Below are 143,772 nucleotides of genomic sequence, written 5' to 3'. Positions count from 1 at the left end.
AGCGCTCAGAGCTTGGCCCTTACATTTTTGGGACCTTGCTCAGTGGTTTGGAGCAGATGATGTTGTCCAGCACCCCATCCTTCCACCCCACAGCTGCACATGCAGCAGAGATACTGTCAGAGGTACACTTGGACATTCTACCCATTTACTTTATAGGGAAAATATGTTCTGAATTGTTTGAGTAAGGAGGGGGAAAAAAACCTCATCCATGCTTTCCTGGCTGGATTCTGCATCTCAGCTCCTTGTTTTGACTGTATTTTTCCCCCATCTTTCATTTGCCCCTTTCAACTAAGAACACATGCAGAGGTTATTTGGAATTGTTATGTGTGTCTTATATCGGAGTGATTAATTATTCAGAAATGTTCTGTTTAAAATAAAACTCCCTTACAATGCTTGGACTGTATGAAGACAGCTTAGAGCTGGCACAAATGAGAGTTATTCCCACTTTTAAAAGCTATTAATAGTGCCAAAGAAATACAAAGGAGACCCGTAGCACCTATGTACTTATTATTCATCACATCCATGCTTATTACATAGGTATGCATGAGATAAATAGAAAGAGAGATTTGCTCTGCACAACGCTTAGGCTGTGCCAAAGAAATAAAATTCCCTCCCTGGAGAGCCCAACTGCGAAGGCAAAGAGGGGCTAGCAATGAAATCACAGATTGCAATCACAGCTAAATGGCTTCTTTGAGCAAGGAGATGAGCTGGCCTGTTTTCCCTGGGAGGCTGCTCCTGATATGCATGACCTTGTAAATAAAGAGGCATGAACCAGATGCCAAGGATACGAGCCAAAGCTGATAAAAAAGCCAGTGGGAGTCCTGCAGTGTCCACAGTCTTGGGAGCAGGTCTGTGATGCCATGAGCTGCAGCCTGGCATCCCCAAACTCCTCTGGACATGGCTGAGAACTCATCCCCCAAACTCCTCTGGACATGGCTGTGAACTCATCCCCAAACTCCTCTGGACATGGCTGGGAACTCATCCCCCAAACTCCTCTGGACATGGCTGAGAACTCATCCCCAAACTCCTCTGGACATGGCTGAGAACTCATCCCCAAACTCCTCTGGACATGGCTGAGAACTCATCCCCAAACTCCTCTGGACATGGCTGTGAACTCATCCCCGCAGGATCTGGGCACTTTGTGCACCCTTTTGTAAGGAAGCAGCGTCATTTCTGCCTCACCAACAGGCAGCACAGGTTAAGCAGTGTGGCTTCTTCTTGTCTGGGATGAAAAAGTCAGCTGGGATGTTGAGCAGGAGCTGTGAATGCCTGATTTCAGCTGGCTCTGGCCTGGGGGCTCTGGAAGGAGCCACTGTGTTAAAATAACCTCTGTGCAGTGTGGCTGGAAGAGAGTCATGCAGTGATTTCATTTCATATTCGTGTCGTAACTCCTAATGGTACAACATTAGGAGTATCTGAGGATCTGTTCTCCTCCAAAGTGTAAACCAGACCACGCCTAGTGAAGGCAAAAATACTCTTCAGCATTCACCAGGTGGCAGTTTATATTAACCAGATCCACACTGAAATTCAGCTGGCTCCACCTCATCGCTTCCCAGGAAGTTGGTGAGCTATTAGATAAAGAGCTCATTTCAGAAACATACTAATTTTCAGTAGGGATTTTCTAATAAATTCCTTCCATGAGAAAGGTATCGTTTGTTGGAGACGGCAGCTCAAAACACTACTTGTGGGAGTTAGTAGCATTCCTTTCCTACTCATCCATGGAGATTTCCAGCCAAAAAACAGGGACACAACTAGCCAAAGTAAGGAGCTCACCCTAATAAAGTAATGTTGTGTCCTTGGAAAAGAGTGGAAAATGTTCTGGAAATACTCATGTCGTGTTCTCCAGCAGCAGAGTTTTTTCACAGAGGATGTTCCCACCAACAAAGAACCCATGAACAAATCTTCTCTGCTGGTCCCACCTTTTCTCTTTCTGCTGTGAGCCCCAGCTACCAAGGTGTGAGCTTCTGGAGTGAGAAAGATGAGTAGAAATATATCTTAATTCTTGGAGGGGGGAAAGAGAAAGAAGTCATTACAGTCATTACAAGAAGATTTCGCTCCCTCCAACACATTGGGGTGAAACCATGACTGTTAAACCTGGCTAATCACTTTTTAGCCAGTGGAACTCCCTGAATGTTTATGTAATTATGGGCAGAGATCATATTCCATCCTTCTTGTGCCACATTTGGTCTTTAAATTAAAGCAGTGCTTTCCTCCTTTCCGCCGCTCTCCTCCAATGTATTTATAGACAAGTATTGTGTTCATCCTAGGGGTCGTTTAGCAGGCTAGAGGTTGCACAGGTTTTGAGTTTCATTTTGTAAGAAGGTCACATATTCCCTGGTGTTTCTGGTTGTCCTTTCCCTGCACTTTTTCTGGCTGGGATTTCCCTTCCCTGGAAGGTGCCCAGCAATGCTGGGCTCTTATCGACGCCTCTCGCAAAGGCTGCCCTGCTCCTCGTGTCTGCTCAGCCCCCTTTCCCAGGATCAGATCTGCTCTTCCCAACAAAAGCTGGTGCTCTGGAGTCACCCTGTGATTAATTAACACAGCTGGCTCTTTTCCTCCTTTTTCATTTCCTTCTGGTGACCAAACTCCACCAGGCTGCCTGGCTCTCTGCTGCGGAAGCGCGGCTCCAATTTGGGCTCAGTTTTTGCCATCCTGGGGCCTCTGAGAGAGCCTGGCAGGACCCAGGCTGCTCCACAGCCCAGGCAGCAGGAAAATTTGGTTCCCATAGGACTGGTAGTAAAGCAGGGGCTGGTCCTGCACTTCCCCAGAGCTCCCTGAAACAGATGCAGTTCTGGAAAACAGTTGAGCCTGACAGATCTCCAGGCTGAGACAAAAAGCCATTTGGTCAGAGTATGATCATCCAGCTGTATTCAGGACACAGCTTGCTGATTTTATGGATACACATATATCTTTTAGGACTAGAAATCAGCCTTGTTTTTCTCTTTGTGTCTAATGTTTGACATATGATGTAAATTTACTTTTACAACGTACAGACATAAAAGCTACTGTGGCTTGGACGTAGAATTTATTGATTGTAGAAAACTGACTACCAGGTTTGTTGATTAGGATTTTTTTATACAATGGGAAAGACAGAAAGAACCAAAGTACATGAGGGCAAATTTTGTATTAGACAGAAGTTATTCAGTCTCTTAAAATTTCACTGCTGTAACTAAACAATGGATTTGTTTTAGCACAGGTCTCTCCTGTAATTTTTAAGGTGTCCTCAATAACTGCCTACCTATCCACAGGCTGTGCTCAATTGATAAAGTTTTCCTACTAGATTTATACTTGCCCAAGTGGTAAGTTTTGAATTTAGAATGATAAAGCAAGGTTTGTCCCTTCTCTAAGACAATAAGGCTGTAAAATTTCTTCAGCAAGAACCTCTGCAAAAATGCAATGGCAGACTCTAAAATCAATGAGAGAACAGAGTGATTAGGAGCTACACCCTGACACTTTTAGCTGGGTTTGTGCTCTCACAAGCTGCAGGTCTGCTGTGCTGTGTGCCCATCACTTTTGCAGGCAATGGCACCTACTTTGTTCCCAGGAGAGACTGGAAGAACACAAAATCCCTCTGTTTTCTTTGTCCTTTTGTTGGTTTTTGTCTTTGGCTCAAACGCGTCGATCTTTTCTAGCAGAGCTTCCTAATTGTTGTCTGTGTGTAAGATGTGCAATGGACAGAGCCTGGCCCCTGGTTGTTATCACGGCCTGGTTCATATAAAATTTTCTGGCCTGGCTTTGTAATTGAAACCATTTTCATGCTGCAAACACACAAAGCTACGGAGGACGCCACGCGTGCAGCTGAGAGAACACGTTCTGCTCCCAAGTATCATTAAAGCAATTTCCCACAATGTCTGGCAGCGAGCAGGTTTCTTTTAATGATTTTATTAAAAAGTGAATTAAAGGCCAAAGGTTGCTTTCCTACAGCCCTTAATTTCCTGTTGCAGTGCCAAATGCAGGAGCTGCTGGGAGAGGGGGACAAGGGAGCCTTCCCCAGGGACCAGCCCTTGGAGCTTGGCTGTAGCAGCTCTGCTCCCGCAGTGCCAGCAGAAAACACAGTGGCACAAACACACAGGGATCAATTCCTGACACAGTGGAAGGGAAAACTGCTGGCTCCAAACAAGGCTCATGTAATACCTGGAATATGAATTTCCATCGATGCTGTTGATGTGTAATTCCAGCAGGGTAACCCACAGGAAAAGTGGATCCTGGATCCTTTGGACTCGTGGCATGACTCTGCATTTTCAGGGAGTATTTATGTAGCCTGGATGTTGCCAATCTCTTATTTCTGCTTTTCAGGTGGGTAAACTCGTGGAGCTCTTCCATTTGAGGAGCACCTGTGGAGAAACAGGATCCTCTGTGAAGAAGCAAACAAACCAACGCAAAAAGAAAAATCTCATACAATACTAAGGGCACCAGCAGGCCCCAGCCTGCTCCTCCTTGGATCTAACCACCTCTCTTGTGCTTGTGAGAGAGAAAATGCAACAGCCCCACACATATAATGGGGGCTAAACACCAGAGGTTTGGAGTCTGATGAGACTCGCTTCCTGTGGTGTCCCATTATTTGGAAAATCAAATCTAAATTCCCTCCTGGTGTACAGAAGGACTCTGTGAGAGGCAACTTGCACGTCACAGCATACATAGGTTTGGCCAACTATAGGAGTAAGATGTTGGTAAAACTCCAATCTTTAAAATACTTTAATAAAACAACTATAATTTACCCCACTGCAAGAGCTATAAACTGTAATTTAATAATGTGCTTGTCAGGGGACAGCTTTTTTAAATAATAAAAAAAAGGGTTTTAGTATTATTAAAGAAACGTAGTATATAAAAAATGTCTAATTGCTGAGGAAACAGTATGATTGTGATTTTCAGTTATTTAGAATGGGAAAACCATTCTATGCAAGGGAGCTGTGTTTTTATGGTGGAGCCTTGCTGTACGAGTCTCATTAAGTTTTCAAGGAATACTGTTCCAAATCTTTACTGTGCTTCCAAATGATGTTAAACTGTTAAGCTTTCATCCTGCTCCAGCAGTGGGTTCTCGAGCACAGATGACATTTCTTGCTTGGGATTTAAACATCTTTCAAATAAAAGAAGTTTATTTCTTACAGGACAAAGCTTCACGCTTTGGGCTCTTGGATTTCCAGGTTCAGTTCCCTCAGAGTACCCCCAAAACATCAGTTTTAAGATCAGTACCTGGATGGGTTTGAACTCTCTGAAAGCTCAGCTCAGGGCAAGTTCAGCCATGCAAAACCGTGCAATTTCTGCTCCATCTTGGTTGCAGTCATCTGCTCTGACACAAAATCGGATTAAGAATCATACAACTGCTTCCAGCTAATAGATTTAGGCTGTGGTTTCAGGATTATTAATACCAGATCTGTGCACTGCCAGCTCACCCAGGACTATAAATCTAATGTGGATCAGGCATGGACACATGATTGTGTTTTGTCAAATTAGCCAAGGGACATGATATGGAATTTATACCAGCTTTATCCTCCTGTGCTAGCTGCACTCCTGCTGGGGAAAGGCAGGAGATTGCTGGTCCAACACAAAGTTAAAAAATACTCATACACCAGAAACCTGCTGTTATAAGGGGTTTTTTTTTTGGTTGTTGTTGTTTTGACAAATGTGAGTCATTGATTGGAGTTTTTTATGCTCTGGCAGGGTGTTGCTCATTTGGCACATGGCACTGGTGGGGTGATGCCACAAATCTTACAGCTGGCTGCAAACCACAGCCTAAAGAATTAGCACTTGAGCTCCTGTCACGTAGCTGCCCCTGGAAATCTCTTTCCAGGGCAGTAACCATTGTTTCCTTATCACATCTTATTGGGAGCAAGAGGTTTTTATGACAGCCACTTGTATGCCTGGGACAGGCCTTTTCTCTTGAAAAACCAATTTACAGAGGACTCTCACGCATGTTTGCTGCAATGCAGACAATGCTGGTTTCAACAGTGAGCTTTAAAGTCTTAGAGGGAGGAGTCCACATTTCCCCATTACTCTGGAGATAGGCTAAACATTAATTCTTGGTGTGCTTGAGGGGTTGGGATTGGAAATTTACCTTGCCAAAAGCAAAAAGTGGAGCTCTCCTCAGTTCCCAAGTCATTGAACAGCAGTTAAGGGACTACAAATAATCCTATTTTCCCCTTTTACATGATTTTGTTTGTTTGTTTGTGCTTTTTTTTGTTTGTTTTTTTGGGGGGGTGTGGTTTTGGATTTTTTGGGGGGGAGGTGGCTATTTTAGGGGCTTTGTTTGTTTGTTTGTTGGGAGTTGATTTTTGTTTTTTGGTTTTGTTTTTTTGTTTTTGGTTTTGGTTTTTTGTGGTAGGAGATGAAGCTGTCCCATAACAGCTTGGATGGGGAGAGGGCATCAGGTAAAGTCAGGAAGGAGGCTGGGAAGAGGGCATGCTACCATCCATGCTGACCATGATGTGGGAGCTTGACCTGTGCAATATCAACTGGAAAAGGGGCAAAAGAAAGAATCCTCAGTCTTCATTTTCTCCACAAATCTCTGCTTGCAAAGTGGATCCTGCTGAAGGGACCCATTTATTCTGGGGACTGAGCCATGAAAATGGGAAATGGGAGGTGATGTGTTCTGAAGAGGAGCTGCCACAACAAATGAACAAGTTCAGCCTGGGATTTTTCCAGGGCCCCACTCTACAGAACATCTTTTTCAGGACAAACCTCAGCAGGGAGATGCAAAGCAGGTGAAGATCTGCTCCAGGGAAGCTGCAGCAATGTGCTTGAGCACGTCCATCCTCCCCAAGAATTTCACACTAACCCAGCTCACCTCACTGAGAGTCACTTCTGTGCTCAGCCCTCCTCTCACCTCCACAAAAACCATCGGTCCTGGGGGCTGCTGCCCTGCCCCACGTGAAACACACCAGCAGCACTTCTGAGCGCTGCTTTGGGTATTTGTTCACCTGGAAATGAGGACCAAGGGAAACCTGGAGGGCTCCCTGAGCCTCGGCTCAGGACTGACACTGCAGGGTAACTGAAGTCAGGCTCTGACCCTTAGCTTGGAAACACAAAGCTGAATTTTCCCCTCATTTTGCCCCTCCCGAATCCTCCCTGGTTCCCTACATGGCTGCTCTGTATTATGATCCCTTTAAATAAGCAGCCTGTCATTAGCTTTTATCCCAGTGCTTGCTCAGCCGGACTAAAGTCTGGATCTCTTTGTTTTTAAGACTTGCTTGGTGTGTAAGTGCCAGATGTTTCCCATCTCTTGGCTCTTGGTGAAATAAACACGAACTGCCATAACCTTCACCTTTCAACTCTTACATTACCTATTCCTAAAGTACAAAAAATGGATGTGTGTTTATGCTGCAAGGCTTTGAACTACCTTCCAGGTTTATGTCAAAAGTCTGATTCTCCAGGCAAAGATAACAGATGAGAAGGGATTTTGGTGCTGCTATAAAATCCACCTCCTGCACCAGTGGAGCAGTAGTGTTCATGGGGCAGAATAATCTGTGGGGATTAGAGACCCTGTAAAACTGAGCTGACTTTCAGGCTGGATCACTCAGCTCTGGATTTGGCACTCCTGGAAAGCAGGAGTGGGTGACAGGACAGTTATTTGATATAAAAGCAGCACAAACGTGCAGAGTCCATGGGGATTTTTCTGATGTGTCACAGCTTTTAGCACAAATTGTAAATATAAATATAATAAGAATAAAAATAGAATAGAATAAAATAGAATAGAATAAAATAGAATAGAATAGAATAGAATAGAATAAAATAAAATAAAATAAAATAAAATAAAATAAAATAAAATAAAATAAAATAAAATATAAATTAAGATAAAGATAAAGATAAAGAAAAAATAAAAAATAATAAAAAATAAAATAAATAAAAATAAAAATAAATTTTTTTCCAACTATAACTACAACTAACTATAGCTATAACTATAACTATAGATATAAAATAAATGTAAATATTAAAAAAAAAATTTCCAACTATAACTACAACTAACTATAGCTATAACTATAAATATAACTATAGTTATAACTATAGCTATAACTATAACTATTAGATATAAACCAAATGTAAATATAAAAAATAACAATAAAAAAATAAATTAAAAAAATGTTTCCAACTATAGCTATAACTATTACTATAACTATAATTATAAATATAACAATAACCATGACCATAGATATAAAATAAATGAAAATATAAAAACTAAACCAAAATATAAATACAAATACAAATATTTTTAATGTATTTCCCTTATAGAAAGATAGAAATGTTTGGGTTGGAAGGGATCTTAAAGATCATCCACTTCCACATGCCAGTGCCATGGGCAGGAACACCTTTCACTATCTTTACAATGTTCCCCTTCCTGCCACAGCAGCAGCAAAGCTGGAGAGGGGTTAATAAAGGAATTTTCCTCATTAAGAACAGCTCATCTAAATTCATCCTGGAGTTATTTTTCTTCCTGCCCATCTTTTGCCTCTCATTTTCTGAGATCTTCCTTGAAGGCACCGGGGTGATCTGGCTTTTGGTGGGGCATAGAGGGCTTCTCCAAGTTAATATTCTCATGTCCTGGGGAGGCAGAGTGGATGCACAGCCCCAGGGGCTGGGAGCAGCTGCCTGATGACACACACTCAAAGCGTCCCAGGAAAAGCTCAGCCAGGCTTAGGTGTCCCTTAAGAAACTCATTCAGCAGCTTTTCCTTCTTAACTTACGAAATAAGTGGGGGAGAAGTGGTGTAACTAAGATTGCAAAAGCATTTCAATTAGAATTCCAAGTGAGTTAGGCAAATAGAGTTTTAATTTGTGCTAATTCCTCTCTTCCCAGGGAAATGAGCTCTTCCTCTGAGGATGGCTTTTGTTTGTCATAGAGACCCCTCAAAGGTGAATTAGCAAGAATGAGCAGTGAAATACTTCAGCCACAATTCACTCATGCATTCTGAAGAGAATGTATTTTCCCCACTGTTAACACATTAGTTGCAACACCTTATCCCTCTGCAGACAGCTAAAAAAATAATATCTCTGCAAAACAAGGAAACTCTCGCAGACAATAATTCTCACCAAACTTCCTTTTGTGTGTGGAGGTGATCAGAACATTCTCCCTGATTTTTGTGGCAGTCTTCAAGCCAAACACCCAGAGGCCATGTGTTTTAGAGAGTGGTACCCACTGTCAGGGTGACTGAGGTGGGAGAGGAAGGGCAGGAAGGCAGAGCCCTGGGGTGGCTTCTCACGGGCACTGAGGAGTCTCCAGGAGCTCCAGAGGGCCTGGCCTCCTCCATGACCTCTCAGTGCATATTTCCTCAACCAAGCTGACTCAGGATGCTGGGGTCACTGAAACAGGAGTTGTTTCAAAGGCTGCACCAAAGTGTGCGCACCGTGATCTTCTATAAATCCAAATTAAAGCACGGCCCCAGAGCAGGGGTGGTTACGGGGCTCTCTGGGGGCTAAGGAGCAAATGGCACACGGTGACAGCAATGGATTTCTGCCTCTCCATAACTTCTGCAGCTCAGCTCAAATTTATGCACACCCTGACACTGAGCATTTGCTCAGGCCATTCATCCATTCGAGCACTTATTGATGATGCGCTGGGGCAAGCTCAGAGATTTCACACACACCCAGGTGCCTTCATCATTTCCTCATCCTTCACGGTGCCTTTCTGTCCAAGCTCCAACCTACAAACCTATATGTGAGCTTAGAAACTGAGCTTTTCCTCTAAAATAAATCAATTAAAATAAATAAATTAACCGTGACCAAAGGCCAGTGCATTTTGGTGACATCTTAAAAATGCAAGGAAAAAAATTAACATTCAATTGCATTGAATAGAAATCAATAGAAATCATTGAATAGAAATTGAATTGAATTGAATAGAATTGAATTGAATTGAACTGAATAGAAATGAATTGAATTGAATTGAATTGAATTGAATTGAATTGAATTGAATTGATTTGAATTGAATTGATTTGAGTTGAATTGAATGCCAAACTGCTCATTATTAAGCATGAACCCTATTAGAAGTCACTATAATTTAGGAAATAGGTCTCTGTTTTATTTATATCTATCTATCTATATCTATATCTATATCTCCATCTATACCTCCATATAAAAATAAAAATAAAAATAAAAATAAAAATAAAAATAAAAATAAAAATAAAAATAAAAATAAAAATAAAAATAAAAATAAAAATAAATGCCCATATTTTTATATATATCTCCACATATATATGTTTAAGGTACCTAGACAATGATTTATATGTATCCCTAGATTTTGAGAACTTCACTCCTGTTAGACAGTGCTTCACTTTAGATGTGGTTTCTACTGAAGATAAATAATTCTAAACATCCTGCTATGTGTGTGTGTGTGAACATATATTTTTTGAGTTTAAATAGTCAGTGAGATAGCCTGGAAAATACATAGAGAAACATCTCTGGGCAACCTGGTCCAGTGTTCAACCACCCTCACTCTATAAAAAGCTTTTCTTTTTTACATATAAATGGAATTTTCTGTATTGCCTCTGGCTTAGCCACTGAGTGTGACTGAGCAGAGCCTGGCTTAACCTCCTCCAGGCTGCCCCATCAGGTGTTTATCCACATTCATAAGATAAAAATGGTATTCAAATTCATTCTTGGCATCTTCCTGTCGCACTGCAAGAGCAGTGCACATTGAAGCACATGCTAGGTGGCTTTTTCTGTTACCTGAAGGCAGTAAATCACAGGGTTACAGAGGTTACCTCGGTTAGAAATAAAGCCATCACCTTTAGCATTGGTTTCAGTAAAAACACAAACACTTCTGCAGTCAAATGGCAAAGTTTTACGGCTGTGGTTCTTTGAAACAACCAATAAATATTTGTTTGCCATTTCTCTCTGGGGCAACTGTCCACTTGCTAATTTACACACCACCAAGAGGCCACTGAACCTTTTCCTGTAGGTATTAACCCTCTCCACTCCTGTGCCACTGAAAGTATAAACTGCCTGGAGGCTGAGAGATGTTTGAGTAAGAGCAGCTCAGCCCACAGCAGGTCAGCCTAGAGAGGGCTGGGGACCCCCCAAGAGCCTTGTGTTTCCTGAGGTGCCTCCATGGCAGGATTCCAGCCCTGAGGAGTGTGTGCAGTCCTGTGCAGAGCTTTTCCACGGCTGCCACTGTCCTTTGGAGAGGATGGAGCTTCTTCTCGTTTTCCTTTTCTTTGCCCTTCCCTTCTGATGTCACACCCACACCAGCAGCAGTGATTTTCACTCTGCTGTCTGACTTCTCCAAATTTGAACATGCCCAAAATACCTCCCCAGACATTTACAGATTTTACCTGTGTGGGCCAAATCTTCAGACTCTTCTTCCAACCCTTAACCCTCAGCCTGGGAATTGTGTGCCCAGCTCTTCCCCCGGCTTATTTATAAACACGCATCTCAGGGTTTTATGTGTTTGTGTTCTTTGAAACCTTCATCTGTTTCCCCAAAGATTTCTGCTTCATCAGTTCCTGTCTGTGGGCCCGTGGTTGATAACCTGACTTCTAAAAGCACTGACTGCAGTTGTTTATTTGTTTTCCTTCCTGTTTGGCTTGAAAAACCTGCTCTCTCTAACGTTTGCTATTAAAAACTTTAAGAGAAGTGCTCTTGCATAATTTATTTTTGTTGTTGTTAATTACAGTTCTCCAGGTTTTTCCTCTCTGACCTGGTGCACCAGCCCTGGCACAGCTGCACTGCAGTTTACAGCTATTTATTTCTGCTCCTTTGCATGGGGACAGCATGAGTGCCATGCTCACCACAGAGCTCCTGGGCACCTTGGACTCTGAACAGCCTGGGGATATTTTGCTCTGCTTTATACCATGGGTTTTCCAAGCCTGTGGCTGGTACATGGAGCAAGATTTGGAACAAGACTGGAGAGTCACACAGCTCAGAGCTGGTCATGCAGCTGTCAATGGTTCTCCCATTCTTTATGTGAAGGTAGCAAAGCTTGGAGAGCAAGCAGCACTTGGAAGGTGTCATCATAGAATCAGAGAATGGTGAACTTGAAGGGACCTTAAAAACCATCTCATTCCACCCCCTGCCATGGCAGGGACACCTTCCACCATCCCAGGTGTCTCCAAGCCCTCTCCAACCTGACCTTGGGCACTTCCAGGGATGGTGCAGCCACAGCTTCTCTGGGAACCTGTGCCAGGGCCTCACAACCCTCACAGGGAACAATTTCTTCCTAATCCCGAATCTAAACCTGCCCTTGTGAACAGTTTCTCTCCAGCTTTCTTGGAGAATCACTATTTAGGCAGCAAAAACAAACAAACAAACAAAAAACCCCAAAACCCAATGAAACCTAAACAAACAAACAGTTGTGTAGGATTTAGCGTAGTTGAAAGGTTTCCTGAGTTCCCCTGGAAGTGAATAAAAAAGAGGAAGCAGCAAAGCTAAAACCCCTGCATGACCTCCCCATGCTCCTGCCCTTGCTGATGGGAGGTGCAGGTTAGAAAGGGCTCAGCAGGTCCCTTCACACCAGGAGCACCTGGAGTCTCCAGAAATGCCAGTGGCAGTGACCAAGACGTGAGGAGGGTCAGTGTCCCTGGCAATGACTGCCTGGCCACGAGCACAGCTGGAGATAAGCCTGCTGTAATAACCTCACAGCCTGACAAGTGTTTTTCCCACCTCTCTCAAGGGCTGCTGGACTCTGGCCTCTTGTTCCTGCTCAGACATTTCAGAGCACTCTCTGCAAAACACTTGAAAGGTGACATTATTTATGGCTTGTCAGACTGCCCCTTGTGCCAATGAGTTATGGATGCACCTAGGAGGACACAGGATGTATTTTTTAATGAAGGACAAAGCCTATTTACACACGAGGAGCCATCTCCTGAGCCATCTCCATCCTGCCATTGCCCACCAGCAGCCTTTGAGCTGCAGATTCAGCTTTTGTCAAAAAAACACCCACACAGAGCTGACCCTAAAATAAAGAAACCTTCGTGGTGATGTTTTTCTTTTATAGCTCCCAACTACTGTAAACTGTGGAGGAGCAGAGCTGCAAAGCTGGCCATTAAACTGTCTGCTCCTTCCTGTTTGAACAGGACCTCTCCAGGGTTTTAGCTGCCTCAACCACCATGGGTCAACATCCAGGAAGGAAGACGTTTCTAAGGAAACCATGAAGGCTTTCCACCAAGGTGGTTGCATGAAAGCACTGAGACTGGTGAGAGTGACAAAAAGCAGTTCATTGGATATTGTAGAAAAAGGTAAAAAGTTATTGCATGCAGGCTGTTTTTATAATGAGGCCATTCAGGCATAAAATCACTTTAAATAGGTAGTTTGTTTCCACATTGCAGAATTATTTTCGTCCTACTCTTTCAAGGAGGAGTTTATCTAGGCACAGTGGTGTATAAATAATAAATAGGCCCGGGGGCAAGGCATTTTTACTTCTTTTCCCCCTGCTTCGTATCCTGTTGCAGTTGGTCTCGGGCTGCAAAATGAATTTTGTTTTCTAAAATAATATTATTTACTTTGAGCACGGTCCTCTGCGAGAGGCCACGAATTCTGTTCTGCATTTGCAATGTCCCAGAGCAGACAGGAGCTTTTACAGTCCAGCACTGGCATTAAATGACTTTTCTGTGGCTTACAGGACAGGTACAGTCACATCAGCTCAGGGACCTCCAGGAAAGCTGTTTGTTACTACCCTGCACTCCAGGCCTTGTTCACTGGAGCAAAACTGGACTGAGCAAACAATAAATATTTAGAAGCCTCAGGGCATGGGGAAAAAAAAAAAAAAAGAGAGTTTCAGAGTTTCCCTTTCCCTTCTCTATTTTGTTTGTAGCCTCAGGCTTCCCCCATAGGGTTGATAGGAGAGAAAGAAACAGGAGAGTGCTGCTCTTCTCACCTCTCCTTTGGATTGCATCAGCAAGGGTGAATGTTGATAGTGAAAAAAAAATTACGATTTTTGGTATGAGAGACACAGGGCTGAGCAGGGAGATCCCAGAAGGATGGAAAGCACAGTAGATGGCTCATGGAGGGGGATAACAGGGAAAGGTTGGGCTCAGTGGGCTCCAGCAAAGAGCCTCCATCACACATGCCAGAGAGCTCCAGAAGTTTGAACCTGGGGGAAATCAATGGAAAACGTTAAGGAAGGATCAGCCTGAAATGATCCAGACACTCAATAAAGTCCCAGGTTGCTGGAGGGGGAGGGAGGGAAATTCCTGCTCTCCTCAAAGAGCCTGAGTGATTAGCTCTCAAAGCCATGTGCCCGTGCTCCTCCTGCTCAAGATAAATAACAGGTCATCATCATCCAGGCCCTTCCAGGCTGCAGTCTCATTTCTGTGCTCCAGGGGCTGGAGTGCTGCTTCAGAGGTCACCTCACAGCTCAGCAAGGACCAAGCTCATTTTCAGGGCAAGCAGAGCCTCGGGGCAGGACCCTGCTCAGTCCCTCACACCCCGGGGCAGAGAAGGTTTGGAGATAACAGCCAGGGACTGGTGGTGCCAGAGCAGGTGGGTTTGTCTTCACTCACCTGGCAGAAAAGCTCGCAGTGAAGACCTGCAGAACCAACCTGGCCTGAGGGAAACCCCCAGGGTCCATTCCCCTGCACCAAAACACTGACTTCATGCAGGAGGCATTTCATTCCTTCCCTAAGCTGCGCCTTCACCTGCACAGGTGGGTGATCTTTGTCCTAGCTGAAGATGCAGAATGTTTGCAGACAAATGTAAAACTCAACAAGTTCTTCACCAACACATAAAAAGTATTAAAAAAAAAAAAAGCCTGTCTTTAAAATGGAAACATTCATTTTTGTGGTTTGAAAGGACCTTTAATTTCAGTTTCTTGCCTCTGGTTTCCTGTTCCTGGAACAGTAATAGTTAATGGGGTTTGGAAGGTGAAACTGCACCTGAAGCACAGCAAACATCCACTGGGTGATGTCCCCTTGTCCTTGTCCTTGTCCTTATCCTCAACTGTACCTGGAGCTGGGCTGCTGGAGAGCTTCAAAAGTGAAAAAGCCACGTGCTGCTAGCCTAGAAAGCAGAATTTCCTTTAATATTTTTCCTTTTCCCCAGACAGCATCGAAAACCACAGTGCAAAACATGGGTGAAATTAAAAGAGAGCCCCTTTATCAGCCTGGTAATTCCATAGAGAGAGCCTCTCCTCAATCCAGCCCAGTGCTCGTGTTAGAGAGGTAAAATGGCTCTAGGAACCTGGGCAAAATCAACCAACCAGGATGCAGATGTTTTATACAATATTTTAGTCCACATTCCACCTGAGCCACGGGTTTCCATCCTATCTCCTTCACTTACACACGATTCTGTGTAACAAATCCCGTATTTTCAGTCCTTTATCGCCCTCGGAAAAACCACTGCCCCTCCTCAGAAAGAAATAACCCACAAACCCCAAGAATCAGCTACATCACAACTGCAACACAAAAGCTCTCGGGGGCTTGTTGAGGTGCCCTGCGAGCCATTCTAGGTTTTAATGTTTATTCATTATAAGCCGGAGCAGCTTTTTTCCATTACAAAGTGATCTATTTCACAGCTTTCAGCCCAGAGTGTCAAGCAATCAAGCAGCAGTTATGCCTTAACAATTGCTAATATATTTCAGCACCTAATGAATCCATGCAAAAAAGGCAGGTAAAGCCTAGAAACAGGCTACAGTTAACTCCTGCCCTCCCCCTGCAAAGGTTTTTTACCCCCTGCCTCCCAATCCTATGTTTTTACTGCGTAGCAATTAATTAAAAAGATCAAGATAGAAGAAAGATGGAAACCTTATTACTGGTGTTGTATTTCCATACTAGTTTTGCCCAGGAAAAACGTTTCCCAGGAGATTAGCTAATAGTTAAGCTATTAAAATCTTCTAAACTGGAAAGGTTATTTGCAAGGTCAGGCAACTTTACTAAGCTGGTAGTTTCAAAATTATCCCGGGTTCCTTTACTAATTCATCGATCAAAATAACACGTTTTAAATTACAGATGAAAATGGGACAGATTTAAGTTCCCGTCATGTAAGCCCTGCATGAAAACTGCACATTACAAGGCTCTGACCGTGGTAATTTTTAAGTGAGAATGAAACATTTGTTCTTATTATGAAGTGCTGATTTACTACAAATTCACAAAGAGCTGAACCAGCCTTCACGCTGAAAACAGGTTCATCTGACTGGCTTCTCCCAAGGGCTTTTAGCAGTTAACACACATTACTCCCCCACTAGCATTAGCGATCCTTCCAGTTTCCACTTAAAAGCAGGGATGCATTTCACAGGAAGGAGAGGTAAAGGAGAGCTCTTCTCATGGATTCTCTAATTTAACCCAAAATTTCTATGTGGGAACCCCAAAAGATCAGCTGAGCTGTCTCAGGGCAATACCAAACCCCACAAGGGAGGTCGTAGGATGTCCATGTATGAGAGCTGCTTCCACTGGAGTACCAGGAGAAATTCTCTGGATCAGTGGCTAGGGTCAAAGGTTTGTTATCACCCTTCTGCTCTGAATTTTGAAGTCCTCCACCTACATCAGTGTTTGGATCACCCAGATGCCACCCTGCTAGGGTGGGAGTATGGGGTTTCCAGGCTGTCAATCTGCCATTGCAACTCTTCCTAACACTAGGACCCCCATTTGTGGATAATTTCAGGTTGGGCACTGCAGAAGCAGCATTTGAAAAATCTTGCTCTGGAGAGATTGATCATCTCTTCTATTTGAAGTCTGGCACAGAGAGGAACATTTGCTTCTTTCTTTTCTTTTTTTTTGGTGAAAATAAAGTAGGAAGGAGTTGGGGAGGGGTTAAATGAACCTGTAAAGCATTAGCAGGCAGACAGGTCCTATCCTCCAAAATCAGCACAGAGGATTGAGATGCCCAAGGCTTAAAAAAACCAACTTCCAGCCTCACAGGGAATGCTGGGGGGGCCCAGACTGGCAGACCTTGAGGCTTTTGAATGCTGTGCACAGCACTCAGTGCCCACAAGAGCCATGTCCCCACCTGAGCCACATTTTTAAGGATGGTTTTGCGCTGTCAGAAGCACGAGGGCTGTTCCACCCCTCTGTGCTCAAACCAGCCACATTTGGGAGCAGCAGTGGCAGAGCTGCTTTTGTCTCCATCTGGGCCCTCTGTGTCCTCCAGCAAAGGAGTCAGCACTTGTGGCTACAGCTGCAGCAAAGCCCAGATGTGGAAGCTTGGATCATTTTCTCTCCCAGCCAAGGCATCCGGCTCTGTGGCTTGTTCAGCTAATAGCTTTGCTGGCAGTGCTGCGAGCAGCTCTGGAGCTAAATAGTCCTGGAGAGGCTTGGGGAGGAGCTCACCTGTCCTGCAGGGCACTTTTCATTCTTTGCTTTGAAAGGATGTGACTCACTGACATAAATTTCGTAGACTACAGAGAAAAACGCTACTGGATAATAACGATCGCCTTTCAAAGTCTCTGCTATCGGATCTCCTGTTACTCCAGGAATTGTTCCTGTCAAGGTAATGTGTTTATAAGTTGTTTTTTTTTTTTCATCGTGAACCAGTTGAAAAGTATTCAGGCAGCAGGACATATGGAAATCATATGAGGTTTTAGTGCACTGCACTTGGAAGTGATCTCTTTAGGAACGCGGGGCTCGCGAGTCGCAGGGCACTGTTTAATGCCAGACTGCTGAGGCATCACCCAGAGCTGATGCAGGGCAGGAAGGCAATCTGAAACTCCTCAGTCTTTCATCTTTGGGGGGATCACTAAGCTCTCTGGGTTGAAAGTGTCTTTGGTGCTGGTCAAAAATCTCCCACTAAACTTTTTTCCAGGGAGAACATGGGGTTTGGTTACGTCAACACCATCTGTGTTCTCAGAACATTTGGTTTTTTCTACTGGAAACTGAAACCCCCACTGGTGAGCAGCCCAGTTCTCCCATCCAACACCTGGCAAGGGGATTTGGAACAGTGATGAGCACAGCATCACCCACCCTGGGGATGTTTTCCTGAGCTGGCACCTCCCTGCTGCCACAGCCCTGAAAATGAGGCTGGAATGTAGTGCTGGGATAAGGGAGAATGGCTGTAAACTGTAACAGAGTAGGTTTAAGATGGATATGAAGAAGAAATTGCTCCCTGTGAGGGTGGGGATGCCCTGGCACAGGTTGCCCAGAGAAGCTGTGGCAGCCCAATCCCTGGAAGTGTCCCAGGCCAGGTTGGATCTTTGAGCAGCCAGGTCTAGTGGAAAGTGTCCCTGCTTGGAACTGGATGATCCTTAAGGTCCCTTCCAACCCAAATAATTCTCTGATTCTATGAATGATGACATGAGCAGATTTCAGAGAGTGGGACTTTCTGACTGTGACTGATTCCAAATCTCATTTCTTGCCTGGCACATCCCTGGCTGCACAAATTACTTCTTATCAAGATCCAGCCATGCTCTTTGCCACTCTTTTTCTAGATGGACTCCACTCTCAGTATCCTTACAGGGTAACAGACCATAATTTCTTTATGAAGCACCATCTGCAGAGCCTGCCCATGGCTCTGATCATTGCTTACATGTGGCTCCAAAGCAGTGTGCAAGCAGGCATTGCACAAAGCCAGCTCACACTTGCTGCTTTAACTCTGCCTTTGCAGTTCCAGGGTGAATGAACCCTTGCAGCCCCGCAGAATTCCAGGGGTAAGAAACTGCAGCAGCTGAGCTGATAGAAAAGTGTCCAGATCTATGTGGGCAGAAAATAAATTTGCTTTGCAGAAGGCCTGGAGCAGAGAACACATGGCTTGGCAATTACAGTGTGACCATCAGGCTTGTTTTGCCTCTTTTTTATGTCACTGTGTCATTAAAACTTTCCTTACTTGCAATTCTTTGGTGGGTAAATTGCATATTTTTATATTTTAACAGGATGAGCTTAACACTGGCACCTCTCTTAATTTCATCTCTGGGACTGGCTGGTTCAGCTTCTGGAACAAGAAATGGCTGAGCAAACCTATGTATTCTAACTGAACATCATGAAATCTGTAGCTTTCTTTAGGGGACAGCATGTGGGTTATTATTAAACCAGAAAACATATGTGAATAATTGAGGAAAGCAATCCAGCATTTAGGTTAGAAAATGTGAAGTCAGCTTGCTGTGAATAACATATCTCTGCATTTTGACCTGTTGCTGACAAAGAATATATTTCACTATTACCTGGATAGAAATGACTGGGGATTTTTTCTCCTCTAAATGAAAGCCAGTTGAGAGAAGCTGGCAACAGACAAATGATGCTCATTCCTCCCCTGCTTTTACTTAATGGCTGATATCGAGATGATCTGCATTCACTGGTGACATTGCTATTAAAAACATATTTCTTATCTGGCTCTTTTATTCCTACAAATCGAGCATGGAAATAAATCTGTGCTGATGGAGCAGTGAGCAAGCAGTCATGGGGAGAGAAGAGAAGAGAAGAGAAAAGAGAAGAGAAGAGAAGAGAAGAGAAGAGAAGAGAAGAGAAGAGAAGAGAAGAGAAGAGAAGAGAAGAGAAGAGAAGAGAAGAGAAGAGAAGAGAAGAGAAGAGAAGAGAAGAGAAGAGAAGAGAAGAGAAGAGAAGAGAAGAGAAGAGAAGAGAAGAGAAGAGAAGAGAAGAGAAGAGAAGAGAAGAGAAGGAGTTGGCCTTGAGCTCAGGGCCACCAAGCTGTGCACCTGCCTGGGCTGAGCTGGCCATGCATCATTTTCAGGCAACCACAAAACCCGAATCCTCAAGGAGCCAAAAATGTGCTGGACTCAAGAGAGGGGATGTAAAACCCAGAGGAGACCCCAGTGCAGCCACTCAGCCCAGCACTGGTGCCTTATGGGGAGGACTGGGACACCAGAATCTGTGTGGAATTCTTCCTGTAGCAATCCCAGGTGGAGGGACAGCAGCAGAACGTGCTGATCCACCATGCAGAGCACTGTGCTCTTGGCAGGGGTTCATCCTATTAATCCCATAAATAAGTGTATTAATATGTGGATGGAACACATTGCCAAGTACAAAATAACCCTTGGCAAGAGACATATGTGTGTGTGTGAGATACATGATATACAAACACCATCCTACCCAGATCAGGTTTCCAGGGTTAAAAATACACCATGAATTAAAATTTCATATGAAATTTTAGCTTTGGTGAGTACTGGAAAACATTACTTTCTCCCTTCAACCCCATAAAGGCTTTTATTGGGGAAGATGAGTACATGTTTTGCAGTCTTTTCCACAATGGAAGGGAGTGTTTTAATCAGAAGTGTTACTGGGAAGAAATGAAATTACCTTACCAGATTGCTTGAAGGTACTAAAAAATCCCTGCAGTGGTCCTTAATGCCATGCAGGCAAGGTGGGACAGCACAGGGACTCAACTGAAATGTAATGACAGGAAAAAATGTCATCTGTATTTACATTGACCAAATGTGAGTTTGAGGTGATGTTTTGCCTCCAGTTTTTCTGAATTTCTCTGTTTATTTTATTGTCTGTCCTTGGGGCGTGGATGAAGCTTTACGAGATTATCTGAAGCCAGCAAAGACATAACTTCAGGTTTTTTAAGATCTACAGATGGGCTTCTTTGGAGTGCTGGCAGTGTGTGCAGACAGGATCAGGTATCTGCCCTGAGGGATCCCCGTGGGTGTCTGGTGACAGGGAAGATCCCAATCTTTCCTTATAATGGCATCACCTACTGAGCAAATGGGAAAAAAAAACCCCAAAACAAGGGCTGGAAAAAAAAAGAGGACACTGTGTGCCTCCGTATTTCATGCCAGCTCAGAATTGGCCACGTCTTGGTGATTTCTTGCTGCAAAGTCCTTTTAAGAACATGCTCTGTTGTTTGGCCACAGGAGGAGCCACCAAAGAGGAATTCCATCACTCCTCCTATGAGAGGCCAAAACCCACTGAGGTCTCCTGGGGAGGCTCTGAGCTGCACTTCTCAGAATTTCAATGCAAGAGGGAACTCTTGGTGCCTTGGGAGCTGACTGATGTGTGCCTCTGTGCGAGAGCCACACTCACTGCAGGGACCTTCAAACTCAAATATCCTGAGATATTCCAGCCTGCACCCTGCAAACAGCCTGGATTAGCAGGGAATAACATCCCTCCTCTGCCCTTGTAGGGCTCCCTCAGGAATAACCTGATATGGTATCAAAACAAAACCCCTCTGTTGCTCCTTTTTGCATTCAGCCCTACCAGGACAACATGGGACAAATCGATCAAACGAGATTGATGAGGCCACCAGGCAAGGCTTGGGTGCAAACCAGTTCCAGATTTAACACCAGATATTCCCATTGAAATCCCAGTTTTATTGCATAAGTAACTCAGGAAGGAACCAACCACTTTGGAGCCAGGCTCTTGGTGCAGTTTTTATTTGGGATATTTTTCTATTGTGTCTGAACATAGTTTTAATTTTGTGTCAAAATAAATCTGAGGCTGATAATTTTTATGATTGTTTTGCTGAGAAATGACAGTAAACAACTTGCTTTGGCTGCACTTCCTACCCTGCAGAAATTATTTGTCCAAGCACAGCAGCAAAGCGGATGAGGGGAGGAATTTAAAAAAAAAAGCACCTGTGCCCAAAATTCTTTAATCCCTTGCAAAACCTGGATTAAGATGCAAGACATTGGGCAAAAAGTGTTCATCATGTTTCAAAGGAAAGGTGTCAGCTCAGAGAGCAACGTGAAAAAGCTGCAAAGTTTGGGTAAAATCCCTCAGCCTTGACCTCAAAGGTATGTAAATCCCAAAGAACCAGTTGCTTCCTTAACTCCATGAAAATAAAGTGCTTGGGAAAATCTTGGTGAGCAGCAGCACCCATGGGGAGGATGGGAGGAGGAGCAGGCAGAAGAAAAAGCTGTTTTTCTGCTGTTTCTGCCACCAGCTAATCTTTCTAGGTTTAAGAGCAGCATCTTTCTCAGCTCTGAGCAGAGGGGGGCTTTGCTGAGCCCTAGTACATGCACAAGTAGTTTCCATGTGAGAAAAACAGAGTTCAAGCTGAAGAAAAAGAGTGATGTAGGAGAGAAATGTAAGAAAATGTGTAGTCTGAGAGCTGCCTGTAGCTCCAGTCAGGCTGCATCAACACCTTGGGCTGACTTCTTCCTCCAGAAGTCGTCACTTTGGTGCAGCTGGGCAGGCTGGAAAACATCCTGGTATAAAATGATATTTGCAGAGTAACCAGAGAAAGAAGAGGTCACACCATTTGTGAGAGCAATCTGAGCAGGGAAGCACAGGCATGGCTGGCAGCTCAGCTCATCAGGACCTGATGTTAATTAACCAGAAGTGGAGGAAAGGAGATAAGCCCTGGCGCAGCTGTTGGTAGGATGGGGGTTTCTTGCTTCACTCTGGAATCCAGCCATCCCAAAAACTCAACCTACCTCTGCTTGCTTCAGGCAATTACCCCCCAGTCTCAGCTCCAATAAACTTCAGCTGGTGCTGTACACTGTTCTTTATTTGTGCCTCCTGGTGCTGCTGAGAGACCCTACAGGAACATGAGCAAGCAGCAAGACATTTCCACCTCTGGTGCAGGCAGAGGAGGTGACATCATCCTGGGAGAACCCTTGGACCAAGAAAATGAGGGAAATGGGATTTTCAGAATCACTGTGAGCTGAACAAGGTCTGATCTCAGCGAGGTTAATTGGAGGAACATCATTAGTGGGGGCAATCCCAGCCAGGGCTGTGCAGCATCAGGCAGCACTCCCCGAGCGGATGCGACGGGAAGTGTTGTCTCCTGGATCACGGCCCTCCAGAGGAACCTGGCCTGGATTCAGCTGGAAAAGCAAGTTCTCAGGAGTGACATTGCTGGTGACCTTCACAGGCTACACAGGACTCAGAGGCAGACCTGAGAGCAGCACTGCAGCTCTCCTCACCCTCTGGGAAATGTCTCAGGGGACAAAACCTGCAAGTGGAAAAGCTGAAAAGTGGCTGAGAGGACCTCTGGACAGGAAAGTGGGTGATCCCTGGGATAAGAGGAACTGGTATTTTGCACAATAAAATCCCAGAATGACTCCAGATTCCCCTGATGGACAGAAGGTTTGTTCTGTTACTTCCACGTAAGTCAGCTTTAGGTTGCTTCTCTTCTTTGTGTGTTCCCATGGTGACTGAATGAAACTTTCCCACTAGCTCCTCTCTTGAAAAGTAGGAACTTAGACAAGTTTGAATTGTCTTTGAGGGGGAAATAAAAAAAGCTGAGTGGATCTGGCTTCTCTGATCAGACACCATTGACATGCTGTTGGTTTCCATACCAGGAGGTGATTAGAACCAGAGGTGAGACCCATGGGTTAACTGGAGAACATTATTATGCCCATCCCACGTGACCTTTCCTCACCAAAAGGGTGAATAGGAAACCAAGCTGTGCAGGATGGAGCAGCCTCAGATTGCTGGCAGATGTCAGGATGAAGAGAAGAAGAAGCTCATTTCCGTCTGTGAAGGAGAGGTCACCGAGGAGCACAGCTGATGGCAGAGTGGATGTGCCACTGAATGTGACAGCAGCCTGCTGCCAGGGACACTTTCTGTGCAGGCAGCACATTCCACAACTCCAGCTCCAGTTGGGGTGAGGTTAGGTGTAAATCCAGGCTCAACCTCAGACACCCACTGCTGTCCAAGCTGTTTTCAAAGTTGTTTTCACCCTGATATTTCCAAAGAGCAGCTCCTCGAGGTGGGTGAATTCCAAAGAGGCTGATTGTACAAATGAGTGGTGGTGGATGGCTGGATTGGGAAAACCTGCAGCTGGAGGAGTGGTGGGGCTGGATATTTTGCAGTGTTTGGGCTGTCTGTGAGCATGGCCTGACTCAGCTGTCTGTGTTTTCTCCCACACAAGGATGGATATTTCATGCAAACTTCGCCATCCTGTTCTTGTTTCCTGTGTATAGGTGACCCAAAGGCAGAGGAGGAGATAATGCAGAAAATCATGATGCATGAGGGGTACACATAAGCCAGGAGCATTTTAAAAGGAAACTTTTCAGTATCTGAATTATTTAGCAGCAGAAGAGTTGGAGAAGAGGAGGGAGTTGCTGGCTGATGGTAAAAACAGGCAGCTGCACTGTGGAGATGTAGCTGTCACTGACACATAGTGAGGAAGAGGAAGACAAAGACTTTCTGCCTGACAGGTTTTGGTGGAATGGGATGGGAGATGCCCTGAAGATGGGTGAATAGCTGGTGAGTAGCTTAACTTGAGATGTGTGAGGAGGTGTTTCTGTCCCATCATCACAGCCCACACGTATGCTGGGCACCTCTCCCATCTCCCCAGGCAGGACACCCCATCCCTGGGAGTGTCCAAGGCCAGGATTGATGGAGTTTTGGACAACCTGGTCTCGTGTAAGGTGTCCCTGCCCATGGCAGGGGGTGGAACTGGATGAGCTTTAAGGTCCCTTCCCACCCTAACCATTGTATGATCCCATGATTTTATGATCTCTGTTTATAACACTGCTGCTGCTATTGATCTTTTTACCCCTTCTCCTTCCATTGCATGTATGTATCCTTTAAGAATCCAGCAGTTTCAACCAAATATTAATCCTACTTTTTTTTTTTTTTTTTTTAAGCAAAGCCCCTTTAAAAAGCCTGTACAATGGACAACACTGAATCAATTTCCTTTGCTTGAAGCTCTTCCCTCGAATTCAGCTCAGCTTTTTGGGGTCTGACTATTCACAAGCACAGCCTGAGCCCGAGCCAGTCAAAGCTCAACACCTCTGAGAAGTCAGCCTGGGCTCCCCTGGGAGCCAGGAGCTGAACAGGCCACATGAGAGCTACCAGAGTGCTCCTCTGGAGGGGATGCCAAGCTGGTGTCTGGCTCACACATGGTCTGGACCATCCTGATGGAGGCTTGCAAATCCTCACCATCCACACTGAATTTCAGCCGGGGATTCATGCAGTAACAACTTAAGGCTCAGAGAATTCTCCCCATCAGTGATTCTCTCAGGACTTTTCCCCTTCCTGGTGTGTGTGCCTCTTTCAAGACTGCCTTGGATTGGGAATTCATCTTCAGATGAACAGTGCTTGCCCAGAGTCTGTCACTGTGGTCACCAGCAGAAAAAATGCCTGAAAACATTCATCATCATTATGATAATTATGACCATGATTGCTGCTCACTCCCAGGAAAACAACAGAATTTTCTCACACAGGAGTCCCTGATAAACCAGCAGCAAATCTTTTTTATTTTAACTGTTTCTAACAGGAAAAACACTCACTTCTCTCTCGTTTAGGGCCTTGTCTCTGGGTACCAGCACCAGGCTCTGTGTAACCCAAGTGAAAACAGCAAAAGGTAAATGGGAAAGAGATGTCAAGAGTGCTTTTAATCATCTCAGGCCTCCTTTGACACATGTTTTTAATTGCTTAGAGTGGGGGAGGAAAAAAAGGGGGAAAAAAAAGAAATAAACCCAGTTATGAATAATCTAATAAGCTTCCCAACCACCTGTGAAACGTGGCTCCCCAGCTGCAGAGAATCAAACAGAGGAATAGAAAACAGAGCATTCTCTGAGGCAACACACATCCACATTAGATGCATGTCATTCCAAAGCCACAGAAGAAAAATGCATTAATGCCATTTCTGGGCTCATGGCATTCATGCCACTCCATGAAAAATTATCTCAGAGGAGTGTTTACTTAAGGAGCACCAAGAATCTGCTTTAAAGTCAAAAGGTAGAGGGGGAAGATGGAAGAGGGAGACCTGCTCCTTGGCATCCTTTCAAACGAAAAGAACAACATCATCAGGAAAATCCCACATAGCATTTATTTGAGGAATTGCAGTCCAGCAGGCAAAATTACTCAGGAATAATTAAGCATGTTTCCCTGATATAAAGATATCCAGGAGTGAGTATTCAAGCAAAGTTAAAATGCAGAGCTGTATAGGCACGGCTTTATTCCAGAAGCAATTTGTTTTCCTGCTATGAAAAGAGTGTTATTTTCACTGCATTTTTGGAGCCACCCAGCAAATGTCCTCAAGAAGCTGTTTTTCATGGGAGAGAGCTGCTGCATGGAGGGGGAAAAGGTAACATCCTGACATAGAGGAGGGAAAAAAGGGAGCTGCACTTTCAAGGCTGTTTTGACATGTTTTTCTTCTACACTGAACCAGACTTCAAATACAGCTTCTTAACCACGACAGCTCAATGACCCACCCAGAGAACTCTTTTTCCACAAACAATATAGCGTCAGGAGAAGGAGCCTGAGAGGAAAAGCAAACACTCCTTAAAGCAACTGCTTTATTTGGATAGTTCTGAACCACTGGCATTGGGGGCAGGTTTTAAGTTGGTGGGCGTGAGGAGAGGAAAGCTCATGGTTTTGATTTGAAGTAGCCACATCAAAACCTGTTTTAGAGAAGGGAATGGCAGTATTTTGAAAAATACATCCTTCTTAAGGGGATGTTAGGGAAAACAATTCCGTGGCCTGTTGAATGATAAAAGCCAACACACTGGCTGAGGAAAAAAAAAAAATTGCCTTTAAGTGCCTTGGATAAATGCATGATATACCTTGCCTGGCTGCAGCAAGGCCTTTAGTAAAGGAAATTGTCATTCACACGTGTGGCTTGCGGGCACAGAAGGGTCAGCCAGCAGAACTGGTATCAAAATGCTGCCCTTTCTTCCCCACCAACCTGCAGTTGTGCACAGAGTGTTGACAAGAAGTTAAAAACTGCCTGTCCCACCCTAAAGAGACACATGGATACACCCATCCATCCTAGCTGGGTGCCTCCTACCAGCCAGGAGAACCCAGGGCACTGCTGGTGTAGCACTGATGGGTGGCACTCAAACCAGCCCACTGGCAGCTGTGGGATGGTGTTGGATTGGATAGCAACACTGGGAAATTAGGACATCCCTTGCAGGCTTGCCCAACCTTTAGCCTTGCCTTTCACATGCACTCCTGGTAGCTGTGTTATAAACCTACTCTGAGCTTTTATTTGGTGGCAGTGTTTCACATCTCGTGATACCACAACACTCCCCCACATGGCTGCTCACACACCCAAAGAAATCTTCCTACTTTTTATGAATCACATTTTACAGGTGAGGAAAAGCAAGGCAGCTCTTCTGCATTTCCAGAGCCTTCAGGGCAGATGGGGAGAAGCACAGACAGCAGCAGATGGGTGACATCCCCACCCAAGTCCCAGGGTGGGGTGGCCATGGCGTGGCTGGACTAACAAAGGATTTATGTGCCAGCCCCTTTCCTGATGGGCCAAGAAGTTTCTGGTTGATGCAGCCAGAGATCTACAGTGCACTTCCACAAAGGTCTTTGAGGTCTGGAAATGTGTTTTCATTCTGGTGTGGAAAAAGAACCAAACTTTACAAACGCTTCCCCAAACTGTTTTTTGTTGTTGTCGTTGTTGCCATTGAAACATCTGGTTTCAGACTGAAGAGATTTGGGTTCTCATTTAGGTTCTTCTCTGCTTATAAATTGACCCCAGAAAAGCTGAACACTTTCCCATGGAAATGTTATTAATGGGGCTATTTCACTGCAAGATGTTCTGTTTTGGATGAAGCAGTGTTTTCCGACAACAATGACAACAAATCTCATTTAAATGTTTGAGTAGCTCCAGTCTCCAAAAGCACCAAGTGGCTTTTTGGGCATCTTCAGATCCCGCAGCCTGAAACATGCAGCAACAGTGTAACAGCATTGTCACCCATCAGATAGGCAATAATTTGAAATTCACTTTGCATATCTGTAATGGACCCACATCAATGGGGCTTTGTCTTCAAGAAATCTTTTACAAAAATGGAAAAAGGAAAATGCCATGAAATACCTCCAGCCTCTCAATGCCATTCAGCAAGGATGCATTTTGGTCATTAATCATCCACATTTAGGCAAGCAGTTAGAAAAGCCCAGCTGTTCCAGGCCACAATGCTCTCCTTTATTGCATTAACGCCTCCCTACTAACAAGACAACTTCAACACACGATCCCCAAGAAGGGCCAGAATGCCTTATTCCCAACGTGGTCATTGTGGCATTGTTTTAGATTGAAAAGTTCATGGAGTTAATGCCTTTTTAAAAAATCCCAGTTGAGCCTAATTATCTTGTGAAGAGTTCTGTGCAGGCAATATCTGATTTCAAACCAGTGTTTACCCGGCTGCTCCCAGGACAGCGTGGGGTCTCTGGAGACTCTGAACCTCAGCTCGTGTTTCCCTCTAAAAACCCCCACAGAAAGCACGGCTTGGGAGCAATTTTGGACACCACCCCTGCAGAGGTGCAGGTTTGGGATGGGGCTGGGTGTTGAACAAGCTCTGAGTTCCCAACAGGTGGGAGCTGCCTGATGCATTCACCCTGTGCTTAGAGTTTCACATCCTGCTGAAGCACTGACCAAGTGACACCTCAGTCCTTCCCCTTCCAGAGAAGTTGCAGTGCTTCCTCTGCTCCTCTCCAATTCGGGGGCTTTTTTTCTGCCATGAATCAGACATCCTGCTTCCAGCCTTTCCCTGATACTCCCACCCACTCCTCCGGCAATGTGGCCTCTTTGCTTCCCACCGCTTGTCGTCCTACTCACCGGTGCCCAACCATTCCTGGAACTCCCAAGCCTGGGCTTTCCCAGGGGATTCAGTGCTGGGAGGGATTCAGGCACTGCTGAGCCACACCAGGCTGCTGAGCACTTCCAGGTGAAGCTCAAGGTATATTTCTCTGCATCCAGACATTGCACATCTTCCTGCACAGGACCTTGATTCCTCATTTTCACCCCAGGACTGGGACTGCTCACAGCCACCCCCTCTTTTGGCAGTACCTCTCCCCTTCCATGCCTTCCAGGGAGTAAATCCACCACTGCTCAAACCCACAGCTTTGGACTGGGTTTAAAATTTCCCAGGGCGCATTCCTACAGACTCTAGTTTCCAAAGTCAGGAATTTGCCACACAAATGTATTCCTTCCCTTTATTTGTTTCTTCCAAGTAATTAGAGGGGGGATTGTTTGCTACCTGACATACCTTGGTTTAAGCCATTTGGGAACAAAGTGAGAAAAGAAAAAAAAGAAAAAAGGAGAGACTTGCAGTGGATTAAGACTGCTGATTGTAGTAACAAGAGGAGGTATTTTAATGACAGGTTTAAGACTTGCTAAGTAACTGCCATGAGGATTATGAATACATTTTGAAACAGGGTAAGATTAAGAGATAATCCTTACCAAAAAAAATTAAATACGGCCAATGGATTTTTAGATGAAAAATAAACTACAGAAAACACCAAAAGCCCTTGGAAATTCTGCACAGGAAAAGTTTTCCCTAGAAATGTTGACTTTGTTAAACATTTTCAGGTCAGTGTCCTTGGTGGGATTAAGTTGGTGTGTCTTAATGTGAATGAAACGGCGTTGATTTGTACCTCGTTTAACTTGGGCATTTTTTAAATGAACCAACAAGCTCCTTGCCAAGCAGCAGCCTGGCATCCCTAGCCACAGGCAGAGTGGTCTGCAAGGAGCAAGCTGCCTTCCTTAGAAAATGAGCTCTTGCTCCTGAACAATGCCCTTATTGATACCTAAATGTCATATGGAAATTTTGAGGACACTTGGGGCCTTTCTCTTTCCTGACTCCACAAGACTTGATCTTAACCCTCGCCCAGCTGAATCTCTGACCATTAGCTTTTGGATTTGACCCTTTCATTCTGTATTCATCTCGAGGAAGACAGGAGAGGCTGTATTTTCACTCCTTATCAGCAGTGGGAATGGACTGGATGTGGCACTTCCTTGGCTGTTCCTGTGTGGTTTTGTATCCACAAATCCATGCAGATCCCTGCTGATAATGAAGCAGTTTCTGAGCAAGTTTTGGGGCCCTGCAAGACCAGCTGAAGACCTGAATTCTTGTGTATGATGAGAGACACATCTGCCAGCTGTAACACAAACCCAGCACTGACAGGAAGAACTCTGCCTTTCTGCTGGCCAGAAGAAACTGGGGCTCTTTTCCTCACTATCTTTTTAAACTGACACTTATTCCAGTACAAAGAGGAGTGCAAATTTAGAAACGAGTTAAAAGTGTTTTCAGGAAGTGTTATAGGCCCTTTCAGTCAACTTGAAGCTGAGCTTCACCAGGTCTGTTTTCCAGCTGAAAAATCAGCTGCAGGACTTGGAGCCCACAGTGGGAAGCTGTGGTCTAAAGCATATCTGAGCTTTGTCTTTGCAAGTAACACAATATTTTTTTCAATGGAGATGCCTTGATATTACCCATGAATGATACACCTCAGGAGCCTTTCACTTAAAAGGAGTAGAGGAAAAAGCAGTCAGTGGAAATAAAAATAATTAATAGGTCATTTTTGATTGGAACATCCCATTAGCTTTTTACAGTCTATTAGGAGTAAGATGTGATGATCACCTGCTTGTCACACTGTGGGATAAATCCCAGCTGCCAAAGGCTGCACCCATGGGTGGATCTTTGCCCCATTTCACACCAAGGCAAGACTCAAACTAAGTCGCTGCTGTGACATTACATGGCATTTTGGGGCTGCTGAGGGGCTTTATGAGATCACAGAGAGACCTTACAGGAAACTGATGTAAGTGAAGGATAATGTAGCTCAAAGTAGTTGGGACACAACCTTCCTCAAGACCCTCTGGAGTCAGTGCAAGCCACTTCATGTATCAGGACAGGTTTTTAAGCTCGTGGTTAAGTGTCCAGTTAAGGTCTTTGTTCGGTCCATGGCCAGAGAGAAGCAAAAACTGCTTTTTCTCCCAGAGAAACAGTCTCTTGCCAAGAATCCCCACACAAAGAAAACAAACACAGGAGAAGGCACCATCACAGATACCTAGGGAGATAAGCTGCAAAAACATGTGCTCTGGGCAAAAGTGCAAGGTGCAGAATGTGAGTTCATGGTCTACATGTGTTCTTCACTCTGCTTTGTTTGTTTTTGCTCGGTTTTGATGTGTTAAATTAAGGGATAGTTCATGGCCATAAGTCATCCTCTTGCTGTTGGAAGCCAAATAGTGGGAAGCAGGTATCTTGCACATCAGAGCCCAGCTGTTTCATGGGGAGACTTCAAATGCCAGAGCGAGAACATGAGCAGTTGTTCCCTGGCTTTATGTTGTTGAAGTAACTCCAAAGTTTCAGGAACAAAAATTGCCCTAGGTCCCAACTGCAAATTAGAAAGGGATGAAAATACCTGCTCCTCAAAGGGGTTCAGTTATTGAGAACATTAGACTACAAGGGGTGAGACTGAGTTCCTGTGATCCTGCATGGTGCAGTTGCTGCTCCAAAGGCTTTGCTTGGAGCAGGACCAGCCTTAGGTGGTAAATCTGAAAGGGTGATTCTGCCCCCACAGTCCAGGAGGAGGGAGGGAAAGATGATTCTCCTTCAATTCTCCTTCACCTGCCTCTTCCACACAGGGAGCAGGGGCATGCATGAGGCCAGCTGTCCCCCTCACGATGGCTGGGGTGGCTGTCGCTCCTCCTGCCATCAAAAGGGGAAGGCTGCTGTCTCCAAATCCCTTTCCTTCCTCCCCTATTCTATGCTTCCATCTGGAAGAGCCTACATTTTTTCCTACTCTGCTTTCATCTGCTTCTTCATCAGCAATTTCTGTGATCAGACTGGGCTGGATGGGGCCTGAGCAGCCTGCTCTGGTTGTAGGTATCCCTGCTCATGGTGGCAGAGTTGTGCTAGGTGATCTTTAAAGCTCCTTCCAATCCTAACCACTCTGTGGCTGTTTAATTTTCATCCAAGGTGAGGCCACATATTTCCTGCTAAATGTGGTCTGGCTGCTGAAGTTCTGTGTACAACACAGAGAGGTGGGAAATCTTGTAGAGGCACAAGCAAAGGAATCACATATTTTGGAGAATAGATGAATGCTCTCAACAGGTACAAATAGACAGCTAAATATTTTTCTTCCCATTCTCAGAGAATCACTGAGAAATTTGGGTTGGGAGGGATATTTGAAGGTCATCTAGTCCAAACCCCCTGCAATAACAAGGACATCTTGAACTAGATCAGATTTCTCAATCCAAACTGGCTCCATCCAAACTGGCCTTGAATGTTTCCAGGGCTGGGGCAGCCACCACCTCTCTGGCCAACCTATGCTGGTGTTTGACCACCCTCATTGTAAAAGCTTTCTTCTTTATATCCAGTCCCAATTAACTCTCTTTGGTTTAAAACCATCACTCTTTGTCCTGGTCACAACAGGTCCTGCTGAAAAATTTGCCCTCTAACATATTTTTTTCCTTTAAGTACTGAAAGGCTGTAACAGCATTGACCTGGAACTTTCGCTTTTCCAGGCTGAAAAACCCCAACTCTCTCAGCCCATCTCCATGGAAGGAATGCTCCATCCCTCTGACAAGAGAAACTTGGGCAGCAAGACAAAGAAAAATCCAACTTTCTACAGAAAACCATGAGTTACAACTGTTAACATTTAGAGAACATCCTCCTAAAAATGCAGTGCAGCAGTAAAATCTCAGGGTTGTCACAACCTTGCTACTTGTGCATCTGGCAAGTGTGCTGCCAAGCACCAGGCTAAAAGCAGCAGCAACCAAAGCTGGAGGATGACCAAATATTTCTGGTTTGTGTTTCAATGTGATTCACCATTTTTATCTTTTTGTTTCATAACAGACCATTTCAGGAGACAGTGGGGAAACTGCTGGAAGCCAAAATCATGTCATTCTGCTGGGCTGCACAGACTGTGGCTGGGAACCCAAATATTGTCTGTCAGACTGGGAGGGCTGGATCAAATAATAAAGAGAAATACAAATTCCCCCCCACACAAACAAACAGTGAACTTCTCAGTTTGTTATTTATGGGTTTCATAGCTTCAAATATTCTCTGGAAGTGTTTTCAAGAGGTCCACTGAAATTTTACCACGGAGATAGTTTTCCTCATAAAATTCCAGAATTGAGATATTCATTCCTGGTTGCTCAATATTCAGCTCCCCAAGCAGGAAACAGAGGGTTTAAATCATCAGTGGCACACTGGGGCTTCAGAGAAATTAAACTAAGCAGTTTTTTAACACGCCTCAGTCGCCAGAAGAGTTTGCATAAAATGCATACCAATAAAGAAGGCTTTCATAGACTCATCCATCACTGCACACAGGGATTGGATACATCTGGTAATTTATTTCCAATGGATAACCCAATCTGTTCCAAACTAAAGGAAGGTCTGAGCCATTGAGTATCTCCCTTTTATATCCATCACAACCCATTGGTACCTGTGATGTCAGTGAAGCCACCAACTGAGGCTCAGCCTGCCATCAAGGTTGCAGCTCTCCTGTATGTTTTCCTAAATCCAATTTAAAATCATAATGTGCTTTATTAGCTGCAGACAGAATATTTAAATTCAAATTTTTTTTTTAAAGTTTCATCTTTTGTCATGCCAATTGGTGATATTCAAGCCACATGTTAGCCACTTGTTTTAGGGTAGAGGGTGTACCTTAGTACAAACCTTTCTCTGTTTCTTGAAAAAACAACAATAAAACACCCTTTGCCTTTTATCCACATCTGGCTGTAGCGAAGACAGTGACCCATGGAATTCAAAATTTCATACTTCACTGCTGCAGGCAAAGTCCTGAGGTTACTCTTGCTGTGTTTGTGAAAGATGTAGCACTGTCAGGAGAAGAGCTTATTGAAAAAACACGTAGGGGTTCTGTTTCCAAAATTATGGAATTAGTTGGTGATAAGAGGCTTTTAAATGCCCTCTAGGCATTCCTGGGACTTGACAGGGAATGGTTCAGTTAACTGCAGGACAATTGCAAGAGTAAAGAGTCCATGTGACATCTTGAAGAGTGCCACCACCACAGCTCAGCTGCTGCATGTTGCAGAAGTAATATCTCTACAAAGGCCTCCAGTTCCAAGGATTTAGGCATAAAGAAAACAAGTGTAATAAATAAATATAATAAAATAAATAGAGTAACCTTGGATCCCACCTTATGCTGAAGATGTCACAATGCCAGGATGACTCAGGCTGCCTGCAAATTCAGGGAGGGAAAGAGTTGTCAGGAAGAGGAGGAGGATGAATTAAAGTCATTTTCCCAATTCATAAATCAACCTTCTGCATTCCCAGGGACCATCGAGTAGAACTAAAATTTGGCCTGAATTGAGAAACTGGGAGCTCTGCTCCAACCCACATTCATCAAAGCAGCTGCTATTGACACTACAGACCCTACATGAGAGAGCTATGAGCCCAAAGACCACCACTACCCTTTTATCATCCCTTTACTCATTGCTGAGGGTCTCAGACTCATCCCTCATGTTCCTGTCCTCTTTTGAAAGGAGTTCCCATCTTGCTGGGCTTTTTTTGGGGGTGAGAAAGTGCAGCTGGGTGAACACAACTCTGTGGAAATAGAGATGTGAGAGACCTCAGTTAGCCTCACCATTCCCAAATGAATTTTTCCTCATGAGGGATGTAGATGGATGATGGAGCAGTGAGGAAGGGAGCTGTGCAGGGTCATGTCCTGTGGGAGAGGCCATGCCCAGGGAGAAGGAGGGAGCAATGCTGGCACGTGGAAATCCTCCCACCTCTGTCAGCAGGGAGCAGGTGTGCTGGAGCTTCCTGAAGAAAGGCCACTGTGGTGGGATTTACAGGGAATTCTGTGCTGTAATGAGCCCTCTGTGGAGCAGGGACAGGTCAGGAAATGTTCTTCTACACAGTGAATGCAGGTTTTTGGAGACAGTTCCAACCAAACCCCTTTTCCATTGATTTTCCCACCACTTGTGTGGGAAGAGGCAGCCAAGCAGTGGCAGGAGTGGCCCTGTGTCCCAGGACTGGCCTGTCTCTGGGGTGGGGTCCCTACACAAAGATGCCAGTGGGTGTTGGGGCACAGCAGCACAACAGAGGGTCACAAAAGCTGCCCAACACAACCAGGTCCTTGCTGTGCTTTCCCCCACCACACCCACTGCAAGATCCATGTGCTGAAGGGAAACGTCCAGATCCCAAATCTGGCTTGTCTGGGATGCAAATCCCCTCATCTTTCATGTGTGTGTAGGGAGGGGGCTGGGGGATGACTTTACAACTTTAATGACTGCAGAAAGATATCCATCTGCTGGTAGGACCTTTAGGAAGCACATTTCCTTCTGCCCTGCATGTGACTTGGGAGAACATTTGGTTGACATCTTTCTTTGAAGCTCCCCAACCACCCTACGTATCTACAAACCCTGAGCAGCAGAGCACTGGCAGAACCACAGTTCCACAATATTTTTATTAAGGAACAACTCGTCCTGTCTGCTTTGATGCTTCCTGGTCTGTGATTCCTGGGGGCAGGATTTCAGCACTGAGAAGGTCACTGGGCCTCATCTGCTTAAAGGGAAGTTGGTTCCCCTTTCGTGGTGCAGACTTAAAGATGTTTAAGTCCTCTCCTGACTTATCAGCTTCAAGTTTCAGCACATGCCATAATAACTCCTCTGAACATGCCTGAAATAGATGCAGGATGAGGAGAGCTGCCTGCTTATACTCATACATATGTGCTTACAAGTCATCATGCACTACAATAATTCAAACATTGACAAATGGAAAAAAAAACCCCAGCCTAACAAGTAAAAAATCACCTAATATATCTATAGTGCTATTATCTATTCCTGTTAGGAGGAAGATCTGGGTAATAAAATTCCTATTATTTCTTTTAAACCCCAAGCTGAGTAATGTACTCTCTTGTTTTAGCCATATGGGAGCTGTGGTAGAAATATTTCTCCCCATTTGGATCACCTAAGAGTTAACCTAGGAGAAACACGGAGCATACTAATGACACCAAGCCCATGCAGATAAACATCATATGCTTTCCAACTCCATCACATGGTTTATATCAACAGTGCTAAATTCCTCCATAATTCCCAAAATTGCATTCCAACTGGTTGACATCCACATTAGCTGGATGTTAATCCAGTTAAAAATAAATGCAAATTTTGAGAGGAAAATGAACTCATATGTGCTTGGGAAACAAACCATTCCCAGTTTGCTGTCTTTGGGGAGACATCAGCAGCCTTTCTGCCCTGATCCTTTCAAGACTATTTGGGAGGGTTGCTTCAAAATGGGTGTCTTAAAAGGCCAAAGGGAAAGACAAGAGCAGGGGTGACTCCCTGAAGGTGACCTTCATCCTCACCTCTAAGGTCCTGTGGTTTGCCCAGCAAGCCAAAGGGAATGGCCCTGCCACCCATCCAGGTCTCCATCCCACATTATGGATTTCCTGCAGGGTTGTTCCAGTTGCAGGGAGGTGTGATTCATGAGAACAGCTTTTCTGGTGTATTAGCACAGCTTTTAAAGAGAAAGGTAAACAAACTGCTATTCCTGTTTGCCTTTCCCCCCCACCCCAGACCCACTGGCCCATCCATCCATCCCGTTCCAGGGTTATCCATAGCAGCATCATCTGCTGAGTCCCACTGTTACTACAAGCTCCTTAAGAAGGCCTTGAACAGGGAGGAAGCCCCAGAGCTGGAAGGGATATTCACTCCCTCGTGGAGAAGCTCCTGGTGATGACATCTGAGCCTGGTCCATGCAGCTCTTGCCCCCAGCCTCATTTACCTGCCCGGTTTTCTCCCCAGAGCTCCCAGGCTTCCCATGCAATAACACACAGCAGCATTCCCATCAGCCTGGGAGGGGGCTGGCCCATGCTGGGATGGAGTCTGTGTCCCTGATTACAAGTGCTTTAATGTCCACTTCCCCACTCCTTTGATCCTGCCCATGGCATGCAGAAGAAAGGAAAATCTGGCTTTTGTCTGAAGCACATTTAACCCTGCTGCCCAGAAATGGGACCTTGTCAGTCAGTGGATTTCATGGGTGGATGAATGGGATCACAGCAGTCCCCAGTTCATTAAAATAAAAGGCTGCCCTAGCTCTTACTTGAGATCTATTAGGAAATTAATGCATTTAATGTCAGACCTTAATGGCAACAGAACATGGCATTATTACTTTTATAAGACAAATACAAGCAGTAGCTAAATAGCTCATCAGCTCCCGAGCTGCAGTGGATTTCAGACAAGCTCCTGCTGCCCAGCTGGTACAAAATCCCCAGTAATAGACCACAGATGGTACCGCTGTAGCCAGGGGTCGAGCCTGCATGCTGCTAAATTGGTCTGCAAACAGCAGCCTGGACTTTGGGATTGCATGTCCTTGTCTCCAGCCAGGATTTTCAGAGGAGTTTGATGTTGGGAGCCTGGCCTGCCCAATTTTTTTTTTTTTCTTTAGGAACTCCAGCCTGATTTCAAGCCTTCTGTAGACACTTCTTCCTTAAAGAAATGAAGCATTTGTCAGTGAAATGCCCATGTCTCTGCATCTTTTTTATAGTAGTTGCTAATCAAGGTGTGAGAGATTCCCAGTAAACCAGTGGTATTGGTGAACTGCAGGCTGGTGCATTTAAATAATTTAAATATAGTTCTCCAAATACCTTCTTTGGTGTTTGCTACTGGGACAGTCTGCAGCAGTGTCCTCTCCTGAGAGGAAATCATGCCAGAAGTGGGATGGATGGGATAAAATTGAGCCCTCTGGACTTTTAGTGCTGAGATTCAGGAGAAGAAAGACTCGTGTGCACACAGCTTGGAGGGATGGGTAGGTCCAGCTGCCTCTAAAATATACCCTTGGGTGTAAAATACACTTGTTGGGCTTCCACTCTCCTGAGTCTATATTGCTGCATGACCTTGTTTATCCACTGCCACAGATGTGAAAGGTGATGCTGATTTCAAACCAGGGGCAAAACAATGCCAGGGACATTTTTGGAAGCTTTCCATGTGTTTGAAGAGCACCAGCTCCTCCCCCTGCACTTGGTGGTGCACTGACAGTTCACATTGCATTCAGTCACCAAAATAAAATAAATCCCTCAACAAGAGTCAGAACCAAATGCTATTCCCTTGTTCATGCCAGGACCATGCAGAGCAAGGATGGAGTTTCCCTGAACCAAACTCATTGCTAGTGGCAAAGAGTAATGAGCAAACAGCTTCCTACCAGGAGGAAAACTGGGGAAAACTGAAAAAGCCTTCATGGTTTGCCTGCCATAAAGAGGCTGGAATAATCTCTAGATTATTATTATAACAGAGAATATTATTATAATCACCCTCTGAAATTTCCTGACTTGATCACTGCTTGCTGTGTGCACCCACGGTGGGGATAAGCATCTTCTTCCTGATCTGCTCACTGATAAAGTCACTTATCAGATCAAGAGAAGCCCAGGTGTATCCAGCAGACGGAGTTAAAGCTCTTCCAGCCATAAAATAGGCACCTTTTGATCTGTAATTATCCACTGGGGCTGTCCCAAGGGATGTGGTTGACTCTCATCAAAGGTTTCCAGCCAGGATGGGGTGTCAGTCCCTGAGCATCGTTCTGCTCCTGCACGTGGGCTCCACGCTGCAGGAGGTGCAGGCAGCCAAGAGCAACCCCTTGTGATCTTAAAACAGGCAGCTCAGGGAGGGGTCTGATCTCTGAGTTCAACTGCTGATATGTCAGCACTGGGTTAAGCTGGAGTTCGAACCTTCCCAGCAAATCCAGCAAGCGTTAACATTTATCGATGTTAATTAAGACACTGAAAGTCTGGCTGCAGCAAGGCTATGGTTGTACAGGCAGGGCTCAGCCTGGCACGGTACAGGATTAAAAGGTGATGCCTAATCCTTCCTGTAGCCCTACCTGGCCTGTGTGGAGGTGAGAGGAAGGTGTCTGTCAGCACTTCCTGCCTGCCTGTAGGTCTTTCAGCGGCAGAGAGACAGGCTTGCATCTCTCCTGTGTGCTTTAATTGCAAATTGCTCAAACATCTGATTCATGCTTAGCCTAATTATGTTAATCCTAAAACAAATAATCCCAGCTCTTATGCTGCCAGGCTGTAATTTTGCTGTTATTTCAAAATCAGAGAAAATGGAGCTGGAAGGGAGTTTGTGAGTTTACATAGGTGCCAAAAGCTCTCTGAGCTATGCCCGGGAGGTGGAGGTGCCCTGTGTGGGTTTGCAGCAGTGGCAAATGCACAGTCTGTCTGCAAAATCCCTGCCAGAGCATCCCTAAGTCTCTTTTACGGATTTTAGCCTAAGACCCTTTTGCTGCCTATGATTAAGCCTATGATTTCTTTCCTTGTTGCTCAGTGGACACAAAACCAGCTTATGAATTTCCTCTCTATCTAAATATTTGAGTCACAATGCCATGTCTTCACCCTCCAGCCTCCCTGCTCAGGACAGTATAAGCTTGGTTCTTGTCATCTTCTGCAGAAATCACGTTTTCTAGACCTCTCATCATTCTCTGCTCCTGCAGATTCCCAGTTTCTTTCCCGCTCTCCCCAGCTGTCCTAGAGAAGTGCCAGGGTCTACCTTTTTCCACAAAAAAAAAATCCTATTCTTTTTATTTCAGATGGAACCTCACTTCGTTCAGGTTGTGGCTCTAATTTTGCCCACAGAAAGGTTTTACAGCACCTCTTGCCTTGTCACCACCTAAGCGTTGTTGTTTGAAATTACTCTCAGTACGAGGGAAATTTATTTCGTTTTGTTGTTATTGTTGGATTTCATTAATAAACCAGCAAAGAGAAAACCCAAATAATCCCCCTCTGGCTTTCCAAACCACCTCCAGTGCTCAATGTCGACAGCGACATGGGGAGATTTTCCCAAAACTTACCCAGCACCTCCAGGCTTTGGCTTGCTCTGATCATTCCCTGAAGGATTAGTCCTGATGATAGGAAAATGTGCTTTTATTTCAAATCTAGGCTCACCCTGAGGAGCTGGGGCTGTTGCAACCTCCCTGGATGAGTATCAGGGTGAAGGAGGCTGCTTCAAAACGAGTCCCATGTGTGCCCAGACAGACAGACAGACAATAGTCCTTGGCTATCACAGCACAAACCACCCAGCCCCCTGAGAGCTCCCAAGCCCTGATCAGACACCTCGTGGATGCTGTCAAACCATCTGGGGCTCTGAATAAATTCCCTTGAGCTCTTCTGCAACCACGAGGGTTGAGGGGAACTGTTGGAACCCAGGACATCCCTCTGGCTGCCCTGGATGGCTCCAGCCCCTGGCTGGGGGCTCAGAGACACCTGTGACTTTGATTTTAACCCATGGAGAAAATTCCCAACTTTATGTGAAGATTTACAAGCCACAAGGTTTTAAGTAGAATGATAGTTAGTTTGTCACAGGGTGGAAAAACAAAACTTTGGGGTTTTTAGAATGGGGGTTCAGAAGCCAGGATGGAGGGATTTGGGCGTGCCTTGTCCTTCTTCTTACTTCTTCTTAGCCTCCATCTTCTGGGTGATGGTGGCACTTTCAGGTTGGTTTAGAGTAGGAACACTGTCTAACATAGGTGATAGGTATTGGGAAATTATTGTAAATAATGTACACGCAGTTTTTAGTATAAAAAGATAACACTGCCTCAGTGTGCCACGGATTGACTTGCTAGACAGCCCTCAGCAGGTCAGAAGAAGAGTGTTATAGATAACAGAGAATAAACAACCTTGAAAACCACAGCTGAAGAATCCTGACTCTTTCTTCTATTTTGGGGCTGGGAAAAAGAGGCTTTCCAACACCTCGGGGTCATCTTGACCACAGAGACTCCGAGAGGGAACCTCACAGTGAGAAGAATCATTTCTGAAAACCTGCTTTTAAAATAAAATCAGGTCTGTTTGTGAAAGGGGTCCTGTGCCAGCAGGCAGTGGGCATTTCAGACTGGTGACCCAGCAGAAGCAGCGTCTGGCAAGAGAAAAAACTGAGGAAAAAAGTAAATAATGTAATACTGCTCTTGTGAATCACTGCTGCGCTGTGGGGGTAAATACACAGAGGAGTAAATATTACACAATATTGCATTTGGGATGAACTTTTCCAAAACAAAAGAACCTAGTCTGCCCCTGGAGCTCCTCAGAGTTGGGTCCTCTGTGTCCACAGCACCGAGTGGCCGCAGTGTCTCAGCATCTGTCACGTGTGTTGTTAACCCAAAGTGGAGCATGTCCCAGCCAAACTCTCCTGCTTTCATGGCCACAAGCACCAGCCAGAGCCTAGCAAGCCCTTACCATGGTTTTGATGCACAGCCAGAACCCAGGTTTGCCTGGTTTGCAAATCACACTGAACTCCAAGCTGTACTTGGATGAGTCTCATGTTTCCCACCACCCAACAATAACACTGAATCCACTTTAAAAGCTTCATTCTTTACCACACACAAACAAAAATCATCCCCTTGATTTTGGTTTTTTTATCCCTTTGTGCAATAGTAGTGTATCCCAGAGCTAAAAGCCATGTTTTCTTCCAGGAAAAAGCAACAACAAAAATTCTTAATTGAATTAATTAATTCCATGTGCATATCTGGAAGGACATTCATCTCAGCAGCTGATTGATGTGCTGCTCAGTGAAACCTGCTGTGGGCACAGCTTTCTGGGCTGGGGCTTCTCCTGTATGTTGACTGTGTTTTAGACACCATAAATGCTGCTGGGGCATGTCAGAAAGGAGATTCTGAGTCCTGGAAACGTGGACATGGGAGGGGAAACCCTGCTGAGCACTGGAGTGCACAGCTGCTGGGTCCTCAGCTGCCTCAGCACATGGAGCTGCCCGCAAAGTGAATCTGAGTTTTGGGATTCACCAAGGCAAGATGCTTTTAGGATGGTGAGAAAGGCTGAGGCACACATGGAGGCACGCATGAGGATAAAGATTACACCTACAGCTGTATCAGGTGAGAGGAAAATGCCAGGCAAAGAGCCCAGATCAAGACAAAAAGATGCTTCCCTGTGGTATAACATGTGTGAAGGGTAGCAGGTGAGGATCCCTCAGAGAAACCCTAAAACCCCAGCAAACCATTCCCACGTGGCAGCCCCTAAATTCCAAGACACGACCCACATTCTGTCCTCAAAGATACATCTGTGGCGTGCATGAGCCTTTCTCCCCCGGTCGCCATCTCTGAAAAATCCGCGTCAAGGCAGCCGCGAGGCCCTTGTCAGGATTGTGTCTGCGTACCGTGTCCTCACACAGGACAAAAGCATTTTTGGGAGGCCAGGGCAGAACACAGGATGAGAGCAGTGCAGGAGCAGAAGTCATGAACCCACCACTAAATAATCTGTGCTGCTGGGGATTGGTTTTTGCACAAATCACCCCCCAATTAATGCAGCTGGGCCCTGCTCTGATGCTGGGCCTGCATCCCAGCCCCGGCCTGATCCTGCTCCCTCAGACATCACTGCCGTTCATTTCAGCAGCACAAACACTCACCTTCAGCATGTGGGGGGCTTAAAGCTGCTCTGCCTCTGGTTTTGCTCTTCCTTCCCTTGCCAGGAGGCCAAAAAAAATCTCACCTGAAATGCCAGCAAGAGTGGCTGCACATGCCAGGCACAGCCCTCAGGGCGAAAACACAGGAAGGCCATTTAAAGGGAGCTTTAATGACAAAAGCATTTTTGGTAGGCCAGGGCAGAACATGGGATGAGAGCAGTCCAGGAGCAGAAGTCATGAACCCACCACTAAATAATCTGTGCTGCTGGGGATTTGGTTTTTGCACAAATCACCCCCTAATTAATGCAGCTGGGCCCTGCTCTGATGCTGGGCCTGCATGCCAGGCCTGATCCTGCTCCCTCAGACATCACCGCCATTCATTTCAACAGCACAAACACTCACCTTCAGCATGTGGGGGGTTTAAAGCTGCTCTGCCTCTGGTTTTGCTCTTCTTTCCCCTCAGGAGGCCAAAAAAAATCTCACCTGAAATGCCAGCAAGAGTGGCTGCACGTGCCAGGCACAGCCCTCAGCACAAAAACACAGGAAGGGCATTTTAAGGGAGGTTTGATGAGAGCATAATGAGGGGTTTCCAGCATTAATGACACAGGGAAGGTTTTGGATGGAACCAGCAGCCGTGCTGCATTTTCCAGCAGTGAGCTCCACGGAAAACCAGCCCGAGCCCAAACTTTGCCACCCCGGCTTTGATGTGGGTGATCAGTGTGCCCACAATTTCTCCTACCAGCAGCAGCAGTCACAGATGTCCCCTTTACTTCTCCCTGTTGTGTGTTTTAAGGAATCTCCCTGGTTTCAGGTGGCAGCAAGTGAAAGTTTGGCACGAAGGATGGTGGTCAAAGCTCTGACCACAGTCTTCAGGCCCCCACGTCTCAATCCAAACCACCCTGCAGTGTCAGTTCACCCTTCCCTTCCCTTCCCTTCCCTTCCCTTCCCTTCCCTTCCCTTCCCTTCCCTTCCCTTCCCTTCCCTTCCCTTCCCTTCCCTTCCCTTCCCTTCCCTTCCCTTCCCTTCCCTTCCCTTCCCTTCCCTTCCCTTCCCTTCCCTTCCCTTCCCTTCCCTTCCCTTCCCTTCCCTTCCCTTCCCTTCCCTTCCCTTCCCTTCCCTTCCCTTCCCTTCCCTTCCCTTCCCTTCCCTTCCCTTCCCTTCCCTTCCCTTCCCTTCCCTTCCCTTCCCTTCCCATCCCCATCCCCATCCCCATCCCCATCCCCATCCCCTCCCCTCCATTACTCCCAAAATGCAGTCATATTTGTAGAATTTGGTTTACTGAGCAAAACCATTCATTTTCCTACTTCTGGTCTTCCACAGGAGGACATGATGGGGGGGTGTCTGCACAGCTGCAGCCAGATCTGAATTCTCTTTCATTTCCAGCCCCATCATGAAGCAATAAAATGGGTTTGTTGGAAGAATGGAGTCCAACAATCTCCACGAAGGCAGCTCGTCAGGGCCAACTTGCCTTTCTCAGAGGCATTGACACAGAGCAGCTTGAGCAAAGTCAAGTTGGGGTGAATTGGTGTGAATTCTGTGTGACTCTTGAAAAAATGGACTTGAAATGTGTGGTTTTCTCCTCCCTGCAAATGACATTTTTTTCCTTCTCTAAAATCACTTTTGTTGCAACCTCCCACTGAAACATGCTTGGTGTTTGATTGTAGATGTATTGAGCTTTTGAAAGCAGCTGATTTAGTTAAATTAGTTCTATTGAAATTTAGCAAGTTTATAACAAATATTTCACTACTTTCTTGCTGAATTCAAGTGAAACCAAGGGTGCTGTAGTCTCTGCCCTGTTATAATGGCAGGAAAAGGGAATAAACACAGCCAGAATCAGGCCCAAGGGTTTCTGATATATTTTAGACACTTTCTGGCTAGGTTTTCCTTCCATTTCACCTGGTTTTTGCATCCCAGAAGCCAGTAAAGAAAAGTCTTTATAGGAGAGAGCAGATCGAGCCTGGGCTAAAGAACCAGATGCCATTTACTCCCAGTCTGGCAAATGACCCCAGAGTAAATGGCAAAAAGTGTGAATAAAACGACACAGACCTCCTCACCAGAGGCCAGTGAGTCTGTTTATTTATTCAGCTCATACAGTCCTTGTTTTATACTTGGATGCATATGAATAACAACACAATTTTAAGCCTGTGCCAGCTGGTTTGTTTAAGACTGTAACTGCTTCTGCAGCCAGGGCATGTTGAAAGGAGGGGAAACGCCTTCCCACGATGAAACCAACCCACCCACCAGTCCCCACCAGAGAGCCTTGGCTCCTCTTTCCCTACCCTCATTCCTAATGGACTCTCCTCACTCTTTCAGCCACTTTACAGATGATGTTAAGGTACTTGAAGAGCTTTACACAAATTACCAAATACATTTTAATAATTTCCTTCTGTTTTTAAAACAATACTTCCAATAGATCTACCATACTATGAGCTGAACCATTTTTTCTCTGTGGTTTTGCTCCTTCCTTGAACATTTTCTTCCACTGCACACTCATTCAACTGGACCCATCTCCTTGTCCTCTTCCTCCTGTTCTCTGTATCTGCCTCAGTAAAGAACCCTCCTGTCATCTGTTGCCCCCAGATTTTTTTTTTTCAATGCCAAGCCTGGGGTCCCAGCAATGATGCTAAGCAGGAAAAAATAATGACCTTTTCTATTTGGAAATTAAGAAGTCTTAGGAGGTGTGCAGCTACAGGGAAAGTCCAATTATCAATAGCTTTTACTTTTGTCAGCCTTTGTGCATTCTTTGCATCCATGGAAGCACACATCCTTTTCCATCTCAGCCTCTCATGCCTCTAAACAAGGCAAGAGCCTTGATGCCACATTTTTTTTCAATGTACTCTACAGGCAACATTGCCTTCCCAGCTTTCAGCAGTTTGGAGATGCAGGGATTTGACCTGGACCAACCATTTCATTGCACAGGATGTGTTTTCCAGGCAGTTTTTCCTGGCAATCCCAGCAGGAGCCCGAACCCCCAGGGCTGTCTGTAGACATTCTCTGTTCTCGTGGTCCTTGGGGTGACAGGCACCATCTGCCCTCTCTGCACATCCCATTGTGGCTTTTCTGCATCCTGTGATGGGACCAGCAGGACAAGGGAGCAGAAGAAACCAGCTGGGCACGACCCACCCTGGTGTCTCCCATCCCACAGCAGGGGACACTGACCCTGCCAAGGTCATCTGGCTGAACTTGCAAGCAAAATTCTTGGATTGGGATTGTTCACAAAGAAAAAAATGCCCTTTTTCAGGAGGTTGCACCCAACCTAGTCATGGTGAAGCTGGGAAAAACCATCAGAGGAATTTGTATTCACCAATGCTCACGGGCAGGGAAAAAAAAAAAAGGCTGGATCAGAACATTTTTGTTCCTGCTTATCCCTCACTTGCTAAAGCAGAATTTCTAGGGTTTATAATGTTCTGCTGCACCATTCCACATCAGGCTAAGCTCATAATGGACGTGGTGTGAGATGTACATGGTGCAGCACATTATGAGCAGCTCTGATTGACGGTGCCGTGCAGTGATGACAGCTCTGTGTTTTGCTTTCATTTTTGGAGACTAAGTGGCTTACATGTGGTCCCATTTAAAGGATGTCTGGGTGGCAGCTGCATTCTCCTCTGTGCTTATGAGAGGGAAATGAGCTTTTCAGTCCCAAAATACTGCAGAAAGGGGTTATGTAAAAAGGCTGCATGCAGCTATTGAAGGGGGGAAAATATCCTCTCCAGACAAAGTGACTTCCTGTTTACAAAACACAAATTTTTTGGACGTGGCTCTGAAATGCCACGCAGGATTTTTGATGTTTTCCAGAGCAATGTCCAGCTTGGGATCAGGGTGATTTTTTGAGAGCGCTGTCCTTGAAGAATGAGGCTACTTTGAGGTTGTACTTCTGGAATTGACAGCCTGTTCTGCAATTTTCAACCTCCCTCTTTAAACACATCATGTTTAGGGATGCTGTGCCCACAGCAGGACCCTTCCAGTGATGGGGCAGCACACTGTTCTTGTTTGACCCACAGCCATGTACCTGTGACTTCTTTCTTTCCCATTTCCAGACACTTTGGAATCAATGCAGCACTGAAAAAGATCAAACCCATGTAAGAGGATGGGGAAATGCAATTCTAATTTAAAATGCAGGAAAAGGGATGAGATGGTTCTGTTTCTGGACAAAAAGAGAGGGACCATACTGGTCTGGGAAATTTTCTGAGCAGTTGTGGTTTAAATTGTGCCAGGGAAGGATTAGATTGGATATCAGGAAAATTTCTTTGCTGAAAGGGTGGTCAGGCATTGGAATAGGCTGCCCAGGGAAGTGAGGGGGTTGCCACCCCTGGAAGTGTTCAAGAGGCGTGTGGATGTGATATGTGGGGACATGGTTTAGTGGTGGACATGGCAGTGCTGGGGGAATGAACAGAATAGATGATCCTAGGGGTCTTTTCCAACTTTAATGATTCTGTGTTCCATAAAATGTCTCTCTTCATCAGGGCCAAGGGATATTTATCTTTATTGCTGTGTGAGGGTATCTGAAACCCCATGTGGAAGCCAATGGTGAAAGTCATAAACCCCTCCTTCATTTTCCCCATGGGCCATACTTGAGTAGGATCTGACAGCACAGAACTCCTCCCTTTCCCTGGACACGGGCAACCAACATTTTTATCCCTTTTCCTTTTGGTGTGGACTGTCCCCACAACTCAGCATTCCTTTGCAGAGGGGAAGCCAAGGGCAATTGAGGGGCTCTTGGTGTGCTTTGGCACCAAGCAGCAGAGCTGAGGAGGGAGTGAATAAGCAAACCAGTCCTGCCAAGACAAGATGGTCACTGTGAGTGGAGTTGTGGCCTGCAGTGACAAAGTACAAGGAGGTTGCCAACAGAGGGCTGACCCAGCAAAATGTTGGTTTATTTATACATTTCAGCGTGTGCCGAATGCGTGCACTGTGCTGTATTCCCCAGGAGGGGAGGAGAGGAGCCTGGGAGGAGAGAGGGCAAACCATGTGATGAAAAATATCCCCTGCAAAATACACATGCTAGGGCTGCACATCTGCGACATGGACACAGAATTCCAGGGAGAAAAGCTCCTAGAGGATGCTCAGGGGTCTCTACTTCCCACTTAGGAAGTTTTGAGCTGGTGCAGAGAGTATTGATTATTTCTGGTACCCAGGAGGAAAATGAGACCTCTACTCCTTACTCCTTGCATCCATCCCTGGATGTGGATGTTAAATACCTGTCTTGGTTTGAAAAGACATCTGTCTGCTAAGGAAGGCAGGAGCCTCCCTTGAAATGGAAAATGTAAAATGTAAACACCCCCCCCCCCCCCAAATTATTATGATTTTGAAATTAAAAGGCTCTCAGGCAAAGATATGGGGATGGCAATAACAGTTCTTTATTAGGAAAATTTAAAAAAAATACAAATGCAATAGTACAAAAAAGAAAACAACACTGCCAGAGTCAGACCATGCCCTGACCCCTTGTGCGTCAGGGTGGTGGCACAGCCCCATCCCATGCGGGCTCAGCCCTCCTGCAGTGCCAGCTGTGGTTCTGCTGGAGCAGGATCCTGCACAAGGGGGGAGTTTTCCTCTGAAGCTCCAGGGCTGCTGTGGATGGGCCTGCTCTCCCTCTGGGAATGCAGTGGGCAAAAGCTGCTGTTGTGTTCCAAACCTCAGATTATATCCAGGTAGGAATGCTTGGCTCCTCCCCCTGGACAGAGCATCTCCCCATGGGATAATGGATTTTGATCAACCATGCAGGGACACTCACTGGCCATGGACAGAAGATAATTCATAATTAATGACCCATTAACAGAAGAGATCTCCAGGAGGGAGGATTGGTTGTGGAAGACATAAAGAAAAAACAGCCCAATGAAGAGAAGATAACTGCCCCACCTCTAACTGATGGTAATTGAATATACACCCCCATTTCTAGCCTATGACAATGCCACACTCTGTCCTGCACCCACCTCCATCACTCAGGACACCCCCAGATGGACTGCAGATTCTCTTCCCTGCCACCCTGAAGCTGAGAAGTTCTGCTGAATCTCTGTCATTAAAGGGTCCTCATATTTGGGATAAAATTCCTTCTCCTTTCAGCCACCTCTGAAGGAGATGGGGAAGGAGATTTGGTGCCTCTGCTATGAAACCCACACCAGTCTGGATCCTGCTTCTCACGTGTCTAAAAGGATAAAGCAGACATAGCTCGTTTCCTTTGGGATTTTTGTTTGCAATGTTGCTTTTGCTGGTTGTTAGCCTGGGTGCTCTGATAAGCTGTGTCTGTGAAGGAATTAAACATGAGGATTTGTCTTCAGCTGGCACAAGTTAGGGTCATTCCAGTCATACACACAATGTACCTCAAATGCTCCTTAGTCAGAAAACAGTGTCCACATGAGTTAATTTGCTTTTTATTCTTGTCTGTGGGGTTTTTTCAGTGCTTGAAGGCAGGCACAGAGGGGAGGAGGTCTCTCTCAGGCTCCTTGCTTCTGTCTGCTCCCTAAACAACACATTAATCACCCAGACAATGTAACTGAACTCCAGGCTGCTGCCTTCTGCCTTGAAAAAAGGCACTTTTCTCTCTGAAATAACAGTATCTGCGAGGCAAGGCTGTTGTTGTGTTTTTCTGAAATCTGACATAGTCTGGGGAGTTTCTCCTTTTGGGAGCTCTGGCTGGGTCCAAGGGCTTGTCTGAGGAATGAATAAAATCTTCTCTGCTGATAAGCTGAGGAGGAGTGCAGTGCTCCATTCTCCAGCACACCTAACCTGGATGAACCTTGTGTTATGATATAAACAAGCCCTGCTTTGGTTCAAAGCGACTGTTTTTATTGTTTAATTTGACTTTTGACATTTTTCACCCCGACCCCGCTGCATTGCTGCCCACAGCACCATTAAAGGGTTATCTAATTCCACCCGAGGCCGGGTGGGTTTCTCAGAGTGCAGAAAGTGTCAGGCAGAGATGGATCACAAACGGTCCAAACTGAGCATTGAGTTGTGTGTGAGGAAAACATCCTTCTCCTGACAAATCCCAGACCCATGCCAGCAAGGTTATTGACAGAAAAGTCAAAGCAAAGCACGGGCAGTGTTGCATGGGGGATCTCAGGAGGGCACAAGAGTGAGGGGAGGACAGGCATGGCCACAGGCTGGCTGCAGCGAAGGATGATCATGGAACCTGTCCTTCTTGCAAAAGAATCAAGAACAAAACCGAAAATTCATTTAAAAAGAAATGAGTTTTCATCCAGGTCTCAGAAAAAAATAAATGGGAGGGGGAATTGCCTGCAAATCATTGCCTTGCTAAAGGTCTGCTGGGATCAAGAAAAGCACGTGTCTGCGTGGTGTCAGGGTGCAATGTATGGTGAGAAAGGGAGATAAGGGCAAAAGGGAGAAGGAGGAGGCAGACATGGGGCTCTCAGAGGTGCTGTTTGCTCAGGGTGATGCAGAAAATCACTCAGCTCTCACCTTCCATCTCCCAGGCCTCAATGTAAGGTGGCAGATAAAATTTCTTCCTCTGGGCTGACAAACCCACTCAGCCCCAGGGGTGGAGAGTGAGACATTTTGCAGGGAATTGTCATTTTCTGTGAGTGAAAGGCTGCTGGAGCGAGACATGGCTGATTTAGCCTGGTGACCTTTTGCAGAAGGAAAGAAGAAAAAACATCAATAACAACATGGTGTCTGTAATAAAAGGAGGCAAATGGAAATCTGGAAGATGCTGAGCTGGTTTTCTTTGGAGAATTGCTTCCCCATGGATGCTCCTGCAGCAAAGCATCTTGCCAAGTGCCAGGTGAACCATGTCCTTTTGTCCTTTAGAAGTGGCAGGGGATGTAAGGCAGGATTCCTGGAAATCTGAGTGGCTCTGACACCTTCCTGGGATACTGAGGGGACAGCAGGGAGGTGTTCAAGGAAAGCCCAGAGTTCAGGTGCACAAACATACGCTGGTCTGCTGTCACAAGTCATGAAAAGTCTGCTCTCAACCCCACCAAACCTGCCTCAACCAGCCTTCATTTGGCCCTGGGCATGGAGAGATGGCTCAGCAGGTTTTCACTGTGGCAATGCCATCATCCCTAACGATGTGCTGATCTTCACCCTTCCTCTTTATGCTTAAATGGCTGGCTGGGCATTGCTGATTATCACACTCCCTGGCTGGGAAAGCTGACCAGAGATCAGCACACTTGGAAGGAGCAGGGAACAGATTTTCCTCACCATTTATTTCTTTTAACACTAAAAATGTGGTAATGCCTCCAAGCTCACTGCTTCCTGCAGCCAGGTCCATGTTTGTGGTTAGTGCTGAAGTTCATCCCGCTGGGCAATTCCGCTTTGTTATTTTTAAATTCAAATACCAAAGGAAAAAAATTAAAATAATAATAAGAAATTAATAGAGATAACTATGTAGAGCAGGGAATAAGCCAATCCTTTCCACATTTGATGAAAATGACCCTTGCTCTGCCAGAAGTTATGAAGCAGCAGATCAGTGATGCTGATGCTGCTATTGAAGCTGGATGATCCATGTGATCCATGTACAGCAGGTGGCTGTACTGCAGGCTCCTTCTGCCCCAAAGATGGATTAATAACCCTTTAATTTTTTTTTTTTTAATGTGTATTAGGAGAAGTTGAAATGAGCTGTAATGAACTCGGGGAGTGCCCAGGGAGCATTCACATCCCTATGGGGCTATGTAGTATTAAACTGGCAGCATTTATTGCTTCAGAGCAATGTGAGTGGAGCTCCAGGTGCTGACTTGCTATGGACCCCTTGCTGCCTTGCTGGCCACTGCTTCCCTGCTGTATTCCCATCTGTTGCACACAGACAGACAGGAGTTGTTCATTCCCTTATGGCCAGCAAGGACCTGCTGGCTCTGTGACATTCCCCTGGTGCAGAGGGGATGCAGAGCCACCTGAACCCCCCTTTGCTGCATTTGAGCATGGCCACCTTGCATTTGACTCTGTGATTTGTGCAGCACTTAGAGGCCTGAGTGCTTCCCTGGCAGGGCAGTTATCATCATCATTTTAATTTTCTTTTTTTGGAGAAAAAAGAAATGTTGAAGTTTCCCTCAGCTGAGTCACAAGATGCTGGAAGCGCAGCTTTTATAACAGGCCAATATGCAAAAGATTAACAGTCTCCTCTTTTCTTAGGCATTCTAATTTTTCACAAAACTGGTGTGGCTCAAACCAAATTTGCCAAGGGGAAAATGATCCTGAGCTCTGAGTCAGAGCCCTTGATAACAGGGAACCAGTGATTTCTTTGGAGCTGCACAATCCAGAGGCCAAACGGCAGCTGGATTTCCCAGCTCCAGAGAAATCACTGGTTCCAAAGGGTAGCTCAGTGCTGCTGGGCAGACCACAGGCTCCTTGTGGAGCTGGGCTTGTGTTGTCCAGGGGCAGAGCAGATGGAGGCAGAAAGTTTCCAGGGCCCTTTCCAGATGCCTTCTCCATGGCTTCATCTTGCCTGTGAGGGTGGGGATGCCCTGGCACAGGGTGCCCAGAGAAGCTGTGGCTGGTCCTGGATCCCTGGAAGTGCCCAAGGTCAGGTTGGATGGGGCTTGGGATAGTAGGAGGCATCCCTGCCCATGGCAGGGGGTGGGATGAGATAAGCCTTAAATTCCCTTCCAACCCAAACCATGCTGTGATTTCATGACTTCATGATCCTCTCTGGGACATCTCAGCTGCATCCATGCCAATAAAAGACACGGGGCCAGAGCAGAGCATCCCACAGATGCCTGTCTGTACTTTTGCATTGCTCACATCCTGCTGCTCTGCCACCACAGGGGCTGCCCAGGCTTCTGCAGGGAGTTCAGCACAAGCAGAAGAAAACACAAATCATGGAGAGTGTGGCTGTTGTCAGGTTCAACGAGGCCAAGAGCTGGATCCTGCACTTGGGTGACAACAACCCCCTAAATGGCACTTTCTAACTTTTCACTTATGTATGTAATGGCACCTTATTACACCCATTTTGCTCTGATATGCAGGGGAATCTATTAAAGCCAGCCCAGAACCCAAGAAGATGTCCCTTAATACACACCTAAAGCTGCTTAGGCAGCTTGGTGGGATTTGCTATCCACAGCCCAGACCAGCCACAGGAAAGTTCATTCCTCTGAGGCCGTTTGGCTGGAGGCTCTGACAAATGCCTGGATGGTAAGGAAATGTAAACCAGTCCCAGGTGCTACCAGGGCCTTGCCAAGGCTCATCTGTTCCCCTCCAGGAATTCTGCCACCGTGGTGCTCAGAGCCAGCCATGAGCAGACCCAAGGGGCAGCCTCGAGGCTGTCTCAGTTCTCAGTGTAACCCAGCACCTTCCCTCCAAACCACAAATGCCCAGGGTGCCTTTCCTGTCCTTCTTTTATTTCCCTTTCTCTCCTGTTTCAGTGTGGATGACAAATAATGTTTTAAGCTCATCGAGGAAATGACCTCATATTTTAAGTTCTTTCCTGGGGCAGCTTTTAATATTTAAATATATATGTATGCTTTTCTGCCTCTTTCTTCTCTCCTACACATCAGATAAAGAGTTTCCCCTGCAGAAAGGAGCAGAGGGTGATATCACAGCTCACTGAGTGCACTTGTTGCTCCAGCCCTCCTTGTGTTTCTGGGGGCTCGCTCAAATTTCACTGGAGTTGGCTCTGGTTCAAAGCCTTGCATGATGGATCACTGGGCCCAGGTTTCCCCTCTTGCTTTTGCCATTCCAGAGTTATATAAGGCAGGAAAATTAATAATGCTGTGATTTTACTGGGGAATGTTAAACATTAGCAATCAGGCACTCTTGGATGTTGGTATTAACCATGAGCACCTTGGGTGATGGAAGGAAGGAAGGAAGGAAGGAAGGAAGGAAGGAAGGAAGGAAGGAAGGAAGGAAGGAAGGAAGGAAGGAAGGAAGGAAGGAAGGAAGGAAGGAAGGAAGGAAGGAAGGAAGGAAGGAAGGAAGGAAGGAAGGAAGGAAGGAAGGAAGGAAGGAAGGAAGGAAGGAAGGAAGGAAGGAAGGAAGGAAGGAAGGAAGGAAGGAAGGAAGGAAGGAAGGAAGGAAGGAAGGAAGGAAGGAAGGAAGGAAGGAAGGAAGGAAGGAAGGAAGGAAGGAAGGAAGGAAGGAAGGAAGGAAGGAAGGAAGGAAGGAAGGAAGGAAGGAAGGAAGGAAGGAAGGAAGGAAGGAAGGAAGGAAGGAAGGAAGGAAGGAAGGAAGGAAGGAAGGAAGGAAGGAAGGAAGGAAGGAAGGAAGGAAGGAAGGAAGGAAGGAAGGAAGGAAGGAAGGAAGGAAGGAAGGAAGGAAGGAAGGAAGGAAGGAAGGAAGGAAGGAAGGAAGGAAGGAAGGAAGGAAGGAAGGAAGGAAGGAAGGAAGGAAGGAAGGAAGGAAGGAAGGAAGGAAGGAAGGATTATTTTTCATAGGGATGTGAGATGTATTGGAGAGACGCTGGCACCTCCATGGTGCAGATTTTAGATTTTCACATCTTTTCTGGTGATTTAGAATCATCACAGAGACATAGAATGGTTTGGGTTGGAAGGGACCTTAAAGATCATCTTGTTCCACCCTGTGCCATGGTCAGGGGCACCTTTCACCAGAGCAGGTTGCTCAGAGCTCCATCCCACCTGACCTTTCACACCTTTAACACATCCACAGCTTCTCAGGGCAACCAGTGCCAGTGCCTCACCACCCTCATAATAAAGAAATTTTCCTAGTATCTAATGTAACCCTGCCCTCTTTCAGTTTGAAGCCATTCCCCCTAATCCTGTCACCACAAGCTCCTGTAAACAGTCCCTCTTCCTTTTCTCACTGAGTACAGATGTAGTTGGAGCATGGTAAGATGAAATCTGCCCCAGATGCCTTAGCTGAGGGTCCATGTCAGCAGTTTTTGGGATGAAAAGGAATTAAACCATCCTCTCCCACACCTCTGGGCTCCATGGTCACTGCCTCAGAGTTCCAAGCTTCAGCCCCATCCAGAGCTCAGCAAAGAGCAGCTCCCTGGGCCACCTGCAGAGCAGAGATTGGGAACAGTGGCACTCAGCATCTCACTGGGCAGACAAAGGCTTTCCAAGAAAAGATAACTTCAAGCAGAACATATTTCAGGGTTGATTATTATCATGGTGATTGCTGTCCTGAGTCTCTTCTGCTGCATAAAGTAGGGAATATTATGCAGTTTTGCAGCCTTTCATTAGCAATATCCCTCCCAGGCCAGCAAGCCAATGTTTTATTAAAAGACACATGGCACTTTTTAAAGGCTAGTTATCACAAACCACTAGATTTCTTCTGATCCTGTCAAAAGTCCTTCTATAAAACTGAAGGTTATTGAAAATCTCATTTAATAAAGCCTAACACAGTTTTTCTTTCTGGGGGAGAGAAGGAGGGAGATTTACATTCCATTATAGCTTCCCTGACATCCCATCACTGGAAATGTTCAAGGTCAGGTTGGATGGGGTTGGGACTGGATGGTTTTTAAAGTCTCTTCCAACCCAAACCATTCTAGGATTCTGTGATCTACAACACCAAAGAAAAAAGAGGGAGACCCATAGTGCTTGGTGATCTTTGCCTCAGGGATGCTGATTCAATCTGCATCTTATTTAACTTCATTTCTGTAAACTTTCAGAGCGCCCGGCACAGAAAAAGTCAGAATAACTCTTTTTAAGAGAGACTCTGAAGGAGATGAATCCTCAGGAACTCTAAGGAGAGTCAGGTATCAGGTTTGCATCCAAACCTCAGCCAGTGGAAAAAGGATGACATCTCTGTGATTATGTTTCTCCAGCCCTTTTATTAATTCCTTTGCCACCTGGATGTAAACTGCTACTTCCTCCCCCCTCCAGAGAATTCAGTCATCTGGTTTGTGCACCAGTGGTGATAAAAAATCTACCATTCAAGTAAGGCTCAGGATGAAGATATTTAAAGGCAGGCAGACAGGCTGAGGCAAAGGCAGTTGGTTCTGGGAGACTGCTAAAGGCCCACAGATGGGACTTTGAGCTGTGGTGTGGATAATGCTTCAGGGTTTGCTCACTGGAGATGATTTTTTGAATGGCTCAAAAGCATTTTTTATATGTCCAGGCACCTTCATGCTCCATCCCACTGGTGCACAACTGCACCCATTAGGCAGCACTTTGGGGCTACTGGGATTTAAGAACTAATTTCTCATCCAAACCATAACTGAAGAAGCTTCACAGCCAAATCACTGCAGCTGACTCCATTTGGCCATTGGGATCAGGATGACATTTGGTCCAGGATGAGGAGAGTGCATAAATGTGGAGAGTCATAAACTAAGAAAAGCTGTGCCTGAAGTGACACTGTGCTATGGCAAGTCTCACTCAGCACACACTTTCTTTAACGGAGAAAAGGAAGCAATATGAAGCTTGAGCTTAATTTTTTGAGCCTGAAAACTCAAAAAAAATGCAGAGTTTCCAGCTTGCATCCGGAGATGTTGGTTATTTCTGCACAATTTCAGCATGTTTAGTAGGGGACGAGTCCTACATCCGAAGGCACACACCTGAGAATTTCTTTTAGCAGAATTTTAATGAGCTGCTCATGTCATCAAGGAAGAAACCAACCAAGCAGAAAGGCCAGCCAAGGAACTCTCAGCCAGGGCAGAGCAGCAAAGTCATAACTCAATAAAAAAGGAGCAGCAGACATCAAAGCAAGGATGAGGTGATTTTCCACACACCTGGATGTCACTTCCCCCCCCCAGCTCACCATCCGTGTTCCGTGTCAACAGAAATATGTTGGACCCCTCAAGTGCAACAGCAAGGACTTGGGAACAGATCCAGGGTGCAGTGAGAGCTTTCAGTAACCTCACTGATCATGAGCACAGGCCCAGTGTGATAGACTATTGGTTTGCTCATTTGGGTTTTGTTTCTCAGGTAAAACTTTTCACCTCCTCGTTCGGCGAGAACAAGTCATTAGGCATTTTTTTTTTTTTATTTTAGGATCTTGATTTGCTTATGTGTGAGTTGACAGCCCAGGAGTATTTGCCAAAAGTTGGTAAAGTGCCAAGTTTTCATTAAACCTCTTGTAAACCCCAAACTGCCGTCCTGCGAGGCTACATCTGGCAGGGAAGCCATCTGTGATTCGTATAGTCTTGCTCCAACAAAACGACAACAGTGTGAAAAACTCTTTTCTCTGGTCGGCAGTGAACTGTAAAAGTAACATTAGTAATAGCTTCTGCAGGCTCAGTAATGACATAATTGACATTGGCTGAAAGCAAAAGCCCCAGCAGAGAGGTCTTGCCAAGGCTCTGGGTTGATTCATATCATCCTTCAAAAATACAGGTCATAGTCAAGAGCCCTCTTGGACGCCGCTTCTCACGTGAGTGGTGAGGCTGCTCCTCCTGAGCAGAGGCTGCAGCACAATCTCACAGAGTAGGAGCCTCCTGACACCAACCCTGGCAAAAAAAACCCCACAAAAAAACCTCAAATAAGTGCTGCACTGTTTGACTGAAGCCATTTACTGGATCAGAAAACAAGGTCTGTACTTGCAATTGTTTAAAAACCTGCAGCTTCACAGTGCACATTGCACCCAGTAATCTCTTATATCTATAGCAACATGACCTGGTGCATTTTATTTAATGCAGAGCCCTAGAAAGGAGACTGGGCTCCAAGCCATCTGCACATATGTTTCTTGGATGCCTGATATTTTCATTTTGCTTCAGATGAGCTGCACTGTTAGGGGGCTCCCATTTATAGCATCCGGGATTTTTTCCAGTGTATGTTGTGCTCACCCTGTCTGCAAACCTCTCTTCTGCCCTCAACCTCCTTCACCCCCATGACTCAAAAAATACAAACCCCAGCAGATGTCCATTAAAAAAAAAAAAAAGAGAGAGAGAGACAAAAAGCACTGATTTGCTCAAATCTCTTGCTAAAGAAACCATTCCTCAGCTCCCTTTGTATTTAAAAGCTTGAGGCCCCTGTTTTAGAGAAATCCTAGAAATACAATTTAAAGACCTCGGTGGGACCGTGCAGCGCTGAGAGACCGTGTGCTTACTGATGGGGAATGTTTAGAAAAACAACACCTAATGCCACCAAGGTTTCCATTTGCACCTCTGCTGCTCTGCACCTTTCATGGAGATCCTGGCCCGCAAAGCAGGAGCTTTTCCTGCATTATTTAGACAAGTAAGTGACAAAAACCACTGGTCTGTAGCCTGAACTCTTGGCTAAATCTTCAGATCTTCCTGATTCAGGCAGCAAGTGGGGGTTTTACCAGCCGAGGGAAGACCAAAAGAAGGTGAAAAAGGAAGAAAGAGAACAAAGGACTATAGGGCAGCACAAACAGAGTGCCTGATTCTGACCCTCCCCTGCAGCAGGAGTGAATCCACATTTGTGGAGATCAGAGGTGGCTCTGTGCTGAGTGATGGGCTGCAGGAGAGGGGCAAAACACCACTGATAACATCATTTTTGTTTTGGAACACATCAGGGCCAAGGGGCCCAATCCAGAGCTGGTGTCACGGGGTGTTCCCCTCTTGAACCCCCTCCTGCTCCATGTGCCTGGAAGTTTGATGTGGGAAAAGACATAAAAATCAAAGCCCACACCTGAGCTGAGGTGTGGTGGGCCAGCTGTTGTTCTGGGAGGTGATATTAATGAGGGCCGGCCTGGCTGGTGAGACATCTCACGGTCCTTGTGAGGTCACTTCTGCTCCCTCTCTGCGTCCCTCCCTTTGTCCCTGTGCTTGTGAGACTCCCAGGGCCAGGCTGGAAAAGGGAATTATTTCTCTGAGCTCCGTTTCTCCCTCCTCCTGCCAGCCCTGATGCCAGAGGCAGAGCCCACACAGACTGCCAGACTGTGTCGAGCCCGAGGTTGGGAAGCTGGGAACAGACTCCAAATATGCCCTTCTATGGCTGCAGCATCCCCTGGCTCTTCCTTTGGCGTGGCTGGCAGTCCCCACGGGCCCTGGGCTGTGGTCTCTCTTTTGTTCCACACTGACTCATCCACAGGAGCCTTCGGGGTCTGTCCATGGCCGCCTCATTGGGTGGGAGGCAGGGAACTCACAATCCTGCCAGGACCTGCCTGCCAGAGCTCCCAGCTGGCAGGGCAGCACTGCTCCTCAAAGGGAAGGTCATGGTCCCTTGTCAACACCAAGGAGGGTTGTGCAAGCCCAGCATGAGGAGGGAGGTGTCCCCAACATGGATTTGTGGCGTGGGACAATAGAGCAGAAATGATGCTTTCCAAAAATAAAGCCATCCTCTCCCCCAGCAAGGCTTGAAGGGCTCCAGCAGCTCCTGTGCTGCTGGCTCTGTTGGACATGGAGGAACCAGAGGCACCAGGAATGCCAGACATTCTCCATGTCACAGGGACAGCCCAAGGACAGCATTTCTTGGGGTGCCCAGGAGAGCCCAGTGTTTGGGACTGGCCAGATTTCCTCAGGCAGTGGGGACCGGAGGCTGGCTACCCCAGAGCTGGTTCCTGGTACAGGAAAGCAGACCTTTCTGAGGCTTTCAGCTCGATGGCACCCTGCAAAAACCTCTCCCCAGGGCCCTTCAGAAGCCATTCCCACAGGCTGGCTGAGCATTAACTCCTTGGCCTTGCTCAAGCGGGGTCGCAGCTGATTGCAAAAGGGAAAATGTGCGATGCAGGCAGGGAAACAGGCAGCATGAGCAGAAACCTGGTCAAGGGTGGTCACTTCCTCCGTTTGTATGAGGATTCAGGAAGTCCATTACAAAGCACTCCATCACTGTCACTTAATTCCAGCTAGATTACAGAAGATTAATAGTTCTGCTCCTTCTCCCCCTGTCTGCATGTGCAGAGGGTGGTGTTACCAGCCCCTCCGTGCGTGCCAGGTAGAGTTCCCTGGGACTTTGAGGGGCTCTTTTGCTTTATGTTTCCCTAATAACCTGAGCCAAATCATCCCAGGAGCCATCTGTGTCCAGAGGAGATGCAGGGTGGGAACAGCAGGTGAGCAGGGACGTGGTTTTGGGCAGCAGGGGTGAGGCTGTGGTGCCTTGGTGTGACCTGGTTGTGCTGCCTGGAGCAGGGACCCTCTTTTATGGTGTTGTCCCTCAGGTTGGTGTTCCTCTGCACACCATGAGGATCTCTGGGATACAGCACTGAGGGGTGAGCAAGGCCATCAAATGCTGCATTCCTGCCTTTGGCCACAACCCCATGACCCTGAGGAATCCCACCTGATCTCCAGATGATTTACAGCTTCTTCTTTTAAAACCCTTTCCCATGTAACCTGACTTTGACGTGAGTAGGGAAGTCATGTGAGCAACCACAAGGAAAAATTAGTATTTGCCAGTGCCTTACACCTCCTCCACCAATTTTACACACCTTGGACCCAAGCACCAGGTAGACTGGTGTAATTAGCTGAGCGTGCTGTTACTATTTTCATGGCCCCCATAATTTCAGCAGCTCCTCCCCTTCCCACTAGGAATATGATGCACATGGTTACTCACAATGCACAATTCAGAGGGGTCTTGGTCCACCACGGAGAGACAGGGCTGATCCAAAGTTCCTCAGCCACATCTGCTCCTGGAGAAGTTCTACCATAAATTCATCCCTCCAAATGAGGCTTTGGGAAGAGAAAAAAAATCAGTGAATGGATTCAAATCTGGTGGGTAACTCCTGTGAAAAGAGAGAGCCCTGGAAAGCATCTCAACTTTTCTATCAGTTTTTCTTAAATGCAAAGGTTGGCCATGGGAATGCTGCAGTGTTCCATTTTGTTGTTTTTTTCTGAGTGTTCACCTGTTTCAGATCTGCTTTTCATCAGGCTTCAGTTTCAAAAATTAACTTGAACCGAAGGAGAAGGTTATCCAAAAAGATTATACAGCCCCCAAATGAAGTCAGAAGTTTTATCTCACGTCTAGCCAAAAATTCCATTTTGAACCCACTAATGAAAGTTTCTAGGATTGCTTCTTCCATTTCAGTCCTAAAACAAGTAAGGTATTATTATTAAGACACAAACTGATAGTCCCTCCCCAGCAGGACTGTAAGAACTATAGGGGAAGAAACATAAGACAAGGTGATTAATTATTGGCATAATTATCAATATTGCAGCTGTAATAACTTTTTACATGGACAAATCCAGGTTGTAAAGGTGGTAGGACCTCTCCTCTCTGAGATCCAGCAGCATGGACCTATTTTCCTTCAGGGAATGTGACTGGGCATGCCAAAATACCTGGTGACCCCTCTACTCCATCTGCTTGGCTCCTTCACGGGACAGCAGGCAGACAGATAATGAAAAAAAGGGTCAGGGAGCTGGGAGAGCAGAATGTCAGACCAAATATCTTGGACAGAAATGTGCAGGTTGTTCTGATCAACCCCTCTGAGAAATTGTCTGCTGAAAGACTTGGGCGCTTCTGTACCTCATAGTTCACACATCATAATTTATGTGCCTTGTCCAGCATTTTTTCCCTGTCGTAATCGCTAAAGGGTCTTAGTTCACTGGTGGATCTGGATTCTGTGGTCACAGAAAATGCAAGGATAAGCCCTGTGCCTTAAGAGCAGAAAAGCATGGTCAGAGAGCCATTTTTCCCATATGATTCTTCAGAGCTGGCCCTCAGTTCACCACTGGCCAAAAAAACCCCACAAAGGCTGGTTTCTTTCTTCTCCCAGAGTTTCTTATTCCACTAAGGACGTGTTATTATTTTAAACTGAACGGGAATTTAATCAGAAAGGAGTGACGCAGCGACTAGCCACCAGCTGAGCTCTGCAGAGCTCTGAGAGATGGGGCCAAGCCCCAGCCCAGCCTGCCAGGGCTCTCTTTTGGCTTTGGAAATCATTCCTGTTGCCTCCTGCAGACACTCCCTGGTCGTGGCAGCTGACTGAATGAAAACCCTTCACCTGCTGTGGCTCTCGCTCAGCTTCCCTCCCTGCCAAGCCCTGTCCTTGCTGGTAACAGCCTGAAAAGGCCCAAAGTGTCTTAAAACTGTGGCAGATGTTTTGTTTCAGCAGGGGGTAAAAGGGAGGGGGAGGAAAGGGAATCGGTGGCAGGCAGCAAAGAAGAAAGGTGGGAGGAAAAATAAGAAAATGGAACCCTCTCATCTGCCTTGATCCTTCCATTAGCAGTCACAGCAGGCAAGGGTGGCTCAGACTGGTTTATCTCTGAGGATGCTGTGCTGCTGAATGGAAAACAAGCTGGAGGTGTTCACTGAGTGCATCTCACTGAGTTAGAGCACTCAATCAAAAAAAGCAAAAAAAAATCCAGAAATGCCAGGAAGGCCCCAAAATTTGACCCCAAACTAAACTCTGACCCGTTTTGTGCCTCATTAATATCACCTCAATTTTCTATCCTGTTCTCATGCCTCTGAGTTCAGCCTGTGATTCTGTTTTAAATATCTCTGAAATATGCAGTTGTTCAGGTCAAGGGTTTTGCTTTGGCACTCAATTAACTATTCCTGGCTGTTCCTGTGCTACAGGAGGTCCGAGAGTATTTCCAGGTTTATCAGCAGCTTTTATTCTGGAAGTTGCTCCTCTAACCCTGTGTTTTTGTGTGTGTTGCTGATAACCCATGTCTGAAATAATGGTGTGACTCTCTGCCTCGTTGGGATCCACCTGGGTGTGGAAAAAAGGATTTGCCAGAGGGGTGAAATTTTGCCGTCTCTGTTCCTACCAAGGACATTTCTGAGCTCTTGAAGATCTTTGGATGTAATGAAGCAAACCCTCAGTGAAATACCAGTGAGATTCAGACACCCAGTCCTGCAGTGGGGGTTATTTTGTTGAGCATTTCCCCCACCCCCTCCCCTTATATTCTGCCTTTTTCTGGTGTCTTTAAAACAAACCCCAAACTGCTTATTTTCCCCCAGCCCCACCAACAACCTCTGAAGGTGTCCCCTGTTTTTTCTTCGTCTGTGACACTGCCAAGCCAACAGCAACATCAAAGAAATCTGCAGAGCTTCCCAGGTTAGTAGTAGTGGAAAGGAAAGGCGGAATGCCAAGGTTGCTGTGGTACAGTAGGAAAGCAAGAAAGTTTTCTCCATCTGGTTAAAGGAACTGTAGAAAATACAGCTAATACAGGCACCAAAAAGCACTTCCAAGAGATCCCCAGATCACAGGACTCTTTTAGTAGCCACGATAATTGTGGAATTTTTTAAACAGTAAACAGGGATGCAGCCTTCTCGTTCTGGAGCAGAAGAAGAAAGCTGCTGTTGAGAAACCCCACCTGCTTTCCATTTTTAGGGCATTTTTCCATTCTTGGGAAAGACTGTGGACAATTGTCTAACTATATAAAAGATGTTTTATTTCCCTTTGATTAGAAAAAAAATGATATGCAGGATTTTCAACTGTTCTGAGGACAAAATGTGTGACAAGAATGAATGGCTCTTTTTTTTCATTAATATGTATGTCTTTGAGCTAAGCTTTTAGTGGAAAAACTGCTCTAGAGGAGTCTAAATGTGACTTGAAGTCTGATCCTCTGCTAACTTGGCAAATACCTGAGGATGAAGTATGGAGAAGAGCTAACCTATAAAGTATCCTGTATTTTAACAGCCTGTTTCTCCATTAGGAATTTTTAGACATCAATAGAACGAATTGTCCTGTATTGTATGTTACATGTCTGTGTGCTGTAAAAACATTAAGGGTTTTGTCAGCTTTCTACCTTAACCCTTAAAGACATCCCTGATGTCTGGTGCTCCAGCAAAGTCCTTGTCCTCAGGCTGTTTTTAGGAGCTGCTGTTGATTTTATGGCTCTGCAGCCACATCATGCTTTGTTTTCACCCTCGAGGAGATCCAGGTGCTGCTGGTGGATTTATCACCATTCCTGTTGTTATTTGCTTGTGAGCTCCTCCTTGGACCACGATGCACTCAGGTGAAGGAATAAATAAATATCAAGCAAGGAGACACCTTCTGATGTGTCAGAAGGTGTTCAGATTACAGAATCTGAAAAGATTCTGTAATTCCAGCCTCAGCAGGGCAGGTTCTGTCAGACAGGGACACCCTGCAAGGGTGAGCTCCAGATGGGCACTGCTCAGCTCGTTTCTCTCTCTCTGTTGACAAGAGCTGGTTGCTCTGACCAGACTCTGAACCTTCTCTGCAGGCTTTCTGGCGCCATCTTCACTCCTTCCTGCTTTGTTCTGGGACAGGGTGGCTCCCTGTGTGTCCTGCCTGACCTGGGAAGCTCTGATAGCCCCAGCAGCAGCTCCCACCTACACAATGTTCACGTGCTCCTGGTTGTTTCCTGCACGCCTGACCTTGAGATAACCACTGTCCACTCCTTCCATGGGTACAGCCTCTCCAGCAGGTTCCCACCAGGCAGGGACAGCACCAATTTGTAATGGGCTAACTGTCTGTGCCCTCACCTTCACCCACAATAAATGCAAGGGAACTCCAGTTTCACTGAGTGATGAGAACCCCCAAGTGCCACCACCGTTACCCCAGGATGACATTTGTGCAGGGCTGCCACAGTGGACAGCACCTCCAGCTCAATCCTGCAAAGATGTATATCTGTTTGCCCTGAAATCCCTCTTTTTGATGATGGTTTCATGGTGGGCCTGCCTGCAAATACAGCCAAAGTAAGAAACTCCTTCCTGCCCTTTCCTGGGGCCGAGGGCTTGCCAATTCTCCCAACTGCACGTCGGGCTGTGGAGAAATTGCCCCCACTGAAATTAATTCTTTCTGCCTCTAAAACATTGTTTATAGCCCAGATCACCTCCAAGATCTGACTCACACCTTGGCTGTGCAGTTTGGGCAAGGGGGATGGTGGAGCAACACCATTGTGAAGATGCAGAAGGTGTTTCAGCTGTTCTTGTGTTACAACAAATTACTCACTTTAATGATTCAATCAGTCACGACAACCTGCTGGGGGGAGCACAAGAGCACTTGGCTGGGTCTAACCACCAACCCCACAGTCCTCAGGCTTCAGCTGTGGACCACCAGGGCCGTAGGACGTGGAGAGGAGGGCTGTGAAATGATTGACGACTTTCCTCCCTATGGTGGACAACCAAACACAAAATCCTCGCCAGGTATTAGCTCTCAGGAGTGCAGGGAAAGAAAACAACCAACCAGTAAAACAGTGCAACAAGTGAGAATGCATCCTAGCTGTATTTTTCTAGTTTTCTTTAAAAAAACCAAAAAACCAAAAAAAAACCAAAACGGTGATGGCACATGGATGGTGGACTCAGGGTACTCCTCAAAAAACAAAAAGCTCTGTGGACTTTAGTTAAAAAAAACTTTGAGGCAAAATGAAGAACTCCAATTTTTATGCCAAGCTTTTAATAAGTGAGGGGGAGCAGCTGCAGGGCTAACCAGGAAATCACTGAGGAGTCAGGGCTTGGCCAGCTTGAGGAAGGTGTTGGTGAGGGACTGGTGACTGAGCCCCGTGACGTAGGTGGTCCCTGCCAGCCCTGCCTGCCTGGGAATGGCCGTGGCTCCCTCCCAAGCCATCAGCACGGATGTATTTACCTCCCCTGCCATGGTGTGAGGGGCAGCTCTGCTGGAGCCAGCAGGTTTTGTACCTGCAAATCCCATAGGTGACTCCTACACAGGTCTGAAGGGTTCACCCCAGCACTGAGATGATGACAGAGCCACTGAGGGCTGCAAACCAACCCATGGGGAGGATCCAGCACCACAGCACCCCAACAGCTCACAGCATCCTCTCCCTTGCCCCTTTTTTAGTGTTTTACTCTTGAACAGCAGCTGAGAGAATGAGAGGACACAGTCTCAAGCTGCATCGAGGCAAATATAGGTTGGATATTAGGAAAAATTTTTTTACAGAAAGAGTGATAAAGTAGTGGAATCATCTGCCTGGGGAGGTGGTGGAGTCCCCATCCCTGGATGTGTTTAACAAAGCCTGGATGTGGCACTGGGTGCCAGGGTTTAGTTGAAGTGTTGGGGCTGGGTTGGACTTGATGATCTTGAAGGTCTCTTCCAACTCAGTAATTCTGTGAATTCTGTGAATTCTGTGAATTCTGTGAATTCTGTGAACAGGAGGAAATCCCTCTGTCTGCTAAGGGAGCATTTAGCAGAAGAATAAACAGGTCCTCCTCTCTCTCTCTTTGTGTTCCAGCATGGGAGTTCACATCCTCTGCCTCTTCCTCTCCACTCCTGGCCCTCTGGAAGAGCAAAGCACACCCCAGGGACTGCACAACAAACAGCACCGAGGGGCAGCCAAGGAGAACAAAGAGCCCTTCAGCCCTGGAAAAGCTCGTCCTGGAAAAGGGAGTCGATCCCAAGGCAGTGCCGGTGCGGGGATTAAAAAAGCACCAGGAAAGCAGAACAAAAGCAAAGATAACGAGGCTTCAGTGGTCCTCCCGTGCAGGTCTTGGGCTCCATGTGTACGTGGGCTTCCATACATGTTTTGCCAGAAGGGAAACATGAGCCTTGTTTATAAGAATTACAGGCTTGCATCCGAGTTTAAGCCCTACCCTTTGAACTGCAGCCTAAGCTTAGGAACTGCTTTGTGCGGGGCTTGAAAGGGGTGAGCAATTGAAGATTTTCTCACTTAGCTGCCATCTGCTTTTATCTCTGGGATCCCAGAGGAAGGTGAGAGCCTGGCAAAGAGCTGCAGGACTCTGATTGCATCATTCCCATCCCAGCATCCAAAACCAGGCTCCTTTTCCTGTGCCCTTCATGCTCCCAGGGCTGAGAGCCCTGGACCTCCTTCTGTACTTACCCTTGCACTTGTACCTCTTGTAATTTCCCTTGTAACTCCCTCTTGTAGCTATTTTCTGTAATTGTTTAGGGTTGTCCTTGTACCTGCAGCTCTTGCTGGCTGTAGACAGATTATATGATGCCTGTGATAAATATATTTATGTCTAAATGCCTAAACCATGCAGTGTAAATACATCTGTGTATGTTACATACATACATATAAATTAAACATCTAACTCTTTCATTCATTCACAATGAGTGTATTGGGCAGGTAGAAAATACACAGTGGTGGACAGAAATTCAACCCAAAAAAGAACTGTCTTTGCAATACCATGGAATTTCACAGGAAAAGCACAGATTGGAGGAGATGGGAAGGTGCTGCCCATCGGGATGCCCTTGTCATATCCTGGGCAAACACAACTGTTCCAGGCAGAAGAGAAGATGAAGGACTATGTGGACTGTTGAGGATAAACAGTGCCAAACTGGATTATTTTTAATAGCTGAGATGTTAAGTACAAGGTGTGAGCGTTCAAATTCCTCATTTGCGCTTAATCTTTGGATATCACAAGGCAATGTAAATTAGCACCATATTCTGCCTGGGATGGGAGCTCTCACCCAGGAACTTTGCTCTGGTACCCACAACGGGAGTCCATCCCAGGCTTAAGGAGGGACAAGACCATTAAAACCCATCAAAACTCCCAAATGACAGAAATTGGGTGCTGAAGTATTGAGCATTACCTTTCTCCCAGGCAAAACTCCTGCTGGGAGCACCCAAAGGTTTTTCTAATCTCATACTGCTGCATCAGAGCACCCAGTACAGAAGACTCAGACCAGACAGTTGCATAAATGTGAATTTTCTTGCCCTGGATCTGCTGTCACAGTTCTCGTGATTCATTGAGCGATTCCATCAGATCCTGTAAATAACTGCCCCCCCCTCGCTATTATTACCCTAATAATTCTCCTGAGATTGAAAATGTGTTTATTTTTACGCAGAGATTGTAAAACCACAGGAATAAAACAAGTTGAGGCTGCCAGCACTTTATTTAATTTCTCGTTCTCTTGCCGAAGCTCTGAGAATAACTTCTGTTTCCTGCCAGAGAAGGAAACAGTGTTTTCCTTCACTTATGTAAATATGACTTCCCCGCTCGGACATTTTCCCACTGCTGGAAATAGGCAGGAATCTTCCCAGTACCTCAAGTTTGCAGCCCATGTGGAAGATTTTGCTCTCCACCCAGTTCACCCTGGGCTGGCTTGGGGGGGGAGTTGGAGTTTCCTGGGATGGAGGTTAAATCCTGATGGATTCTGACCTCAAGGCAACGCTTCTGCACGTTCTTTTTTTTAAATTTTTTTTTCTTCTATGATTTAAGTCACTTGGCCAAACATATAATCAAGACTTCCCTTACCAAGAAGGGCTTCAGCAAGAACAGAGGGAGTAAAATATAGGCTTGGCATGTAATGGGAGCGTGTGAATGTGGGATGGGAAGTGCAAAGGGAAGGACAGGGAGGCAGGGACACGGTGCAAAGGCTGCACGGACATCGGGAGCCATTCCTCTGGCATGTGTATAATCAGAGGATAATTCCCAGTTGGGAGAACGTGGGGCAGCATTTCCAACAAAGGAGACAGCCAGTGCCTGGAGCTCCTCTGCATATTTATTACATCACCATAATGATATAGAGAAATAAAAGAGAGGCAGAGGTTGGCCTTATGAGTGTGTGAGCATTGCTGCTCCTGTTGGAGCTGCTGGGAATGTGCCTGGCTCAGCTGGGCTTTGGAGAGGACAGCAGTGGATTATTGAGGGTTTAGGAAAGCATGCCTGCAAAAGGATGTTTGAAAACCTGGCTGGGCTGAGGACCTCAAACCCACTGAGTGCCTCGAGGAGGGCAAGAGGTGTCCCCATCACAGCTGCTCGTGGAAGGGAAGAGAAAGGTTTGCTGGTGGCAAATCAGCAAAAAATTCTCCGAGAATCAGAAATAGTGCCAGGGCTGGAAGCTGAGCCCAGATAAAATCAGTGCAAATGGGAGGTGGAAATGGCAAAGTCTGGCCCCTTCTAATGTAAAGACTGCTCAGGGAAGCAAAATGCTTCTGGGGGCATTTAGGCTGGGGCTTTTTCTCCAGGACATACTCTAATGCAATCAGGGAATTACAGGCTTGATGCAAAGATTATACAATTTAATTATCTAGCCTGTCTTATGCAAGAGGCCAGGGAAGATAACATTTCTGCCAGGCCTTTAATCAATGATGTACCCATTGCAAAAGCACTGAATGATTTGGGGCTCCCTCGGTTTTCAGGGGTCCTGCTTCTGGAAGTCTGAACTTCCCAGGGGAGGGAACAACTTCTTTTGGGAAATCCAGCATCTTCCAAGGTTTCTCCATCTATCTGCCCAGATGTAAGGCCACTGAAAATTGCTGTTTACTTCTGAAAATGGAGTTCCCATCATTGCACCAAAATATGAACTCCAGATCTAGAAAACTTAAGCCCCTAGGAACCCTTAAATCTTCACTTTTTTTTTTTATAAAGACAATGACTTTCCTATAGTTTGGCTCTTCCATCCAAAGTTTTCCCAGAGTGCTCTGCCATAAATGAATCTTTTCACCTGAGGAAGACATCTATCAGCTTCCCCACCAGGGCCATTTCTCTTCTCACTGTACTCCCAGCCATCTTGCTATTCTTTATCTACTTATCTTTTTTTTTTTTTAACCTTTCCTTTCTATTACTGCTGAGGTGATGGCAATTCCCTGTAACAATATAATCCTGTGTAATTTATCACTGTAAGTCTGTGCAATGGAGTCCCTGTTAACTCTAAAGAAAAATTTACAGGCAGGAAAAATCAGTGTAAGCCGCAGAGAACTTGCACAGCAAAAGGGCTGCTGGGGAACAGCTCGCCTGCTGCTGATAATCAGGGCAATGTATCGCTGCTGTGGTCTACTCATAACCCTTGAAATGAGGTTTTAATTCCTGAAGTCTTGCACAAACAAAAGAGTTGCAGAGAAAGAGAGAGAGAGACTGGGGAGGGGGAGAGGAGCAGTGACCTTTGCAAGTGAACTCGTAAGGAAACAACAACGTGCCTCAGCCTTAGCCTGACTTTTTTTTTGTATTTTTTTTTCCCCTCAGAATGAATTTGGCTGTTGGAAGCCCAGAAGCACTGGCTGTCAGACACCAGCCAGATCCTGCGTGCTTTGTTATTCCGGTGTTTGATCCCAGATGAGGCCAAGTCACACTCAGATTTTAGATATGACAATTGGGTCTGGGTCCTGATTGCTCTGGACTGCATTTCTGGCTGGCACCCCAGAAAAATAGAAGGAGGAGGCCAAGGTGATGAGTAGGTTTAATCATTGGAGTAAACCTCATCTACTTTGAGCCTGACATCCTTGTGCATGCACTGCTTTCTCTGCAGGATCAACTTTGTCCAGAGGAGTACAGATTAAGTCACCCAGAAGGAATAACAATGAGGAATGAGGCCAGTTATCCCATATATTATGTATATGATATATGTCATATACCATTCGTGCAGTATCATGATGACCACTTTTCTTTTTCTTTTTAATGGTGATGATTCACAAAAACATAATTTTACAACCCCAGTGATTTCCCAACCTCTCTGTATCTTCTTCAGCTCCTTCCTGTGTTTTTCTCTTGCTCAGGAAAATGTGCAAAACTGTGGCGGGCTGAGGCTCCAAACTGGGGGTTGTTTTCCCATCATTTTGCTTTTGCCATCTTCCAAAAAGCCATTTATGTCTCCCTTGCTCCCTTTTGTCTGGGCTGCCTGTCACAAACGCTGTTGCCCAACAATCCCCCCACCTCCTGAGCAGAAACCACCGTTTGCCACTATCATTTTGGTGTGAAATCCTTCACTTCTGGGAGCAAACAACAAAAAAACACCCAAGTTGCCGTCTCTGGCTCCAAACATTTTCCCCCCTGTCAGCTCCCTGACTCCACAGAGTGCACTCCCATTTCAGCCCTCGCTGGAGCTCCTCGGGGTAAGATTGCAAGAGCCAGGGAAAGACACATGTTTCCCATTACATGCCTAAGTCTTCGCAGAGTCCTGGTGACAAGAGATCTTACAAAATAGCACTCGGTGGAAAGGGGCCACAGGTGGGGGAGGGACTCGCTGCTTGCAGGGGCAGATTCACAGGAACCCCTTTATGGGTAGAATAGAAGGGATGGAGAGGGGATAATAGGGAAAAGAAAAAGGCAGGGGATTATTTGATTATTTTAGCAGAAGTAAACAAAAATAAATGACTTATTAAAATGCTCTCCAGGTCTGGGAATAGTTGTTCACAGCATTTATTCAAATGTGTGCTATGTCACGGCAAGAAAAGAAAACACCCAACACCTCTGTTTGCATAAATGACTTGATTTAACCCCAAAGTCATCCTCACACACCTCTGCCCTGCTCCCCCACCCCTCCTGGAAGCCCTCCCTTGTTTCCAGGGTTGTGTTACAATCCCATTTGTTTCTCCCTGTAAAACCAGCTCATTACGTGGCCCTTCCCATCCCTGCTGTTCTGATGGAGTTCCCAATTTCACATTGGCTCGTGACACACCACGATCCCAGCAATATAAATATCGCGGCCGGCCTGGCCCTAATCATCTCCGTCCTGGCTGATGGGAGAGCAACAGAAACTGCACTGCAGGTTATTCATAGCATCAGTTTCACTAATTTTTACCGAAATACATCTGCATTTGAATGACATATTCATTGGAAGTTCTTCTCAAAGAGAGTTATTGTGGGCACGGGCGAAATGCATTCAGCCATTATATTCCGCAGGCCGCGGTTAAATGCCAGACCAGGGCTGGAAAAGCCTATCTATAAAATCTCCTTCATGTGTCACCAGGACAGGCTGGCTAAAGAGTTTACCAGCTTAATATATTAGCCTAATGCATTAGCTCTTAGCCTAATATTAAAATAACAATAACTGCCAGAGGTACAAACGTTGCGGCCAAGCGGAGAGCGCTTGGAAAACGCAGCCCTCGAAGGGAGAGGGTCATCAGCCAAGAGAAATAAATTACCTTCAGCTCCCAGCACACCAGCTGTGTCTATATCAGCTTAAACTTACTCTGCCCATGGGCTGGTTTTATCTCCTTGGAAGTGGAGGAGGGCTGGAGGTGCTTGGCTCTCTTTGCAGCCTCCTCTGGGGATGGCAATCACCTGCCAGGTCAGGAAGATTTGTCCCCCCACCCTGGGGCTACCAGTACTATCTCCCATGAAAATCTGGCTCCTCTTCTCTCTTCTGCCTCCACAGCACGTTCTAAAGGAGTTGGTGGTTGCTCTGCATGGCACTGTGCTGCCCTCCAGTTCTGACCCTGGCTCCCTGGGCAGCGCCTGAGATGGAATACAAGGAATATTCTTCGGGGAAGTGAAACCAATGCAAAGATCCTTCTCTCTGCTGGTTTATACAGCCCAAGCATGGGCTGTCAGGGAGAACTGGCATTTAGATGGGCTGCATCCACAAAGGGGCTCTGCACCCTGATGGTTTATTCGGCACGTTAGCACCTCCATGCCAGATCCTCCTCCACTGGGGGCAAGCCTGCTCAGGATGGGGTTGGATTCCTCTCCCTGCCCGTGGAAGGCTGAATACAGCACACACTTCAGGTCCTCTGGGGACACAAAACTTGGCGAAGGTTGCACAAAACTCGGTGGAGATGCAGATCTGTCCTGGGAGCTGCCAGCAAGGGCAGCCCCGGCGCCCCAAAAATCGCCTGGCCATGAAACGCTCTGCTGCTTCTGCAGGACACCAGGGGGTTCTGCCTCCAGGTCAGGGCTTTGCTTGGAGCTTGTGAGTCTGAAACTGCTTTGCAGTGGGTTTGCTGTTTTTTGGGGGGAAAAGAAAAGTCAAACCAATGCAAAGCACAGAGCTCTAAGGAGATAATTTGGATTTCCTTGGGAACCTGCCTCTCCTCAAATGCAAAGCTGCAGCGATAGAAACCAACCTGGAAGAATTAAAGTTGCAAATTGCACCTTTGTGTATAAAAGAAGTTGGGATGCTAGGCTTTCTCTTGTCCCTAATTTCCCTCTTTGTCTCCTGGTTTCTTAGAGAACACCCTGTTGCAGTGAAGGAGGCCAGGACAATAATAGCAATAAAGCTTTCAGAGTTGATTCAGACAAATAAATGACACGTAGCCTTGCAAAATGATGAGAAGTTAACTTCTTTCCATCTTCGAGATCTCAGTCCCCTGCTGACACCAAAATGTGAATCAAAAACTGAAATAACTCTTGCTGGGGATATTTTTGTCAGAACTTTGTTCAATTACAGGCAAAAGCCCAGAGATGGCTGCATGCAAAATATAAATGCCTTTATGTATTCTAAAGCACTCCAGATCAAGTACTGAAGAATTGCTCAGAAAGAATCAAGAGGAATTTTTTTGGTGGTTGGGTGGGCTATTTTTTTCCCCAAGAACACAACATTTTCTTATTTTAAAAAACTGCTATTTTTCCCAGACCTCAAATTTGAAATGAGACTGGAGTTCTGATTAAAAGTGATGTGAAAGGAAAATGTTCAATTGGATAATGCACTATTAATGTTTTTCTTAAGGGTGTAATGCAGGGGACATTTTAACAGGCTTGTCTTTTTGGGTTTTACTCCCTTTTTTGCAACTCTATTGTAGAGGGAGTGACAGCAGAAAGAGGCTGTGCAAGGCTTAAATATGGACAGGAAATTTCCCACATGAGGACAAGCAGAAAAATTTGCTGAGGCATCAGAACATAGCCCTGCTCTCCGGGAAGTGGATGTGAGACCAACACCTTTCAAAGCTTCCAGAAGGAAGACAGCTCATGTCTTGTCCCACAACTGCTCACAATCCAAACACTGGGGGATCACATAATTTTAAATACCTTTTTATTTTTTTTTTTAGCAATAGCTAAAGCAGGAATTAAGTTATTTTGGCTGGATGAACCAGACTTTTGTGAGCAGCCCAGACCAGCTGCAATCTGGTGAGACCATGACCAGAAGTTTCTTCAAGGATGGGGAGATTTGGCCACGAATTCTGACACAGGTCTGGGGTTCCCAAAAACACACACATTTTTGGACCACAAAGCAGCTTGTGGTGCCAAGAAACCTTTCTTCAGGGGAGGTGAGTTAGAAAGAGCTGGTTGTCATGAAATGTTTCTTTTGGAGGAAAACAAGAACAAGTAAAGGACAAAGCTGAAGTATTTAATCCAGGACTTCCCATTTCTCTTCCCACCATTAGATTTCGAGCAGACCATGCTAATCCCCTTTAAAGAGTGGGTCAGCAGCTGTGGCTTCTCCTTTGAATACGGTCCCACAGAGCTCCTAATTGCTGCCACCCCCCTCACCTGACCCCGAGTTTGGGACAAACGTGGTGTTTACCTTCCCTGCACCTCATTTTCCCTGCTGCTAATAAAGGGAAGCAATGACTGCTGCCTGCTTTGATGAAGTCTCCTGTGATCTGCCAGTGAAAAATACAGTGTAAATGCAAGGAATGTAATTATTATTATCACCAAAGAAGCTGCCTGCTGACCTCAGAGCTGATTTATAGATTCATAATTGGTTTAGATCAGAATGGTGATGAGGCAACAAGGCTAAACATGCCACTGCATTCTTGCTATGCCCCATCCAGTCTTGGGGGACAGTGAATACTGCTGTTAACCCATTCAGGGTTAACTTCAGGACACTGGGACACCTTCACAATCTTCTGAGCTCCAGGTGTCCCAGTGATGCTGGGATTTGGAAATTCCCAGTCGATACTCATTGTGTCACACAGGCCAGGTCAGCTTTCAGCCTGTGTTTTGCCACCACAAATTGTGTGCAGACCTCAGGAATGAGAACCCAGCGCTATTTGACATTTACAGAGAGTGTTTGATTTTACAGAGAGAGGCTGTGGATAACAGCAGTGAGGAGCCCCTTCCAGCCTGAAAAACAGCCCCTGTTTAATATTATATAATCACTTTTTGCTGCCCTGGAAAATGGAGGGTGAGGATTCATAGGCTGCATCCAGTTAAAATTACAGGAGAAGCCCTCATAGACCAAAAGCCAAATGTGAGTTTAGCTGTAATTATGGGTCAAACAACTCCTCTTAAGTGAAAAGTGTCCTTATTTAATGATGTGACAGGGCATGGCTGTAGGGGATTTGCTTTTCAGCAGTTTTTTTTTTCCCCCTACCTCTCATTCATTAAACTAATCTGGCCAGAAGGAGAACACACCACAGCCATGGGGAGGGCTATAAATCTTCCTGCTTTGGAGCAGAACTCAGGCCCTAAGTAAAGGGAGGTTGGGAAGCCACTTCCTCCATCAACAGGTTGTTCCATAATTATCCTCTCCTGGGCTTTCTCCACCTTCCCCTGCAGCCTGTAACCAGTCAAGAGCCAAGATCCTGGGCAGAGTGGACACACCACCAGGCCCCCTCTTTCCCAAGGTTGTGCAATGCAGTGTCTGTTATCAGCGTCCTCAGCATCTTCCCACAGCTGAGACAAAAGGTCTGGGGTTATTTGTAGATGTCTGTAATTTGCAGGGTCCTCCCTTAGTTTGATTTGCTCTTAAATATAGGACTGGGAACTCCTGTGCAGAGTCGTCCCTCTCATTGCTGGATGTTTCCTGTGTACTGGAGCTGTCAAAACAAATACTCCAAATTCTCCCCTGCCCCTGTTTACCACCTTTGAGTCTGGCATCTCATACTTCAGGCCCGACTTCCTCCCAGCTGCTCATAATCCCGATTGCCTGAACAGGAGCTATTAAAGGCTTTTAGCAGTTCTTTCCCCCACCCAGGAAAATGAACCAGATCATTCAGCTTCTCTCTCTCTCTTTTTTTCTCTTTTTTTTTTTTTTTTTGGTGTGAAAACAGTGGTTAGAAATCCACTCAGCCACTGGGTAAGATCAGGATCACCCATGTTAGCTTCCAGCCTTCCCCCTGTAGCCAAACTGGCTCCTGGCTGGTTTCCTTCACAGATATTTAAAGACGATCCTAGTATTTATCTCTCCTTCCTTTGCTATTTATGTGCTGGATCCTTGAGCTCGTGTTCCAATGAGTTTTCATCGCTTTTCCCGCCTTTCCGCTTGCTCCCGAGGTTGTGGATGGAGGAGGGCACCCCCAGAGAAGCTGTGGATGGCAGGACTGGCACTGTCACACCCTAAAACTTCTCCCAAGGTCCCCCACAAGATGAGGCTGGGGTTTCTCCCGGGTCCACCTTGCAGACCTGGCCTCTGCTTAGCCAGCTCTTTCACACCAGATGTGATGGAAACCTGCTGAGCTTAGGGTGAGGTTTTCTCCTCCTTTAGGGCCACAGGCTATTCTGGACACGTGAGCTGCAAGGGGACAAACCTGACAATTCACCCACTAAGCCACACAGGCCCCTCAAACAGCTCCTTAATGTGAACCATGTGCTGCAGGGCCGGGCAGCGAGCTCGCACTTGGGCTCAGCCCCGGCTCGCTCCAACACCCAGAGCCCTGGGACAGCAGAGGGGTTTGGGGAAGGAAAGCAGCATTCCTGGGAATCCCCTTGCTGCAGGAGCATGCTCTTTCTGTTGGCACTCTTTTTGACTCTGTTCTGAGTTATTTGCAGGAGGTGAAGGATGTTTTGCTCGGCTTTTATCAGATTGTGACGGGCTGTGCAGACGAAGCGTCCTGTGATTCATGCTGTTTATGGCAGCACAGTGTGGGTGCAGCCAGCAGGGCTCAGGACCTGGGGTCTCTACAGGAAAGGCTGTTTAAACCTCTTTTGCCAGGTTAGCACCAGCTCCTGCTAAAATCTGAAAGAGCAGAGTGCCTGAATAGCCTCACCAAACACCACTGGGATGTTTGGCAGATGCTACACAGCAAAGCAAACGTGAAACCAGAGCTGAGCTGGGCCACTTGTGTTACTGGAGGAGTAATTTTAACCCCACCAATTCATTATTGTTGGAATATTTGCTCCCACTTTCCCTCTCTGCCTTGCCCTAGAGAGAGGAAATGCGTGGTTCCAACAGAAGTTCCTTCCCCAGAGGCTTTAGCAGGGGATGGCCTCACCATTGCTGAGCATCCCCTGCACCCCAGCATCCACTGGCATGGCTCCAGGGGAGAAGGAGGCAGGTGATCCCTGCTGAGGCACCCAGAGGCAATGCCAGGAGGGCCAAGCTTTTCCTGAGCTCGGCAGTGACACTCCAGGCAACGTCTCACAGGATGGTGGTAAGCAAATGCACTCGCACAGCTGCTGTCGGTGAACACGAGCTCACCACACTTTACAATAATTAATCTTATTTTCCTACCACGTCTTGAAGCACTGAAGGAAAAAAAAAAATGTGTTCCTTGACTGCTTTGAGGTTGTAAGTAATGTTGGAGTCAAGGGCACTTCTCCTGTGATAAGAGTCTGGAGCTATGTGGGGCTGCACTAGATGGGCAAATATATTTGCACAAAAAATGTTTAACATTTCCTAATGGGGATTGTTTGTAATTTCTCACTCCATGGATTAAAAAAAAAAAAAAGTTAATATTTTGATTTTCTGACTCAATTCAAAGGAAAACACAGAGGGAAATATTGGAATGTCTCACGGGAAAAGCCCAAACTCAAAACTGCCCTAATAACGTGAGGAATGGCGAGGGGAAACCCCAAGCAGTTCTGGTCAGCAGAAATCCCAGCAGATTGGAAACTCCAAGCAGTTCTGGTCAGCAGAAATCCCAGCAGATTGGCTTCCCCCTCACGAGGTTACCTGCCTTGGCTGGTGATGCAGATGGGGGGAAATGCCACGGACTCCTGCCCCCCGCCCCTGTTTCCTGTAGAGCTCAAAGCCACCCACCAAAGGTTTTCCATGGGTGGGGCAGGATGACTGCCCTACAGCCAAACCCACCTCCCTGCCCCAGCCTCAACCCACTCCTGCTCACCTTGGCACCTTCATTTTGCCTCTCTTTGTTCTTAAGCTCATTTTCTGTTCAATAACGCCCCTGACTGCCTGGCTTTCATCTGTGAAAATGTATGTATTTCCCCTCCTAAAAAAAAATAATAAAGTGCAATGGATGATGAGAGGACATGAACCACCCAAAAAGGTCACCCCTCTACCCCTGTGGGTGCAGGGCTAAGCAGAGCTCTGCCCAAACCATTTCTCCCCCCATTTCTCCACTTAAGCAAAAATAGCTGCTCATAAAATACAACCAAACTGGGAGAAAACGTCCTGAGGCGAACTGGAAGCTCATTACAGGTCCTGGCTGGCAGGGTTAGCGCTGGGCTCCCATTAGTGTGTGTTTTTGGGAGGCTGGCCACGGGCAGGCTGCTCCCTCCCGGAGCCTCTGGCTGCGAGCAGAGGTGCCAGCCTGTCGAGGGCAGCCCCGCTATGCGCGAGCATCCCCTCGATCCCTTGGAGCGCTGATCCACGCTGCCTCCAGCTCCTTTGGATGGAGACCTGCCCTGCAAGGAAGCTGCTTTCCATGCCTTTGCCCTGAACAGTTAATCCACCTGCTGGGTGCCTAACCCAGGGCTTCACAGCAAGATAAGACACGCATGGCGTAGTGCCTGCAGTAAACTTGCCTTCTTTATTCAAATCTTCCTCCCAGAGCTCAGCCAGGCAATTGTCTGCCTGTTTTCGTGCCAGTTGGGGCAGGGAGCAGGCACACGGTTATTTGAATGTTTTGTCCGTATTAAATAAAGGTGAAGATGTAACCCTGTGTTTGGCAGCCCTCCCCTCAGCCAGTGGGGTGGGTGGAAAATGTCCTGCAGCCTTTGGTTCAGGGGGCATTCCCTGGTGCCTGTGCAGCTCATTCACCCTCAGCCCAGGGCGCTGCTCTGCGCTCGCTGCAAGGTCACATCTGCATTTGTCTCTGCTGCAGTGCAAGAATTTAGCACAGAGGTAACTTCCAGTTCCTTTGCAGCTCCTTTGGAAAGCTGAGGTGGTTTAGAGACAGCTGTGCTGTGTGAGTTTTCAGGTGCCTGTCAATCCACACAGAACCTCCTTTCCATCACTTAACCCCTGCAGCTTCACATCACCCCAAGGAGACGCCTCCAAACCTCAAAGATTTTTGCCAAATGCAGCCTGCCCTAACTCACAGTGACCCCGTTTACCTGCCCAACAGCATCATACCTAATTTATGCCCAGTACAAAGTGATTTATCCCACCCCACACTAGCTTGAAAATGCTGCCCACCCTCAACGCCGCTTGGTGAAACTCATCTTATGCATTGGATGACATTAATGTTCACTTTTAAAAAGGGGCTTTTTCTGCAGCTACACAAAACAAAAAATGGGGAGGGTTATTTGCTGTTCAGGGGTACCCTGAGCTCAGCTGGGGCAGGCAAGGGGCCTGACTGAAGAAAGCTGAAGGAAGGTGAATTCTTTATTCAAGCCTTTATTCTCCCAGGGCCTGGAAGGTGGAGGGGGTTTGACCCCCTAAGGAATCTCCTCTAGATATCATCAGATTAAATCTGACCCACAAGCAGAAGGTGCTCCCACTTAACTGCTTGTACAAAGGAAAACTGGTCCCCAGCTGGTCCCTCCCCCACTGACTTTGTGTAACTTGCAGCATTTCTTAGGTTCTTGTAGGGGAAGCAAAACACCTGAGCGAGTTTTAAAGCAAGAAGCATCATTTGTGAGGAAACCCCCTGAAAAGTTAACCAGGGGATTCAGCTGTGGGAAAATAGCACAAAAGCTTTTTTGGGTGGTTTTTTTTTTTGTTAAATAAAAGGAAAGGGATACGGGGCATGGGAACACAAAAGCAGTTTTTAATGAAAACTGAGGGAAGTATTAACATATTTTTAACAGTGAGGCCAACAGGCTGGTGGGACAGCTGGCCAAGGGATGTGGTAAATCCCTTTTAATCTGGCACCTTCACATTGAGGCTGGATTTCTTCCTGAAGGACTTGCAGGACCTTGGCCATAGGCTACAAAGCTAAATCTGGGAGGTGCTGGGTGATTCCTGAGAGAGGGCTGGAGCATCATGAATTTGCTCCTGGGCACTGCTGGTGACTCTTAGATGGGTGAGTTGGAACTGCTGAGCCAAACAGGCCCAGGCTCCCCCAGAACCACTCAAGGGGATGCTGAGGCTGGCCCTGCTGAAAAGAATTACCTCTCCTGAATTAAGCAGTGTTTTTTCAGCTGCAATCGTCTCATCATTTACAAGCAAAACTTTCATAGACTTTTTCTGGGTTTTATTGTTTTCCCATGGAAAGAAATACCTTGTAAAGAAAAAAAAAAAATCCCCATTTCTTTGTTTTAAATAAAAACTTCAACAGGCTTTTCCCTCCCCTAAGCCTTGGTAGTATTCTTCCTTTAATTTAAGCAAGGTTTGTATCAGTTAACATTATACTTGTGCTTACTTGACTTGAGGTAAACACAGTTAATCCTGCTTAAAAATGGACTAAGAATATCTACTCAGTTTAATGAAACGGATTAAAATTTTACCTCATATTAAACATTAACAACTTTTCTTGTTCAGACAAGCCCTGGGAGGCTGGAGCTGTGTTATTAATTTGCCTTCAACATCACTAAAATTTCTTTGAAAATAAGCAAATTATTTTCTGCACTTGTGCAGAAGGCAGATCCCTTTGAAAGGATGGTGCTCACAGGAGATCCGGCTCCCTTCTTCAGATAAAAAGAGGTTTTATTCTCTTTTTAACATTTTGTTTTCTTTCTGAGTTCCTTATTGAAACAGCACCATTCTTTCTGTTCCATTCTTGGTGTTTCTTGAGGGGAAAGATCAGCCTAGCAAGAATTAAATGCTCCTTTATTTAATTTATATCTCAGGCTGACCTCAGTTCACATGCACTCACACCAAACACCTGGAAACGGAGATGTCAGAGCGTGGTGGGAAAGCCCAGCTTTTCACACCAGTTCCTGTAAAAATGAACAGATAGCTTCGTTTCAATTTATTCATTTTTCAGGTGGGAAAGAGAAGCCACATTTTATTTCGAGTTTTGGTATATTTTGAATAATTTCAAAGACCTCAGGAGCGAGCTGAATCCACCACAATTCCCATTCATCCCATCCTTGTGTGTACAGAGTTTGGTGCCCTTAGTATTGTATGGGATTTTTGAATGCCAAACTGCTGATTATTAAGCATGAACCCTATTAGAAGTTACTATAATTATCAGTTATTTAGAATGGGAAATTTATAAATCTATTTATATAATTCTATAAATTTCCCAATATATAAATTTCCCAAACCATTCTAAGTAATGGTGTTTCGGTGGTTCTGCTCCTCAGCTTTCTGCTGACACGTGGAAACACTAAAAGGTGATTTTCTTCAATAACAGCCCATTGTTCCTGCTGGTTAGGAAGCCCCTGCACCAAGTCAGATCAAACCCTGCAGAGCTCATGCCTTCAGACACCACAGGTGCTCAGCCCTTTGCCACCAGCGCTGAATGACCAAAACGCAGCTCTGAGAGCCACCTGACGTGGAATTGGGGGAAAAAAATAAAGAAACAAAGAAGCCAAGACGGTTATTTTCTGGGTTCAAGACAAGAATTAAGCCCCCCACCAGGCCACATCACTATATATTAAAAGCAGAGCTGCCTGCGAGGAGCCGTCACGGTGGCACTCTGGCGGGGCAGGAACTCGCAGAACGAGACTTTCTAAGGAAACTGGGAGATGATCCCGGTGACTTCGCTCCCTTCTAGCTACAGATAGGATGGGGCGTGGATTCCTCACAGCCGGTCGGGTCGTTATTACCCAAACACACACGCATAGGTGTAGTCTGTGCCCCGAGGAAATTGTAACTCGAGACAAGCTAACGCAGGCACTCCTGCGCCGGCTGGTGCCAGTGGGGGTGGCGTGCAAAGGTGATAATTGAAAGTTGTTGGGTTTTGGGGTTTGTTTGTGTGTCTTTTCCCCCCACTATGAGTCAACAGGAGGTTGTTTTCTAGCTTGTGCTTCCTCCAGTGAAGGTGACAAGTTGCGTTTGGTTTTGCTGGGTAATCCGAGCAGTCGGGGCTGTGCCCAGAGCATCACCCTGCACCAAGGGAATGAGGGTAGGAACGTCTGGAGGAGATGGGCAGCAGCTCCTGGCTGAGGGCAGGCGTATGGACCGTGTTTACAGAAGCCAGGAGGCAAGTGATTCACTTCATGCCTAAAAATCTGAACCTCTGATCTGGTGTCCAGAGGAAAAGGTAAACACAAGGGAGGAATGGCTTGCCTTTTGAGAGGAGAATGGTGGATGAAGGCACGGGGGGTGTCAAGGCAGAGATGGAGGGGGAAAAATGCAGCTGAAGTGGGGTGCTGGCTCCAGGGACAGAGGTGCTGCACCCCAGCCATGGATGTGGGCTTGACACCAGCCCTCCTGTGCAGCAGGACCTCAGCCCAGCACATCCTCTGGCTCCACGGATGAGCGTTGGTTTCGGCTTTGTGAAGAGCTGGGTGAAACCTTCGGACACCCAAAACAAGGCAGGCTTGGAGCATGAGAAAAACAGGTCTCTGCTTGTGGGGCAAATCTCCTCCCTCCCCCTGCCTTGATTGAGAGCTTCATATCCGAAAATCATTGAGCAGAAGTAGAGCAGCTCCAGCCTCTGCAGGCTGCCAAGGCATTCTTGCTGAGTGAAGCTGTTTAGGTGCACCCAGACACGGCCGGACCCGGGGCTTGCGTAAACCTCCCTTCCCCTGGAACAAAGGACCTGCTCCCATGGCAGTCAGGTGCACACACGAATCCCTGCCTTTGAAAACGTGTTCAACCGGTCCCAGTGCAAAAAAAGACAGGTTTGACCAGAATGTCCCCTTGTGCAGAGAGGCTCTGCCAGCCAGGCCCCAGCATCAAAGGCAGACAGCTGGGTGCTCCGCAGCCCCTGATTAGCATCAGCATGAGCAGAGCCCGGTGTTTGCAGCACTAAAGGCCACAAGCAGCTCCCAGCCCCGGGCTCCAGCAACATGTCTTGTTCACATGGGTGCATCTGGGTCTGTGCACCCGTCTGTCTCCTCGGGAGAGCTGCAGAGAGAGGCAGCACGCAGGCCCCAAAGCGTCCTGGCTGCTCAGCATCCCAGCAGGAAGGACCAAGCAGCACAGCAGTGCAAAGTGCAAGCTCCAGCTGCACCTGCAGACACTGCAGAAAGTGGTGGCCTCAGGATCCCAGCGCTCATATGGGTTTGGGTTTGGGTTTTTTTCCATGTCATCTATTTATTTTCTCTTCCTTCCTGCCCCTCCGGAAGCTGTGGCAGTAGATACATCCTGTCACCACACTCATGGTTTACAGAACCTACAACTCTTTTCCTTTGGCTTTCACTACTCTGTGGGGTTTCATTGAAATGCTCATTTAAAATCAGTCCTTATTCCTCCTGTAGCACTGGAACGTTCCTCTGTGCTTGGCTAGCCAAGAGAGCTCCATGGAGCTTGCCTTTTTCCACCCATGCTGCCAGAAATGATCACTTCTCTTAGTCCCCAGGCAGTGAGTAGGGGTGAGCCCCAGCAAAGTCCCACCCAGTTGTGCAAAGCTGCCCTCACCCTCCCTAGGATGGGATGGAATGGGACAGCACGGGAGAGGCGGGCAGGAAGCAGAGGAGGAAACAACCATCGCTCAACCATCCCCAAATAGGACTTGGTACTGCTGATGCTCAGCCCTACACTACAGAGTTCAACCCTGTTGCCTTCCTTAGGTTTATCCACTGCCTCTTCTCCCTCTCTCCAGGCTGACCCACACATCCTGAGTGAGATCCCGTGAGGCACCAGCCCCGCTGCCCTACCCGGGCTCTTATCACCTCCTGTTCCGCTTCCCCCCTGACCCTCCTCTTTCACCCAGACATCTGCATTCCTGCCTTTTTCCAAGTGCCTGGGGTTAAGATGCAAGCAGACACTTTCCTCAGCCCAGTGCTTGCTGCACTGGGGCTGGCTCTGCAGATGGAGGCTCTGCAGGCAGACGGGGCAGTGTTTTCTCTTCCCGTGGGGGTTACTTACACCCAGGCAATGCAGTTGGGAGATAAACTGGGGATTAAGAGCCTGTCCTCACAGCCACTGCCCCGAAGCTGAAGTCTCACCTCTGCAACACACTCAACCTCCAAACACTCGGGCTCAGATCACACGTGGCACCATGAAAACGCCCTTTGCATTTGGGACAGGTGCGGGTTTACGAAGTTTTTCCACGCGTAATAAAATTTTACTCCTAATTAGGATAATAATAGCAAGTGCTAGCTCAGTTCTGCTGGCTTAATTTCCACCTGCTCTTTCTTTGCAGTTTGATGTGGTATTTGCTTCCTGTCATGCATTCTTGCATATTATTTCTGTGCCGTGTTATCTCGCTGATGTGGTTCGCTCAAGGAGTGGTCGAAACGCGGCTCTGACCGTGTGTCACCACCAACAAGTTCATTTGCCTCTGTAGGAGGAGGAAAATAACAATAATAAAAAAATAAAAACAATAATAAAAAAATAAAAACAATAATAAAAAAATCCAGGCTGCCTCATAACTGTGTGCTGAGCACATGTGCCTCTCTGAGCACATGTTGTGAGATTTTTCTTCTTTTTTCTTCTTTCCCCTCCCACCTACGTTTGCAACCCAGCAAGCTGCAAGAGTTTGGTTCAGCTGCCAAGTGCCTGCTTTTCATGGGAAAGGTGCTTGTGCAGAGCAAAGCTGGGAGCCCTCCTAGGCAGGGGATGTCCAGGACAACCAGCAGCTGGGCAGTGGCTCTTCAGACCTTATTTTACTTCCATAACATTTCTTTAAAGCTCATAAGATTGTTAAAGTAAAAGGGATGCCTTCAGTAAAATGGGATTTGCTTTAAGACTGGACATAGAAAAGAGAAGATCAATGCAAACCCACAGGTGCCCCCAAGCCAGGAGCTGGTGGGACCTTCTCATCCCTCCCATCAAAAATGGCATCTGGTCCTTTTTATTCAGCTGCCCTCCTGTACCATCACATCCCCAAATGCCATCCAACATCCACATCCCACTTCCAACTGTCCCACTGGGCAAGGACCCTCTTTTTCTGTCAAGGAAAGGGCAACCCAAAGAAAGAATGCAGCTTGCACCGGGATGTTTAGTTGTGTTATGAGCTTTTATTTAAAAAGCACATTTATACAGCAATAATTTCGCAGATACAAACTTCAATTTTGTATTCTACAAAAGTCTTTGAATATTCTTCTCTTTACAAAATGGAACATTACAAAAATACAGACAATTTAATATGTTTTTTTTATACAAATGTCTCTAATTGTAGTTATTTTCATTAAAATATTACTACCACAGAACTACAATATTTTAGTCGACTATAAAAAAATTAATTCAATGCTTTTTTAAGCAGCAAAATGTAAATAACACAGGTCAGGACACAGTTTATAGTCATAGTGGATATATCTAAAATTGTTTCAGAAATAATATTTTACATAGTTAATTTTTAAGGTTTTATACATTATTTATATAATATTTATAATATAAAAAAAAAATCATAGCTTGCTATAAGTTGAAATGATAGGACGGATTCTGTGAGAAGGATGTGCAAATGGCCGTTCTGCGTGTTCTGCGGGATCCCTTTGCAAATGCGCTTTGTGGAGGGGCTGCAAACCAAGCACCTGTGGCTTCTGGGCAAAAAACAATGTCATCATCACCCCCGAGAGAGGCACAGCTCATTTCCCACCGGAGTGACCCAGCGGGGCACAGGACCTGGTACTGCCATGGCGCACCCCGGGGTGCCCAGGGAGGAGCAGGAGGAGGAGGAGGAGGAGGAGAGGAGGGGAAGCACAAACTGACACCCAGGCCGGGACGTGCCGCCCAGCAGCCCGTCCCAAAACTGCAGAATCAAAGTCTCCCCGGGACTCAGCCCCGGGGTCGTAGTGCGAACGAGTCTTCGGCAGAGCCGCAAACCGCCGGCTCCCGCGGGCAGGCGCGCACGGAACCTGCTGGGATTCTTCTCTGGGGGAAAAGGGACGGCTGGGAAGTGGAGGATGCTCTTTTCATCTGGGGGGCTCGGGTGGGATGAGCCCTCGCCAGGGAGAGAGCGGGGAGGAGGAAATGTGGCTTCTCTGTGCGGAGGAAGGAGCTCTCCGGCCTCTCTGCGTGTTTCGGGCCGCTCGTGAAAGGCGTGTAGTGTGAGCACAGAGAGCAGAGACCCTTCGGAGACCTTGGACTGGGCAAGCTTCTTCTAAATTAAGTCACAGTATGGAAGAGAGGAGGCAAAAATAAACTAGGATCAAGAAGAGAAAAAAGCAACTCTTACAAACCAATCCCAGGTCTTGACTCAGTGCTGTTGCTCATATGTAGTGCTATACAATTTAGTCATGAGTTGTTTTTTTTTCTCGCAGGTGTTGGAAATCTTCATAGTCAGGAAAAAACCTAGGATGGCCAGCTTTCCAAAAATCCCTTAGTGTTCACTGGGCTGGAACAATTTGGCGTTCACTACAACATGAACACTCAAACCAATTGCACATCCAGAACTCCGGCACCTCTCTTTGTTTGTTCAGCTTTTTGTGTAGTGTGGGATTGTTTTTTTTTTTGTTTTGTTTTCCTTTCTCGTTGTTGCCTTTGCCTTAGTTGACCACCACCACCCCTTTCATCCAAATGTCGCAAGTTGAAAAGACCACAGAGTAAGACTTTACTGGTCGGGCAAGAAAGTCTCTCCCTACATTCTACTGTCTGATGAGATTTGAGAGCAGCAGGTAGTTGCTGTCAGCAGTCACTTTTTTTTTTTGAAAAAAAAAAAAAAAGTTTAAAATACAACACCCATCTGATTCCTCGAAGTTCTACACCATGTTGTGATGATTATTCCTCTCAATGATGTCCACAGGTGAAAGGATCTCCTTCCGGATGGGAGGTGGAGGCAGGCAAGTCTTTGTCTTGGGCTTGAAGAGATCTGAGACGTAAAACACCTGCAGGAATAAGTGGAAAAGGCAAACTTAGCCACAGTGGGTGATGCTTTGTTCAAAAAGTTGGTTTACAGAATGGATACACATCTTTAAGCTGCAAAAATAGCACTTTTTGGTTGCCTGCCCGTAACAGCTGTGAAATCCCAAGCGCCTGCTACCACTTTTCTGTACAGCAGAGAAAAAGGCTCAGACCTCACAAAACTGCAAAAACATGAGAGGACAACTTGATTTCTCACTGCGTCACCACCGAGTGCAACACCCAGACCTCTGCTGAACGGGCTGAAAAGCCAGGAAACAGATCCACGGCCTGCACTCCAATAAAATAACAAAGGTCTCCAAAGGGCTGGCCTGACTCATCCTGAGTGGTTTCAGGGATGGACTCCATGTGAAACAATTCATTCAGACAGACATCAGGTAGGCAATTAAAAGCTTTCAAGTCAAAGCTGTGTTAAAAGCTATCAGCAGTGAGTCAATGGTGAGCCATGCTCCTCATGCCCCACCAAGGCACCAGGACAGAGCTGGAGGCTGGTGGAAGCCAAAGCCTAAGGAGAGGAGAATCTATTCCTGACTCCTTCTTCCTAAATATCCCGTGATGTAACCCCTCTCCCGGATGTGAAAAAGCCAGTGCCTGGCAATTTCGGAAGGTAGCGACACAATAAGAAACAAAGTGCTGGGAGGAAACTTCCACATCCTCCTTTGGCAGCAGCACGACGCTTATCAGTCCTCCAGGACTGGGGCACTTTCACCCTTGCCAAACCTCAGCCCCGTGCCAGAAGGGAAAAGAGTCAGACAGCACAGATCCTCTGGATGGAGCTGAAGTGGCAAGGATTCATCATTTTGTCACCTGGTGCCACAGCCCCAAACTTCCGACTGTCCCTGCCAGCCCGAGTGTGACAGCTCATCTCAGAAAGCCTTAAACCCCAATAATCACAGCTGAAGCCATGGGTCTGCTGAGCTGAAATCCCAGGATGAGCAGCACATGGCTGTAGCAATCAGCAGTACACTTGTTTTTTCCTCCCACACCACCCAAATGCAACATTTAATCACCCAGATAAACCAGGGGAAAAAATAATTCCAAAGTGTTTAAAGAAATAATATTAGATTACAACTTCCAGGCTGGGTAAGACTGGAAGCAAAGGTTTGGTCTACCTGCATCTCCACATTTTCTAACCACCCAGAGCCTTGTGCAGCAGGTCGAGCTGTCCTTGCAAAGAACTTTTGCAAGCCCCTATCAGCACAGCAGATAAGGCTCAAGCTGGACAGACAGCAAAGCTGCTGTACGCAGCAATTTACTCCTACAACTCTGACCAGGGATGAAGGAGGCTGAGCTGGCGCTGCTTTGTGGAAAAGCAGAGAAGGAGCTGATGTACAAAACTGTTCTTTTCTTGATGTATGGGCTGGTTTCTGGCTGTTTGGTTGTGTAACAGAGCTGATAAAGTTGTTTACAGGGCGTTCAAGTGGCAGCCTTTGTATGTTTGGGTACATAAGGGATCCAGCTGATGCTCCCAAGGATCACAAGCTGGAATCTGGCCCCTTGCTCCAGCATCCCAGCGTAAAACTAGATTGAACTGCTCTGGCACTGGTTTTCTTTTGGGCTGTTAATAACTGCAAACCCCCCATTTGTCTGGTTTGGTACATTTTTGGTGCCATCTTGCTCATTCGTCCACCTCTGAGAGCTGGATTCAATCAAAAAGGTGTCCAACTCCTGCACCAAGATAGCCATGACAAATCAATTTATGGGAGGGGATTGCTGAGTGCAAGAAGCATCTGGGGATTGCTTTGAGTCTGGTCCTTATTTTTGAAAGGAATGAGTTATGGTGGAGTGTCATCCTGGGTATTTTAGCTTTTACTATGCTGCTTTTCAGGTTTCATTGAAAGACTGGTTAAGGGGTTTCACTTCTCTTTAAACTGTATTTCACTTTAACATGGCTGGAGGTTATATAAACATTTATAGGAATCATGAAACGTGATCTTTGGGGGTTAAAAGTGTGTTAAATCCTCCTAATGCTTGAACTGTTTAACACAAAAAAGGACTAATAAACGTGCTAAGTTTTTCACTTGGATTAGCTCCATTTCCTGTAGAAGGTGCTCTCCACCCATAAAGAAAACTTGATGGGAGAAGACTGAGAGCATTTTAAGCCAATATCTCACATTCCCACTTAACAATTCCTATTACTTCTCATCCTATTGAAGCAATTTTTAATCATACACAGAGAGGTTAAATCAACTCCTCTGAGCTAACCAGAGCAACGCTGGGAGCATGTCCTCCTGACATCTCCCCTTCTCCCTCTCCCTCAGATGAGACATAAACCACACAACACACAGCAAGCTGCCTGCAAGGCGCAGAGAAACTATTTCTATTTGAGAAATCCTCGTTGTATTTCACCCTGGCTCCACGTCTGAATGTTTCATCAGCTGGAAGTGCTTGACATTAATGTCTTCTGCTTGTTATTTCAGGCACTGAAAGACAAACGTGTCTGCTGCAGCACGACCTGGGTCTAAGCTCGGGCAGCCTTCGGAGATGAAATCCACAATTGGTTTCTACTGAAAATTATGGCCTGGTAACTGTGGTGTTTTTACAGCCCTTGGCTATCACCAGGGTGGACCCTGAAGGCTTTGCTGGGGGAAGGGGTGGCTGGGAGCACCCAGGGTGGGAGGTGATGAGTCTCCAGGTCCCTCCCTCTGTTTCAGAGCAGCCTGTGCAGGAGAGCTGGGCAAGAACCCTCAGGACATATCGGGGATTTCAGCAAAAAGCTGCTAAACTGCTCCTTCAGTGCCAGCTCCAGGGTGTTTTGGGATGACTCTTCCTCTTGTCCCTTGCTACCACCTTCCAAAATGGAGGAAAGTCTGCCAGGCCCTACTAGGCAAAGACTCCCACCAGCAAAGCCAGGTTCTGGAGAACAGTACACTGCTGATCTCTGCAGGCTGATGGAATGGGACAAGGGCTGGGCTCAAACCCTGCCCCGAGTCCTAAGCTGCAGCCTGGGATGTTCCAGGTTACTGAGCCATTCCTGCAAAGCATTTAGACACAACTGCCCCTTCCTCCAGCAGGCTGAGAGAGCAGCTCAGGCTGCCCCAGGCTCGCAGGCAAACCCGAGCCTGCCGGGGAAACTCCAGGCAGCTGCTTCCTATGACACAGGAAAACCATCCCAGCCCTGCCACAGCCTCCCCTTCCCAGCACAGCTCCCAGCTGCTGGAGGGCTGGGAGGGGACAGCCAGGCCTGCTGCTGCTCTCTGTCCCAGCCAGGAAGCATCCGGACACCCATCCCAAGCATCCGGAGAGCTATTGTCCTTCTGGAACCACTGCTGGGAGCCAGGGATGGACTGCCTGGTCCCCTCTCCCTTCCACACTGTGGCTGTTAGCCCACTTCCCACCACAAGGACACACACTTCTCCCACCTCCCCCTCGGGATCTGCCAGCCCTGCATGGGACGTGGGCACCAGGCAAAGGCAAAAGCCAACAGCTACTGCTCACAGAGTTAATAATACTCCATGAAAATGTCCCAACAATGACATTTTTGTTTTGGCTTTGGAATATTATCAACGAGTGGGAAGTACATAAATAACCTATTTTCTCTCCCTGCAAAATGTAATATTGGTGAACTTAACTCCTTGCTCCCAAGGCTGATTTACTTTTAGAACGGTGAAAAAAAACCAAAAAAAAAAAAAAACCCACAAAAAGTGGTGAGCTGTTAAAATCTTGCTTTTGGGGAGTTCACACAGACACAGAAACCACCACAGCCTGCAGCTCCTTTTTGTCTGTCTGAGGCAGCTGCCTGACCTGGTTCCCCCCATCCTGCCAACTTAAAACATCTTCACGTGTCCCTTTGAGTTACAGGGCTGTGCCATCAGGTCACCCTTTGGAGAGCCAGTGGCACGAGAACCGGCCCAGCAGCTGAAGAGGAGTGGGCACGGCTTTTGTTGGCTGCTTTTTCAAGAGCCCTTTTGCCCCCTGAAAATCCATCAGCCATCAGCCAGCCTCCCCTGGTCAGGCTGACAGCAGTTTTTGGAGGGACTGTGTGTGGAAGAGCCATAATGCCAAGCACCCCAGCTCAGCTCCTGGAGGAAAACCTTGCCAATGCCCTAACTGAGAACACTCACTCTGGGGGTGAATTCCCACAGAGAGCAGCAGCTCAGGGAAACAACAGTGTAGGAGTAAAGAGAAAGGGAAAGAAATATTGTTCAGCTGAGTGCCACTGAGAACAGCCAAAGCTTCTGGTGGAGAGCAAAACACCCTCCCTTGACTGAACACCTTTCAGTGCCCCCAGCTGCCTGGACCAAGCCTTTGGAGCCTCCACCACATCCCCAGGTGTAACAGGGAACCTCCTGAGCTGAACTGGGGGGCTGCAAAGGCCCTGCTGCTCCCCCAGCACCTCCCCAGCACTGCTGCTGCCCAGCTTTCCCCACTCACCACGCAGTAAGCCACCAGGGCTCCCTGTGCAAAGCCTGCCAGCACGTCGGTGGGGTGGTGCTTGTGGTCGGAGACGCGGGACAGCCCGGTGTAAAAGGCCATCATGATCAGGGTGAACTGCAGCAGGGGACGGAGCAGCCGGGCTCCCTTCCACGTGAATCTGGCCTGCAGATAGAACTGTGCCAAGAGAGAAACAAACAAACAAAAAAGGTTGTGTTAGTTGCCACAGATTTGCCCAAAATGCAGCAGCAACCGCGCTGTGGGGGTGGCTGTGGGGCAGCCATGGCCCTGTGGCTCAAGGAGGGGGAGATGACAAAATGGAAGGATGCTCCTTGCACCTGTGTGGCCTCTGGAGGGATTTTTAACACGTGGAGGGGATGAGGACAGAGGTGGATGGGCACAGCCCTTCCTCAGTGAGCCAGAAACAGGGGATTGGGACCCCCTGTACCCCAGCTCTGCTTCAGCCTCCACACAACACTGCATCCCAGTAAAGAAATTCCTCCCCAGCATTATTAAACTTAACAAAACCAAGGTCCCAAACTGGGGTATTAGGGACTCATACCATCTCTCAGAGGGAAAAGAAGAGTCAGTGCACCATGCTAAACCTTCAGAGCCATCCTGAGAACTGCCAGACATGGCCACAACCACCAGCAATGTGCACAACGCCACCCTCCAACACTCCCATTGCATCCCCCATCCCGAGCCCAGAGGGAAACAGAGGGAAACAGAGAGCAGCTGCCCCACTGCAGGGCCTGGGGATTCCCTGCTGGGTGGGAATGCCAAGCAAACCCGGCCCAGGCGAGAGGAGGGCGCTGGGGTGATGTCAGGCAGACATTGTGGCCCTGCCGTGACTATCTCGGGCGCGTTTCCGCTCCGGCACCGGGCACGGCCGGTTCCTGTGGGAACGGGGAAGCTGGGCGGGAAGAGAGGGCAGGAAAACAGCAGCTCCTGCCGGGGATGAGGCAGGGAGGAAGGCTGTGGGAAGGGAGGGACGCCGCAGCAGCCTCCGGGCTCCGGGAGCAGTGAGGCTCAAAGGGTGCGAAAGTGCCGGGCAAATTCTCCTGCAGCCCAGCAGCTCTGCTCTGCTCTGCTCTGCTCTGCCTGCTCCTGAAGGCAGCACTGGAGTCAAAGCTCGTGTCCCTCACAGGGCTCTGCTACATCAGAAGATTGCAAAGGTGTTAACTTCCCATTTCTGCTCCCTCCCCATTTCTGCTCCCAAATGCAGCACTGGACTCAGAGCTCGTGTCCCTCACAGGGCTCTGCTATATCAGAGAGCTGCAAAGGGGTTTGCTCCCCATTTATGATCCCTTTTACACACCCGGAGCAGTTTGCACCACCTTGATATGAAAGGGGATGAAGCTCTCACTGGGTTCTGTGAAGCCACAAATAACTTAATGACAACATAAAAGCATAAAATGACCTGTAAAAGCACAACTAACTGGGAAGCTGATAAGGGGGAAGCATCATTTTGGCCAATTCAGAATGTTTGGCTGTTGCATAAACACTGTATCTGCCCCTTTTTGGAAAGAACACACCCTGGGCTCTTCAGAAGAAATGAAACATCACATTGTCTGAATGGAGCAGATGCTCCAAATTATCCAGATTGTTAGCCAATTAACATGGAAGGGAGCAGCACCAGCACAGCTCAGTGCTGGCAAATGCACATGGTGATTCTGGGGAATATATCTGCAAAGCAGCCCGAGCCTGGGGACAGAGCCACAGCCCCATGGGGCACATCCCACACCCCACACCACAGCCCCTTCCACCCCAAACCATTCCATGATTCTGTTTTCATGTTCAAGAGCCTCAACTCAGCCCAGGTGACAGTGCAAAACCCAGCTTCCAGTGTGCTGCTGCTGCAGAGCCAAAATAGCTCCAAGTATTATATATTATAAACCATCACTCTCAGTTCTACCAGGAAGACTTGAAACCTGATGCCTTAATTTAATCTTCTGTCTTTGTCCTATCAAATCCCTTAAGAAGGGAATTTGCTGCTGTATCATCCGACATTTGCCACTTTTGCACAGCCTGAACATCTCAAATCTTTCCACTCCACAAGCCTGGACTGAAAAAGTCATCTAGAGGTGAGAGTGCAAAGTATCAATTAAAAACTAGCAAAAAAAAGCAAGCAGCAAGTTTGAAGACATAATGGAGTAGGTACTTCTGGGGCTGAACTGTGTCCCTCCTGTGCAATCTTCAGCCCTGGAAAAGGAGCAAAAAGCAGTGTGGCACCACAGGGGGTGTGCTGGGTGTCCCCAGCACCCAACTCACTCCCACACCTGCATATCTTGGAGAACTAAAACCCACAGGTTTACTGTGCCTCTCAGACATGCAACACCAGTGTGAGAAGCTCAACTGAGTTCCTTTTACTGCCACAATAAAGGCCATGGAAAAACTGCTCTTTATTCCCCATTCATAAGGACAAAAAAAAAAAAGAGCATAACAGCACTCCTCATATTCCAGGGGCATTTTATGAACATGCAGAGTTACAAAAGCTGCTCTCAAACACCAAGATCCCCTAAATACTTTCAATGTGAGACTTGGGATGCTCCAAACCTTGCCTCTGCCTTCAGTATGAAAGAAAAACCCAGTTAATAGGACAAGGTCAAAAAGCGAAAGTAGAATTTAGGGGCTGAAAGGATCAGAATTTCCCTAATGCAGGAATTAGTGCTATTACCAAGAAATGGGAAGTTCCTGGAAATTTATCTGAAAATCTGCTTATGAAGGTGCTTTTGCTGTTTTGGTGGGGTTTTTTTTCATTTGGTTACTTCGCCTCCTGGGAGCAAGTCTGAAATGTTGCCTGCTACAGACTGACAGACTTGGATGGGAATGTGGAGCTGGAAAGGAGCCCTTCCCGGGAGGGGGTGGAAGAGCAAGACCACAACCAGGGTAATTTCCACCACATATGATCACAGGGCAGCAAAACCCAGGAGCACCAACAGGAGCAAGGGTGGGTGACATGGGATCACACAGAGTGGGAGTTGTTTGGAGTTCCCATCCGCCGTCTCCTGCCAGAGGCTGGGTTACCACAAAGCAGATGGCTTGAGGGATGTCACATCACTCTTCCTGTGCCAGGGGACTTCCACAGTGCTGTGGGGAGTGCCCACAGCCACACACAGCCTCTGAGCAAAGCCAGGAGGAGCTGGCAGGGGCCACAGGCTCAGAGCATCACCTCCAGCCTCCAGAAATCCCATCACACTCTCCTGCTGCAGGGCTGGGCTCCATCACCCCCTCAGGCACACCTGGAGTTTCCTTCTGGAAAACAGCTGGGCTTGTTCCTGACCCCAAGTGACCTCCTTCTCTATTCCTTCACCATTCCTTCTCCAGCCCCATCTGCGAGCAGAGTGGTACCCAAAGTGCTACAGGGCCAAAACCTCTCCACCCCAAACTCATCCCAGTGTAATGCACTGCCCTGGCTGGACAAGGCCAGCTGGAGGCTGGGAATGCACAATGTGGCTTTTAGCACTAAGCTGGCCACAAGGGAAGGACAGGAGATGGGCAAAGACCTCTCAGCATGTGCTGTCTGCCTCTTCCCTGCCTTTGCTGAGTGCACAGCACCCTCTCACCCCATCAGAAATATCCCCAGCAGCTCAGTTCACAGCTCAGCCTTGGAATCTGATGTAATTCCATTTTATTCTCTTCCTTAGGTCACCGCTAAACTCAACTCCAAGTCCACAACCACCAGAGAGGCTCCTTCACAAGGGCATATCACTGCTCAGCTGTACCAGGGCACTTTCTCCACCCTTCAGCAAGGAGTTCCAGGGAGAAGCCTCACACTCCCCAGACACATAAACCCAGCTCCATCTCTCATTTTCCATTTACACCAGTAGAACTCACCACAACCCATTCTAAAGTCTTCTGCCTCACCCTCTGACACATATTAAATACACAGGGTTTGCTTGCATTTTATCCAGCATCAGCCAATATTGCTGAGGGATATTAATTCAGCTTTCCTGATATTTAAATTTAGCTTTTCTGCGCCCTTCGTGCGATTTCAGGCTGCAAATAAATCAGCATCATGGTCTCACATGCTCCAGAGGAGTGGAAAGCATCCACTGCTCCCTGCAAAGACTCCCCCACATCCACAGAAACAAGACAAAGAGGTGTGGGTCAGCTCCAGAGGGCTGCATGGAATAAGCTGTTCCATACCTCCTCTTTCCTCAGCCTGCTATAAATACGTATTACAGCTCGCTCAGCCAAGGAGTAACAAAGCAAGGAAAATTAGGACAAAGAGGATTACCCAAGAGTTATTTCCCCTTTTAAATTTTTTATACAAAGGCCTGATGTTAATTGAGTACTCCTGGTGACAAGAAGGCTGCGAGAAACTCAGCCCTGAGGTGTCAGCATTCAGAACTAAATCCCAGGGGATTTTTCTGTGTTGCAAGTGCCTTTCCTCAGGACTTTTCCCTCAAAGCCCTCCAGGGCTTGGCATCTATGAGTGTTTTCCTCTAGGAGCCCATGGACAGCACAGGGCTCTGCTGCTGTGCCAGGAAATGGGGAAGCTGTGGTCACTCACCCACTGCTCAGCAAACATCTGGACAAATCCAGCCCCACGCTGCAGGCAAAGCCCTGCGGGGTGCATGGGAATCCATGGATCTTTCCACAGACTGACTGGAATTTTCTGGCACCCGTCTCCAGCAGGTGAAGCAAACTTGAAAACATTTTTAATTGAGAATGGGCTCCGAGAGTGAAGCCAGGGAACGCCAGGAAAGGCGGGAAGTGACTTATCCTTGAAATATGAAGTATTGTTCAACCAGGAACACGCTCGGGACACGGCTGACCTGCCAGGCCTCTGCAGGACACGCTCAGCCCCACAGACCCCCCAGCTCTGCAGCAGCTCCTGGCACACTCCTGCTCTCCAAAGTGTAGGCAGCAACCTGCCCTCACTTCCCAGGAACAGGGAGCAGCCGTTTTGTCTTGACTGAGATGGTTCCCTGATTAAACCCAGCAAACACACCTCCTGCAGGCACTGGCATGGTGGAGGCCACGTTTCTAAGCAGGCTTTCAAAACCCCAACTCATTCATTGAGGTGGGCAAGACAGCAGGGTTTATCTTGCATCAAATAAAATCCCTCTGGCTTACTATAATCTCTTTTTTCTTGTAATTATTTTTTTGATATTATCAGCTTCTACAATGTGTCAGATTTTCTGCCTCCCTTTTTCTATGAGATTTCTCTGTCAGGCTCTGGCAGTGACCAGGGAGCTGAAGTGATGGAGAGCAGGGTGCTGCTAGACAAGCTGGAATCACTGAATCATTTAGGTGGAAGAGAGCCTTAAGATTGTTGCCTCACCTGTCTTGTCTCAAGTTGCCTTTTTCTCCCTTCAGTTTATCACCAAACACTTGATGTAATTTTTCCTGACTTCTTAAGGGATAAGGCAACTGGACAGCTGGTCAGGCAGAGTCTACTACCAGCCACATCACAGATTTGGGACAAGGTGAAAATTAAAAATTAAATAATTTTAAAGGGATTGCCCCCTGCATAGAGAGAGGTAAGTGGAGCAGCCTGTTGTCCTGGGGCGTGTGGGAGTGTGGGGCAAAGTCTGGTGAGTGCTGACAGCTCAAGTGCTCCCATATGGGGACAGGGAAGGGCAGCAGAGAGAGACCAGAGGCGGCTCTGTGCTCTGAGGCATCACACAGGAGCTAAACACCACTTCTAAAGCCTGTTGCAAAGTTAAAAACAACATCAGGCAGCAGGCATTGCTGCAAAGCAGCAATGGAAAATGAGCCCTGCAGGTTTTCTGTGCATCCTGTGGGAACTTGGGAACGCACTCTGCACTTCTGGGGTCTCTGCCTCCCAAGCTCTATATTCCCATTTGTTTCTCACCTGCTCCAAAAGTGATGGAATTTCAGAAAACACACGAAAAAAAGAAAGTTTGTCCAGCAACCTGCAGCAAAGGGGTCAAGCCCTGGTAGAGAAGCCATCACCACCTTAATAGGGACTGGCAGTCCTTGCTGTTCCCAGATGCTGGGCTTGCAAATATCTCAGGGCTGACTTATCTGACTGCCCAGAGATCTCCCCAGAAATAAATGACTGCCCCTGTGAGTGATGGCTTCCAAACTCAGCTCAGAAAGCTTTATGATGGGCAGAGCCTCCTGTGAAGCATCACCAAGGCAGTTCTTCATTCTAATAGCTGGGAGGAAACGGCCAAAACATTTGCTGGAGAAATTCAGAAGTTTTCCAAGAACAAAATAAGAGGGAAAACAAAGAAAGAATTTAATACGCCGCCCACAGCTGCCTGGAAAGCCCAGTGATTCAGTTACAGGAGTTGCTCACAGGGAAGGGCATCCAAGGCTGAAAAGGCAGGAGGGAGCAGTGGTCACTTATCTTTCCTGAGTAAGGGATGGGGGGAGCACTGCTGATAGATAAAAGCTCATGTTTCATGTTTTTATCAGTGCAGTGCTGCTCCTCTGCTTGCAAATCCGAGATTACCAGGGACGGAGGAGGAGCACAATCTTAAAGGCAACACAAAACTTGATTTTTTACGAAATAAATAACTTACAAAAAAGGAAAACCAGACACAAATCCCTCAGAAGGGTGAGTGTGTGTGTGTCCAGCCCGTGTGGGCAGCGCTGCCTCCTGCAGTCCTGGCAGGAAGCACCTTGGCAGCCACCCTGGCCCCAGCCCAGGCGCAGGAAGGGCAGAGCCATTTCTCACTGACAAAGGAAAACAAGTCCCAGCCCTCCCCTCCGGAACCAGGCGGGCAGAGGCTGCTCCACCTGCTCTGCTGGCACATTTCGGAGCCAGGCATCACCCCCCGATATGGCCACACAGCACATCCTGCCTCTCCATCCATGAAAAGTTCTGGCTCACCCCAAACTCTCCTCAGTGTGCCAACAGGCCATCCACAAATGTAGCAGGATTTGGATTTAATTGCCACCGTGGCCACATCCCAAAGCTGCACACACAGCTCAGCTATCATCCCAGGAGTCTCTATCCTAAAAAACACCACAGCAGCTGAGGGTGGATCCTCCCACCGACAGCTCAGACTCTTCTTTTCCAACCAATTCCCCATGTCCAACTCTCATCCTGGCATTACTGGTATGGAATGTGGGATGGGGGATCAGGATCAATCAGCTCAGTGAGGTCACTTACCACCAAGTACAGCATGGTGTACAGGGAGAAGGACGCGTGCCCAGAGAAGAAGGATTTCCTGCAAAAGAAAGCAGGTGCTCAGAACCAGCCAGAACAATCCTCAATATTACAATTCTCCCTACAATATGGTGACTTGGCATCTGAGGATGCCAGACCAGAGGGACTCACAACCCCCAATCCTTTGGTTATAAAAGCCCTGTTATCTGCCCTGCCTGCCGGTGAGGCAGAAAGCAAACGGATGGACAGGATGCTTGCATTGTTTGTCCCTTCCTGGCCTACTCAGGGGACAGCAGTTATTTCCAGGATAGCCCAATAACTCATCATCTCGCCTCAAATAACCAGGAAACCCTGGAGAAATGAGAAGAGAGCAACTTCTCCAGAAGCTTGATTGCAGTGTGTGGAATGTGCCCCCGAAAAGTCAAAATTGGGCATCTGATGGATGTGATAGAGCTCCAAGGGGAGGCACTGGCAGCCCTGCCTGTGTGGTGGAGCCTTTCCTGAGGAGAAGCTCTGCTGTGACACATGGGACAGCTCGGGCTGCTCACCATGAGCTCAGCTCTGGGGGTGAATTCCCACAGAGAGCAGCAGCTCAGGGAAACAATAGTGCAGGAGTAAAGAGAAAGGAAAAGAAATATTGTTCAGCTGAGTGCCACACTTCCCAAGGGAAACTGCTGCCCACTGGAAAACGGATTTATGGCCTTTGCAGAAAAAGCAGCATTTCATAGAATCCTAGAATGGTTTGTGCTGCAAGGGACATCAAAGACCAGCTCCTTCCACCCCCCCTCCTATGGGCAGGGAGAGCTTCCACTAGACCAGGTTGTTTAGATCTCCACCCTCGATGGCCTTCTAGGGATGGGGCATCCATCCACAGCTTCTCTGGGCCTCACCACCCTCACTCAGTGCCTCACCACCCTCACAGGGAAGAATTTCATCCTAACATCCAAACTAACCCCACTCTCAGCTTCAGATTCAAATCCTCTACTGCAGACAGAGAACCCCGAGCCACATTTAGTGTCAGCAACCCTTGGCCCTGGTGCCAGGGGCTCTCACCTGGCTTCCTGCACCCTGCTGTCACTCCCCCTGCAGGTGTAGTTCTGGATGTAAACTCCCTTGGCGCAGTTGATGGTGGAGAAATCCAAGTCACAAACCGCCAGGAAATGCGGCCGCAAGCGCCCGACGGACACTTTGGCAATGTCTGTGAAGGACTGGCTGATGGCACAGCCAAAAACAAAGCAGCCCACTTGCTTGTAGAGAGCTGCCACGTAGGGGTTCTGGATGAAGGAGCGGGATTTCTCCTTCAGGTAGTGGATGCGGTAGAGCTCTCCCGTTATGATCTGCGAGGGAAGCACAACAGAGAGGTCAGAGAGCAGGAAAAACGCTGGGCAAACGTCAATTCTTTAACTTCCTTTCTGCCTCTGGCAGGGCTGGGATTGAAGCTCTGGAGATGGTGTTTTATATTCAGGCTCAAATGTGTATTATTTCTTATCTATTTTACTGTCTTACAAGTTGTGAGTTCTACAGTTCTACTCTACTAACAAGCTACAAAATGGCTAACTATCTTTCTCCACAAGGTCTTTTAGGGCTAAACTATCCAAGTAGGAAATGACACCTAGATTATTTTTACTTTTAACCCAATAACCAATCCATCATGTCCGGCAATGTGGACTTTTCTGTCCAATTACAAAAAAACCACCCAAACCCTTGAAGAAGAAGGTGAAGAAAAAGGACCAGCCACTGCCCTAAAACCTGCATCTTGCCCCATATATACTGCTATATTCTAAAACCTTAAACTCTAAGTTTTCCACCCTGTGATATTACACACTCCTATTCAAACTCCACACCCACAATCCCAGTTCTATCATTCAATTTTAAAAGCCTTCTCCATGGCCTCAGGTCAAATATTGCGTTCTCTTGAGGGTCTGTGCCTTTCAGTACAGAAAGTTTAAAATTCTCAGCATCCAGGGGTCCAACAGGCAAAAGGAGGGCTGGGTGTGAATGCAGGGCTGAGACAGCTCTGGGATCTCCAAACAGGAATCTGCTTCTGGAGTGAAGAAGGAGAAGCCATGGCCCAGGGTCTCTCCATCCTCCCCCTCATCCCTCCCAGTGCTCGGCATATTGTTTATGGAAAAATCCAATAAACGAAACAAATTCTGGGTTAGCACACTGGCATATCTTTACAGAAGTGAAATAACACCCCAGCATAGTGGGAGAAGAAAATTGACATAAACCAGATGAAGAATTAGTGTGTGTTGGGAAGAAGAGGCCAGACCCACCACCCTCTTATCAAACTGATTTTGCAGGAAAATAAACCCACATCCTGCTTATCTTCCTCTCTTAAAATCATTAACACAACAAGGGAAGAAACAGAAAGCCCCAAATTTTTTCAGATTCTGGCCCAAAACTTGTTGCCAGCAGAGCCAATTCAGACCTCTCAAGGCCTCCAAAAAGTCCAACTATTTTGGGGCATTTCAAGGTGTCTTGCCATCACATGGCAGCAGATTATGTTTTTCTTGTGTCAGAGGTGCTGAGGTTTGACAGTACCGCCATAAATCACTGTCAGGGAGCAGAGGATCCAACTTCTCACACTCATGACTCCTAAGAGGCAGGTTAATGAAAATCAGGCTGTGAAATGAAGTCCAAATGTCCCACTTCTCCCAAAGAGCCAAAGATTTAAATTGTTCTCCGTCATGCTACACACCTAAATTTTAAGCTCCAGATTTACAGCTTTAGGATTTCATTCATTACTCTAAATGTTTTTATACCTGAGTAATAAATCGAGGCAGAGGTTTTGTGGGGTTTGTTTTTTATTTCTGGATGCCCCCTTGTCCCTGCCTCTCTGTAGTCATGGGGATTGTGATATGTAAAATTAACTGTCAAGAAAAATGCCTTCATGTTAATCCCTTTCTGGAGCAGCCAGCAACGTTCCTCCCGGCGTGGCAGCCTGCCAGCCATAAGCAGGAGACGAGGCTCCCCTGCCTACCTTTTTTAAAAGCTTGGCACAACCTTTGGAAACTAATAAACTGGAAAAGTATGGCAATTAGACTAAGAAGAGTTGAAGCTGTATCATTGTTTGAACTCACTCGTACCGGGGCTTGGAAAAACAAAGGTTGACCTAAGGCAGCTGAAATTGCAGCTAAGCAGGCTTTATCAAAGAGAGATAGATACAACTGTAATAACAGAAAATAAATGCCAAGCTACAGCAGGCTCTGCTGCCATGCACAGAAATTCTCTGAGTGGCTGCACCACCACTTGGGGTTTGCACGTCACAGCTGAGATTTCCTCTTGGAAATCCGGTAGTGACCAAGGCTTGTTTAGGGAGCTGCATCATTTTAATCCTCACAGTCTCCAAAGACCATGGTTCATCTCCATTTTGAACCCTGTTCCAGCACAGGAAATCTACTGGTGTGAGGCCTGCAGAGGGAGGTTGTCCTGGATGGACACAGAGGCTCCTGCACTCCCAAAAGCCTAAATTCACAAGAAGGGAAGCTCTGAGGCTCAAAACTCGTGCCTTTCACTGAGGGAAGACCAGACAAATTAAGGATGATATCTGACACTGGGAGATGTGCCATTACTGCAAACTCACAAACAGATCCACTCAAACCTGAGGCTCTTGGCCTGGGGAAAGGCATGTGACCATTTTAAACAGGGACCAACAAAAGTCTGGGGATTAATATTTTTCTCTCACCGCTGGTGGTCTGGGTAATTGCACACATGTAGCAGATTGTAAATTGGAGCCTTCACTCCCTCACTAAAATGCTGCTGGGTACCCAGGAACCCTCCCCAGTTAGTGAAAGCCATGGATCAACTTAATGAGAAGCTAAAAATTGGGTAAACTTGGTTTTTTGGCAGTGCTATCCCAGATAAAGCAGGACGGTGAAAACCTAATGCAGCACAGATGTGCACAGACTGGAAGGACATCCTGAAAAGAAAACAAGTTTTAAAGATATCAAGCTCTTCTCATGCCTTGCACTCCTGGCAAGCCATCCACATGGGACATGTGCCATTCCCAGGTGATGGGCACAATTCCCTGGCACACATATTCAAAAATTTGGTCACTAGAGAGAAGCCAACATCAAACTTTTCTGTCTGTGAATGCTTTCTGCAGACTTTCAGTTGTCAAGTCCATTTTACTGTTATTATAAACTATCACCAGCAATCCAATTAGCCTGCAATTACTTTTAGAGCTTTTCTAGCCACTTGCTTTTGGTGTAACATTCCCTGTGCTAATCACATTGCAGCATATCACCTTCAACCATAAAACAGCCAGCTAATGCAGGTGTGTCACTTAGATCACCTAGCAAATTAATTTAATTAGGCATTTTTCATAGCCCTTCAGGACCTATCAGGTGTGGGGACGTGGTACCACAGCAGTGGTTCCCCTCCAAAGCTCAGGAGCGTCACCTTCCCCTTCCCACCATCCAAGGGACCACCAACATCACATCAACCACCTTCTGGAGTACAAAGAGCAGTCAGGAGAGAGGTGCACAGCCCAGGGGCACGAGCCTCTCCAGTGCCATCTGCATGGAAATTTGCCTGAAGTCAGTGAATACACTGATATTAAAACCAAATGCATATCCTCTCCCATCCTGAAGGAAGCAAAGGTCTCTCCTCTGCCGTTTACTTAACAAACTCTCTGGGTGTCCTCAAGCCACTTAAAACATGACCTGGACCTTTTTACCCCAGGCTAGACTGCCTGTGACGCCACGTGAAGCGAGGGCGTGAAATTTTGGCTGCTCCATCCCAAAAGCCAGCTCCCTGGAAGTGCTCATGACCACTGCCCTGCCTTCCAAAGGAGCACACTCAGTGCTCTGTGGATTTGGAAGGAATTCCTATTATGCTACAGTAATTCTGGTATCTGGGTTACATCTGAAAAAGGAGGTCAGGCTGACTTGAATTTTCCATGCAGGCTGCCATAGCAAAGAAATCTGTTGCTTCAGTTCCTCGTTAGCCATTTGTGTCACTCAACAGCAAATAACTGAGCTTTTGAATTTACCTTATTAAGTTACATTTGTTGTGGGCACAGTGAAACCAGGGCAGAAACATCCAATTCTTTGGGGATTTTCATTCTCTTTTAATTGACCTGCTATTTCGTGGTAGAGAGTTGATGGATCACACAGGCAGCTGATTATGTTTCCAGTTTCTGTTCCAACTCCTGTATTTGCCACTGCCTCATTAGGGATCAGAAGCACACTCTGCATGGAGCTGGCATGCCGATAGCTCCGGCAGTAATGCGAAAATGAGAGGCTTTTTCAGTTCATTTTTATGGCTTTTCCACACTCAGGGGTCATTCACCTGCAGGGTGAAATTCTGCTGCGTTTATAGAATTGGGGGCCTGGCACCTTTTGATCTTGTTTTGAGGAGGGAGGGGGCAGAAGGACAGGGCAGTTTTGGGGATCTGTTTTCCTGAGTGCGTGTATGTGGTCAGGGAATGATGGAGAGATGAGGAAATGATGGAGAGATGAGGAAATGATGGAGATATTCACATCACACAAGGCTGACGATGGGGTATTACCAAAGCAGGCACTGTGTCATCCTAAAATATCTATTGCCCATGACATTCCATGAAAGGAAAGGTGAAAAGAGAAGCAGCGCTTCTGACCTCTCCATCTCCATCCCTCCCAGCTGAATTAGCAAGAGGAAGGTGGCACTTCTGGGAAAGCACCTGAGCTGTTCTGGCAGCAGGTGACAAGGGAAAAAAAATGTAGGTACTTTTCATAGGGGAATTTCATCTTAGCTGGAAGTGCTTAAGCAACAACCTGGAGACAGCTCTTGTCTTCTGCCCCAGACCAGGCACACCTGGGCATCAGAAGGCGCAAATCATGGGCAGAGTTCAGTTTTCTGGTTGACATAAAAAGCTCTTGCCATGCAATTTCCTAGCACAGCTCTAGAAAAACTGGCAGAGGGAAAATGAAGAGGCATTGGGAAGGTGGGACATTAACTACATTTTACAGCGAGGACTCTGGGAACACGCTCCCTATGGAAGGTTTTAATTGTCTTTTAAAAATGGCTGTAATATGCAATCTCTTAAAAACCTAATACTAACCTGTTAAATTTTCCAGGCACTGGTTAGCTGAAAAGATGTATCCTTTCTTTGTTTTTTAAACCTTATAAAATAGGCAAATACCACGAGTTATTTGAATAGTGACAAACCAAGCCAAGTCCTTACTGACACTCAAGTGTTTTTGCCTCTACTCTGAACTCCTACTGGAGGGTGGAAAAGTTCTTGTGAAGCTCACAGACTTGCCCAAACAGCTTTGGGCCTGTTTACAGGCTTCAAGAGTAATCTCATTCCTCTCATTACACGCTTTCATTTGTAAATATTTGAAACTCCACGCTTACAAAAGTCAAACAATCGGCAGAGGAGATGTGTTCCGGTAGACACCGTGGCAGCATTAGCAGGACAAAGAGGTGCCAAAAAGCCCCTGCTGGGACAGAGGAGGAGGTTCTGGAGGTGGGACTCACCGCGAGGATGGCGATGAGGATGCCTGCAGCACACAGCACCGCGTCGTTGATGGTCTCCACGTTCTTCTGCGGGTACCTGATGCTGTCGTCGTCGCAGTAGAAGCCCCTCTGGTAGGGCTGGATTGTGCTTGTCTCGATGATGAGGAAAGGCAACCCGGCTACAAAGAAGGGGAGACAACAACCAAACCCATCAGCAACACAGGCAAAAACAAGCAGCTCACCAAAAAACCCCAAGATTCAACCAGAGAACCCCTTGTGAACCACGCATCACCGTTCCTGGTGCTTTTCTTTCCATATTGCTATCTTTCCAAAGGGAATAGCATTGGGATTTGTTTTTCCAAGCTGCTCTTGCAGGGAAAAAGCATCTCCTCTGTTATGGTTATCAGATGTCTGCGCAGCCTGGTTCCAGTTAAGCCCTGTGCACTGCAAATATTAACTTACAGGAACAGACCCCTGGAGCAATCCCTCTGCAAAAGGCCATGAAAACCAATCTGGCACTTTCCTCCGGGGAGGGCCCGATGCTCCTCCGAGTGCGCCGGGCAGAGCAGCCCAGAGCTGTGCAAACAAACACGGCAGGATCCAGTATCCGCAGGGCTTTTCTCCATCCCCGGCCAGCTACTCTCCATCCCCATCGCTTCCCTGCCTTTGAAGCCTTCCTTGGCTCAGTCCTCTTTGTGTTTACAGGGTGTATTGACAGTTTCCTGTTTGTACCTACTAATGCACCAACCATGTGCTTTGGGCAGCTGTGGGACACCCATTCATGCAAGGACCAGAGCATTCACAAAAGCTGATGAACTCCCATCCGAGCCTGTTCACCTTCAATCACAATAAAGCCATGGGAAATCTGGGTTTTTAGTACTATCTGGGAACCTTCTGTGCAGGATTCCCGTTTCTGGACAGCTTGGTTGGATCTTTGCAGCAGGCAGGAAGCAGATCTGCTCAAGAACATGGGTCAGGACATACAGTATGGGGGGCACACCTGGAAATTGTGGCACATCTGTAACCCCACATTTTTTTAAGTTTTTCAGACAAATACAGCACTGCCTCAACCCTAGAAGGGTGTTTCCCAACCACAATGTCACCTTGGGCAGGGCACCCTCCTTCCCTTTGCCTCAGTTTCCCCATCCATGCTTGCTGTTAAGCCCATCATCGAGAGGAGCACTACATCCCCACAAAACCAAGCCCCAAATTCCCTGAAACCCATGTTCAGAGTAAATCACAAGCCACAAGGTACAGGAAACCCTCCTCCCACTTGCAGAGCGAAACCCAGGTAAGGGAAAAAACAAATGCACAGTGGTTCCAGCTGTCCTTGGGCCAAGACAACAGGTCTCACACCCAGATCCTACAGAAGGCATTAGGGAATACTTGTCGACCACTAACTTGCTTAAGTATCTGTGGGTTTGTTTACACAGCTAGCAGTCAAAGACATCAGAGGCTTTTTCCTTCTAAAATGAATAAAAATAATAAATAAAAAATGAAGCGCTGTTGGGTCCGACCCAAAGCTGTCCACAGCACATTTGTAGCGAACACCATCTGCTAGATGTGATTAGCAAGGGCACCATGCACGTTGTTCAGAAGTGTCACCAAAATAATGCTCCCCATGTTCTCCACATGAACCACTCTCTGGATTTCACTTTGCGCAATCCACTTTGGCTGCTTTTCCTATATGTTAATGGGTTTGTCTAAGCCAGGATTACTACAGAGTTTTGTTAGTCTTAAGAAAAAAACCCACTGCCTGTGAGCAGGGACAACACATAGTGAAGTGAAATTTTCAGGTACTCCACAGTGGTCTAGGTCACTGCTCAGGGCCCCTTTCAGATCCTCTCAAAAACTCTGGAAATGGGTTAATGGCAAGTTCTGGGCCCTGAGCTGCTTGGCAAGGCGGGACAGTTTCCACCACATGTGTGAACCAGCGAGGAACAGTTCCAGAACTGCCCGCCCAGCTCAGATTTGGTAAATAAAACCGGACATCTCGCGTGAATCCAGCTGATCTTCATTCCACAATTTCACCGTTTTGATGCCCAGCCAGCTTGGCCCTAGAAGCCTGCCTGTGATGCCAGCAATCCTGTTTTAATGGGCCACTTAAAAAATCCTTAGGTTTCCTGGTGAGGAACGGCAGGGGAGAAGCGCTAACGTCGCCGGGCGCGATCCGGCTCCGCGCGCGCGGGGCTGAACTCGGGCAGCAGACACACCACGGTTACGTGGCTCATTGTTACTCCTCCAGTTCCTCTTGCTAATGGCTTTCACATGACAGGTCTGTAAAACACATGTTCCCACAGACAATAAAATACATCTGAAAGCTAAAACCGGCCCTAAAAAAAAAAGAATTAAAAAAAATACATTAGAAAAAAAAAAAGAGACAATAGTGTTCCTATATATTCTGTGAACCCAGGAATAATAAAGATTTGTTTCTCCTTCATTCATTGAGCAGCATGGGGTAGTATTTCCGTGTTTCAATTATATGTACACTTGCCACAGCTATAATAAGAGTGTAAGTGACCTGTATGGGACACATTTTCATAAAGCACATAGGCATAGCTTGGAAAATCCAATGGGTTTGTTTTCTCTCCTACAAACTTGTGGTTTAGTGGGATATTGCCAATCAAGTCTTGATATTTTTCCAGCAAAACACTAACCTCAGATTCCCTTTTTTTTTTTTTGCCTTCCCCTCCCCTTTTTTTAACATGAGAAACATAAACACACTCCCTATAACTGAGTGAATATTACTTAGAAGACATAACACGCCTTTGATTTTGAGGGCTGGGTAAGAGGCTGCTCTTTCACCCAAGGAACAGAAGACCCCAGCCCATGGCAAACAATAAATTGTTATCAAGATGGCTCTTCTTCCACGAGGTTATTTCTTGGAGGACAGCCTATCTGAGGGACTAGGTCACCACCCACTTTTTTTTTTTGCCAAGGGGGTTCCAGCATGGAGAAACCTGCAGTGGTGCCAAAAGGCTGGCAGAGCATGGGCTTTGCAGAAAAAACACTACAGAGGGAAGTCTGGAAGAAGACAGAAAATTAAACACAGGGAGAGATGCCTTTGGGATCCCTCAAACAAAACACCACAGAGACATTATTCACACTCAGAGATCTGCCTGAGGCAAAAGGATCCAGAAGTGGGGCTTACAGCCCACACACCTTGGAAAGGGAAGGCAAGCAGAGTAGGGCTATACTGTGTGGATGGAACATCTGTCCTCATCACCTCTCCTGCCCCAGTCTGCCTCTCTGAGTCAGCATTTTAACAGGGAATTCACAGTGTGTATAATCCCTGGCTGCAGATCTACAGATTGAACAGCTGAACCCCATAAAGGTGCTGAGTCTTCAACCTCCACCACTTCCCATCCCTACACTGGTACCAAACTATTGAGGATACAAGAGGTGCACTTCAGGAAACAGTGACTTGCACTGAGGTAAATTACAGATGTACAGGGCAGGCAGAAAAATGACACTGATTTTGGGGATGTTCACTTTTATCCAAAAATGGTACTGTCTGGTCATTCTGTCATGTGCAGACCAACTGCAAAATCTCTAGGAATGCTGCAGAAGAGCCTCACCTACCTCCTTAATGAGAAATGACACAGAAGCCTGTGAGGCATGTCCTAAAGCATGGACACAATGCTGGCACATCCAAAAGGAGCTGTGCAACCAGAGCAGGGCTGCTATCCTCATCTCATGGGAAACTAAAGCATAAAACAAAGGGATTTGCTTCTTCCAATGCAACAAAGGTAAACAGTGCTGAAATTACCTTCTGACCTGTAACATCCTCCACAAGGTGAAGGAAAGTTTCTTCTCCTTGTACAATAGGGATTTTTTGCTTTAATAACAGAAGAAGGAAATCCCAAGCACAAGCTTTTATCCAGCTCTGCTGTAAGAGATCAAACATGGCTCCAAACCATAACAGAATTCTCTCGGGGACTGATCTTGCCCCATCCAAACAGGCTCAGCCCTGCCCTGAGTGGCACGGAGCAGGTGTGGACACTAAGGAATTGTGTGAGGCACTGCGGGATGCTGTGGGGCTGGACATTGAAAAATGATGTTGCTTTTGTTGGGAGGAAGTCCAAGTGACTTGGTGACCTCTAACTGCTGGTGTCCTGTGCTAAGGTATTTCAGAGCAGGGTTTAAATTTATTTGTCTTTCCATTTAATAAAGCCAATCGAGTTTGGAAGTCTAGCACCAAGGAAAAAATATTCCTTTCTTTGGTCAGCACCTTTATGAAGAGGCAGTTAATGGGCAATAATCCTGGGAAGGCTGGCAGCTTGAAAGCTAAAACCCCAGCACCAAGCCTAAACAAAACCCCCGTGTACTCTCTGACCAGCTTGAAATGTGCATAAAAATCAAAGGCAGGAGAAAAAAGGGCTCTGTGTTGGGTACAGCACTTTGAATCTCAGGGTCTTTGAAAAGTTAGCACTTGTGCAGATTTAATAGCAGGAAAAAAAAATTTAAAAGGGGATAAGCTTTCATTGGCCACTCATCAAAAAGTGGAAGGAGAGGAAGGCAAGAGGCATTTGTGCAGTGACCCACCCAAGCCACTCTCATCTTCCCAGCCCAGCCTTCACCTTTCCACCAAATTAAGCAAAATCACCACCTTCTCCTTTTTAAATGTCTGGTTTTGATGGGGTTTAGGGTTTTTTTCCTGTTAAATCTTTGTTCTTTAACCCTGCAGGTCAGTGGGATGTTGCTGGCTATCTCAACAAAGCAACAGTAATTTCTAACAAGTATTCCATGATGCTTTTGCCTGCCACTATCCAGGCAGCCCTGGGTGTTCTTAGGGTTTTACTAGATCAGACATCTACCTAAATAAGTGAAAAAGACCATTAATTAATTTGGCAGGGCTGAGTGGGGTATCCAATTCCTTACCCAAGTCACACTGTAAATATTTGGGTACCTACAAGAGACAGGCTCTCTATTTGAAGTACTTAGTGGCTGATCTTGGGTACATATAAACCTTATTTGGTTTACAATATTTGTACATATTTAAAAATACATATAAACTAGATTAGCCTACGGTAGGCTTTTATTGGGGCTTTAAAAGTTGGCTTCCCAAAACTTTGAGAGATGAGCTGCAGCACTGCAAGGCCAGCCTTGGCAATTGCTGTGAGAGCGATCAACTCTTGATGCCAACTTACACTGTACATGTATAAATACATATATAAATACATAAATAAAAGTTAATAACCCAACAAATCAAAGTATTTCCACATTTCTGCCGTATCAGGGATGTGCTGTCAATCAAAACAGAAGCCAGCTCTGCACCAGCACTGGGTGTATCTGAAGGAATAGGAGGAGCATGGTCAGCTAAAAAAATAATCTCAAGGGACCAGATCTGCAGCCCAGTATCAGCCAAAATAAGGATCCTACTGCAGACTGGATCAAGCTAATAAATTCAGATTTTTAAAGGTCTTTAAAGCATCAGTCATGTGCTTCCATCCCTATGTTTTTTGACTGAATCTGGATATTTGAGACCACATGTTCACTAGGACAAGGAGACAACCGGGCTAACCATCAGCTCTGCTATTTTACTACCTGCACAGTCTTAATTGTTCCTCACCTTGATTCCAGCAGTCCAGCAGACTGATCTGTGCATCTGCCTGTATTTTGGAAACACATCTAATATTTCTGTTTGCAAAACAGATTCCCATTCAGCTCGATTACAGTTCCACTACTCTCAGCTGACACATGAGGAGAGAAAATTCTCCACACAAACAAACCCTAGACTTTACGGTAAAACAGGTACCTGCTTTAGAGTACTAAAGAACCCATAAACAAGGATCAGTATGTATTGCATTTCTCTGATTTGACCTGTTTGGAAAAGTTCTTGGGCACAATGGGTTGCTTTCCAACAAAAGAAAAAAAAAAAAAGGAAAAGAAAAGGAAGTACAAATTTAAAATCAGTTAATTTTCTACTTACTGTAGGTTTGTTCATGTAACTGTCATGAATATTTGCCCCATCTATATTTATTTCTCTGGCATCCTTCCTATGCAGAGAATGGCATTTCTGTTCATTTTATTATTATTTTTCAGCTAAATTGTAGGAACTTCAAAGCAAACCCCAACATTTTAGGTCCACCAGACGCTACAGATTCTAAAAGACTTCCTAGTGGCAGACACAGGTTCATTTTTACTTAGATGGTATTTTCTGGGTTCTTACTTTTTGGGGGTTTGTTTCTTTGTTTTTAGTAAGAACTGGATAATCAGGAGCACTGGGCAAAACATCTTCTCATGCCTGTTAGTGCAATAGCAAACAAGAAGAAAGCAAAAAATATTTATTTTCTACATGGACAACCACGTAACACTGATGACCCCAGGCAGCAGAGGATTTGAGAAGTGCCTCTAAAAGGTACCAAGGGCGGTGTCAAAAGTGACAGGAGTCTCTACCTGCTGCCCAAACCCATCCTTGGAAATGTTCAAGGCCAGGTTGGATGGGACTTTGAGCAACCTGGTCTAGTGGAAAGTGTCCCTGTCCATGAAAAAGACAAGCTTTTAAGTCCCTTCCAACCCAAATCACTCCATGATTCCATGACACTCATCCTTTGTGGCTAACACCCCCCCTTGTGCAACCTGGAGCATATTTATTAACCCAGCCATCATGAGAGAATATCATTACAAAAAGGTTTTTGGTCACACAAATACTTTAAGCCAAATGCCAAATTATCCTCTTGCACTGCAAATTCCTCAGGATTTGAAACCAAGAGTAGAAATACTTCCTCATGTGGCTGGAGCACAATGTGCCAGCCTCACGCTCCAAGAGCTCCAGATCAACAGGAATGCTGCCACTGTTGGTTTTTTTTCTGGGAGAAAAAGTGCTTTTAGTGAGTAGCTGTCACCTATTTTCAAAGATAAGGACCACATACAGAGGAAGAAAGAGAAGGGAATTCTATAAAGAGTGTTGAGTTGTTCTTCATGGGAGTTTGGCGTGAGCTGATGCATTAAAAAACCTTTATATTAAAGTGCACATTTATTTTCAATTCCTTGGAAAGCATTAATAAGAACAAAAGGTCCTATCCAAGCCACAATATGTAGGTCCTTAAAAAATTCTGCATTTGTGCGGTAAAACAGATTTAAACCAGACTGGCCAACCAGCAAATTTGGATTGGGTGAATATTAACAGAAATTCAGAGCCAGCTCCAGATGAACAGGATGGAAACAGCAAATCTGGAGAGGGTGAATATAAAAAACATTACCAAGAGGAATCCAGAGCCAGCTCCAGCCAAACTTGATGGAAACAAAGCCATCATTTCCCATTGTCTACAGGAAGGGATAAAATGCAACACCCATGAAAACCCCCAAGTGTCAACACCTTTTGAGGCACTTCTGCACATCCATGTGCTTTGGAAGTCTCACAGATATGACAAGGCTGACCTAGAATGACCCAGCTTGAAGAGAGGGGATAAATTTAAAAAAATCAAGATGTGCCTGCTAACTCTGCAATGGTGAAGGCCAACAGCTTGTGTGAACAACACACTGTGGTGACTGTGAAGTTTCCAACTACAAATGGAGCGAGCAGGGCTTGCTCTGCTGGTCAGCAGGGTTTGGAACGAGCCTCTCACCACCACTCCTCTGGGCTCTGCCTTCGAGGAAGGGCTCAGGCCATTGCCCAGCCCCAGCAACACTCAACACCCCTGTCCTTTTGGGGGGAATCTAAGGGATTTCTGCCAAACTGGTGGCTGAGCAAAGCAGTTGCTCCCCTTTGTCTCTGTCACCCCACTGGCTGGGTGAACGCTAATATTTCCCCATGTAATCCCAACTCTGTTCTGCTCATACAGAATCACAGAATGATAGAAAAGATTGGGTCTGAAGGAACCTTAGAAATCACCTAGTTGCAACTCATGCACAGGGATGACCCACTAGGTCAGGTTGCTCAGGGCCCCATCCAACCAATTCATCGCCCTCTACTCATAAGGAAAATTTTGTGAGCTGTAGGTGCTGTTTTAATCCGTAAAATAGCAAGCAAAAATTCCTTATCTCAGCTTCTTGCCTCCAAACACCCCAAGAGAGAAGCCCTGGCTCCTCCTCTTTGCACAGACACCCCAAACCATAACAAGACCAGGCAGAAATATAAAACTGTAGCCAATGTAATGCAGCCAACAAAAGTGTATTATTTTTAACTCAGTAAAGACACAAACCATATGAAGCAAAATAAAGCCAGTTTACCTAGTCAACATTAAGTCTCTTAAATAAACATTCATCAAACTTCATCACTGAACTTCCTAAACATCTTCCTGAGCACCATGGCCAGGCAGTGCCACTGTAATTTAGCATGTTTTTGGGAGCAGCTGCCCCTGTGCAGGAGGCAGCAGAGCCCCTGGCCATAGCCCTGAGCCTGCCACCAGTAGCTTTTTGACCCAGTTCTGTCAATGTACCTATTGTAAATGCAAAATCCTTCTTCGGATTTGAAGCAGCAGCCACCTGCACAAATAAGGCTGGGTTATAACTCTGTAACCCAATACAAGCACTGGAAGCTTAAAAAGTTTGTATTCCAAAAAGCACTTCTGACCTCTTCCTTAAAAGTTCACTAATCACTTTTAATTCATAATTTATTTCCTCTTAATATACTTGCTTTATGTAATGCTCCCCTCTCTCCCTCCCCTTCCTCTCCTCCTTTCTTTTTTCTGGAAGTTCCCCAGGAGAAAATGGTATTACACAACTCCCTTGATTAACTGGAAATGAAGCTTTTCCCCCTCGGTAGTCGCGATTTGGTAGAGTTTCCAGGACATAAAGCACGGCCCAGAGTGCTGAAAGGCAGAGAGACGTGGGTGGAAGTGATCCAAAGGCCCTTAAAGTGATGGGGGTTGATCTTGGTGGTCCCCAGAGCAGAGCTCTGAAAGGTTTTGCCTATTTATCAATGGGTTAAAAAAGTGTAATATTACCATTCTTCTTGTTCCTGTGTATTTTGACTGCACTGAGTGGCATCCTAATGTATAGCAATACATGATATATCTGAGACTGTGCTGGTAATGTTAAAAAAATAAATAAAAACCACAGTACTAATTAAAATAGCTTTGTATTACAGGGAAAGGAGACTTTGCAGGGGAAGGAAGAGATATGCCAACTGCTGCCTTGGCCATGCTGATTAAGGAACCTCCCTGCCCACAGAAGTTTTGATGCAAAGCAGCTGGGAATGGGGTATTTTGGAGGCAAGACATCACCTGCAGTGACAGAAGTGTCCACCCTGTGCTGCACACAAGGATTTACCTACCCTGCCCATCTGCCCCTGTGAATTATTTGTGCCCCTGAAAGCCAAACAGATTTTTTTGGGGGCAGCATGGTTCTGTGCCACACACCATCTCAGACTTCAGAGTGCTTTCATCTCTCTAAGAAACTGACAATTCTGCAAATTCAGTGTAACACTGAAAACTTCATCACCGTGTTCTGCAAGCACAGGGCCAGGCAGGGTGGGCACAGCCACCTTGTCACCCCAGCCCCTTTCCCATGCACCTGGCCCATAAGAGCTGCATTTTGCAGCCAGGTGACATCCCATAACCCTGTTTCTTTAAGGGACAGGATGAACTGGGCCACATCTGAATGGCACAGGAGAGGGCCAAGGCTCTATTCACACTGACTCAAGCGACACAACATGTACCATGCCTTTTAAAACCAAAAATGGACAACTCCCAATTTCCATTTCCAGCCTCCTGCAACAATGCTGTGCCCTGCTGTCAAGGAACGTGTGAATAAATTGAGGAAAGAAGGTTAAAGAAGCCCAAGGGAATAAGAGTCCCTTTTTCTTTATTGCAGTTAATTTTGACAAAGGCTCTTCTGTTTCCTCTCCTCCCCCCTTTTTTTTTATTTGGAAGGGCTTCGTGCCAAGCTGCATTATTCCTCCTCACCATGGTACTGCCATGAAACCCGCCTGGTATGTTTGCCTGAAAATCGCAGGTTTTCATGGAAATTGTTTTTATCTCAACAACTACTCCCTTTGTCACCTCAGACATGAAAAGAGGAGGAGAAGGGCTCAGGCTCAAATCCCATCCCAGCAACAAAACATCCATGAAAAAGCACCACGACCTTCCAAACCCAGCCCCATGAAAACCTGCCCTCCCAACAGGGCAGAAACCCTCCAAAAACCCTTTTTACCACCTCACTCAGAACTCCAGTGCATGGGCAAACCCACGAGAGATGCTGTGCACAGCCTCAGTTTGAGACAACAGGGCCTGGGAACAAAAAGCATCCCATTGGTGGGATTGTTTTGAAGTATTTTTTAAGTGGAAATAGTTTCTTTTCTTGCAGCCCATCGTGGCAACCAGAGCCCTCTGGCTCCTGTCAGCAAGGCAGGAGCTCCTCAGGGGTGTCCTCTATTTCCAGCCTATTTACTGCTCTGTTGAGAAAGGAGCCTATAGATGCTCCAGTTCTCAGATTTGGGGCTTTGGAGGGACTGGGTTATTCAACAAACCAACCCTTTCTAAGCACTGTCAAAGGAGCGATTTGATGCCTTTCAGTGCTTACCATACAAAACGCTGAAAGACCAGCGGGCTTCAAAAGCCGCAGGAGCGGAGCTGGAGTTTGGCAGGAGTTCATTAGCTGCCTGTGTCCTTCTGTGTGTGGCTTGTAATTACATGCAGACCCGGTGCCAAATCCTCATCTACTGAGGGGTACCAATTAACGTGCTGCTGGATGATTCACAGGTAGCTAATGTCGAGATTTATACACCCGGCGTGCCAAATAGCCCATGCTTTTTTATTATTAATATTATTATTATTATTATTACTTTAAGTTGGCCTTTTTTCCCCTCTTTCCAAGTTATCATATAAAAACAAGGTTTTGGCAGTAAAATTGGGATTGTCCAGCCTGTTCCCAGGGCCACACACTGGTGGGCCTGATCCTGCTGACACTGTGTACCACATCTGCAGGGAAATGCACATCTCTTGGAGCATGGGCCAAGGGCTTGCAAGTTAAACCACCTACTGTGTTTTCCTTTTGTAAAAAGTAGAGGTTTTCTGCTCCAAGGAGAAAAACTATAAAATTGAGGCACCTTTTGCACTCTCTACTTGGCTTTCCTGCTTGCACCCTCTTACTCCTACAGGTAGCAAAACAATAACAGCAGAAGCTTCAAGAGCAGCTGGGGGAGCTGAGGAAGCAGGTAACTGAAAGTGATAATTTACTTTTTGAAGGGGAAATGTACACAAAACTGCATCTCCTGTAGGAAAACACAACAGTTGTTAGTTTCTCTGACAAAAGACTAAAAAAAAAAACCCACAACAAAAAAGAGCCTTTCTTCTCTTACTTGAAATCTGCATCCCTTTGCCTCTCTTACTGGAGATCTGCATCCCTTGGCAGCCAGCTGGCTCCCCATGCAGCCCTTGGCAATTAAAACCTTGGGAAGTCAAACACAACAGCATGGAAGTGAGCCTTTTGTTTTCCTGTTTTGTCATTCCTGTCTTGTGTTTGATCCCAAGATTTCTCAGGCTAGAGGGAAACCATGGGCCCAGCGGAGCATCTTGGCACTGGCTGGGCACAGGTCTCTGAGCTCACTGGTTTGCCACTGCTGATGGTTTTCCCATGGGCAGCACAGCCTCATCTCCTTCTGCTTGACTTTTTCTTTTCCAAAAAACACTGCTCCTCAGCCCTGGGGGATAACAATTCCAGGAGGGCTGCAAGTACAACCCAACGCTCGCACCGCTTTATCCTTCTCCAATAAACCTTTCACTGCGTTTGACACGATACAGGTCTCGTCCAGCCACGAAAGCTTTCCTGCTTATCAGGAGAATTTTTAATCAACCAGCAGGGAAAACATGGCCTGACATTTTATTGCTTCCTTGTGCTTTGCTTTTAGATGTTTCGGTTTCTTCTCTTGCTAATCTCTTTAGGCAGGGATCAGTGGAAAGCCTCAAGTTTTCCATGCCCAGCAGCTTCCCCTGGATCATTTGGAGTCAGGGCAGGCAGAGGAGTGTGGGGACAGTGGGGGGTTTAAGGTGGGATGGAGAAGAAGGCACCAAGCTCTGGATTCACTGCAGGTTCTGGAACAGGGTTTTGTCCTGGCCACAATTACAAAACAACAAACAACGTCTGTGGGGAAGGGTCATAAGAAGTTCAGCTTTCCTCTATTAAAACCATCTGGTGCCTATAAAAAACCCCAACTGGTTGGTTGGGGTGGTTGGTAGCACCTCCTCCCCGCTCGGCTCTTCCTGGCACCTCACGGGAACGCGGTGGCACCAGAGGTGTCACAGCGAGGGACAGGGCTGCCGTGGGAACGGGGGGCCTGGCAGACACCCCCTCCACTCTGCATCCCTCCTGCTGCAAAGAAGGTGCCCCAGCATCCACCTCATTTCACTTCTTATCTGAGCCAGAACTTCTTTACGAGGTGCCTGTCCCCTCAGGAACGCCGGCTCCTGCCAGAGTGCCCTCAGCGAGCCCCTGAGAGGGCTGAGCTTTCTGAGCAAAATAAAACATCCCTGTGAGGCCTGCGTGGGACCCTGCAAAGGGTTTCTCCAGGTCACAGCCACCAACGGGTCCCCCTCCAGCATCAACAGCGAGAGGCACCGCCAAACCTGCAGGGGATGGGAACCTTCATTAAAAAAAAAACAACAACAACAAAAAAACCCCTAAACCTCTCCTTTGTTTCCAACAGAAATAAAAGAAAGGGGGGGTGAAAAAAAAAAAAAACAAGGAAAAGAAAGGAGAGGAGAGCTTAGAGCCAGTTCCCCAGCCTGTAACACAAAACCAGGCTGTGCTGGGAAACCTTACACCACGCGGCATCCAGCTCATGTACTCCTGCTCCGCTCGCCGCCTCCCGGATGCTTCCCCAAGCCCAAACTGCCCTTGAGAGAAGCCAAGCCTCAGCCTCTGCTGAAAAGCCTCTTTGTTTGGATTCCCTTTCCAAATCAGCGTATCCCGAGATTGAACTCCCTTCCACCCCTCTGCGGGGCTCCTGAGGGCCGGGATGCCTCTGGCAGCAGGCAGCTCTGCCGGCAGGTCTGCGGGCCCCAAAGGCGCGCGGCCCGCGCGGCCCGGCACCCTCAGCACCAGGAACTCCCTCCACGGCAAAGCAGAGAAAGGCAGGGAAGGAGAAAGTGCTGCAGAATTACTTCAAAAGATCCTTTCATCATGGATTGTGAGCAGAGGAGCTGAGTTTCTCCTTAATTAAACAATAGCTTTAATCAGCCTTCAATAGCTGGCGTTACTCAGAGGGCGGTGAGGCCCCGGCACAGGGTGCCCAGGGAAGATGTGGCTGCTCCATCCCTGGAAGTGCTCCAGGCCAGGTTGGACAGGGCTTGGAGCAAGCTGGGATAGTGGGAGGTGCCCCTGCCCAGGGCAGGGGGTTGGAACAAGATGAGTTTTAAGGTCCCTTCCCACCCAAATCATTTCGCTGTGTGACACTGAGGCACAACAGTGAGCTGACTGTTTTTTCTTTTTTAAACCGGTGTAACTGAAAGGAAACCAGACAAGGCTGGTTTCTAAGGAATCAAAGAAATCAAAGAAACCCAGGCATGAGGTCTGGACCATTCACACATCACCAAGAGGGTCTGACTCCAAGCACTGCTGTGAGGTTTCATACAACCCCAAGGCCATCACTCACTGAGGCCCTCACTGAGACCACATGTCCATCACCCACTGTACACAGAAATAAAATACTCACCATACACAGAAATAAAATGCATTCCCTTGCACTGCAAGCTCTGGGCACAGCTCTGCTACATCCATACAGACAGGTAATGGGCGTCTCCTTGGGACTGGCAAACCCCCCAAATCCCACGTTCCCAGAAAAGGCAGGGATATGGCGCTTCCAGGGCAGGATCTCTGCTCCTGCACTGACCCAGCTGAGACCCACAAACAGCACCAAGGTGGTGATTTCACCCCTCAGAGAAAGCACAGCAGATCTTACAGCAAGAGCCTTAATGAGTGTATCAGCCCGACACCTTCCCCTGACACTAAAGGGAAAAACCCTCTTCTCCAAAACCAGCCTCAGGCCCAGGACTTAAAGCAATTTCATGGGGAAAGAAGATGTTTTTCACTTGCAGGCAGCTTTAATTTACTTCAGTGTTACATCTTTCCCTGTGAAAGCAAAACCCTGAGATTTAAGCAGGTGGATTTTCAGGCTGTGGACCCAATACCCACTTGTGGCAGAAAACTTCAGCAAGAACAAAAGCAAAGTACCTGTTGTTATATCCACAATCCTGGTGTATCCCAAACACTATCCCACTTGTCTGGCAATTTCAAACATGCTGCATGCCTAGATTCTGCAGTGGCTCTGAGAGTTTTACACACTGGAAAACTTTTTTATGCCCATGGTGATTTATCAAAACAGGCTTTCTCCAAAATGCTATCTGGCTTTTCATGGGTTTTACATTTCACAAAGATTCATACCAGCTCAGTGAGAAAAAAGAAATGCCACAAAACTTCTCCTTTAAGGAAAAAAAAAACCAAACCACCCAACCCTCACAGCCCAATGCTTTAGAAATGCTTCCACATGCTAATCAGCCTCCTATTCAGTTCCAGACTGAATAGGACTCCAACAATGACAAAGAAATACGCTGAACCTATCCCACATTTCATCCCCTTCACTCAAAATGTTGCTGTTACCTTGGTTTTCAGCCGCTTTGTGGGAGCTGCAGCAGAATGACAGCTGCATGCTAAAGCTGCAGGGATGGTCAAGAAACCAGGAGGGCTGGATGAAAAAATATCTGCCCCACATTTTGTGGGGAAAAAAAAAAAAAGGGATTATCTGAGGGGATAATAACTGATGCTGCAAATTTTTATGCGTTAATAAGAAAAAAAAAAAAGGCAAAAAAAGCCCCTGAGTCCTCCACGAAAAGCACAGCCTCTTGTGGTCAGGCACTAAAGGGAACTTTCTCTCAGCCTGGCAAGTGTGAGTAGGATAAAAGCCCCTCCAAGCCCTTCCCTTTGAGAATCATGCATTTTTGTAATGTATTATCAACTGGCGGATGCCTTAGTGCATCTTTTCCTCCACATCCTTAACCTGAAAAACTCCAGCTCTTATTCTGGGAAAGGACAAGCCAGCTCCTGCTGCTGAGGGTGAATCCAAGGTTGTTTCCCTTTTCCACAGAGCATGGAAGCCCCAGAACAGAGTCACCTGGGTAAGTTTTCACAGGAATTCAGGTGGGAAGCCCCAGGACAGGTGCACACATGTCCTAGGACACACTTCAGCCCAAGCCCTGGCAGTCACAGACTCCTCCACAGATGCAGCTGAGGATCTGATTTCAAGATGCTTTGGGGGGCCTGACAGAAGCACTGAAGTACTGAAGTTTGCAGCTCCAACAGGGAGTTCAGGAAGGAATCAGAGGTGCCTCAGCAGCTCTGAAAGCCCCACTGGGCACCTGGGTGCCTCTGTACTGGAAACACTGCCTTCAAAGTGTGCCCTCGCCGGGCTCCAGCGCCTGCCCACGCGCCGAGGTGATGCTGCTCCTTCTGCTCCCTGGCTCCCCAGATTAGAAACTCCCAGAGGCACAAACCTCCCGTGACGTGCCCGGGCAGGACCAAGGGCAGCACAGCCTGGCACAGGGATCCTCGGGCCAGCGCTTGAATTCAGGGAGAAGCAGCTCCCCAAAAAGCGAGGGCCATCTGATCAGCGATCAAAGCGGCGCTCCAGAAACCTGCTAACACCAAACTGATTCACAGCTATCAACTTCAAAGGAGTTTTGCTGCCTGCCATCAGCTCGCCAGCCATCCAAAATTACTCCCTGAGCATCACTCAGAACACAAATGCACCCAGTGGTTACTGACCAGACCTGCTTATCAGCATTTCACCACGCTGTGTGCGACTTTCCCTTCGGAAAAACAGCACTTTAAAGGGTGGTGGGACTTGCAGGAAAGCCTTGGAAGCCCTCAAAATGCTTGGGATGTGGGACTGGTTGTCACAGCTGCTGTGCTGCTGCAAAGACCAGAGCAAAGACCTCGCTGTCAGCTGGCTGGGAATGATAACCAGGGCTGGGCTGGCTGCTTCCTCCGGGCTTAAAGGAAAGCCCATCACACCACCCCCCAAAAAAGTCATAAATAACCTGCTGAGTGTCAAAGAGACAGGAAGCCCAGAGCCCATTTGGCACACTGGCTTTCAACTGGGCACTGGGAGGATGTGATGAGGTCTCAGCTCAGCTTCATATTAATGCTCAATTAACAGAAATGTAATTAATATCTATGTGCAATGCTTGCATGGTCAGACACAGGGGTACTGCTGGCTAGCCAAAAATGGCAGTCATTTTTTTATGATTTTACAGGTGAAAGCAGCTAATTTCTTCTTTTGTGCAGCACCAGACTGACACTGCTGGGAGGCAGAAGCTCTCTGAAGGAGTATCATTTCTTTCAGCAGGGATGGCTGCTCAAAACATCTCACCAGTAACTTTCACTTCTCTTTAAAGCCATGGAAGAAGAACCATGCTGTTCTCCAGCATCCAGGAAAGATGATGAGGCTCCAAGAGGTGCAGTCTGACACCGGCAAGCTCCTGAAGGGGCGAAGGACAGCTCGGTCCCACAGGCACCTTTGGTGTTCAGGGCAATCTGTGGGTGAACCCAGCAATGCCAACTGCTCCAGCCTCAATTTGCTGTGTTTTCCAAGCAACACAGGCTATGTCCACTGGTGTGTTTTACCAGAAAAGCTGGAGGCACCTCCCAAGCTCCCCAGTGCTATGAAAAATACACTTCCCCACCTTTCTGGGCAAGGGATGCCGAACTATGGGAAAGCAGTAGAGGATTATGAGCAGTCTTCATGGAGTCAGTGTCACCAGCAGTGTCAGACCAGCTGCAGCTCCATCTGGGCTCTGGCAGCAGCCCCAGCCTGGCCCTGAAGGAGGGCACCACATGCTCAGAGAAGACAAGGTCATGCATGGATGCAGTCCTGTTCCAGGGCTGGAACAGGAACACACAGCACAAAGAGCACAGGCATTTGCAGAGCATCACAAGCTCTGGAGTTAAATTACATCTTCTGCGTACAACTTGACTTGATGCAGAGTCTGTTTCCAACCCTCTGTCTCCAAAACATCCAGCACATGTGAAAAACAAGCCCACTTACGTGACTGACTCCAAAGGATGGAGTTCCATAGGAATTTCTGGTACTTCCAAACCTGCCACGACAAAGCTGATGTTCAAACTCATTCATGCATTCTCTTGGTAACAAACTTATGCTGAAGGCTTGCTTTCAAGCTGTTTGCATCAAAAGCCAAAGAAGGACACTTCAAATTCCCTGGTTTTCGTGGCATTCTGCTTCCTCAGGTCGAACTGGAGGAGCAACTTCTGCTGATCACGATCCCACTGTTGCAACTGAGCCCTTGCGTGCAGCTAAGAGGCAAGAAGGGATTCTCCAATTTCCCAACAGCTGCTCCAACACATCCCTGGCCACAGACACCTGATCCACACGAAGGAACTTTCCACCTGCTCTAAAATTGTGGAGGTAGTGCCCCTCCAAGGTGGATGTCATGGGAGAGAGTGAAACGGAGATGGGGTGGCTTTGAAAGGGATGCAAATGCTCTTCTGGGAAAGGGGGCCACTGATCCATGAGAAGATGTGACACACAGGGCACCCTCCTCCCAGCTTTTGGCAAAACCCACCCACCCAGCTGAGGTATCTGGAAAGGCAGATGGAAGGCTGGCCACAGGCTGGGCCTCAAGACACGCTGGCAAGGGGGGAAACACAGAAGAGCGTTTAGAAAACTGACTTCAGACTTTTATAATTACAGGATAAGCGCTGGATTACTTTAATTCACCTCTTTCATTGAGGTTTTATCATTCTCATTTCTGAGCCTTTTTGTTTGTTTGTTTAAAAGATGAAACCTGACCTATCGGAAGAGCCAAACAAGGCCCTAAGACACAACAAAAGGGAAGAAAATGTAACAAAAAAAAAAAAAAAGTATATATATATATGTATGATAGCACTCATACAAAACCCCAGCTGGCAGGGGGGAAAGCCACATCCTGGGAGGGGGTTTCCCTGCTTCCTTCCCCTGCTGGGACACAGCCCCTTGGGATGCCAGGGAAGCTGCTGTTCCCAGATCTGGCTGTGTGAATGCTGGGAGAGGAGGGTTTGAAGGCTGCTGCCTTTCCCCACGCTGCCTTCAACAGGCAGGCCCTTGTTCCAGGCACAGGCAGGCCGGGAGACCACAAGGGTCCCTTCTGGATTACTATGGATGAAGTGGGAGCATTGTATGAAGGGAACGGGGAGGATGGAGCCTGCTCAGCCAGAGCAGAGCTGGGCCTTTGCCTCCCCCTCTTTGAAGGCATTTCAGGCAGAGATGGGGCCACACAAACACCCTGCCTATCTCAGATGCTGAAGAGGGGCCCTGGTTTGCCAGAGGTTCCCCAGCTGTGGTATGCAAACCATTTTTGGGTGGTACACGGAGCACACGCATCTGGAGAAGACACCACAGCCTGTATCCAGACAAACAGAGTCAGACCAAAGCAGCCTAGGAAAGGCATGCATATTAAATGGAGATTTGAAGGGTATAAAAATAATCTGTTTGATCTGGGAGTGATGTTTATATTATTTTCCATGCTCACTACAAACAGACAATTAAAAAAATGTCATCTGCTGTAATTGTGATTCCCATTCCCATCTCCTGCCTGTCTCAGCAGCAGGTACACAGGATTCAAAGCACTCCTGGCCATGAAGCAGTTGCACGTAATTCTGCTTTTCCTGGAGACACATCTTCAGGCTGGCCAAGTTCCACCAACTCAGGAAAGCCAACAGATTTATACCCCTAAGGACTCAGTCTGCCATAGGTACAGCATTTCCTTGCTCTGCAATTAACACCTCAAGTATAATTGTCACTAATAATCTCTTTTTGATAGGTCGGTTCTCTTTTTTTTCGTTTGTTTGTTTGTTTGTTTTCACAAAGCAAATGCAGAAAAAGTGGATTTCAAACAACTCCAAAATATTTCTCTCGCCTTTACTTCCAGTCATCTTTGGCTCCTTTGGTCTTTCAAGGGAGGCACAACAGATGGGTATCACACTTTAGATGCTGACTGCTGGTTCAATAAGAAGCTTTTCCAGGCTCAAAAAAAAAAGCTCCTTTAACTCCCAAGTTCTGGCAGAATCCAACTGCACAACAACCTCATGCTGAGGTGCCACTTCCGCCAACCTGCCTTTACCAGAGCACCTCCAGAGCAGCCACCCCTGGCCAGGAGCTCGCTGCCACCAGGAGATCCCACAGGTTGTGGAGAGATACATAAACATTAACGACCAAACCCCACCTAGGGATGCTCAAAACACGATGACAACTCTCCACCCACACAGCTTCTCCCGTGTGGTGTGGGCTCAGCAAGGAGGACACACAGCCTGGAGAAGGCATCACCGAGGGGTTGGGACTGTCCAGCTGGTTTGGGTCTTGCTGTCCCTTGCTGGAAACAAGAAATGGTTGGCTCAGGGTCTTCTTCAGGTGCACAGAAAGACGTCACCCATGCGACAAGTGAGGGCCGCGCAGTGGGGCAGTCCTAAAAATAAAAACAACAGCCCCAACCCAAACAAAGTAAAGTTGCTTAGCTCAACACATCCAGCTTTGCACCATCCAAATAACTAACCTCACCCCTCATCTCCAATTCCTCCCACTCCTTACACTTCAATGACAATCCCAGGCCTGTTTGCACCAATTTTTGTGATGAAGCGACGGGGCCCCTGGCAGAGCTGAAATCCTTTTTGCTTCTGAGAGCTGGAGGACTACACAATTTTCTACACAGAAGAGGGAAGTCAAGAGTAATCTAAACTGTTAGCCCAAATTATAAGATTATATACCCACTTACATAAACATGTCAAGGTCCAGCTAACATAAACATTTACTTTCAAAGTTCATTTTAGCATCAAGCTCACTACAGGAGATGCCAAATTTGTGAGAAAGCTGCAGAGATATTAAGGTTATAAGAGGTCTATCCATCTGTTGCTTCAAAAAACCTTCCCAAGGCAGTAAAACTTGTGTTGCACAGATTAACTGGGATTGACAGAAGAGAGAAAATTAAATTAGAGGCAGAAAAGAAGAAGGGCAGTAAATTATGTGCCGTTTACATCCCACCAGCCTGAAACATATGCTCCCATAAAGCCAATTTCCACAAGCCTCAGAAGCAGGTATGCCAGATGAAATCCTTCTGTTTTATGGCACAAGCAGGACTTTTTGGAAGCTGTTTTACCTGCACAAGCTGCACAAATACAAGCTACTGAAGACCCTCATCTGCCCTGTCACCCTTGCTGACACAGCCTTCCCCTCTTCCGAGATTAAACGCTTGACTTAGCACCCATCAGCAGAGCACAGGTGGCTGCTCAGAGCTTGCTGAACACCAGGAGCCCCTGCCAAGGGAAAACAGCAGGTCTGAGAGGAGTAAATTTAACCCTAGACGCTACATCTGTGCGGACAGGCTCCAAAACATCTCATCTCAAGGGTCAGGGCAGGAGGCTTTTCCTCACCTGGCCATGTCTCCTGCATCAGGAGGAGGTTTGGCAGCTGTTGCAGGATAGCAAAACCTCATGGCACTTTTTCAGGGAAAGTTGTCCCCTGAGATCTGTCCCAGCCAGGGTCACCCCAGTTCCCCCAGATAACAATTCCAAGCTCCAGGTAAGAGGGGCAGGAAACTCCTGGCAGAGGGATGGGCTGCGGATGATCAGATGAAGGTGGAGTGAGGTCCACCCATCAAGCCTCTCGTTTTGCTGCTCGGAGAGTTCCCCACTGCTCTACAAAGTAAAGACACCAACCAGCTCAGCAGGGGGAACTTCAGACCTGCCCAGACCCTCTCAATCACATTTGCAGATGTTTTGCAGTGATCAGGAGACAGGGACAGGGCAGCGGGGACTCTTCCACACCACCAAGCTCGCCTGTGGCCCTAACAATTTCAGGAAGCATCTTCCAATCCTCTAAACAGAGCCCTCCCAAGAGGAGGAAGCAGATGGAGAAAGTTATTTTCCCCCCTTGCATGACCTGCTTTAATAAATGCACACTCAGTTCTTTTCTGCCTTTTTTTACTGAGTTAAGCACGGGCACGGAATTTCTGGGAAGTTCTCAGTGTCGGCGATCAAACCTCTTGTTCATGCAAGAGCCCAGGGATTTATGAGTGCCAAGTGCACTCATTAGAGGAGTGGGCTGGTCATTCAGGAACATCCAGCTCCCTGCCAACTCAACTCAAGTTGGAAATGCAGAAAAAATTGAGAGTTTGGTGCAGTAGATCTTCATCCAACCCACTCCACCAGTCACTGGCTGCTGTGACTCTGCTCCCCAAGAAAAAAAAGATACAAATCTTCCTCTTATGCATTTGCTATCAAGATAACCATTGTACTGCTCAAGGATGAAAGACAAAAGTGGATCTTTCTAACTACTCTCACCAAATTAAAGCTGAAGGAAGCTCCTGATAGCTCCGCTTTACTAATTCAGACTTTCTTAGATGTTTATGGTAATTGTCTTCTAGGTAATTTGTTTAAATTTGTGTGTAAACAAAGGGTTTGCACACATCTACAGCCTCACACAGAGTGTGTCACTTCTGAAAAGCATTCCAGCCATAGTTCCCTCTTTTCATTTTCCCCTCAGAGAAAACCAATTCAAGGCCGAATTATGGCATTACCTGCAGCAGGAGCCAGTGCAGCGTCACAGGCCTCTGCAAATCAAATGGCCAGTTTTAATATTTCCTAAAGTGGTCCTCAAATGAGAAAAAGCCTTCTGTTTCCCTGCTTCTCTGAATGTCTTTGGGCAGCTGCTCAAGAGGCGTAACTCACTTTGACTGCACTGGAGGCCACTGGCCGTGTGCCCACATGCACCAGCATTAGAGCTGCTGGTCCCTCCACCTCAGAAGAAGTCATTTCACCCAATTCTGCTCCTTTTTATCTTACCTAGAACTTTTTTTCTCCCTCTGTATATGTAAATATCCATCAACTTGTACTTGTCCACCTTTCTCTTCCAGGAAGGATTCAGCTAAGGCACCTTTTTTCCACTTTCCAAGTGGTCTTTTGGGGATTTTTAAAACAAAAAAAAAATGGGAATCAACTACTAGCAAACCATAAGCTCATAGTCTCCTCTAGCAAAAGGCAGAGGACAGAGCAAGCCAAGCCTCTTGTGAGTGGGGCAGCTTTGACAGCAGCTCATGCCCAGTCATCCACTGGCAGGTCCATACTCCTGGTCCTGGTCTGGGTCTATTTGCAGAGCCCATCCCCAAACACACATCATGGGCTCTCCATCCCCAAACACACATCACGGGCTCTCCATCCCATAATCACCTCCCTCACCATGTCCCACCCATGCCCTTCACCTGCCAGTGATCAGTCCGATCTAAACTTTCTGTCGTATTCATGCTCCTGCATTTAAATGCTCCTCACCTTAAAAAAAACCCCAACAACAAAACAGCAATGAAGAACCCCAACAAAAACCCCTAAACAAGCCAACTCTGGTGTTTACTTCCTCATTTCCACCTGTAGCAACCTGAAACAAAGCAGCAATCACAGCTTTGCTGTATCACATCATTCCCTGCTAACAATACTTTCCAGTGATGCTTGATAAGTCCTGTTTACCCAAACTAGCACAAGTAGAATAACACATGTCAACCAACTGCTTTTTCATTTAGGACCCTTAGCCCAGAGAAGGGGAAGCAAAACCCTTTCCACATTCAAATAGCACCTACTCATGCCAGGAACGCCTCAAGTTAAGAAAACTTGGGTAAATAAAAGTTTAAAAGTTCTGACTCCTAGGAGCTGTTTTACTAGGAATTCGACTTTCTGCTTAAATAAGTGAGCTAAGTCCAACTAGTTATGTTCCTACTTATATTAGTTTCATATATGGGATAGCAAGTATTTTTATTTTTTCCAGATCCGAGAAGATGAAGCTTTCTGCACTGGCCCCTATTCTTGTGGGAATATAAAGAGAAAACCATGCCTCTCCTCCTAATGTATTAGTGCCCCCTAATATACACCAGATGATCAATAAACTGCATAAAAATTAAATCAAACTGACAGTCTTTAAAAAATGGCCTCTAAGCAGAAACAATTGTTTTAAAGACTGTGGTGTCTGGAGTATTAAACTCACGTGCTGTTGTGTTATTAATCTCTTTGTTGGAAGCCGGTTGATTTCCCCTGCCCGTGTCTGTCAATTAAACATTCAGCATCGCAGCCACAATGGAAGGGTTGATGTTTTGGAATGCAAAAAGTTTTTTTGAGACGCGCTGTTGACAGTTCCCTTCCACGCCACAGCATCTCCAAAAAGCCATCGCATCTCCAAAAAACCGAGCGGGCAGGCAAACCCAAACCTCTGCCAGGAGCTGCGAGAGCGCTCCGGAATGAGTTTAGCGAGACGGGAGAAAGAGAGGAGCGCTGGTAAAGCCGCCAGCAGAGCGACACGGCAGCCGGAGCGGCGAGAGTTGCTGTTTTCCATTATTAACCAAAACACGAGCCGGGCTGAGCGTAGAGCGCTGCCTCCACCTGGAGCTGGCCCCGGCGCCGCCGAGGTGCCGCCGAGGCAGCGCCGGGAGCGGGGCCCGCGCCGGGGGCAGCCCCGGGGCGCATCCCCGAGCCCACAGTGCCCCCTGCGCACCGGCCGGGCCGCTCCCCACCGCCGGCAGCGGGGCCGGCGAGGCACGAATAGCAGCGAATCACCCGCAATGAGTGCGCCGGGGTGCGGGGCTGCCGCGCCCGGCTCTCCCCGCGGGGACCCCCGGCCGCCCCCCGCGCTCCCCGGCCCGGCGCGGCCGCTCCCCGGCTCCCCCGCTCGCCGCCCGGCCCGGCTCTCCCGGCGGCCCCGCTCCGCGCTTTTGTTTGGGAAGCGGCGCGGCCGGGGCACGGCCGAGCTCTGCCCGCCCGCCGCCGAACTTTCCCAAAAGTTTTTCCCGGGGAGCGGAGGGGGTGCGGGAGCGGGGAGAGGGTGCGCGGAGCCCGCGGTGCTCACCCATGACGAGGCAGAGGCAGTCGAGGCAGATGAGCAGGGCTTTCTTGCTGCTGCTCTTGGCCGGGTTGTTGTTGAGCGCCGGGCTGCCCCCATTCTTGCTCTCCGGCGGGATCGCCTTGTCGTACTTGTAGCTCTGCATTATCGGGGGCGAGCGCCCGGGACGAGCCGTGCCGAGCCGAGCCGGGCCGTGCCGGGCCGCAGGGAGCCGCTCGGAGCCGAGCCGAGCCGAGCCGCGCCGCCGCCGGGCTCGCACGCCGTGCGCCGGGGAGGTGCTGCCCGCGCCGCCGGAGCCGCTCCCGGCCTCTCCGGTGGGGCACGGGAGGCGAGAGAGGCAGGCGGGTCTTCCCAAGGAGAGAGGAGGGGAAAAAAAAAATCAAAGTAGCAAAACAAAAACCAAAACAAGCCCAAAAAAAACCCCAGTCACCGGGAAAGCAGCGAAGGGGCAGCGAGTGAGAGGTTTGCGGGTTGTCCCAAAGGCGGTGGAAAAGTCCTGGAGGAAAAGCCGGGGGGAAGGATTTAAAAAAAAAAAGTGTGTGTGTGTATATATATATATATATATATATATATAGTTATCTATATATGTGTGTTTGTGTGTATGTATGAAGGTCTCAGTCCGGGAGAAGGTGCGGGGCGATGCTGCCCCGGGGGCAGGTGGGCTCCGCGCTGGGCTCCGCTGCGCTGCGCTGGGGGCTCCCGCCGAGCCCGCCCCGGCCGCTCTGGGAGCCACCGCTCGGTTCTGCACTTTTATTTGAGAGGCGCTTTCCAGCCCTCAGGAAAAAAAAAAAAAAAAAAAAAAAAAAAAAAAAAAAAAGAGAAGAAGAAGAGGGGGAAGAAAAAAAAAAAAATCAGTCACTGCTCGGATGGGATATCCAAGTAAGCACAGCCCCTTTCCTGCATCTGACATTTTACATAGATAATTAAGTCCACATTTTTTTCCTGAGGGAAGTTTAAAAAAAAAGAAAAAGTTAGGAGCGAAGTTTTCTCTCGCAGACCAGAAGAAGGGTGCCTCTAGCGTTCGTTCGTACAGGAGTGCAGTGCGGAAAGGAAAACAACCAGCCGATCCAAGGCTGGAGGACTCCCGAAAGCTGGGAACGGTGCAAGGGGCAGAAAACTAACAACAAGTAACTTTATAAAGATTTTTCTCATGTTTTTTTTCTCCCTGCCCTCCAGCTCTGTTCCGTGTGCTGAGGCAGGGGAGGGGACATGATGTGTGTGGTACCCACAAACCCTGGCAGCGGGGCGATCCTGGGCTGAATTTTGGCTGTGCCACCCTGCCAGGTGCCACCGCCGGAGCGTGGCAGCTTTGCCCTCCCGCAGCAGCACCTTCATCAAATGAGCGGAACGAGAGACTTGGGTGAGGGATTGTTGTGTTGGTTAATCGCTCGTTTGGTCTAATTAAAAATCATCAAGGAAGTAAAGGAAAGGTTTCCCAGGAACCCGAGCTGGCAGGAGGGCAATGCTGTGCTCGGAGCAGGGGTGCAGGAGGTGGGGAGAGAGCTGTTACCCAGGAACTGCTCAGGACGGTGTTTAACCACGTCTCCCCTTCGTTTTGGGTCGTGCATCTGACCTCAGCCTCTCACCTGTGTGCCGGTGCATATCCTGCTGCATCCCTGGTGTTTCCCGAGCAGGGAGAGGCCCCAGCAAGGCCATCCTTCCCTGCTGCTCCTCGCGGGGCTGCAGACTGCAGCCCCAGCCGGGGCAAGGGCAGGTTTTCCAGGAATCTGCTTAGACACATGCACGGGCATACTGAGGCCAGCCTGGGAGGGAGGAAGAAAGCAAAGTGGCTGTTTTCAAATTTTACTTTTATATGTGTGGTGTAAAAAGAAGGAGGAAAACAGACCTTGGACGTCCCCCTAGTTCTTTCATTAAGCCTCAGTGGTGCCTCACTGATGTGAAATCAGGTGCCACCTCCCACCTTGCTGTTGAGGGGACTCTTTTGCCTATTATCACCCCATGGCACTGAATACAAAAGCATCACTTTTGGCCCAAAATGGTGCCAATCACCCAGCCAGGGGACCAAACTGGCTGTGAAGGACACATCTCAAGGTCTCTCTGTCTTTCCCCTGAGCGTGGCAGAGGTGTGGGTGCCTAATTTAGGCTCCTTGGATGCCTGGAGCAAGTGGAAAGAATCTCCACGTGGGAATTCTCCCCCAGCTGTGGGCACGCTGCCCAGCCCAGCTCATGTCCACTGTGGGGCCAAGCATCCACCTTCCCCTCACCCTTCAGAGCCTGGCCCTGCCTAGAGGAGCCCACAGATTCCAGCAGCTGCCCCCATCCTCCCCACATCCCCAAATCTGCTGATTCCCTGGGTTAAATTCCATTTTGTGTTCAAAGCGAGGAGAAAAAAAACCCAACCAAACAAAAATTGAGACTTATCATTGTAACAGCAAATAAAAAAATTTTTAAAAAAGGCTTTCTTGTACTTTCAGGGAAACTGAAATTATGGTTTTGTATTTGCATTTACAAGACCCCTCAGGCTACTTATGTTTGCATTTTCATAACAAAAAGATTGTGAAGTTAATTGATGCAAGCCAGGACACACAAATCTGAATCTTGGACAATTTCTTAAGGGAGCAGCAGCCACCACAATTGCCCAGTTCACATTTGACAATGGGTAAGTCAGCAGTGCCAAAAAAGCAGCTTCTGTGCCTTTGTCAATAATATGCAAGAGATTCGTTGGTAATAATTGTTTATTCATAAATGGAATTATCAAACACACTATGCAACAGTATCCCTCAAGACCTCAGCTTTTCCTTTCAGTCAGACTTGAAATTCTCACTGTGGACTGAGGTTTAGCTTTATATAAATAATTTGAACTGAGTTTGTATTACTAGCAAATTTTTCTCAGCATTTTTGAAGAAGGACTGATTTTCACCACCTTCCCACCCCAGCTGGACCAAACTTCTGGTAAACAAAGAATACGCTGATATAATTTCTGGGAAGATCAAAAATTGTTGTACCACCGGTTCTTTCCCAGATTTATTTCATAACCCAACAATTTGAAAAGAGGAATTGAGTTTTATTCATTCAGTCTCATAATTTTAAGAGAATCATTTCTTTAAGGCTATTCCTGGAATGGGTGAAGGGGCATGAACTTGTTTCTGCCCCTTTATCTTTGTATCAGTGGGACAGGACTATGTGGAAATCTGTTCATGACATGTAAACAACTTAAAAACTGAGAGGAGGTTTGTACCTTACCCACTCATCATGGCTAGTCAACATGATCCTGGTAAAAAGAGTATCTTGCCAAAAAAAATCACCCCAAACCAAACCAGAAAACAATAAAAATGTTCTTGTATTTCCTTTTTTTCTTTCTTCTCCATAGGAGAGGGTGCTCAAGTGGGACAGTAAGGTCCGGTTTGGGGCAAGAGGAACCAAACTTCTTTCTTAAGAGGTTGTGAGAGCTTTTGTTTCCACCAGGTGCACAGGGTTGGTGTGGGGAGAGAGAAGGGAAGGGAGAAGACTCCAGATTCTGCTCTGAGGCTCATGGAAGTAGTTTATCCCACACATTATTTAACATAGAAGAACTTGTTGGAGCAGGGAGTGAACCTGTAGCTTGTCCTTGTGCTCCTGCCTACCCCACCTCACTCCCCTTGGCCCAGCACAGCTTTAAGGTGTCCCTACAATGTGCTCCATCAGTGCAGCATCCAGCACTAGCTCTGGGGTGCAGAGGCAGCTGGGCAGCAGCACTGCTCTTGGCCAGCACCATCCTTGTGCTCCTGGGGCTGCCCCTTGGCCAGGCAGGACGTGGCCCTGGCACTCCTGGCTGCTCCACTTACAAGTGTAGAGTGTCCCAGAGTCCTGGAAGGTTTGGGTTGGAGGGAACTGTAAATATCATCTCATTCCCCATGGGCAGGGACATCTTCCACCATCCCAGGTTGCTCCAAACCCATCCAACCTGGCCTTGAGCATTTCCAGGGATGGGACAGGCACAGCTTCTCTGGGCAGTCTGTGCCAGGGCCTCCCTACCCTCACAGGGAAGAATTTCTTCCTCATACCTAATGTAATCATGCCCTCTGTCACTTCGAGGCCATTCCCCCTCCTATCACTCCATTTCCTTGTCCAAAGTCCCTCTCCATTTCTCTCAGATCCCCTTTAGGTACTGGAAGTGGTTCTAAGGTCTTCCTGGAGCCTTCTCTTCTCCAGGTTGCAACTCTTCTGCTCTTCCTGATGTGCTGCAGACACAGATGCTGTTGCAGAGCAGTTTGGTGCCTGCAGTGTGCCCTTTGGGATGCTCATTTTGATGCACTGCCCAGTGCCATGCCACCCCTTCCCCTTCAGACCGATAGCCAGCTCTTCCTTGGGAACCCACTCCGCTTCTCTGTCACAGGAAGGATTTTGGCAGCAGCTCTTCTGGAGAGGGGACATGCAGTGTGGGAGGACCAGGCCCTGCCTATTGTATTTCTTGGAGCTGCTAATGACCGTGGCTACAGCAATCCTAAAATAAGAAAGGGAGCTGATTGTTATCCGTTATCTGAGATTGTTCCCCACTGAGGGGGGAAATCGGAGCATGGTTACGTGCTGCACATCAGGTGGCCTGGACTGGAGTCACGAGGCCGAAATACCAGTAAACTTCTGAAAAGTCCAAAGCTCAACCACCACTACCCTGTTCAGGGGTATTTTTAGCATCACCAGCTGCTGCTGCTGGAGAAAACACCCTCAGAGGGGCTGGGAGTGGGGGCATTGCCCTGCGCAGCCCATGGCAGGAGGAGGTTGAGGGCAGGACACCTGCTGTGTCCCCTGCCCCTGTCCCCATGCTGGACACCATCCCCGGCGCCAGGTTGTCCAACCTGCACAGTCAACATTGCCCTGTTAAATTTTTACAGAGGCTGCAGTTAGACCTGTCATTGCAGAGAAAGGCAAATAAAAGTGAAAATCTAAAGGGGGCCCAGTTCTGCCCTCCCCGGTGCAGCTGGGAAGGATCAAGCCTCATAAACCTTCAGGTCATTAAAAAGAATTAGCTGATAAATGTCATCCTGATGCAGCGTTTGGTGCTGTCCAGGAAGTTGGGCATCCAGGCTGGTGCAGGCCAGGAGGGTCAGCCCTCAGGCACGTGCCTCAGTGACCCGAGGGGTGGGACATTCTGTGGTCAGGGACCCGTTCCTGGCATCACAAATCACTCGGGGTCAGCAACATTCAATTTACCAACAACTTAAAGTCCAGTCTGTTTTGAAACCAGCATCTGTATTCCTGCCAAGTTTCACAACCCTGATGTTTCTCCCCTAATTTAATTTAGTTCCCCTAAATCTTGCTGGCTCTTGACATGATTGGAGGATTTCAATTCACGTTATTACAAAAATAAAAAAAAAAAGGGAAATAAATTTCAAATTACATGATCACAATAAACTGCATGAAAATGTGAGCTCGAAATCTCATCTGAAAGATCAAAACACAGAAGCTGTAATAAAGGATGTTATTTAATTTAAGATTTGATTTTTTCTAAAGACGAAATCTCATGATTTGAAGGAGCTGATTTATAATTTGGGGACACCGGGGACTGGTAACACCTTCTGTACAGTCACAGTTGTGTCTGCCATCCCTGTCCTCAAAAAAGAGAATAACAGCACCATCTACTGCCATTCCTCAGCATTCGCTTGGGAATGCCAAACTCCATCAAAGCACCTCTGCAGGTCATGGCCCGGTATTGACAGAGAAACGAGCAAACTCCGACTGCAAAAATCCAAAAATCCAAAATCAGCAGTCTAAATTACTATTGATGCATGCTAATTATTAAAAAATTCAGGCCTCAGTAATACACCTTCCCCCCAAAACTGGTGGCATTAAAAAAGCATTTCAGCAGACCAATATTTTCATATATTTCCCCCAAATCCCTTCACGTGTTTATTAACGTAGCCTTGAAGGGCTGGCTGTGGAATTCCCAATTTCTACCGCAGGCAGGCGTTTCCACCGTCAACAACAGCTCGTGAAAGACGTGGAACATCACCCTGGTTTCCAGCCTGGTGAAATCCGGGTCTGTGCTCGGGGCTGGCCAGCTCCCAGGAGTTTGTTTGAAAGTCAAGAATGTGCCATGGTTTAATTACGCTGCTAGGCCGGGTCCTAAATGAAAGCCCCGTTATGAAGAGCAGTCTCAGAGGAGAGGTCCAGCTCGGGTTTTTCTCCCCGAATTGATTACTGGTTAACTCGGGGTAGTTAACACGTTTGTAATGTCTGGTCCAGGCACTTCCCAGGTATTTGTTGCAGGATACAAACATTTGTGGTTTATAAAGTAAACAGGTCCGCCGACATTTTTTCGGCTTGGATTTATTTCTGGTCGCAAACCGTCTCAATGACCTGGTTGAAAATGCTCCGCGTGCAAGTGAAAAGTGAAAGAAAAATTAATATCTTTTTCCACGTCTAGACCAAGCCATTTTTATGGCCCACCCCACAGCTTTTGGCATCACCTTCAAAGAGTGAAGCCCTGATGATGAACGCGAGTGCTGGTGGGGCAGGTGTGTGCTGGCCACCGTGGGGCAGCAGGAAAAGGGATGCTGAACACATCCCAAAGGGATGCTGAACACATCCCAAAGTGAATCACGGCTCTGCTTTGATGGGATGGTACAGGGAGAGACCTTTGAAAGACATCACAACCAAAAAAAAAAGAAATAAAGAGAAGTGGAGCAAGGTTTGGGTTCATCAAGAGATGAAGCAGCACAAGAAAAAAGTGAAGCGCGTGGCCGCACATGTGAGAACCCTCTATCCATCCTGTTTTGCACAATTATAGAACAAAAAATGGAGTTTCACCGGGGCAGAGCTCCAGCATCGCTCCTCATGTGAGCAGCGAGGGCCAGGTCAGGTATTTGTATACAATGCACAAGTCCCTGGGCTTATCTGCTCCCAAGCCTCTCTGTCTTGATAAGTCCTTGTCCATCAGCCTCAAGAATTTCAGTGTGTTTGCCAGGGCCAGGCTGGACCCTCCCCAGATATTTGCTCCAGCACACAGACTGGGTTTGCTGTAACCTGGTCATCCCCCTGTGCCATGCAGTGCCAGGGGGATGCGAGGGAGATGCACAGCCCAGTTCTGCCATGGAGGAACTTCCCTGCCTCTGCACCAAAACAGGGAGAAAAGAGGTTTTTCAGGCACAGCCCTGCAGTGCTGTAGCTGAGCAAGGTTGTGCCACGTGGTGACAAAATTTAATGATTCCACAGCAGCAGCCGCTTAAGCAGGAGGGGAGGGCAGGACTTCAGTGGGCTCTGAGTTCTGCAGAAAGCCTTCAAGTGGCACAGCACCCCCCCAAAATCTCAGCAGCAGCCTTCAAAGCCTGCTCTTTGCTCCCATTTATCTTATCTAGTGCTCCACTGAAGCAGGGATTTACATAATACACACCTAATATATTAATGTTGCTATTCATCGAGAGGACCTCGACGCTGTTTGCTTTGAATGTCCTGCCAGAAACGCTCAGGCTCCTTAAAACACAAGAGGGTTTTATAGCTCTGAAAAGGATTTGCTCCCCCATTTGTATTCTGAATCCTTTCACAGGGGCTGTTTGCTTCCGTGATAAGAGCCAGGCCCAAAAACTCAGGAGTGTTAGGATCCACAGTTTGGGTTGGTAGTGCATTACAAAACTACAGCACTCAAATTACTGGCTCAGCATGAACCAGTTGTTTCACACCCCCTTTTTTAGCTGCAATTCTTTCCCCAAAAAATTATCTTGCAACACAGCCTTTTAATAGTAAAGCCTTGTCACACTTGTCAAACAAATTTCCAGTTAAAAAAAACTTTTTCATTTTCTCTCTGAGTGCACAAACTTCCCTTCTTGCTTCAGTTTTCTCTGCTTCAGTTTAATTTTGCTTGGGACACTGGATTTCCAAAGGCTGAAGAAATGTCTGTAAAGAAGAAAAAATTATGTTCAAGTTATAATATTGACCTTACTGCAGGTAAAATGATTTTACAAATGTACACAAAGTTGCCTTCCAGACCACAGCATCAAACCACTAGAAGAACCACTGGAAGAAGGCTGTTTTCCCTGTGAAGCCAAGCAGATTCCCTGGCTTCTATATCCAGCTTATCTTTTCCTTTATTTTGAACAGGATGAAGAAATACTTGCTTTTACATGAATTTTTGGGCAAAAATTATTCTTCTGCCCAAAGGCGGACTAAGGAAAATGAGAAGCACGTTGCTCACTCTATTTTAAATAGTGACAATGATCAAACCTTGGAACACATTTTTGAGTTTTGAGTTAGTGGTTGATCTTTCTACCTTCATGTCTTGCTTTGTGGTGCAGCTGAACACAAAGTATCTGGCTCAGTACAGGAGGAGATGAAATTAGGTGGCTTCAGCTATCCAGAGACTCAGACTAGTGCATTAATGATCTCTTCTCATCTTCAAAATCTGCAAATTTGTTCTGAATCAGGGATTATGAAATAGCAAAGAGTAAATCCCTTTAAAATTGGCAGTAAATGTCAGGGTCTACACTTTAAACACACACAGACACAGGTTCACTGACAGTCATTGCCCAACAGCCCACAAATAACTCCTGTGCTCCACCACGGACCCTTTATCTCCTTTATCAGAATTGCCAACATCAAACACTGGATGTCAAAATCCTCCTGTTTCCAAACCACGGGACTATTTTGAAACTCTGAGATTCAAAAATGAAAGAAAGACACCTCCCCCTCCTCAAAATGAGGCATTTTGGGTTCTCATTTTACCTGTCCTCACCTGCCCACCTTTTCCCAGGCACACTCCCACCTTTACACCCTCCTGCCTTCAGCAAATCCTCAGGCCACCAGCTGCTGGGAAAGTGGGGCAAAATGCTTTTGGGGTGACAAACCCAAGTGCAAAAGCACAAATCACACAAGTCTGGGAAGGCACTGTTTTACTGCTTTCATTTGGGTTTGTTTTCTCAGGGACTGCCAGCCTGGGTGGCCTTGTGACTGCCTGTGCTTCTGTGGGCACCTCACAAGCAGCCCAAAAAATGCTGCTAGGTCGTGATGGGCATTAAGGAACCTGATTTTACTCTTTTCTGCAGTACTTGGATGAAGAGCTCCTAATAATGGCCCTCAAAGAGGAAACATGAATCACAGAATGGTTTGAGTTGGAAGGGACCTTAAAGATCATCTTGTTCCACCCCTGCCATGGGCAGGGACACCTTCCACCATCCCAGGTGTCTCCAAGCCCTGTCCAGCCTGGCCTGGGACACTTCCAGGGATGGGACAGCCACAGCTTCTCTGGGCAACTTGAGCCTGGACCTCACAGGGAAGAATTTCTTCCTGCTATCTAATCTACCCCTGCCCTCTGTCAGTGTGAAGCCATTGCCTCGTGTCCTCTCCATGTCCTTGTCCCAAGTCCCTCTCCAGCTCTCTTGGATCCCCCTTAGGTACTGGAAGGGGCTTTGAGGTCTGTTTGGAGCCATCTCTGGGCTGAAGTCCCCCAGCTCCCCCAGGGTTCTGCAGCCCTCAGATGATCCTCGTGGCTGGGCTCACTCCAGCAGCTCCATATCCTTTCATGAACACTCCCCGTGGTTTTTCCTATTTCTTGACCCATTTTTGCTCATGTTTGCCAGACTCAGACAGCACCTTGGTGGCTGAGAAGCTGCTGTTCTCTGTATCACACACCCCACCTGAAGGCAAGAGAGAGAACAGACCGAAACAGAAAAAGAGCAAAGGAGAACAGAACTTAAACTCACATGAAAAATAATTGCATAAAAGGGGAATCTTGCTTCCTAAAATAGACTGGCACCAGGCTGTAACACGAGACCCTTTTGCTGATGCCAGATGAGGAGGGTGAGCTCAACATGACCGCCTGCCCTCACAAGAACTCAGCCTGGACAACACAGAGCTCTCTCTGCTGCTGCCCAAGAGCTTTGATTTCAGAAGAAAGCAATAAACAGCACCTTGCTTCAAAAGTTTCACGATCCATAGAAATTAAACTTGGCCAGTTCAAAAGGCTATTATTAATGTGCCTTCTTGTGCAGATATGATCTCAAGAAAAACACACATCTAGGACTAATAATAACAAATAATAGAGTTATTCATACAGCTGCTGCTTACACGATGGCAATTTCCCCATAATTGCAGGCACAGGGAATGGGCACACAAACAGCAGTCTGTAGTGCCTCTGCCTACTCAGGGCTTGGGTTGAAGCTGTTCCTTGTAGGTACATATACTTTTGGGAAGAGAAGTATTTCAACCTCCAGCAGAACCTCGATAAAGCTCTCCTGCATCCCTGCCTGATGCTGGGTTCACACCAGGAAAACACAAGGAAAAGAAAAATAAAAGGCGTGAGCAAAAAGATGTTTCAGAGGGAGAATGGTTTCTGGGCAGTGGTGAGATATTCAGACCTGAGAACCCTTTACTCAGCTCCAGACAGAGTAAAAACCACCAGGAGAGGTGGCTGTACAGTCACCTCCAGGACCTGGACCCTGGCACCCTCCTCAGCAGGGCCAGGCACAGGAAATGGTGCTGGCAATACCACAGTGCTCATTAAGTTGTTAAGGTCACCTGCAGAGTGCAGACAGGGCAGGGAGGGAGCCTTGTGTCTCTCCCGTGGCTCCTGCACCTCCAGGCAGCCACCAGGGCCATGTAACCATTACCTGGCTGCTCCTCACACCTCTGTGTGCATTTGAGCCCCTTGCTGGCTGCTGCCTCTCCTGAGGAACCTGTTCATGGCCATGGCAGAGCTCAGAGGGCATAAAAGCAAATAATTTTCTCCCCAGGCTGGAGGGCTGGGGGGGCTAATCCCACCTTCCACCCAGGAGAACACAGATGGGTGACAGGCAGAGATGCTGGGCACTCCCCCTCCTCATCCCACAGCAGCAGGAAGACACCTGCAAGGTGAAGAGGAGGAAAAATCTCCCAGGCAAGGGTTGTCTCTCATGGTGCTTCTGCTTTCTCCCAAATCCCATCAACGGCCTAGGGACAATTTGGTTTATTTAGTAAACACAGTGGATGATGCAAAGGTAATTCCCTCATTGGGAAATGTTTTCCAGTTCAGAGCAGCTGCATTTCCAGTCACCCCAGGCTGCAGAGCTCGGGTGGCACCAAGGGACCCCACTCAGCAATGTGTTCAGTGCACTGTGTGTCCCAGCACCCACGGGACTGGCATCATTTCGAGGAAAAAGAGGATGGGTGGATGCATCCCTGAGGATGGGTGCATGCATCCCTGCAGGTTTGAACGCACCTTAACTTGTGGATGGTGCCTTTGCTCTTCCCTCTGTCCCATTCTGGTGGCCCAGCACTCACTGAGGTGGTGGAACAGACCTTGGAGGGGGCTGCACCACAGTGAGATGGCAGCAGGAGATGGGAGAGCTCCACCTCCTCAGCCCTTTGATTTTTTTCCCCCTCATCTAGATGGGATCCTCATTTTTTAAATCCAGCTACCATTACGATTTCAGAGCCCAGGACTGCATTTGGGAGCCCAAATTCCCACCTTGGATGCCATCTAGTGCTGGGTGCTGAGAGCAGAGGAAATTTCCAACGTACCTGGAGCTGCTAGGAGAAAAATCATCTCCACTCCTCTTCCAGGAGCTGCTGACTCATGGCAGACTTTATTTCTGAAGACCCCACTGAAAATCACCTGTGATTTGGGTTGATAAAATTTCTTCTGACCACTTCTTTATCTACCTTTTCTTTTTTTCCTTTTTTTTTTTTTCTGTATAGTACAGAAGAATTTCAGGAATAAGCAACCACATTTTCAGCACAGACTCAGGAGATGGGACACCTTTAAAAGGAAATATTTTCCGGAGTCATCCAAAATCTGTTTGGATAGTTTTGGTTTCCTGGAGATGAACCACTCAGCTGAAGGGCTGGAGTTTGTCCCTATGCTAGGTCGCAGGGGCTGTGGATCTTCAGTCAAACCCAAAGATCCAGGCACTCAAAGGAAGAGGGCAGTGTATTTTTCCCAATTTCAGCATCACTGATTTGTCCATTTCCCAGTGCTGCTGGCTGGGAGGTTTACACTGGATATTAGAAAAAATATCTTCACAAAAGGTGTCAGGTGTTGGAATAGGCAACCTGAGGCATGATGGAATCACCATCCCTGGAGGGATTTAAAAGATGTGTAGATGTGACACTTAAGGACATGGTTTGGTGGTGACCTTGGCAGTCCTGGGCTGGTAGCTGGACTCAGTGACCTCAAAGGGCTTTTCCAATGTAAATGATTCCACAATTTTATGATTTTTCCCATGTGATCTCTACAGCATGGCCACCCCACTGATGACCACAACACATGCCAGTCCATAAAGTCCTTCCACCACCCAGACTCAGTTCCCAAAAGCACCATGAGGCTCTTTGAGGCAAGAAACCTCCCTCCTCCTCCTCCTCCTCCACAGCCCGGGAACACACACCTCCCATGTCCTGGGTGCTCCGCAGCCCCACGGCTCCCAGGGACCAGCCCAGCTCTGTCTGACCCAGCCCAGGTCTCACCCCTGCGCTGCAATGCAGACATATCCTCGGGGCATGTCTATCCACCCTGCTCAGGCTGCTCTGGAGCCGGCAGGGAGCAAGTCAGGTCTGGTTTGGGAGCTGCTGGATGGCACTGGGCTGCAGAGCCAGCCCAATTTGCCCGGGCGCTGTGCCGACCGCAGCGGCTCCACGGCTCGGGGCCAGGGCAGGAGGCTGCACAGAGCTGCTCCTCCGCTGCCTCCTGCTCCTCCACTGCTCCCCAAGAGCTGGGGCACACTCCCACCCACCCCTGTCCTGCTTTCCTCTGCTGGCATCTTGCCCTGCCTAAGCTGGCACGTCCCTGCTCTTCTGCACCGAGGCCATCAGGGGCATTGCGGTGCCTCTGGGGTCGTGCATGGCTCCTGCCCCCTAATTCAGAGGCACAAGGGCTGACCCTTTTGGAGAAGCTGAAGTGATTCACTTGCAGGCTTGCCTGCTGTTTTATTAACTCAGGTTTTTTTCATTTCAAGTGGGGCAATTTTGAGATCAAAGCCTTGCCCTGCTCTAATGGCTCTGGCCTTCACTCGCACAGGAGGCTCTGCCTCCAGGAAAGATGTGGGACTCAGCCTCAGCCAACATGAATCTATCCACAGAGAAGGCAAAACTGGACTAAGTGTTGTTCTCACTCATCTCCATCCAGAGTTAATTGGCTTTAATGTGGGAAGAACATACCTGCTTGACTGATCTTGGTCAGGCCAGGCCCTGCAGAGTATTTAAGAAAGCCCAGTGGATAGTGCTGCCTTTGAAATAGCTGCAGTTCCCCCTGGCCTGAGGAGAGCAGGAGTAGCTGGAGAGTGTCCTGAATGGACAAACAGAGGGCAGGACACAAGGCAGGGGCTGCTCCATCTCCCACCAGCAAGAGGAATGTTTGTGTTGGGCTCCTGGAGCAATATTCAGCTCTTGCTCATCTTTGTTTAAAGACGTTGTGCACGCTCTGTCTTGTTTCCTCAACATATTTCCAACAGTCCCATGTGTGCCCTTTTCTCCCCTGCTTCTGCAGGACAGGAAGATTTTAAATAAGGCCATGGCTATCATAGAACCATAAAATAGTTTAGGTTGAACCTAAAGACCATCTACTTCCACCCCCCTTGCAATGGACAGGGACACCTTCCACTAGCCCAGGTTGCTCCAAGCCCTGTCCAGCCTGGCCTTGGACACTTCCAGGGAAGGGGCATCCACCACCTCTCTGGCAACCTGTGCCAGTGTTTTACCACCCACATGATAAAAAGATTTCTTCCTTATATCGAGTCTGAATCATTCCTCTTTTAATGAAAAACCACTAGTCCTAGTCCTGTCACAACAGGCCCTGCTAAAATATCTTTCCGCTTCAATTTTTGAGGTCCCCATCTAAGGTAGAACAGACCTCCCAGGCAGCTGGAGATGCTGGTAGATGTTGCCCAACAGCATTCAACACATCAGGAGCAGCAGAACCTGCCCCTGGGCAAACTCTGGAGAATAACCCCAGGTGAACCTGCACAGAAGGGTGGTGAGACTTCATTTCTGGCCATAGGAAAGCTTGGCTCAAATTGTTTAGGAATTGTTCTGTGGTAAAATGAAGCCAAATCTGTCAGAAACAGGTGCATTTCTGCACAGCAGTTCTGGGCAGGAAAACAACAGGGTATGGGCAGAGCCAGTCTCACCAGTTATATTGGAATGTGAACGTGGTCTCTACGGGGCATGGCTGGAATCCCCAGCCTGAGGGCACAGGAGAAGATCCTAGGGGTGTCCCAGCTGGATGAGAGTCAGGTCCCCCTCAGAACAGGGTCCCCTGGGCACTGCCCTCTCCCTTGGGTGCTGGCTGAGGCCATCTGTGTGACAGCTCAGGGGTCACTCTGGATCAGGAGCAAACCAGCCACCCCCAGACCTGCAATGAGCCTGATCTTGTTCTCACAGGGCTATTCCATCATTCCTCATCTACAAGAAAGCACTCACTCCTTTTGTCCTCTCACATGAGCCAGCAAGCAGAAGCCCCATGCTGAAAGGGGTCTCTTTCCTGTTGGAAGCTGTATTTATTTGTTGTGTTCAGTGCATTTGATATGTGTGTTGCTGATAAAACACAGGCTGTGGTTTAACAAATCAGTGCAGCAGTCCTGATCACAGCCCCTCTGAGCAAAGGGCTGCTGGATGCTGGGTGTTTCCTTATCTAATCTTTCACACTTCAGCATTTCTTCATGTAGAGCATTGATAATTAAAAATGCAGAAGGGGATGATCATGAGGAGAGATTAAAGAACTTGAACAAAACAGTTGAAACAATTACAGCATTACATTACAGAGAACAATGTCTTCTATTAACTGACTGCTGTGCAACAGTGCTGAGGGATCCCGAGCTATGGCTCAAAATCCTTCCGTGTTAGGTGACAAGAGCTGCTATGAAAAGCAGACAAAACCTCTACAGGATGCAAAAGGCAGCCCAGCAGCTGTTTACATCTCCAATTTATCTGACACAGATCCTTAATTTCGTCTTAGTTCGTTGCTGAATTCCAAAGGTTGATAAAAAGCTGCTTGAATCAAGATTTGAGGCACTCTATTCTTTGAGCTACTCTGCATTTTATGAAAAAGAGATTTACATCAGATGATACATCAGTTAAAAATAACTGGGAAATATCAAGTAATTATAAGTACGTGTCCCACAGGTTTGCATATCTTGAATACTGAAATGACTCTCCCTAAGCAGTGAGTCTCATTTTTGCCCTTGGAAGTATCAGACACAATTCCTTCTGTTTGGATGGGGGTTTTGTTTTGGAAATCTGTCTTAATAGACACTGCTCAGTGTTTATATCAAAGAAGGCAGACCAAAAACCTCTGCTTTGCAGCTGGAGTAGGATGGGATATGAGGTTAGTTCTTGTGGGAATTTTTCTTAGGATACTGTGCTGGCTTTGGCTGAGGTAGAGTTAATTTTCTTCGTAGGAGTTAGTATGGAGCTGTGTTTTGGATTGTGCTGAAAACTGTGTTGATAATACAGTGCCTCATCCTTCATAAAAACAGGAAAGCCTTGGACTCCAAATGAAGGATAAGCAGCAAGGAGAGAGAGAGACTTTCAGCTATGAGTTCTGCAATAAAAACCCCACAGGCTTTCTTCATTATGGCTCAAGAAGCACCAGGGCTGCCTTAAGAATAAAAATTGCTCCTACTGCACACGGAGACCCAAGAGCATCACTGCACAAGAGCCCAAACCTGTCTTAAATTGCATAAGCAGCCATTAGCCAAAAACCCCATCTACCATCCCCCACATGTGTAGCTGCAATCGCTTTGGAAAGGAGAAAAAGCAGCAGACACCATTTATTTATAATTTATTATTGTGAACACAATTCCTCAACACAGTTACACTCCTGGTAAAGAAATACTTCCTCCTAATCCTCCCCTGGTGTAGCTGTGAACCATTCCCCCATGTCCTATCACTGGACACCAGGGGAAAGAGCTCAGCACCTCCCTTTCCACGTCCCAGGAAGTGGATTCCAAATGAGACAAGCCCAACATCCATATCCATTCCTCCTAGGATGTGCCTTCCATCTTTGTTACCCTCCTCTGGATGCATTCAAGGACCTTCAGAAGGAGCAGGACAGCTAAAAAAAATAATAATGAGAGAAATGGGTCAGACTGGACACTTTACAAACTGAGAATAAAGACTCACAGCAAATATGGTCAAGTGGATGTAGAGCATGAGACAATTGGGAGGTAACATACAATGAGGAATTCAACAAATAAAACAGCCCTCAATGTTAGGATGCATTAATTTGTTCAGCTAATCCCTCTGCTTCTATTTGCCCTAACTAATTAAATAACTAAACCAGAATTTGAGATGCAGGCAGGGCAAGGAAAAGGCAAACCAGAAGAGGTGAAAAGCACCAGAAGCAGCACTTTTTTCCACTGTAACCTCTTGTATTTTCCAGCTCTGCCTCATCAGAGCCCACGATCACACAAGGGATAACCTTCAGCAGCCAAGTTTGCAGGCTGTCCTACAAGACATGCTGTCAGTCACTCTGTCAGTCATTGCCCTCTTTATTTTTCTCATGTTTGCATTGCAAATCAGACTTTCTCAGCAAAGCTGCTGTTCAGTCTCAAGGAGGGTTAAATGGTTTTCCAGCTGATCCCTGGCCACAGTTTCTTTCCACTCTGCTCAAAGCAGGGGCCAAATCCGAGCCTGGCTCTGCGCCCTCTGCTTTCAGTACCACTCGATAAGTTCCTTTTGTCTGGAAAACCCTTCAGATTTATCTCCTGCTCCTCCCATGCAGAGATAAGAGCCAAATCCCAAGCACCTTCTCCGAACATGTGCGACTCAGATGCTGGGGGAGCACAGCAGGGCTCCCTTTCCATGTGCAGGGTTACGAGACCCAAAGTCCTCTCTTGTATTCCTGCTTGTTAGACACCCCAGCCTGGTCCAGATATGTCACTGAGTGACTCAATGGGACCTCATTTTGTACTAATTAAGCTCTGTCACTGTAATTCCTGCGCAGCAAGACGTGCTGGTGGAGTGCTCTCAGGGGAAGCCCACAAGATTCCACCTACATCTGCACCTTCCAGATTTTCCCTCCCGGCCCAGCAAACTTGGCAAAAACATTTTGATTTCTGTTCAAGTGGGCTGTGAAAAATGAAGATTCTCATCTGAGAGCAGGTCTCCAAAGACCTCTGCAGAGGATGTGAGCACGGCTCCCACGGCCACGCCAGCCCCAAGGCTCCCATCCCACAGGGCATCCTCAGGCTGGAAGCGTTCCATGGCCTTAG

The 143,772-nt window shown here is 47.0% G+C and overlaps 1 protein-coding gene across 1 annotated transcript; it reads right to left on the bottom strand.

Moving 5' to 3' along the window:
* Positions 1-84,333: 84,333 nt before the first annotated feature.
* Positions 84,334-127,543, bottom strand: PLPP3 (phospholipid phosphatase 3). Its single transcript, XM_084211874.1, has 6 exons — positions 126,668-127,543; positions 102,880-103,037; positions 97,468-97,751; positions 96,418-96,475; positions 89,325-89,501; positions 84,334-84,916 (listed from the first exon to the last, which is right to left on the bottom strand). Exons 1-6 carry the CDS (start codon positions 126,804-126,806, stop codon positions 84,791-84,793), a joined length of 942 nt encoding a protein of 313 aa, XP_084068000.1. The 5' UTR covers positions 126,807-127,543; the 3' UTR covers positions 84,334-84,790.
* Between the last annotated feature and the right edge of the window lie 16,229 nt (positions 127,544-143,772).

This window comes from Fringilla coelebs, assembly GCF_963513975.1.
Source record: "Fringilla coelebs genome assembly, chromosome: 9".
Lineage (NCBI taxonomy): Eukaryota > Metazoa > Chordata > Aves > Passeriformes > Fringillidae > Fringilla > Fringilla coelebs.
This window is presented reverse-complemented; position numbering and strand designations above follow the sequence as displayed.

Bases quoted from the DNA above. Each gene is read 5' to 3' on its own strand.
- PLPP3 (XM_084211874.1), bottom strand. From the start codon at position 126,806: ATGCAGAGCTACAAGTACGACAAGGCGATCCCGCCGGAGAGCAAGAAT. The intron at 103,038-126,667 runs GTGAGCACCGCG...CCTTCTTTGTAG, and splicing joins CTGCCTCTGCCTCGTCATGG to CCGGGTTGCCTTTCCTCATC. The intron at 84,917-89,324 runs GTGAGTGGGGAA...TTATTCCTGCAG, and splicing joins CCCTGGTGGCTTACTGCGTG to GTGTTTTACGTCTCAGATCT.